Below are 123,644 nucleotides of genomic sequence, written 5' to 3'. Positions count from 1 at the left end.
GCAACAACCCGACCACTGAGCAACACCCCAACCACCAAGCAACACTCCAACCACCGAGCAACACCCCGACCACTGAGCAACTCCCCAACCTCCAAGCAACACCCCAGCCACTGCATAACACCCTGACCACCAAGCAACTCCCTGACCTCTGAGCAACACCCCAACCTCCGAGCAACACCCCAACCACTGCCCCTTAAATACTTTATGGATGAGATAGGCCTCAGAATCTTTCCAGGTTTTCAGCCATTGTGGCATGGTGGGTGAGTGCTGGGCACGCTGCCGCCGCCCAAGACCACTGCCCTGTTGGATGCATGTGTATCCCAGAGGCCTTTGCTCCCCCAGCCCTGCAGCATCAAGTCACTGATGGGCTGGAGCGATGTGGCATCTGAGGAAGACCTTGATGGTCTGGGGCAGGGCAGGTACTCATGGCCCCAGGGCAGGATGACGAGCCCGTATGGTTGGCTGTGCCAGGTCTGGAACGCAGTCCACTTCTGATCATAATGGAGACCGCACCACATCCCAGGAGCTGGCCTGGACCAGTGAGTTACACGGGGCTGTGATGGTGACTGACAGCCCTGCACCTCCCTGCACCTCATCCTTGCCATCTCCCTCCCCTGGGGTGAGGCTGCTTTGCTTTCTTCTCTTGGCTGGGAAGGGGCCTAGTTTTGTGGGTTCCTCTTTGCCTTCCCCATGGGAATCATAACGAGTGCTCTTATCCTGCAGACCAAGGGTCCAATGTAGGGGTCCCAGTGGCCCTCTCCCCACATGTCAATCCCAGCCCTTATTTAGAGCCTGGGGTAAGGACCACTGGGAACTGCAGCTTGGGCAGAGCTCTCCCAATGACTGCCCTGATGTGGGGGCATGATGACATTCTGGGTCTCTGGGTATCTGTGTCACCCTGACCCCACTGTCCTCAAATGTCCAGCAGTCCTGTATCCCAGTGCAGCTCCTATAGGTCTATGTCGAGAAGGGCTGGCCATAATATTACATGTCCCTCCTGGCAACCTCTTCGGTCAATGGTTCCAGGTCTAAAGACTGGCTCAGGTCCAAACCCCAGCAAAGACTGTGACTTTTTACTGGGGCTACCGCCCTCAGTCACTCATCCTTAATTTACTCTGCTAGTACAAGTTGACAACTGCCCATCTATCCTGCCCCAGGGACACCGTGTTCATCATCTCCATAACTCTCCAGGGCAATGTCCCTCTGACCCTGCCATTAATTAGGATATTTGCAACCTCCTGGCGTTTAGTAGTTAAGCGTCACCCTCCGGCCTCTGTTATTTTAGGATCTTCTCATCTCTATTGCTATCTGTAGCAGCCCCTGGCCTGCAAGAGAGTCCCCATTGACCTCGTTGGAGGTGCTGGTGTCCTTCTGTCCAGCACCAGCCATGTGGCCTTGATCAGTTGTAAGTGGTCTACCCTGGAGCACAAGCCACAAGCCTTTGGTGGGTCTTTCTGGATGCACGGTTCATGGTATTTCCAGCCTGGCATGCTTTGGACTTTTCAAGAGCAACTCCAGGAGCTAGAAGACAACGTGGAAAGGCCTTTACAATTCTCCAGGAAAATGTCTCCCAATTTGGACTTCTATACCCAGCCAAACTAACCATTCAGTGCTCACACAGCAGGTGGAATAAAGACAACTTCAGGCACGTGCCTTTTCTCATGGAGCCACTTGAGGGACGTGCTGCCCCAAACAAAGGAGCCTAACTACAAAGAGAAGAGGGCACACAGGAAACAAGGGGTTCCCCTCAGAGGAGAAGCACTGGGAGCTCCAGAATGACCTTGCTGGGGAGATCCTGGGATGCCTCTCTTCCTCTGGCATCAACCCAGTTTGGAGCAGGGGAGAAGATTCTGGAGGAATTTCTTCCAGAAGACTAAAGTGATGATACCTGCCTCAGACGTTTGCATGTACACAGGAAATTCAGACACTTGGAAGAAAATTTGAGGTTCAGTTATTCATAAGCACCAAAAATTATACAATCCAGGGAGAAAACAAGAGGAAAAGTATTTGTAGACCCTACAGGGTCAGCTGTAAATAGTATTTTCATGTAAATTCTGAATATTGAGTTTATGAGGAGGGTGGGAAGGGACATACGTGGTCAGACAAGCCGAGAGGTGGGGTTGCATGGGGACCCCCTAAACCTGACAGGTCGGGGAGCGGCGATAGGAATGTGCTTTTTGGTGGCACAGAGTAAATACCAAAGGAGTCAGCTAGAAATGGGAGTGCTTGCTTCTGGGAAAGGGGAAGGGAACTATTTTTCATAGGAAGCCCCATAGCATTATTTGGTTGTTTTGCAAAGACACTTGTAATACCAATTTATCTACTTTTTGCCCTGCCCCCAGGGTGAGGGAAAGCCCATCACATCCCTCTATTGTGGGAAAGGACTCACTACAGCCTCTTCAACAGCAGGAGGACAGGGAGCAGGGAGGGCTCTCCTTTTGTTTGAGTTGGGATCTTGCTCTGTTGCCCAGGCTGGAGTGTAGTGGTGTGATGTCAGCTCTCTGTAGCCTTGACCTCCCAGGCTCAAGCAATCCTCCCACCTTGGCCTCCCGAGTATCTGGGACCACAGGCACATGCCACCACATCTGGCTAATTTTTAAAATTTTTTGTAGAGATAGGGTCTTGCCATGTTGCCCAGGACAGTTTCAAACTCCTGGCATCAAACTATCCTTCCACCTCAGCCTCTGAAAGTATAGGAATACAGGTATGAGCCAGCATGCCCAGCCGAGGGCTCTCTTCTGAGCAACATGGAGCCACACACAGCTCCTGCCAGAGCTCTCTCTTGAGTGGCTGCTGCCCCCCCCGCCCCGTAGACATGGAGGAAGGCTGCTTTGGGGCTGGCACAGCTGCTGAAGTGCATGGGGACCCTCGGCCTGCACCTGGAACCCTGACCCCAGGACCCGGTGGGAGTGGGGCCTGCCGAGGGCTGGGCAGTGTTTGAGCTCTGTGATCAGGAAGGCTCTTGTTAGTAACACTGTGAACCCTCATGAAGCCAACACCCTAGACAGGCCCCAGGAGCCGCTCCCTCGCGTCAGAGAGCAGGTGAGCCTAGGGAGGAGCTGGTGTGGCCCCATGGCAGCACTGCTGCCTCGTTTTGTCCACTTGGGGGCCATAACCCAACGTGAAGGGACGCGGGTAGGGGATGGTCCAGACGCTCAGTAGGAATTTGCCTCCTCTTGCAGGTCCCAGGTTCTGTGCACAGCTCTGGGCCAGTGAACATCCCCCTGCTTCTCTCACATTGATAGACAAAGTCAGGCTGTCCCCAAAAGCCCACCCAGGACAGCACAAATCTGAGCCCATCCGTGGTGGGAATAAGCCCACGAGGGCCTCATCTGGGATCCTTGGACACCTCCTGGCCGTGTTGAGGCAGGCCAAGGGTCCAAGAAGCTCCCACAGGGGCCGCCCCTTCCCGGCCCCCTGCCCAAAGATAGGGGCCACCTGCAGCATGGCCTTGCCTGGGACAGTGTTGAGCAATCTCTGGGGATGAAGGGATTGCTGCCCCCCAGCTGCCTGCAGAGGAGCAGGACACCCTGAGCGCTGGAGAGACCAGGCCACCTCCCAGCCTTTGCTCCCAACTCCAATCTGAACACCAAAATGAGTTTCTTGGCAACAGATTTGTTTTCCTAGCGTGCTTTTCTGGGTTGGAGGTACACATTTTCTTGGGGGCGGGTGATGGGTGTCAGGGACCCCACCCTCTCCACCAGCAGCCCAGCCCTGCGGGTAACCCCGCCAGGACGGGGAGAGGGTGCCACCTGCTGGCATCCCCATGGCTATATAGGTCCCCTGGGAGAACCCTGGATTTTCAGGGGTCACACAGGCTGCCTGTCCCCAAGCAGACCCCTGGACCCCAAGGCACCCGTTTTGGGAGTGGGTGGGGAGTGGGGGCAACGCGTCCTGTGCTGCAAACTGATTAGCGCCCTTAGTTGAAAAACTGGCCTAACGGCCTACGGGGAAGCTCGGGTTCCAAGGACCCAGGTACCCAACACCCTGAGTAGGGGCCACGGGGCCCAGCAGGAGAGAGAGGCCGGCAGCCGGGATCCCCACTGCCCTCTCGTTACACTTCCACCCCCGACTGACCGCCCCAGCCTGGCTAATTTTTAGCTGTTTTTGGTAGTAGATAGGTTCTATTCCAGCAGCCGAGTGGCCTTCAGGGTTGAGTTTGGTGTCGCTGGACTTGGCTGTGCCTCTGTCAGTCCCCCAGCCAGGCCCGAACTGCCCCACGGGCCGCCCTTCCACAGAACTGCTTCGAGGTTCGGAAGCAGCTCCGGGCTGGAAGCCTGCAGCTGCTGGGCCCTGCTGGTTGGGTGGGGGGGTCCCAGGGGAAGACGTAGAAATGAGGGGTGCAGCAAGCCGGGAGGGCTTGCTGGGGGCTCTGATGGCCCCGCCCTCCCCTGCTGTCCTTGGGGAGCACAGCAGGGGCGTGGGTGGGGTGCCCCAAGTGTGTGCCTGCCCCCTGCCAGTCAGGGTGGGGTCCTTGGTGGTGCCTGGAGACCTTTCCCCTGCTCAGCCCCCCACAGCCCCTCAGGGCCTAACAGGGTGGAGCGCCCCAGGTGTTGCCCCACCCCATCCTGCCCACAGCAGGGCTGGGGGCCCGGGGGGTGGGGCTGGAGTTGGGTGGCCGGGGGGTGGGGCTGGGGTTGGGTGGCCGGGGCAGCGGGCCGGGGGGGTGGGGTAGCATCCAGGTGAGGCCCCTGGTGAGTGCCGGGGCTGCAGCAGGGCTCTGGAGCTGCCGGGGAGGAGCCCGCACAGACACCTGGAGTTTCTCTGGCAACCGCGTCCCTCCCCTCCCTGGAGGCACCAGCTCCCAGGGCTCCTGTGCGCTGTGGGCAGTGGCCTTCGAGTGCAGGTGCTTCCCGTGACGGACGGGGCGGCTGGGCCTTCCAGCGGGTGAGTAGGGGGCTTAGTACCTGAGCCCCACCCGGTCCTTCCCAACCACCAGAGGAGGGACCTGGGGCTGCAGAGCCGGTGGGGTTGATGGGAGGGGCTGAAAGGGCACAGGCCAGTGGGGAGGGGCTTAGACTTGCCTTTTCCAGGAACTTAGCCGGGAGAGACCAGCCCACACTCTTCCATCCAGCTCCCCTGGGTAGGGGAGGGGATCTTCCCACCTGGGGGCTCCCTCTGACGGCTTGGGGCCCCCTTACGGGCAAAGCCAGGCTATCCCTGGGACAGGAATTTTCCTTTCCCCACCCACTGGGCTGCCCTGCCTCTGGGCTTAGGTCCCAGGTAGGGCCCTGGGATGAAGTCGTCACGTAACGAGCTATCTCAGTTTCCCCATCTGTGAAATGGGGATAAACACTGCCCAGCCCCAGACGGCTGATGCCTGGTCCTGCATTTGGTCCTAATGGGCAGTGTGTGGTAGAGGTGGAGGCAGCTGGCTGACGGAGGCTCACTGCTGTATCCCCACAAAGGGCGCCCAGCTGACCGTTCTGCACCCCGAGGCGGGGATGTCTGTGGCTCCTCTCCTGGTGGCATCTCATGCCGGCCGCTGCCGGGACTCAGGCTCCACAGCTGCATGGTTGCCTGGGGAACATGCTAGGCACAGGACTGGGTGCCCCGGGCCACGCTGGCTTGGGAGACGTTGCTATCCACAGCGATCCTGGGGGGTGACGGGTGGCCTGCTGCGGGGACTGCCGCCCTCACGCTTTGCTGGTGTGGCTGTGGCCTCTCCTCGGCTGGGGTGGACGGTGTCTCGCAGCAGCTCTGAGCTGCCTGTGTGTACCGTAGGCCAGGGCTTTTATTAGGGGGCTGCATCACCACACGTGGCGGCTGGCCGAGGGTATTGCAGGGACTGGGGCCTGGAGGTTGGAGGGGTGCCGGCAACTGTGACCCCGGGTCCTACCTGTCACTCCTCTAAGGACAGGGCCACTGCCCCTGTGATTTCTCTCCACCTCCTCTCACCCCTTTCAGAGTTTCCGTCTGGCGTCCCCCCTGGCACTCTCCCCTAGGGTCTTCACAAATAGCTGGCTGTTGTGCCACCTCCTTCCCACCCTTGCATCTGCCACCCCCATGTGGTCCAGTCCCCCCGTGCCCAGCCGAGTCCCAGGGGAGTGGCTGGTGTCTGAACCGTCTGCAGCGTCATGGGGCAGGTCTGCAGCATCATGCAGCCAAGGCTGGAGGGGTAGGTGCCTGTACTCAGTCACCCTAGCGGCCTGGGCTGGCCTTGCCTGCCCTGCAACAGGCGTGCGTGTGTGTGTGTGTGTTGTGTATTGTCTGTGTGTGTTGTGTGTGAATGTGTGTACGGTGTGTGTTGCCTGGGTATTCACTTTGTGTGATGTGTGCATGTGGTATGTATGTGATGTGTGGTCTGTGTGTGTGTTGTGTGCCTGTGTGTGTTGTGTATTTTGTGTGTGTGCATGGTGTGCGTGTGATGTGTGTGTGTGTGCGCACTGTGTGTCTGTGTGTGTATCTGTGTGTGTTGTGTTTGTGCATCTCTGTGTGTATGTGTTTTTGTGTGTTGTGTGCGTTGTATGTCTGTGTGGTGTTTGTGTGTGGCGTGTGTGCACTGTGTGTGTGTATCTGTGTGTTGTATTTGTGTGTCTGTGTATGTTTGTGTGTGGTGTGCGTGCACTGCATGTATATGTATCTGTGTGTTGTGTGCATTGTGTGTCTGTGTGTTGTGTTTGTGTGTGGCATGTGTGCACTGTGTGTGTATCTGTGTGTTGTATTTGTGTGTCTGTGTATGTGTTTGTGTATCGTGTGCATGCAATGCATGTATATGTATCTGTGTGTTGTGTGTCTATGTGTATGTTGTGTTTGTGTGGGTGTGTGTGCTGTGTGTTGAATATCACAGGTTGCATGTGCTTTTGGGTGTATGGGTCCCCAGGTGCCCAGGCGTCCTCATCCCCTGCGGGTCATTTCCCCGCACCTGGGTCAGCCCTGCACCTCTGGTCAGCCTTACAGAGCTGGCACTGCTGGAAGGGCTTCTCTTGGGACGCTGGAAACCTGCCCCTTTCCTGGGCGCCTGGTGGCCTCAGGGCATGGCTGAGGGTGGCTGGAGCCTCCAGCGAGGGTGCAGGGCCAGCCTGGTGTGTCTGCTGCCAGGGGTCACTGCTTGGCACCCAGGGCCAGGGCTGAGGACGTGGAGGCTGGGTGCCATGCTGGGTGCCATGCCCATGTCCAGGCCTGTGCTCGGCTGCTGTGGCTGCAGAGGGCTCTGCGGTCTCCGGCCCTGGGCCCCTCCGCGGTCTCCGGCCCTGACCCCCTCCACGGTCTCCGGCCCTGCGCCCCGTGAGGCAGGGGCGTGGCGGGCACCTCTCCTTCACGGCCCACTGGCTCCGTCCCCCAGGCCTGCTTGGGCCTGCCTAGGGTTTGCTTTTCTAGGGCGAGGCGGTGCCAAGTAAACAGTGTCGCTAATTAGAGCAGAGCTGCCACCAGCTTCAGGAGGAAGCCCCCCACCCTGCCACCCACCCAGCCCCACCAGCCAAGACCGCAGCAGAAGTGCGGCATATGCCACAGGCTAGAGTGCCAACAGGCTTCCACGGCGGCAGCCGGCTACGCTTGCCGTGGGAGGTGCCACCTGCAGGCTACACCTGCACGGAGCTGGGCAGAGGTGTGTGGTGTGTGGTATGTGTGTTGTGTGTGTTGTGTGGTGTGCGTGTTGTCTCTGTGTGTTGTGTGCATTGCCTGCATCTGTGATGTATGTTATGTGTTTTTCCATGTATTGTGTGTCCTGTGTGTGGTGTGTGTCTGTGCATGTAATGTGTGTATAATGGATGTTGTCAGTGTATGAGATGTGTTGTCTGTGTTGTGTGTTCTCTGTGTGTGTTGTGTGTGTAATGTGTGTTGTGTGTCTGTGTGGTGTGTGTATAATATGGATGTGTGTGTGTTGTTTGTGTGTCTGTGTGCATGATGTGTTGTCTGCGTGCGATGTGTGTTGCATGTCTGTGAGTTTGTATGTCTGCGTGGGGTGTGCGTGTCTGTGTGATGTGTGTTGTGTGTGTGATATGATGTGTTTGTGAGTGTTGTGTGTGGTGCATGTGTTGTCTGTGTGTCGTGTGTAATGTGTGTCTGTTGTGTGTCTGTGTGTGGTATGTGGGTTGTCTGTGTATTATGTGTGATGTGTATTGTCTGTGTATTGTGTTTGTGTGAAGTGTGTGTGTTGTGTGATGTGTGTGGTTTCTGTGTGTTGTATTGTCTGTGTATTATGTGTGTGATGTGTATTGTCTGTGTGTTGTGTTTGTGTATTGTCTGTGTGTTGTGTGTCTGTGTGTGTTGTGTGATATGTGTGGTGTGTGTTTCTGTGTATTGTGTGTGATGTGTGTTGTCTGTGTGATGTGTGTGTGCTGTGTGTGTGTTATGTGATGTATGTGGTGTGTGTTTCTGTGTGTTGTGCGTGGTGTGTGTGTTGTCTGTGTATAGTGCATGTGTGAATGTGTATTGTCTGTGTGTTGTGTGTCTGTGTTGTGTGATATGTGTGGTGTGTGTTTCTGTGTATTGTGTGAGATATGTGTTGTTTGTGTTGTGTGCATAAAGTGTGTGTTGTGAGTCTGTGTATGTGTGTGGTGTTTCTGTGTGTTGTGTGTGGTTTGTGTTGTCTGTGTATCGTGTGTGTGATGTGGATTATCTGTGTTGTGTGTCTGTGTGTTGTGTGATGTGTCGTGTGTTTCTGTGTGTTGTGTGATGTGTGTGTTGTGTGTGGTGTATGTGTGGTGTGTGTGAGATGTGTGTTGTGTGTTGTGTATGGCATGTGGTGTGTGTGTTGTGTGTCTCTGTGTGTGATGTGTGTTTGTGTGTGGTGCATGTGTTTGTGTGGTGTGGTGTGTGTCTGGTGTGTGTTGTATGTCTGTATTGTGTGTGTTGTATGGTGTGTGTTGTGTGTGGTGCCTGCAGTGTGTGTGTGCTTTGTGTGTGGTGTGCATGTTATGTGTGTGCTTTATTATGTGTGTGGTGTGTGTGTCCATGTGTGTTGTGTGTGGTGCATGTAGTATGTGTGGTGTGTGTACTTTTATGTGTTGTGTGTGTGTGTTTGTGCTGTGTGTTGTGGTGTGTGTGCTGTGTGTTGTGTATCATGGGGAGGCATGTGCTTTTGGGTGTGTGGAACCCACGGTGCCCAGGCATCCTCATCCCCTGCGGGTCATTTCCCCGCACCTGGGTCACCTCCGGGAGCTGGTGCTGCTGGGAGGGCTTCTCCTGGGCCCTGGAAACCCGCCCTTTTCCTTTCCTGGGCGCCGAGCTGCCCTTCGAGGACAGAGGTGCCGTCTTGGTCCCTCCCTGGCTTCCTTTCTTCCCCCACCCCAGCCCCAGGGTGAGGACTGTGTACTCCACGTGTCTTCTGACCCCCAGGAGTCCTAGCAGCTGGGGCTGACCCTCCGCTCACTTTACAGAGGGGAAGACTCGTGCCCAGAGGGTTGAACGACTGGCTGGCCGTCGCCAGCCTCGGAGACAGCCGCGTGTCTGGGAATCCGTGCTCTTGGCCTCTGGGCCCCAAGGTCGCTGGGAAGGGGAGCTGCATGGCTGTTTGTGGGGTTTTCATCCCAGCCCCTCCTGGCTGAGGTGCCATCCCCATGCAGTGGCTCTGCATGATGCCAGGACCCCAGGTGGCTGCTGCTATTCCCTGGCCTTGGGGACATGGAAGGTGTGGGACGGCTTGGCACGCCCGGCCTTCTGACCCTGCTGGGACCCTGGACACATGACTTAGGCTGAGCCTCGTCCCCCGGTTAAGTGGAGGTAGCACCTGCATTTCTCCCGTGGGATTGCCCTGAGACGGTGTAAAATAAGTCATCAAGCACTTGCCACGGCGCCCAGTGCACTGGGGGCGCTGGAATGCTCTTCCACATCTGCACGCCAGTGTGTGCCACGGGCAAGGCTACTTCCTGCCCCCAGGGACCATCCCCCCCACCGAGGGAGGGAGGCCTGGGAGGGGCAGCAGAGGGGAACTGCGTGTGCCTCACTGAGCCGGACTGGAGCATGGTGGGCCGAGGTGGAGGGAGCGGTGTGGCTGCGGAGGGGCCTGAAGCCAAGGTGCAGGGTCTGAGTGGGTATGAACCCAGCTAGGCCTGGAGCCGGATGGGGACATGGCTGGCTGAGCCTGGCTGCAGGGCTCCCGTGCTGCTGGGGACAGGGCAGGCCTGGCTTGCCCAGGGGATACCCCTTTACTCGGGCTGCAGCCTCTGCCCAGTGGCCGTCTCGGAGCCTTGCTGTTCCTGTCCACCCCATGCAGAGCAGCCCCAAGCCTCGTATCCCAGCAGGCTGAGTCTCCTGGGGGCAGGCAGGGGCACCAGCTGGTGCAGGCTGTGAGCGGTCCCCCTGGCACGGACATCGGCAGAGGGTCCTGGACAGATGGAACCGCCTTCGGGAGCTGACATGCGTCTCCTGATTCAGAGCTGTGTCTGGAAGCCTCGGCCGGTGACCAGGCCAGCGGGACCGATGCTCAGCTGTCCCCCGGGGCAGATGGGGAGGAGAAGGAAGGAAGCTGGCGGTGGGGGCGACTCACAGGACCTCGTGATGCTCTGCTCGCTGGATTTGCTTTTCCGTTCCCAGGCATTTGCTGTCATGATTTTGTTCCTGGCCACAATAACGCATTTCCACGGCTGTCCTGCTGCGTTTATGATTCGGCTTCTTCCAGAGCCTCCAGGCAGCTGCTGAGTGGCTGGGTGGTTTTCCTGCTCATGGGAAAAAGGGAGCCACCAGGCCTGGCCTCTTCTGCTCATAAGGACCCTGCCCCTGTCCCTTTATGGGAGCAGGGCTGAAAGCCCAAGACCACTGCTGATTTGGGAGCCTGAAGGCCTGGCAGGGAGGTGGCAACCTGTCAGCAGGGGGACCAGGTCTGTGCGCCACTCAGATGGCCCTGAGGTGCAGAGGTGGCAGAGGGATCCCTGCACAGACCCAGGCTCTGTAGGAATGCAAGGAGGCTGGAAGTGGAGCTGCCTTCTGGGTGCCTGAGAGCTGTCCAGGCTCCGAGGGCGGTGGGGACCCTGCGGTCACACCACTGGTTCCCTGAAGCTTCCTGTAGCATCCCAGACATGCTCCCCAGGGCGTAGCAGCCCGAGAGTCATCCTTGTCCCTGCCTCATCACAGGAATGGGCTCATGCCCTGGCGCTAGGAGGGTGCAGACAGGCCAGATGGGGGTGGAGGTGGCCGCACCTCGCATTACACACAAGGCCTGCCTGTCCTTGGATGGCTCCTCTCTCCTTCCCCTCCGAGGCTGCTGGTGGCTCAGCCTCTGTGCCCTGGATGCCCATGGCTGTGCCTGCCAGTGACCAGGGCCCCGTTTGGCTCGGAACCTCCCCTGAGCCCTGTGCCTACGGGGGGCTGGGCTTGGGTGGCATCTCCAGGCGTTCACCTGGCGGTTCCAGAGGACAGGTTCTATGGAGTGAGCCGAGGGCCCTCTATCCTTCATGCCTGCCTAGACTTAGGGAGTCTTTTGCTGCAGACCCCCCTTCTCTGGGGTCACTTGGAAAGGGGCACCTTAAGGGCCATTCCTGAAACAAATCCGTGCTCATTATCACCTCAGCTCCATGCCACTGCCACACCCTGCAGAGGTGGGCTCACTAGGTGCTCACAGTCCCAAGAGGCAGTGGGGTGGGGTCCCCAGGCTCCAAGGTGGCACTGCCAGTGGGAGTGGGGAAGGAGCTGGGAGGGAACTGGGATCTGAGTCCGAGTTCCCCCTCAGGGACTACAGAACCACGTCCTCCTCACCACACTGACCCACCAGGGTCCTACTGGGGTGTGCCGAGGAGGCCAGCGGGGGCTCCTGGCCTGGGGCAGCACCTGGCATCTCTGCCACTATCACTGTCAGCAAAGGGTGCCTTCTGCCCTGCACCAGGGTGAGCCCAGAAGCCAGCGTCCCTTCCCCTGCCCAGCCCCGTGAAACTGAGAGGTGGCGGCTGATGTGTTTCTGTTGGGATGTCTGGGCTGGGCCCCACAACTGCTGGGACCTCTGTGCCTCAGACTGAATTGAGCCTGACCCTGACCTGGGGTTAGGCCCCGCCCCCACCAACCAGAAACTTGCCCAACCCTGACCCCACAAGCCCAGCCCGGCCCTATTCCCTCCCTGCATGCCATTCTGGACCTGGGAGGGCTGGGTGGGGCACCGCTGAGAGCCCCAGCAGGAACTGAAGGCCTGAGGCTCTGTCGCTGAGTGACAAGGTTATTATGCTGTCACCAGGCCAGCCGGAACTCTCCCCCACCCCATCAAGAGACAGCTCATTAGGAAGGCCCCAGCTGTGGCCAGCCCAGGGCCGGGCTGCCCACCGTGCCAGCCCAGTTTCAATGACCCACCTGAGGGTTTCCATCGTGGGCCAGGGGACCGGCACAGGCGGGCATCCGGAGCCAGGCAGCGGCCAGCCCATCCTGGGCAGGGTCGTAGGCGGGGCTGCAGGCCTCGAAGCCGTCATGTGAAGGGAGCAGCGACCCCAGGCAGGTCGGGCCAGGCTGGCCTTGCACCTGCTCACCCCTTGGCCCTGCGGCCATGCCAACCCTGGTCATGGGCACGCTGCCCACCCGCCTGGGAGACACGCCTCAGCTCGGCCACAAGAACAGCTGGAGGCAGGGCCTCTTCTCCCATGGGGCCCCAGGGAGAGCAGTCGACTGGGAGGCTGGTGCCAAGCCCAGGTAGCATCTGCGTGGACTCGGGCGGGGGGCTGCACTGCTGGCAGGTTCCATGCCTGCCCCGGGAGGCAGCGGCTCTGTGCGAGATACGAGGGTGTGGGGTCAGAGTGCTGTGGTTGCCTCTGACTGTGCCTTTGGGCAGGCAGCCCGGCCTCTCTGAGACTCAGTTTCTCCATCTGTAAATGAGGCCAATCATATTGCCTACCTCAGAGGGGTGTGGTCAGGGCTTGAGAGAGAATGCTGGGGCTGTCCTTGAGGTGGGGTACGTTCCAGGCCCTCCTCTCCACCTCCAGTCTGCACAGCAGGCATGCCTGGGGAGGTGGGGCCAGTCTGAGCAGCTCTGCTCGGCACTTCCCCACCTGCACGTCTGACCCGCGTGTCCGCTATTCCCTCCCAGGCTCCACGCACCTGCAGCCAAGGATGACGTGGCATCCCTGAGGTGGCCCTCCCAGCAGCCGGACCCACCCTGGGCAGCTCCCCACATGGTCGGGTCTGAAGACCTCGAGGAGCCAGGCCCCTGGGGGAAGGCCCGCAGCCTGCCCATGTGGTCCACAGGCCCGGAGGTCAGGGATGGGGACAGCTCGGTATCATCGGGCCGCCTCTCGGGCTCTTCGGGGGGCCATGAAGTGTGTGTGTCCTGGAAGGAGAGGCCGCCCCAGGTGTTGAGGCCCCAGTGGCGGCCCAGAAAGAGTGACCCACGGCTGGAGCAGCTGAGAGACAAGATCCGGGCCCAGGCGTGGCAGCAGGGGAGCTGTACGTCCCTGGGCACCTCAGCCCCCTCCAGCACCTCCAGACGCCACAAAGCCTCCACGTTGGCGCTTAGGAGGAAGACCCAAGAGGCAAAAAATCCCCCTCCAGCCCCTGCATGCTCAGGTCAGTGGCCGCTTTGCCAGAGAGGGGCAGGAGGGCTGTGAGGCTGTTGGGAGGGTGGACAGCGGGCAGGATCGGGCTGTGCTGGGCACGTGGTGGGGGCCAGCCGGGTGTATGCAGTGTGCCCCCAGGGTGGGGATTAGGAGTCATGAAGGGGTGCTTCTGAGCCGGGTCTATGATGTGGATCCCTCCCTGGAAACGGCAGGGGAGTGGTGGAGATGCCAGCGCCCAGGATGGGGGCCACACAGGGCCTGCGGGACTGGGAGAGGGGCCTGGTCTCTGGACCTAGAGGCTGTGCCTTTGTCCCTGTAGCCTGGGGGATGCTGCATGGTCAGGTTTGTGGGGACTTAGGTCAGGAGCGTCCTAAAATGTCAGCCTGGGATTTGGAAAGTCTGGCAGCTTCCCTCCTGCAGGGACAGGGTGGGAGTGTGGTGGGGGTCTTGGCTTTGGAGGGGTCAAGGGTGGGAGTGGTAACTAAAGAAGTTTGGAGACCGGGCGCGGTGGCTCAAGCCTGTAATCCCAGCACTTTGGGAGGCCGAGGCGGGTGGATCACGAGGTCAGGAGATTGAGACCATCCTGGCTAACATGGTGAAACCCTGTCTCTACTAAAAAATACAAAAACAAAAACAAAAACAAAAACAAAAAAACTAGCCGGGCGAGATGGAGGGTGCCTGTAGTCCCAGCTACTCAGGAGGCTGAGGCAGGAGAATGGTGTGAACCCGGGAGGCGGAGCTTGCAGTGAGCTGAGATCCGGCCACTGCACTCCAGCCTGGGCCACAGAGTGAGACTCCGTCTCAAAAAAAAAAAAAAAAAAAAGAAGTTTGGAAACAGCTTCCCTGTTGGACTAATGTTGAGAGCCAGTCCTGTGGATTCTCTGTGTCCAGATATTTAACTCTTTTCCTAAGAAAACAGGGAAGATGTTTTCCTCCTTTATTTTATTTTATATTTATTTTTTATGTTTTTATTTTTTCGAGATGGAGTCTCGCTCTGTCACCCAGGTTGGAGTGCAGTGGCGTGAGTGTTTCATGGGGACAGAGCTTCAGGAGGCAGAGGTTGTCATGAGCTGAGATTGCACCACTGCCCTCCAGCTTGGGTGACCGTGAGACCTTGTCTCAAATAAATAAATAAAGGCTCTTGAGCTGCTGCCAAAATGGAATCTTTTCTTGGAAATTCTTCATGGATCTCTCTCCTCACGCTGCCTTCTTGTTTTCACCCTGTTCCAGGTTTCGGCATCTTGAGCGCGGCTGAGCGCAGAGTTGAAGCCAAGGCCTCCCGTGGCCAGGGGTGCGCGCTGTCCAGGGTCTCCCAGCACCAGGTTCCTGGTGAGTGGCTCTGTGGCTGGCTGCCCTGGTGCTCCGGGTTACATGCTCAGGCCATGATATGGGCAGCACGTGCTGGACCACACTCACAAAGACACAGGGTCAGGGAGGACCCCAACTGGAAAGAGGCCAAGGGGGGATTTGGAGCCAGACTGCCATTCTCTGGAGCCTGTGTTCTAACCCTCTGCCTCTCCGGTGGGGCAGGAATCCAGGCAGGCCCTGCAGGGTAGGGGAGTTGAACAGGGGCATTATTTTTTTTTTCTTCCCCGGAGAGATCTCCTGCACAAAATAGGCAAGGAGTTTCCTGTGTGGCCTCATGCCAGCCACAGGGAGTGGGCCTGGGGCCCTCCAGGTCCCTGCCAGCTCCTGGGCTCGCTTTTCCGTCTTGCAGATGCGAGGCATCCAGCCCACAGAGGAAGAGACGTTGAACCATTGGCGGGCTCCCAGGCCCGTGAGGAGGGAGCCGGGGCCAAGGGCCAAGGGCCCCACCAGATTTTTTTTTTTTTTTTTTTGAGACGGAGTCTTGCTCTGTCGCCCAGGCTGGAGTGCAGTGGCCCGGATCCCAGCTCACGGCAAGCTCCGCCTCCCGGGTTTACGGCATTCTCCTGCCTCAGCCTCCCGAGTAGCTGGGACCACAGGCACCGCCACCTCACCTGGCCAGTTTTTTTTTTTTTTGTATGTTTTTTAGTAGAGACGGGGTTTCACCGTGTTAGCCAGGATGGTCTCGATCTCCTGACCTTGTGATCCACCCGTCTCGGCCTCCCAAAGTGCTGGGATTACAGGCTTGAGCCACCGCGCCCGGCCCCCACCAGGTTTTTACTCACTCATTTGTTTGACAAATGGGAGGGGTAGGATGGAGGGGGCAGGAGCTGCTGCTGGGGGCTGGAGGATGTGGCCTTCATCCCGGGCAATGGGAGCCGTTGAGTCCTAGGCCGGGAGTGGCCGTGAGCTGGGCTTGGGCAGGCTGGCTCTGCTGCCGGGGCAAAATGGATGCAGGAGGCTCTCCCCAGTCCGGAGAGAGGCAGACGCCGGCAAGATTCCTGAGACCCAGAATGGAGGATGGGGGGCTTGGGAGCAGAGGCGTTTCAGGCTCAGCACGGGGAATCATGTGCGTTTTCGCGGGGACAGTTGTCACCCATCCCAGCAGTGCAGTGCTGGCCGGGTGTGCCCAGGTTGATGGTTTCTTCATGAGGTCTGGTGGGGCAGCAGCCACAGGCACGCATTTGGGTGTGTCCCTCCCATGTGGTGTGTGAGCCAATGCAGATGTGGGCGGGGTCCCGGACTGGCCGTCAGAGAGCAGGGGACAGAGCCCCCTCCCTCACCCCGCAGTTGCAGGGGCACTCCGGCCCGTCCGGAGCCAGTTCCGCCTGAGCCCTGTGGTCAGCGCCAGTGTGTTCCTCCCTCCTCTGCCTTCCAGGGGACCCCAGTGGCATCGGCTTGTCCAGGTGGCCACTCTCCCTGCCCCTGCCCTGGGTCAAGTTCAGGGTCCAGCAATGGGTCACTCAGGGACCTCAGCCACTCCATCCTATCAGTCACCGGCTCCTGGCAGCCTCATTTTCATGCTCCCAGTTTGAGAACTCTCCAGAAGCAGGCATGGAGGAGGGCCCTTTTTTTTTTTTTTTGAGTCGGAGTCTCGCTCTGTCACCCAAACTGGAGTGCAGTGGCACGATCTCGGCTCACTGCAAGCTCCACCTCCCAGGTTCATGCCACTCTCCTGCCTCAGCCTCCCCAAGTAGCTGGGACTACAGGCACCTGCCACCACACCTGGCTAATTTTTTGTATTTTTAATAGAGACGGGGTTTCACCGAATGAGCCAGAATGGTCTCGATCTCCTGACCTTGTGATCCATCCGCCTTGGCCTCCCAAAGTGCTGGGATTACAGGCATGAGCCACTGCGCCTGGCCGGAGGGCCTTTTGTTTAAGTGCCCAGTTCAGTGGCGCTAAGCACATTCGTAGTGCTGTGCAGACATTGCCAGCCTCCATCTCTAGAACTTTCCATCTTCCCAAACCAAAGCTCTGTCCCCACTTACTCTCCATCCCCGTCCCCCAGCCCCTGGCACCTACCTTCCTACTTCCTGTCTCTATGGACCTAGTGACTCTGGGGACCGTATAGAATGGGATCACAGTCTGTGTCCCTTGCAGAGGACCTGGCTCTTGAGGCTCCTCCCGCCAGCAGAGTTGGGGTCTGGAAAACCAAGGGACAGGCCCAGCCTGGACCCAGCGGCGTTTGGAGGTTCAGACGCCTGTGGGCCAGGGTCCTCTTCTATGGGTCCCCACCCGTGGGACACCCGTCAGACACGGCAGGCTCTCGCATGGTGGCTTCCCAGATGCGCCCCCACCCCAGCTGTGTGGAGACTAAAGCTTGGAGGCAGGGAAAGATGACCAGCGAGCTTCCGGAGCCAGGCCCTCTCGGTGGCCGCTGCACTCGCTGCAGGACTTAGAGCAAACTCCACCCTCTGGGGTTCTGCATCTCCTCCCCATGAGCAGAGGGGTCCACCCCGCCATGCCAAGGCCTCTCCAGGTCTTGCCCTTGCTCTTCCTGGCCCTGGTCCCAGAGGTGTTCAGTCCGCTGCTGCCACTCTGTGCATTCACTTGGGTCCTGGCCGGTCCAGTCATTCATACACTCAGCAAACAGTCCTGAGTGCCCATGGCCCGGGCCCCCAGCTGGGTGCTGGATTCAGAGATGAGAAACTGGTTCCTGTCCTCAGGACCTCTGGGCCTGGAGGGGAGGCCGCCAGACACTCGGGAGGGAATTTGAATAGGTATGCCCGGTTCTCTAGGGAGGAGTCCCCAGCGGCAGTCCCCAGGCAGAGCACTGTAGGGGACGTGACAGTCAGACTGTGCCACGTCCCCAGCGTTAGCCGCCCACGCTGGCTCTCACCAACAGGGACCAGGACCGGCAATGTTTATGACTCTAGGAACTGTGTTTGTACAGGACCCCAGGGCAGCCATGTGGCAGGGCCTGTGTGTCATTTTACTGCTCACCCTCCCTCCCTTCCTTCCTTTCTCTTCCTCACTGAAGTTCTAAGGGAAAAACCCAAAAGGGCCAAGAGCAGTTCTTGCAAAAGAGAGAAGACTCCGAAGTCACCCTCCCCTAGAAGACCACCCAGAGACAAAGACAAAGACGAAGGTAAGGTTTGCTATTTTGGGGCCCTGGCACACTAGGTGTATATGATCCTGGCGCACACTAGGTAGGCAGATGGCTTTCATTTCTGGAGCTGGGGCTGGCCGGCCGGACTGCCACGTGCACAGGGTCCTGCAGGGCACCTGGGATCGGCAGGCCCGGCTGGAGCGTCAGGGCTGGTGTCCCAGGCAACTGGTGACCTTGGCCACCACTGGAGCAGCAGGTGGTTCCTGTCTGGGCAGGGACGTGTCCCTTGAGACAAAGTAGAAGTCCACAAAACACCGGGCACTATTGTCCTCTCAACACTGGGAGACTGGGCGAGTCTAAGGAAACAGAGCCGTTCAAGCACACTGTAGCACGCATTGGCAGCTCATGGTACCCACAGCTCATACCACCTGCAGCTCATGGCACCCACACCCCATGGCACCCGCAGCTCACAGCACCCACAGCCCACAGCACCTGCAACTTATGGCGCCCACAGCCTACACCACCCGCAGCTCACGCCACCTGCAGCCCACAGCTCTCCAGAGCAGTAACAGATACTGGCATGGGTGCACGTGCGGTGGGCAGCTCAGGGCATGCTTGGCCGAGGGAGCTGTGCCTGCTTTGTCAAGTGGGCACATATAATGAACAAGCCCAGAACATCTCCTCCACCTGCACACTTGGGGGTGGGAAAGGGTCTTCTGCAAACCCCATTCCCTCCAGTAGCTTGGGGACTCCGCACAGGCACATGGGGGTGTGGGTCAGCCATGCGCTTGCGTTACGATTAATGTCATGCGTGTTTCCCGGAGAGTCCAGTCAAGTAATCCTGTGGTCACAGAGGAATTTCTGATCCAGGCATTTCCCCTGCTGAGGACAGGGCAGAGGTATCAGAGACCCAGCGGCCCAGCCTGGGCATGGGTTTCAGAGATGGCAGGGTGAACCTGAGAGCGGCCCCTGCCCTTGAGTGGGTGGGCGGCAGGTAGAGTCCCTCCGGGGCTTCCCTCTGGGGCATCTTCGTGGTCAGGGGAGTGGTGTGGCCAGCGCCCACACTATGTGGGCCTCCTGCAGCCTCCTGGTTCCCCGCCAAGGTCAGCAGTCTTGCTCCCATTTTGTAGATGAGGCAACCGAGGTTCACAGAGCGTCCACAGCCTGCCCGGGGCTACACAGGCAGAGGCAGAACCTCCCACCCGTCCAGCCCGAGGCCAATGCTCTTAACCTGGGAGCCCAGCCGTGTGCACCTGGGGCCACGCCTGGGCAGCTTGTCAAGGCCACCCTCCAGGCGTGGATCCTGGGGCCCCCGAACCACGGGGTTTTGGAGATACCAGCAACAGCCCCCAGGTGGAGTGAACACCACCCACTGGGCTGAGATTGGCTCTGTGGGAGCCTCACTCTAAGTTTTAGCAGTGCCAGCTTGCCGGCCTCTCCCGTGATGCTCCATGCCTCAGTTTCTCCACACTGTGTGCAATCACAGCCCTGGGGCCACGGGGAGGGGCACTGCGTGGCGTGCGCTCTGTCCGTGCCCGGGTGCCTGAGCGTCTGTCCCATGTCATCAGTCACCGGCCCCTCTGCTCTTAGGCAAAGCGGCAGCTTCCAGGCGAGCGTAAACGCCTCTGTGCCCACACCCAGAGAGGACGCGCGGGTTAGGTGGGAGCTCGGCGGGGCCGCAGGGCTGCCAATGTGCATTCAGCGGGGCCAGAGGCCGAGCAGGAGGGGAAGGCCATCGAGGGACCCTAGCACCAAGAAGGTTCCGGAAGGCTGTGGAAACATGCGTACAATATAACAATTTTCTGCATGATCACCCCCTCGTTCCCCCAGATCTTTGGTTTGTTTTATTTTAATGGCTCAGTTGAAAAATGACCTGCTTTCTGCCTGACACCGGGTCAGAGGGCATGCCACCGGCCGCATTCATCATCGTAAGCACCATGTCACCCTGACAGTGTTGACCATTAGTTTCTGTCAGTGACGAAGTCACAGCTGGGCTAAGGAGAGATGAGTTTCAGTTCAGAGGTCAGAGCCACAGGACTTGGGAATTGGATGAATTAGAAATTTGCTGTAGTTAACAAAAAATTAAATCACAATAGTTATAAAATATTCATCCATCCGGGCCAAAGGAAAATGAAGCCCGATATTTAATTTCAGATTATATCACCTCACTTTGCATTTTTTATCATAGATTCGGTCGGCCCCGGAACTTTGACAGGGCACTTGGGGACTTCATCCATTTCCGCAGATTAAAAATCCTCTCGTAAAAAAATTAATTGCCATTAAACTGCTTAGCGGAAGAAAAAATGTGCCCATCAGGACCCATTTATCGAGCGGGACCCTCTGGCGGGCTGATAGGGAAGTGAGTGGCCAGCGATGGAGGGGCCGGGCGAGCAGGCAGGCAGCCCCTCCCCAGGCAGGCCCCAGCCCAGCACTCCAGTGAGGGAAAGCAGCTGTAGGGACTAGGATGGCGAAACCCCACTGGGGCTCCCCTCCATGCTGGGTCCCCCCCGAAACCCAGCTGTGGCCAATTGGGTCACGCTGACCTCAGCTCCGGCCTTTGACACCACCCTGAGCCAGCGGAATCCTGACCCGCTTCCGGGCCTAACTCCTGCAATGATCGTGACTACCCTTTCATTCTTGTGGCCCTATGGGAGGTGCTGTGAGATACACACCCCATTTTACAGATAGGGAAACTGAGGCATGGATAAGTGAATCACCTGCCTGAGGCCCATGGCTGATGAGTGGCAGAGCCAGACTTAAACCCAGGTCTGGGACTCCTGAGACCACACCCTAAACCTTCCTCTATCTTGGGGTCCTGTCCTAGACAGGGTATGGCCTTAAGGGGTCCTGTCCTAAAGTGGGCGTGGGGCATGGCTTGGGGTCCTGTCCTGCCGAGGGTGTGGCTGTGGGAAACCTGTCCTTGGGGATGTGGCTTTGGGAGGGCATGGCCTGGTGGGCGTGACTGCGTAGCCCATTCCCCTTCCTGGAGAGGTAGCTTCAGGCCTGTGGCTGATGGCCAGGGGTCAGGGCAGTGTGAGGAAGGTGCCATGTCTGGGGGTGCTAGGGAAGTCCCTGATTCAGTCCAGGAGCCTGCCCCTGGGTGCTTAGCTTTCTGGATGGTCCCTGCCCAAGGCACCCTCATTTGGCAGAAAGTCCCCGTTCGTGGGGGCCAGGGCGAGCCCTGGCTGAGACTCCACGGTGGTCTTAACCCCAGGCCGTGGGGTGGAACCGCCCTGGGCTGGGCCTAAGGAAGGGGTGTAGGAGCCAGGGACTCATAGTACGTGTGGTGTTGGCCCTGCAGAGCCAGGTGGAGTAAGCAGTGTGTGTGAGAGTGAATGTGTGAGCGAGAGCACGGGAAGACGTGTATATGAGCATGTGAGACTGTGTGTGGTTGTGTGTGAGCGTGAGTCAGAGAGCATATGTGACTGAGTGTGAAAGTGTGAGAGCATGTGTGGTGTGTGAGAGCATGTGTGTGTGATGTGTGTGAGAGCATGTGTGGTGTGTGAGAGCATGCGTGTCTGTGTGATGTGTGTGAGAGCATGAGTGTGTGGTAGTGTGTGTGAGTGTGAGAGCATGTGTGTGTGAATGTGTGTGAGAGCATGAGTCTGTGGTAGTGTGTGTGAGTGTGAGAGCATGTGTGTCTGTGTGAAAGTGTGTGAGAGCATGAGTGTGTGGCAGTGTGTGAGTGTGAGAACATGTGTGTGTGAATGTGTGTGAGAGCATGAGTGTGTGATAGTGTGTGTGTGAGAGCATGAGTGTGTGGTAGTGTGTGTGACTGTGAGAACATGAGTGTGTGATAGTGTGTCTGACTGTGAGAGCATGAGTGTGTGATAGTGTGTGTGACTGTGAGAGCATGAGTGTGTGATAGTGTGTCTGACTGTGAGAGCATGCGTGTGTGGTAGTGTGTGTGACTGTGAGAGCATGCGTGTCTGTGTGAAAGTGTGTGAGAGGATGAGACCATGTGTGAGCACGTGTCAGTGTGCAAGTGTGTGCCTGTGTGAATGTGTGACCATGTGAATGAGCGTGTGTGACAGCACGTGTGCGGGCTGTGACTGTGAGTGTGCGCGTGCCTGTCAGCACCGGAGTGCGTGTGTGAGCCTGTGAGCCCGTGAGGGAGTTGTGAGCATGTGTGTGAGTGCGTGTGGGGGGCACATGTGTGGGAGCGTCTGAGCATGAGTGTGTGTGAGTGTGCGAGCGTGTGAGCCCAGGGCTGGCCCTGCTTCCGGCCTTTGCCAGGGCCCTCGCGGCTGGGCCCATGGGGCTGGCAGCGCTGATGTTGGCATCAGTGGCCGTGAGCTGGGCTGTGAAGTACCACCCTGACGAATGCCGCTCACCGTGTGACACCGTTTGTGAGCAAAGGCTCGTTTGTACTTGGAACGTGGGGCCGTTTGTTGCCGCGATGCTTGGGACTCCCAGTCTGGGAGCCTTCGCCGCTGCCAACCCATGTGACCACTGACTCTGCTGGCTTAAACACAGGTTAATCTCCTGTGGCTCAGTGCACGTGGCCGGCGGTGGCAGGACCTCCCGTGTCCGTGTGGAGCCTGATGTGTAGCGGGGAGCCGAGGGTGGGGCCGCCGGCTCGCGATTGTCACTCCTGCTGCTGCTCAGTGTTTCTTTGGCACGGGCTGTGTGTCCGGCGTGTGCTGAGAGCTTCACTGGCAGAGCTGTGGGGCAGGTCCCTTTGTCCACGCTTTCCTGAAGACTCTGAGGGTCAGGGAAGCCCCCTGCCCGTGGCCGCCCTGAGACTCAGCCTTGCCCCATGCAGGCTGAGGGTCCCGCTGTGCCCAACAGGGGCCTGGATGTGAGGGATGTGCCCCCCATGCCCTCTGGGAGTGTTGAAGTGGCCTCCTGGGGCTGTGCAGAGCCACCAACCTCCCCGTCCGGGCCAGTGCCCAGAGGGACATGGGGCGCCCGGCTGTGTGTGTATTTTCTCTGTTTAAGATTCGGAGCTGGTTGGTGTTTATGCCTGGAGAAAGGGACAAGCTCTGGTGAGGTCGCTGCTTGGGCCCCCTCCCGTCCTCTGCAGGCTCCATAGCAAGGATCCCTCGAGAGACCCAGCTCTCACCGTGGACTTAGGTACCTGTGCCTCTGCCGTGAGCTCTGTCCTGCTCCGCGGTGGCATCTGGGGGCGGGCACGGAGGAGGAGACGCCCAGGCTCCTGGCTGCCTGGAAGGAGGAGGTGTGGGCGCCTCTCACAGAAGCCTGCAAACACCCTCCAAACCTGCCACCCATTCAACTGGGGACTTTGGGCAATAAGTGTTTTCAAAGCCTAACAAAAGGGTTTCTGTCCCTGGGAGGCTCCATCGGCAGTTCCTAGGCAGGCACGCTGCCGAGGTGCTCTCCTGGCAGGAAGGCAGGATGGGAGCTGGCAGGGGCTCCCCAGACACTGGCACCCTCCACATGTGCTTGGCTACCGTGTGCAGAGCAGTGGCTCATCACACAGGCGTGGTGCCCACCCTCAGAGGGCTTCTGCCCAGCAGGGGCCCAAGGGCCTCCTAGCCGCCCCCACGCTCTTTGCCTCCAGCCTGGGTGGAGGAGCTGGCTTTGCTCTCCCCTCCGCTCCTCTCCTCACCCCTGATGCCCCTGTCTTTGCAGCAGACAGCGAGAAAGTCACAGCTGCCGAGTGCTCGCCGGTTTGTGCCCAGTGTCCCGGTGCCACCTCCGCCCACAGTGACCAGCAGGTGTCCGGGAACACACCCAGCCTGGCTTCCTTCGACCAGCCGGCGACCATCCAGACGGCCATGGCCATCCTACGAGACCTGCGCCAGCAAATCCAGGCTGGTCTAGAACTGGCCCAGACCCGCAAGGGAGGGCAAGAGCTGAGGCCATCAAAGCGGAGGCTGCAGGACGTGGCAAGGAAGGGCCCCTGCAGGGACCCCAGTGCCCAGATATCCTTCTCTAAGAGTCCCTGGGTCATGACAGAGGGGAAGCATTCCTTTTCAGAGAGGGCTAGGAGTTTCCACAGCTGGGAGCCCTGGAGCTCCTCCATCGGACGGGAGTCCTGTCCGCAGAGGGCCTGGGAGACCCAAGGACAGGACCGCTCCTTCCAGAGGCCGGAGAGTCCCCATGAGAGGTTGGGCCACTTCTCCCGGCGGCCCTGGAGTGCGTTGGCTGGGCAGGCCTGCAGTTCGCAGAGGGCCTCGGGGGCCCAAAGACAGGGTCCCTCCTCCCAGAGGCCTGGGAGCCCCCCTGAAAAGCGGAACCCCTTCCGAACCCAGCAGCCCTGGAGTGCCGCAGCCACACAGCCCTGTCCACAGAGGGCCTGGACTGCCTGTGAAGACTGGGAGGCCCTTGGCCCCAGACTGTGGAATCCTCTGGAAAGGCCCAGTCCTCCAGCACAGCGGCCCTGGAGCAGCTACAGCGTGCAGAGGGCCGGCCCCCAGGGCAAGGGCAGAGGCATCGGCTCCCCTGCCTCGGGTGCCAAGCATGCCCTGCCAAGGCCCACTGGGAGCTTCCCTCAGAACCCACCTGGGAAGGAGAAGGACGTGCTACGGCCCTGCCCCAGGCCCCGGGGTCTCCTGGGACCCTCACACAGCTCCGAGTCCTTGCGGGAGTTCATGCGCCAGAAGGCGAAGGCCCGGCGGCGGCAGGCCCTGGAGGAGAAGGCCTCCGCCCTGCGCACACAGGAGCTGAGGAGCCAGAGGCTGCAGGAGGTCTACCGGCAGCAGAGGGAGGCCATCCTTGGCAGGGCGGTCCCCGTGGTCTCCCGGACCACCCCCGGCATCGTGACCTTTGTCCCCAGTTCTGCGCAGTCCGCAGTACGTGCCGGGGGTGGGTTGGGGGGACTCAGCCATGGACCCAAGGCTTAGGCGCTCAGGTGCTGCCTCCAGCCCCCTGGTGCCCTCCAGGGAGTGACCGGGTGAGGGCTGCAGCTGGGGGCTGGGGACTGCGCGGTGTCGCTGCCACTGCCCACAGAAAGCCAGAGGTTCTGTGGATGCCTCCCTGGGGGAGGCCCTGGTGAGGTGCAGGGTCAGACTTGGGCGCCTTTGCCCCTGGGTACAATGGGGCTCCGGAGAGACTCCCTTGGCTCTCACAGCCCCTGAAGTGGGACCCCCGATTCCTGCACGGCTCTGGGAAAGCAGCCTGAGACCCCCGGGGGAGGTCAGGGCCTCGCTCTGAGGCTGAGAGAACTGGGCGTGTGGGCTTCCCAGGCCGGGGGCCTCTGATGGCATTGCCCTCTGCTTTAGGGCCTGGAAGCCTCCGGGAGCCTGGAGTCCCCGGTGCTGGAGTGGAGCAAAGTGACCTCTGGCGTGGTGCTGGGGGGCCAGGAAGCCCCAGGCAGGTGGGTGTGAAAGTGCAGGGGCTGCACGTGCTGGGTGGGGCTGTGGGTGGGCTGGGGCCGAGGACAGTTCTGGGTGCGTTCTGGGGACCTCGTGATATCGCCTCATGACTGAGAGGCTCCTCAGGTGGGGCAGGCTCTGTCCCGCCCGCCCACAGTGCCGCCTGGCTGCATCGAGCAGGCGGTCACCACTGTGCTTGTTCTCATGGAGGCAAGAGTCGCATCAAACTTAAATCCACCACGTTAAAGGGCACATTCTGTGGCATCAAGCACCTTCACCGTGTGCTGTGCAACCAGCACTTCCACTGAGTTCCAGAACTTTCCAACTCCCCGTGAGTCCCACCCTCAGGAGGCAGCCCCTCCCCCAGCCCTGGGGGGAGCTATGGGTCTGCTTTCTGCCTCGAAGGATTTGCCTAGTCTTTTTTTTTTTTTTTTTTTTTTTTGAGATGGAGTCTCGCTCTGTCGCCCAGGCTGGAGTGCAGTGGCCGGATCTCGGCTCACTGCAACCTCCACCTCCCAGGTTCAAGCGATTCTCCTGCCTCAGCCTCCCAAGTAGCTGGGACTACAGGCGCCCACCACCACGCCTGGCTAATTTTTTGTATTTTCAGTAGAGATGGGGTTTCACCACATTGACCAGGCTGGTCTAGAACTCGCAACCTCAGGTGATCCACCTGCCTCGGCCTCCCAAAGTGCTGGGATTACAGGCGTGAGCCACCGCGCCTGGCCTGGATTTGCTTATTCTTGACATTTTATCTAAATGGCATCACGGGGTACGGGTCTGGCCTCTCACACCAAGGATAACGTTTTCCAGGCTCATCAGTGTTGCAGCTTGAATCAGAACTTCACTGAGTCTGTGGCTGAATAATGCCGGCTGTGGGCAGGTGACCTTCACAGCCTTGTGGCTGACGGATGCCTGGGCCCCACCTGCGGCGGCCGTGAGTGGGCTGCACGGGCTGCTTCGGCCCTTGCGCTGTTTCTCTTGGGTACACGCCTGGGAGTGAACTGCATGGGCACGTGCACCTCTGTGTGCAGCTTTCTCGGGCACTTGCACCCCGTTCCCCACAGCAGCCGCCCTGGTTCCCATCCCCCTGCCGGCGCGAGGGTCCCCATCTCTCCTCTTCCTCGCAGCGCTTACTTTTCGGTTATTTTCTGTGTTTCTGTTTTGCTTTGACTACCGTGTATTTTAATTTCTGGAGGGCCCTCCCCCGAGGGCATCGTGAGTCACATACGTGGGGTCTGAAGACCTCCCCCAGCTTTGCTTGGGGGAGTTGAGCCTGGGTCTCACTAGTTTCCAGCCTGGCTCTTGCCCAGGGAGGGCTGTGGAAGGTCCCAGCTTCAGGCCAGTGGCACACACTCTCTGGCCTGGCTTCACGCTAGGCACCTGTGAGGAACTCTCAGCCAGGCCTCCTGCATGCCCTTGGTTCCGGCGGGCAGGGGATGCTGGCTCCGAGGCCGGGGAAGGGGCTCCCACCCACCAGGAGCGTCCCACCCTGGACTCCCTCAGGCCCCTGGCATGTCTTTGGCAGCCGGTGTTGGGGGCTTCCAGTTGGCCCCGGAGCTCAGCTCCCACCCCTCTCTGCAGGACCCGACCCCTCCCTCTGGCTCCTTTTGGCTCCATTTTGTCCTGAAGGTGCTTATTTGGGGATTACTTCCCTGGAGTCTGGGTCACAGGGCAGCCCAGGGGCTGTGTCTGTCAATGTCCAGAGAGACAAGGACACAGGTCCTGAGTGAGCCACTGAGTAAGCATCCCATGCTGGCCCTGCCGTGCCACCCCCTCCCTAAGGGCAGCCCCTCCCCCACTGGCCACCGTCGGGCTCCGTTTGCTCAACGGGATGCTGCCGAGCTTGGTCCTCGTCGTCTTGGGCAGCTGCAGGGCCTCATCTCACTTCATCGCGTCCTTGTCTGTTTTTTTCCCCACCTAAAAAATTGTAGCCGGGCGTGGTGGCTCACGCCTATGATCCCAGCACTTTAGGAGGCTGAGGTGGGAGGATTGCTTGAGGCCAGGAGTTTGAGACCAGCCTGGACAACATAGTGAGACCCCATCTCTATTTTCTCCAGAACTCTTCGTCTTCCCAAACTGACACTCTGTCACCATAAAACACTAACTTTCCATCTCCTCCCCAGCCCTCGGCAACCACCATTCTACTTCCTGTCTCTACGGATCTGCCTGTCCCAGGGCCCTCATGTGAGCGGGAACGCGCTGTTTGTCCTTTTTGTTACTGAAACAGCAGGGGTTTGGTCTCAGTCCTGCCACTGGCCACACAGAAGGCCAATCGCGGAGACAATGAGTATTGCCAGGGAAGAGTCTTTAATTGGGTGCCGCTGCCGAAGAGATGGGGGCTCCGTCTCAAATCCAACTCCCTGCCTGACTGACTAAAGCTGAGGTCCTGCATATCAGGGAAGGAGTGCAGCTCTGTGCAGGAAACGGGAACTAGGGAAGGGTAAAGAAGCAAGCGTGATGCACAAGGAGTCTGGCATCTCATTGTCTGGATGCGGTGACCTGGTGCGTTTCAACTCCTTGATTCTGTCTGGGAGGGCTGGTGGTCGGTTTCCTGAGAAAGGAACTCAGGTAAGACAAATGAAACTTTCTCATGTGTTAAGACTGGCCGGGCTCATTTCTATGTTCATTCAGAAGAAACCATGAAGGTGAGTTCCAGGGAACCATCGGGCCAGTTTCGTTTTGTGCCTGACTTATTCTACCAAAGGTGATGTTGTAGCCTGCGTCGGAACGTCCCTCCTTTTCAAGGCTGAATACTATTCCACCGTGTCGGTGGGCCTCATTTTGCTTCTCTGTTCGTCCCTCGATGGACACTGAGTGGCTTCCACCTTTTGGCTGTTGTGAATAAGGCTGCTGTGAACAGGGGTGACGTCTTTGAGACTCTGACTTCAGCTCTTCTGGGTGCATGCCCAGAGGCAGACTTGCCAGACCCGTGGTCGTTCTATGTTCGACCCAACTGCCTCTCGCTGCGGCAGCACCGTTTTACACCCCACAGGCAGTGCCCGGCATCCAATTCCTCTGTCCCCTCGCTCACGCCTGGCCCTGTTCCTTGCGGCAGCTGTGTGGTCTGTTGTGTGGATACCGTCACCACTTCCCTGGTCCCTGCGGACAGACACTTGGTCGGTCACAGACGCTGCTGTGATGCTCACCCCCACAAAACATGCCTGCTTTCCATGCCCTGCTGGGGCGACCGAGCCCGAGCTGATCTGCCCATGTCTCTCTCCCTGCAGCTTCTGCCTGTGTTTGAACAGAGCCTGGAACCGTGCTGAGACCCTAGAGACCCCAGGGATGGGGGGCCCCCAAGATGAACGGGATGCCCCCGTGCTGCTGTCAGCCTCACCCTCTCGGGGATCCCTGGAGCCCCAGGACCTGACCACCCACTACCTACCCCGCGGGCTGTGCATCTACCTGGACCCAAAGGAGGCCGAGCACCTGGGCACTTCTAGCCCCCTGCACCTCCAACATAAGCAGGCGCGGCTGCAGGCACTAGAGACCACGGCCAAAGTCCTCAAGCAACGGGTCGACAGCCTCACTGCCAAGCTGCAGGATGCCGAGGCACCGGACACTGTCGGGGACCTAGCTGCCAACCTGCTGCGCTTACGTCCTCACACCCTGCCTGCCGCCCCCACGCTCACCGCCCCAGCCTGCCCTGGAGCCTTGGGGCCCAACGGGGGCAGAGGGGCACCTGGGGAATGGGCGAGCGTGCAGCCCCAGCCCCTTCTCCCTGCCACCTACTTCCTGGACGACGAGACACTGCCGTGGGGCCCCAGCTGGGAGCAACAGCAGAGTGTGAGCCCGAGGTCCCCCCATGAGAGCAAGCCCCGAGGTAGGCCGGCACCTGGGCCACGGTGACCGCCGGGTGGCCAGGGGGTCCTGTGGGCTGGGAGGAATGGGGACCCTATTTTCTCTCTGAGCCTTGGCTTCCTTCCTGGAAAGGGGGCTAGGAGGACAACAGCCAGGGGTTGTCCAGGGGGTCTGAGCAGCATGGTGTACGTGGGCTCTCCCGCGTGGCGTGTGGAGTGTGTGAGCTCTCCTGTGTGGCCTGTGGCACCCGCAACAACTGTTGCTCTGGTCTTGTCCTCTGGCCAGAGGAAGATCGAGGTTTCTCCCGTGGCTCCTTCCCTGCTGACTCCCTGCCCTTGCTCTAGCAGAGGGGCCTGAGGGCCAGGGAAGCTCCCACACCCTCACCCCTGCAGGTGTGGCTCAGGCTCTCCTGCTGTGATGGCTTGGGTCCCCCGTCCTGTGCTCCCGCTGACCAGGGAGTGAAGCCAGGTGTCCTCTTCTCCAAGGTTTCCCAGAGGAGGGACACGTGGATATGAAACTGGACAAAAGGCTGCAGAGAGGTGTGGCCCCCTTCCAGGCCCTCAGCCCCTCTGCGGGGAGGTAAGCCCACCTGCCCCGCGACCCCAGGTCCCTCTCCGTCCCAACTCCCTCCTCCCCGGGGAGCATCTGTCCTACCCCAGCGCCTGCAGCCCCAGTGAGCCCCACGTGGAAGTGGAGCCCAGTAGGTTCGGTCCATGGGGCATGTGCAGGTGGAAACTGAGTTAGACACTCATGACAGAGGTTGCAGTGCACGCGGCGGCAGCTCCCTCCCGAGCACCTCGGCCTCAGTAGCAGCTGTGGCCTCGAGTCCCTCCTGGGGATTTGTGAACACGTTTGGATCTCCTCTCCTGAAAAACTCCCCTCCACACCTGCCCCCCACCAAAAATCTTCCTCCAAGCCCGCCACCTGCCCAGCAGCCTCTCGCTCTTGCTAGGGTGGGCCGGGATCCCTGTCCCGGGCCTCCTGGCCAGCAGTGCCCTCCTGGTCGCCGTGGCTCCCTGCATGCCACATGCTGCCAGGCCTTCTTGGGCCACTCACGGCCACTCTCACCCCTCTGTCCTTGACCGAAGCACCCGGGTGAGGGACCCCAGCCTGACCTGAGCCGCTTCCCAGGCAGCCCCGGAACCCAGGCTCAAAAACTCAGCACCATGGGCGGGGCAGGCAGGAGGCCAGGTCAGCGGTCATCTCTTGGGAAGGCCTCTGTGCCTCCTTAACATGTGGCCAGGTTCACCAGGGACACCTAGACGTTGGCTCCCCGGACACCAGGGCCTGGGTCATGCCACCCACTCCACCAAGCTGTCTTCTGGGTGGCTGAGGGCGTGAGGGCAGACGCCACGTGTAGCACTAGGGTGCCAGTGGGCACCACAGCAGAGGAGCTGTTGCTCAGAGTCCACATGTGGGGGAAGGGGGTGCCCCCTCCCCAAGCCCAACCTTCCCTCCTTTCCCCGCCCCTCCCCTCCCCGCTGCTGGGACATTTCCTGGCCCGAAGTCTCCCCTGCCCATTCTTCCTAGGAAACCCCACTAGCTTCCTCTCCTGGAGCCTCACTCCTTGACCTCAGGGGATGGTGGGCTTGGTGCCTGTGCCAGGGCCTTTGGGTTGTGCCCCATCTCACTCCCCACCCCAACTGCTGCCCAGGCCCAGTCCAGCCCGTGGAACTGAGTCATTGTGACCAGAAGAGGGCAGCATCGGGCCAGACCTCGCCTCTGTCCCTGCGTTGCCCCGGACAACTTCCGCCCAGTCCTTGAGAAGCAGTGGGGGACGGGGGTGGTGAGAATTTTTGGAAAGGTTAATTTCAGCGCCCCCGGCTCCCCAGGGACCAGCTAGATCTGCCCCCAGGGCCAGACCCAGGCTGAGGTCTCCGCATTCCTGGCCTAGCCTGGGTCCAGCCAGACGGGCGGAGGCGCGGCCCAGGCTCCCTGTGGCGATGGCACCCAGACGTTCCCACCAGGGATGGGCACTGGGCTGTGCCCTCCATCTCCACAGCCCTGCTGAGGCGGCAGAGACACAGCAGGAGGCAGAATCATATTCATGAACCGTGGCCCGGAGGGACCCGGGTTTGTGGAGAGCAGGGATTAGGGAGAGGCTCAGAGGCTCGCTGGGCCCTCCCAAGGCTTCCGCCCCTGCTCCAGCAGCCAGGAAAGGGGCCCAGCCTGTGTCTTCTGAAACAGCTGTTGCCACTCACCACTCGACGGGCGGGAGCTTCAGGGCCAGCGCACGCAGCCTCTGCTGGATCCACCTGCGGCCGCCTCCTGCGTTTCCCACACCGAGCCTCTCGGGAGCCCCAGATCCCGGCTGCCTCTCAGACTGATTTCTTTGTTTGTTTTTTGTTTTTGTTTTTTGAGATGAGGTCTTGCTCTGTTGCCCAGGCTGGAGTGCAATGGCTTGATCTCAGCTCACTGCAACCTCTGCCTCCCAGGTTCAAGCGATTCTCCTGTCTCAGCCTCCCCAGCAACTGGGATTACAGGCACCCGCCACTATGCCCAACTAATTTTTGTATTTTTAGTAGAGACGGGGTTTCACCATATTGGCCAGACTGGTCTTGAACTCCTGACCTCGTGATCCGCCCACCTCAGACTCCCAAAGTGCTGGGATTACAGGTGTGAGCCACTGCTCCGGGCCTCAGACTGATTTCTCAGTTGGGGTGTGAGACAAACACCTGTGGGCCCTGCGGGCTGCTGAGGGAGGGCGTGTCTACCCCCTGCCCGACAACCCCTGGGCCACAGGTATGGGCAGCATCTTCAGCCACTCCAGTGGATTCTGGGTCACTGTGGACCAGGAAGCACAGATGGGGGCCCTGATGAGAAATGCGAAGTGAGGCAAGCTGTGCTCATGGATGCAGGCTCAGCACACACCCCGGATGCAGGCTCAGCACACGCCCCAGATGCAGGCTCAGCACACGCCCCGATGCAGGCTCAGCACATGCCCCGATTGCAGGCTCAGCACACGCCCCGATGCAGGCTCAACACACGCCCCACCCACAAACCCATCTCTCTGTGCACCCCAAAGACCCCTCATCCCAGTAGCGCTGCCTGCCCGTGCCTGGCAGCTCTCCCTCACCACTCAGCCACCTCCAGGGGAAAGGCCGGCAGCCACACCTGGCTCCTGGCTCTGTCAGCCTTGCGTGCTGGCCAGCCTGAGTGGGGGCAGGTGTGTGGGTCCAGCCATGCCTGCCTCCATGGTCACAGCCTGGGTGCTCCCCAGATAGGTTGCCCTGAAGTCTCCAGTGCCAGCCTTGAGCAGAGGGGTGAAGGTCACAGCTGATGTGTGACCCCATTCTGCTCTGGGCCTGGTGGGCAGTGCCCTTAGTAGATGGCAGAGGTGGTCCCGATGACCACGCTGGCTGGGGAGACTCTGACCTTGGCCCTGGGGACCGATGGTGGCCATGGAAGCTGACTGTGCACACCCCTGCTCTCCCTGGGGTCCGAGTACAGTGCCCAGAGCAGCCAGGTTTGGCGCCGGTGCTTACCAGATGTGGGCTGGTAGCCTCGCCTCGGCCCACACCACCATGCTGAGACACATGCTCAGGCCCCACCCGCTCACCCCTGCCTCCCGCTCACCCCTGCCTCCCACTCACCCTTGCCTCCTGGTTCCTAGGCGTCAGGCTCTTCCCCTGCCAGGCTTTTGGCCCTCGGGTCCCATCCTGGGCACACTGTTGGGAGTCTGAGAGCTGCTCCAGGCCACGGGAGCCCAGCTTCCTGCTCAAATCAGGGCTGTCCCCCAGATCTCCCTGCCTCCTGTCTCCTCCACGGGCCTGGCCCTGCCATGCGTGTGCCTGTGTCTTCCAGCTCACACGCGGGCCCAGCCATGCTGCACCCTATCTGGGGCTCCCTGCGACTGGAGGAGATGCCGTCGACTGGAGGGGCAGACTCTGTGGCGCCCTGGACCCCCCAGAGCTGTGGTAAGGGCGACCCTGCAGACAGGCCCTGGGCTGACTGGTCGGGTGGCCAGGGGCATCCGCCGAGAACCCCTTCCATTGCCTAGCACTCGAGCTTGGCCCTGTGGGGTAGAGAAATACTTTTCCACGTGGAGAGCATCCACGCCTCGTTATTAAAGGTTTTGGAGGCTTTCGGGACCCTCTGCGTGCTCTGTGCTCGCCACGCCTGCAGTGATGGGGGCTGGGTGGATGAGACCCACGTGCTTATTTCATGACAGCCATGCCCCATGCCGCTGTGCTCACCCCACCTCCCAGGGCGCTTCCTTACAGTCCCATCAGCCTGGATTCGACTTTTTCTTCTGCTACTGAGTCTTTTCATCCTCGGTTTCCAACAAGCAGTGCCCACTGCCTGGTGCCCAAGGGACCCAGCAGTTGCTGAAGCCCTGGGCTTGAGGCCCTTGTGCTGGCGTGGGCTGCGCTGTGGGACCCTCCTGGCAGGTGGGCTTGGCAGGGCAGCTGGAGGGGCTGATGCAGCCATGGGAAGTGAGTATGGACTCAGAAGGTGGGGGACCCCATTTGCTGCTTCATTGTTGTCTGTTGATTTCTTCAGAAGAACAGGTTTTGAGCATTGGAGTAAAACATGTTCATGTCTAGCGGGGGGAGAGATGGTGAGAGGGTGCACTCCGAGTGAATGGGGGCCCCCATTCAACCGCTACCCCTGGAACACCACCCCCAGAGCAGCCCCAGATAGAACCTGCACCCTCCTCGGCTGGCAGCGGGAGTTCTGAGGAAGGTTCCTGCCCCAGGGCCAGTGCCGGGGGCAGGGAGGAGCGTTTCAGTCCTGGGATGTGGACGCCACGGGCTGGGTTCAAAGCCTTGAGCTGGAGCCCTCCTGGAGGCTGCTTCCCGGTTGGTGGGGGGCTCATAGGGTCCTCCCCAACTGACAGCATCCTCCCAGGGCCCCAGAGCCACACCTGGCAGCTTCAGGGAAGCTGTTCTCTGTGGACCAGCAGAGAGGGTCCTGTGTGTTTGTGCACATGCATGTGTGTGTGCATGCTTGTGTGTGTGCATGCATGTGTGTGTGTGTGGAGGAGAGGGCCTGTCGGGCTCATGCCTGGAGCCCTCTGAGGGAGGAAGGGTCTGCGTCTTTCCCACTCCGGCCCCTCCCCTGGGAGACTCTCCCAGTCTCCAGGACGTGGGAGCCTCTGCACCCCTGGTATGCACCTGCCCCTTCCTTCCACACACACCCTCTGAGCATCACCGCCTGCCTGGCACTGAGGGAGCCGGCCCTGGCCCTTACAGTGCCTGTGTTTCAGGAAAAGTGGACAGTAAGAAGACAAGCAAGGGAGGATACACAGAGGATGGGATCTGAGGCATGAGGCCAAGGGGAGAATTCAACAGGAAGGGGCAGACAGCTCATGTGCTGGGGGAGTTCAGAGCCAGGAAGGCCCCCGCAGGCCTCTGGCCTTAGTTGTTTATGCTGTTGTAACAGAATCCCAGAGACCGGATGATTTATAATGACCAGAAATGTATTGGCTCACAGTTCTGGAGGCTGGGAAGTCCAAGAACAAGATGCCGGTGTCTGGAGAGGGCCTTCTTGCTGCATGAACACAGAGAGGAAGGCAGGGGGGCGAGAGGGGGTGGGATTCCCCCTTTTATAACAAACCTCCGCCCACAATGATGGCATTCATCCATTCACAAGGGCAGAACCCTCATGGCTGAATCATCTCGTGGCCGAATCGCCACCTCATGGCTGAATTGCCTTGTAGTTCAACATGAGGAGGGACAAATGCTCACACCATAGCACCACCTTTCCTCTTCCCAGGAAGTGCAGCCCAGGGAGGTGCAGCGAGCTTCCCAGGGTGCCCAGGGATGGGCTGGGATGGGGCTCTGTTCTCCCACTGCTGGATTTGCTGACTTCTCACTTCCTGAAGGCTGGATGGGCAGGGGCTAGCCGATGTGAGTCATGGACAGTTCCAATGGCCGCAGGACAGCCGCCTCTTGGCCAGGATCTCCCAAGGGGGTTGAGGTCAGAGTCAGGCTCTGCCTTCTCCTTGGAAAGGGCAGCCTGAAGGGGCAGTTTTTACCCCTATACCTCATTCACCATCCTATGGGCAGAAGGTGCAGTAGCCCCAGGGGGACAGGCAACAGGAGTCTATTGGGTCTAGCTTTTATGACTGGAGGCAGCACTGTCCGGGAGAATCTTCTAGACATAAACACCTACACCAGAGCTGTCCAGTGGAACCTTCTAGACAAACACCCAGACCAGAGCTGTGCAGTGGAATCTTCTAGACTTAAACACCTAGACCAGAGCTGTCCGATGGTACCTTCTAGACTGAAACACGTAGACTAGCTCTGTCCAATGGAACCTTCTAGACTTAAACAGACCTGAGTTGTCCAATGGAACCTTCTAGATTTAAACACCTAGACCAGAACTATCCAATAGAAGCTTCTAGATTTAAACACGTAGACTAGCTCCGTCCAGTGGAACTTTCTAGACTTAAACACGTACACCACACTGTCCACTTGAAACCTTCTGCAATGAGGGAAATGTTCCAGATTCTGAGTTGTCCAATATGGTAGCCACCAGTCACATGTGGCTGTCAAGCCACGAAAATGTGGCATTTTATGTTTTATTTTTTGTGAATTTAAGTTCATGTAAATGGCGGGTGTGGCTGCCAGCCGCCATGTTGGACAGCAGGGCCCTGGCTTTCAAACTCCACAGCCCCCACCGAGGGCGTGGGTCCTGTCAGCCTCTTTCTGGTTTGAGGCTGTGACTCCCCAGGACCCAAGCTACATGACCGAGGATGTAGCTAGTTAACATCATCACCACCAGCAGTGACGGCAGCTGCCATGTGCCAAGATCTGTCAAACTGTCCCATTGCATCCTCACAGCTACCAGGGACTTTGGGGTGACACGTGGAGCTAGACTTTTTGGGGCTCCTCACCCATTGCTAGAGGAGTCAGGGCACTCATTGGGGTGACTCCGGCAGTGCCCAGCTCGGGGACGGCTCGCTTTCTCCTAGGTCACAGCTCAGAGCTCAGGAACAAACAGCTCATGTCCCGCCATGTCCCCTGAACTGTCGGGTGCTGATGTGGCCGGTGATGACCAGGACTCCCCCTCCTCAGGCCACAGCTGGAAGATCTTGGGGGCTGCAGGACTGTGGGGCTCGCAGTAGCCGGAGGGGCATTTGGTGGGTCTGGAGCCCCTTCGCTGGCTTCAGCCTCTCTCAGGGCCACGAAACAAAAGCAAAGGATGGTTTCTCCCCTTGGCGAAAAAGGAATTTCAGCTTAGAACAGATGCCTGAACCAAAACCAAGAAGTGTCAGAGTGTCTTCACTTTCCATCATCACCAGTTAGATGGGGCCACAGGGATGACCGCGAATGCTCAGTGCACGCCAGGTAGCCGGCGCCCCTGCTGCTCGCCCTGTCTCAGTGCTTTGGGGCGTCCTCTGTTGCTGTGGAAACGCCCAGGGACCGGCTGAGCTGTGTGGTTCACGGCTGAGCTGCTCTGTTCCGGGAAGGCGAGCAGTCCACTGGAGGAGCCGCCGGTCTTGAGGCAGTCGGAGTGGGGATCCTGGTCTTGGCTCCGTCCGTACACTAGGCGACAGTGACCAGGGCACTCATTGCGAGCCGTCACAAGGCCCCACCATCTGCAGACCCCATTGCCTGCAGCGCCTCCTGGTGGCAGCCTCCGTGGGGCCAGGAGCTCCAACAGTGTGCAGAGTCAGAGCTGGGACTCGGGGCCACCACGGAGAAAGAGAAGACCCCTCCGCTGCTACTGGGGACTTCACTACCCAAGGAGGAGGCTGAGGTTTTCATGCCCATGCTCTGGACCAATCCCATAAATTCCAAGGAAAGCCCAGGACTTGTGCCGGGTGCTTACATCAGCACCCACCCCCCCCCCCCCCGTGAGCACCCACCCACCCCCTCAGCACCTACCCCCCTTGTGAGCACCCACCCACCCTGTCTATACCCACTTACCCCCTCAGCACCCACCTACTCTGTCAGCACCCACCTACCCCGTTCACACCCACCCTGTCATCACCCTCCCACCCTGTCCACACTGTCAGCAGCAGCTTCTACCTGCTGAGCGCACAGCCAGCCTGTACCAAACCATCTCCTTGGACCCTCACACAAGGGAAGGAGGAACCTCTGTGTCCCCACTGGGGTCTGACTGACAAGTGATTTGTTCAAGGTCACATGGCAAATGCTTGACGGACCCAGTCTGTCTGGGGGCGAAGCCCATATGCTGGGCCTGGGCCTCCGCCCTCCCCACAGACTCCTGCCATCCATCCTGGAGTTGGTCCTGGCCGGGGTCAGGCAGAGCCAACCTTAGCAGGGACGAGGAGATGCAGCGGGTCTCCGTGTCCTTCCGTGGGGCTGCAGCCCTCCCAGCCCTTCCTCGACGTGCAGGGCAGGGGCTGCTCTTGATGGGGTTGATGCCAGCTGGGCTCAGGAGTCAGGCCGCCTGCACTCCTGGCCTCCATGCCTCAGTTTCCCTGCAGGTGCAGAGGCTGTGTTAACCCGCTGTGCCATGGTGCGCCGAGGCAGCAGCGAGGGGAGGCCTGGAGAATGGCCTGGGCCACTCAACTGCCCCCCTCCGTTGTTCCACAGGTCAGCAGGAGGACCGGTGTGCGAGACACCTTCCCAACACCCAGCGGAAGACCTCCAGCTTTCTGGATTCTCTGAAGGTTTGCCCCAGGCCAATGACAGCTGGGTCCCCTTTCTGCTGGGTGGTGAGCTGGGGGCAGCCTCTGTCTCCCAGAGGCCAAGTGGAAGCAGCTCTAATGCACAGACTATAGAATTTAGAAACAGGGTAGCCGGGTGAGAGGGAGGGGACCATGCAGGTGGCAGGAACAGACAGAGGGCACCTGGCCTTCCCGGGCTGATGGGGAAGCCCCTGGCAGGGAGAGAAAGTTGGTGGGCTGGAGGGAGGGGCCCTGCCCAGACATAGGATTCCTCGGGGTCACCCCCGAGGAAGGGGCCCACCCTCCCTAGCTGGGGGCAGCAGGAACCGTGAGCTTGGGCTCTCCCTGCAGCTGGACCAGCAGAAGCGGGCACTGGCCCTCCTGCGGCGGCGGGCAGAGCTGGAGGCCTGGGAGACGCAGCAGACTCTGGATGGGCTGCTCTTCAGGAGGCAGCTGGAGGTAGCGGCCGCTTGCCACGGGGGGAGCCCCTGTCTCTGCAGGAGGTTGGGTGGGAAGGTCAGTCACACTGGGAAGGACTACGGAGACTTCCACGGGAACAGTGGGCACCCCTCGCTGAGAGGAAGCGAGCCAGAGGCTGGAGCTCCCTTTAAAGCAAAGTCTCTGTGCAGAAACAGGAGGTTTCGGCCACTTGTGTCCTGGGGACGCCGGCACTGGGGGTGCCTCAGCGGGAACCAGAGCTGGGTCACAGATGGCCACTGGAGCCTCCCACCTGTCCGTGTCCCAGGCTTGGTAGGCCCCTGAGCCCTGGGCTCTCCATGGGGCGCCTACGACCCAACGCGCGTGTGGTGCTTACACCTCAGGCAGGTCTCTGGCCAGAAGGGAAGGGGCTTAGTGTCTCCTGAGCCGCCTCTGCACGGCCGTCCTGCGCCAATAGCGTCCCCTCCGATGGGCAGCTCTCGCTGTCCGGGGTGGTTCAGCACCTGCCCCATGAGGGGACAATGTCACCCAGGCCTAGAAACGGTGACCCTGGCAGGGCATTGACCGGGCGGCTGACAGCTATGACCTGGCTGGAAGAGATAAACCTTCTGGGAGGTGGACCTGTCTTCTGTGTTCGGTTCAGGGGCCGATGGTGGGAAGTACATCCACGGTACATGTTGGGGCGCATCTCCAGGAGAGTGATGGAAGTGTGTGCATGCACGCGTGTGTGTGTGTGTGTGTGCACGTGTGGGAGGACACATACAGGCGGCCTCAGACCCACAGCAGCACTGACACCCTGCCCCGCATCCCTGCCTGTTCTCTCCCTGCTCCCGGCATCACAAGCTTTGCTCCCCTCCTGTGCCTGCCCTCCCAGCACCCCCAGCCGGGACCGGAGCTGGGGTTTCCTTCCCACCCATCTCCGTGCAGCGGGCCCCCCAGCTCCCACACCCTCCAGCCCTGGCTGGACACCGGCCACCCCTGCTTCCCTGCTGTGGCCTCTCCGGGAGGCAGGAGGGGACCGTCAGCCCCGCTGGCAAGATGGACAGAGAGGCCCCTGAGGTTGGAGACTTGCCCAGCTTCAGGCTCCTCCTTGGGACCGGGCTTGGCCTGACCGTCCCGACCCAATGCCCACAGTTGTGGAGCCGCCTCCTGCGTTCTCCGCAACACGCCTCCCACTCCTCACAGCAGCTGATGGAAAGACACTCGACCCAGGCCGGGCCAGGGGAGGCGTTGAAGCTGGAGCAGCCTCCGATTTGCAAGGACCAAGAGCCGACCACAGCCTCTCAGAGCACAGGGACGGCCACACCCAGGTGAGGCTGGGGGCTGGGGCTGGCCACCCCCTCCCAACGTGGAAATGCAGACTGGGGAGTCTCTGGGCACAGGTAGTGGGGCGGGCACTGCGGGCGCTGGTGCCAAGTCTCCTGGGCGTGTCCTCATCTGTAGGTCACACCCGCCTCTGGACACAGATGCTGCCACGTCCTCCCAGGGTCCCGAGGACAGACCAGAGAGTGTGGTGGCCAAGCCAGCCTCTGCAGGTGACAGTGTCTTCAAAACCCCACCCAGGCCTGGAGGCAGGCAGAGCCCTCAGCCAGTGTGAACCCAAGAGGGGGGAACCGAGGCAGGTACACAGCAGGGAGGCCCAGAGGGCCACAGTGGCTGCCCAAGGCCATGCAGAGTGGAGCTGGAATCTGCCGTCAGGTCTGTCTGACTCCAGCACTCACGTGACTGACCCTTGGGCAGCCCTAGCCTCTGGCATCCCTTGAGCCCGGGGAACTGGGTTAGACAGCTGGTGGACACTGTCTCCACCCACCCAGCCCGGGGGAGCTGTGTCGGGATCTCAGCAGGAAAGCTTCCCTAGAGCTGGGGGACCAGCCTGACAGGAAGGGAGGTCCACAGCCCAGGGAGGGTGAGTATGGCAGCTCGGTCGTCCGGGGCTTCCGCCAGGTGACTTGAGCACAGGCTGCTGTTGGCCTTGCTCTGGGACAGAGGGTCTCAGCTCCTCTGAGCTGGCGTGACCCCCAGGCTGGCCTCCAGGTGGCTGCCATCTCCTGGAAGCCTGGGTACAATCTGTCTCGGTGTCTTCGGGAACAGGAACCCTTCCTTGGTTCCAGGCCTGCTGATACGCCCACCTCCATTCCTTTGAGTGACTTTCCCTGGTGGGAAAGATCTCTGCACAGCCTCCCCAGTGCGGGCTGCGCAGAAAGCTGGTCCAGACTCCCCTCCCGTGTGATGTGTGTCAGCAAATAAGGAAGGGTCTGCGTGCAGGTTGTAGGGATGGCGCGGCGAGACCACCACAAGGTGATTTTAGCCCTCAGTGTGATCATGGCAGATGCGGTGACTTCCCAGCTGGCCACAGTCGTCTCATCTCCAGGCTTGGCACCTGCTGCGTATTCCCAGTTTAACTTCATTGTGTTCACAAAACACATTCATGTGAACCTCATAATGTCCAGACTCGGGTTTTAGCTGGAATATGGTCTACATCAGTGGGTGCTCCTTGAAAACAATGTCTGTTCTGTTGTTGCTGGGGGCAGCGTTCTGCAGTATCACTTAGATCAAGTTGGTGGGTCATGCTCTTCAAATCTACTGCATCTTGGTGGATTTTCTGCCTAACATTCCTATCGATGAATAAGAGATGGGTGTTGAAATATCACATTGCAATTTGCCGAGTTCTCCTTGCAGTTATAACGGGTTTCACTTCATGTATTCTGAAGCTCTGACATCAGGCCCATAAACACTCAGGATTATTATGCGCTTTTGATGAACTGACCTCTGTCATTATGCAATAATCCTCTTACCCGCAGCAGTATCCTTCACTTCAAAGGCTACTTTGTCTGATATTAATACAGCCACTCCAGCTCTCCTTCAACTGGTGTTTCGCGGTATCTCCATTGTCATCCTTTTACTTTCCATTGATTTGCATCTTTGTGTTTCAAGTGTATTTCTTACAGGCAGCACAGAGTTGGATCTTGCTTTAAAAAAATCAGTCTGGCAATCTCTGCCTTTTAATTGGGGTGCTTACACTATTCACATTGAACGTGATGACGGATGCGGTTAGGTTTTCACCTGGTTATTCTTCTTTTGTTCTATCTGTCCCTTTATTTTCTTCTTCCACTTACTATCTGCCTCCCTTTGGATTAAGCAATGTTTTTTATGATTCCATTTTATCTCCATTGTTGGCTCAGGAGCTGTAACTCTATAATTTTAGTGGCTGCTTTAGGATTTATGATAGTATACACAGTCGACCACTTCACTTATAGTACAAGGCCAGTTTTTCTTTCCTGGTCATTAGGTTGTTGTTGTCATGAATTTTATTTTAAATGTTTTGTTTGTTTTTTGAGATGGGGGTCTCACTGTGTCACCCATGCTGGAGTGCAGTGGTGAGATCTCGGCTCACTGCAACCTCTGCCTTCTGGGCTCAAGCAATCCTCCTTCATCAGCCTCCCAAGTCGCTGGGACCTCAGGCATGCACCATCACCCCACGCTAATTTTTTTTTTTTTTTGAGATGGAGTTTTGTTCTTGTTGCCCAGGCTGGAGTGCAATGGTGCAATCTCAGCTCACTGCAATCTCCACCTCGCAGGTTCAAGCAATTCTCCTGCCTCAGCCTCCTGAGTAGCTGGGATTACAGGTACACTCCACCATGCCTGGCTAATTTTTGTATTTTTAGTAGAGACAGGATTTCACTATGTTGGCTAGGCTGGTCTCGAACTCCTGACCTCAGGTGATCCACCTGCCTCGATCTCCCAAAGTGCTGGAATTACAGGCGTGAGCCACCGTGCCCGGCCATTTTTGTATTTTTTATAGAGATGGGGTTTTGCCATGTTACCTAGGCTTATTTTAAATGTTTTATAAACTCTGCAATACATTGTTATAATTTTGTTTAAACAGCCAATTATCTTGTTAAAAGTTTTAAATGATGTATGTGTTTATATTTCCATCTGCACATAGTCATCATTTTGCCATTTCTGGTGCTCTCCATTGCTTCGGGTAGATGTAGATTTCTAACCGGCATCCTTTTCCTTCTGCTGGAAGGACTTCCCTTAGTATTTCTGGTGGTGCGTGTCTGCTAGTGTCTTTAGCTTTTGGATGTCTGAGGACACCTTCATCTCATCTCCGTTTCTGACGTACTCTTTCCTGGACATAGAATTCTAGATGTGGTTTTTCCCTTTCAGTACTTCGAAGACATTGCTCCATTGTCTTCTTGCTTGCATTGTTTGTGACAAGAAATCAATTGCCATTCTTCTTGGTTCATCGGTACATCACCGTGTCTTTGTTTCTCTGGTTGCTTTTAAGACTTTCTCAGCTGGGCACGGTGGCTCACGCCTGTAATCCCAGCACTTTGGGAGGCTGAGGCAGGTGGATTGTGAGGTCAGGAGATCAAGATCATCCTGGCTAACACAGTGAAACCCTGCCTCTACTAAAAATACAAAAAAAATTAGCCAGGCATGGTGGTGGGTGCCTGTAGTCCCAGCTACTTGGGAGGCTGAGGCAGGAGAATGGCATGAACCCAGGAGGCGGAGCTTGCAGTGAGCTGAGATCACGCCACTGCACTCCAGCCTGGGTGACAGAGTGAGACTCTGTCTCAAAAAAAAAAAAAAAAAAAAAGACTTTCTCTTTGTTACTGGTTTTGAGCTATTTTATTATGATGTCTTTTGTTGTAGTTTTTCATTTTTTCATTTTTTGAAAAAATGGACTCCATTTTTTTTTGAAATTTTTTGAAAATATGGACTTCAAGTCCATATTTCTTGTCCTTGGAGTTTGTTGAGATTCTTGGACCTGTGGATTTTTCATTTTCTTCATATTTGGAAATTGTTTAGCCACTATTTATTCAAATATCTTTTTGCTCCTCTTTCTCTCACATCTCCTTCAGGGATTCCAATTACCCATCTATTAGGCCACTTGAAGTTGTGAGCTTACTGAAGCTCTTTGTATTATTTTATTCTTTTCTCCTCCCTTTTTCCTTTTGGATCATTTCTATTGCTACATCTTCCAATTCGTTCATCTCTCCTTCTGCAGTGTCTAGTCTGCCCTTCATCCCATCTGGTGTATTTTTCATCTCAAGTGTTTTAATTTTCTTTCCTTTTCTTTTCTTTTCTTTTTCTTTTTCTTTTTTCTTTTTTTTTTTTTTTTTTTTTTTTTTGAGACAGAGTCTCACTCTGTCGCTCTGTCGCCTAGGCTGGAGTGCAGTGGTGTGATCTCAGTTCACTGCAAGCTCCGCCTCCCGGGTTCACGCCATTCTCCTGCCTCAGTCTCCCGAGTAGCTGGAACTACAGGCACCCGCCACCACGCCTGGCTAATTTTTTTGTATTTTTAGTAGAGATGGGATTTCACTGTGTTAGCCAGGATGGTCTTGATCTCCTGACCTCGTGATCCGCCCGCCTTGACCTCCCATAGTGCTGGGATTACAGGCGTGAGCCACTGCACTTGGCCAAGTGTTTTAATTTTCATCAGAATGTGTATTCCATTTGGATCTTTTGGTTTTACATCCTCTGTGGCTCTATGAAACATCTTAAACATATGGGATACAGTTACGAAACTGTTAATGTCCTTCTCTGCCAATCCTCACACCCATATTGAGCCTGGGTTAGGGTTAATAAATTATCCTGCTCACTGTGGGTTGTGTTTTCTGGTTTCTTTGCATATCTTCTGGACATTGTGAAATTTACCTTGCTGAGTGCTAGATATTTCTGTATTCTTGTAAACATGCCTTTTTTTTTTTTTTCCTTTTGAGACAGAGTCTCACTCTGTCACCAGGCTGGAGTGCAGTGGAGCAATCTCAGTTCACTGCAACCTCCACTCCCAGGTTCAAAAAATTCCCCTGCCTCAGCCTCCCAAGTAGCTGGGAATACAGGCTCACGCCACCACGCCCAGTTAATTTTTTGTATTTTAGTAGAGACGGGGTTTCACCATGTTGGCCAGGATGGTCTCCATCTCCTGACCTCGTGATCCGCCCACCTTAGCCTCCCAAAGTGCTGGAATTACAGGTGTGAGCCACCACACAGGCCCCTATAAACATTCTTAAGCTTTCTTCTGGACTGCAGTCATTTGCAAGTAATTTGATCCTTTCAGACTTTGCGTTAATAGTGTGTTAGGTTGATCTGGATCAATGCTCAACCTGGTGCTAATCATTTCCGACAGTCAGGGCAAGAAAGTTCTGTGTACACAGCCTGCCCAGTGACCTGGGAGTGCTGAGGTCCTCCAGCCTGGCTACTGGAAACAGGTGTCATTCCCAGGCTTCCAGTCCCCTGGAATGCTTCTGTCCCAGCATCTAGTAGCTTCTTGACATACATTCATCCAACAGTTCTCTACTGAATACTCCAGGAGGACGCTTCATACATCTCAGAGGTCCTTGCTCTGTGCAACTCTCTCCTCTCTGACACTCTGCCCCCACAAACTCCAGTTGCCTTGGTCCCCCTAGACTCTGCTGTCTCCTCTACCCAGGCATTCCTCCAGCTCAGCCAGCTTCCCCTCCCTCACCGTAGCCTGGCAACTCTCTCAGGCAGTGAACGGTGAGCGTTGCAAGTCTCACCTCCTTTGTTTTCTGTCTCTCAGGGATCACTGTGCTGTGTTGCCTCATGTCCAGTGCCTGGAAAACTGTTCTTTCATATGTGTGTGTGAAAAAAAATATATATATGTATATACACACACACATGTCTATATAAACACACATATGTGTGTGTATATTTATGTGATTTTTTTAGTTGTTGCAGATGGGATGGTAAAGGCAAAATCCAGTCCTTTCTGCTCTCTCTTTGTGGGGAGGGAAAGTCCTTAAGGATCTTTTAAGTATAGGCTCCTTTTTCCATCACTCAGAAACAGAAGCACGGCCAGCAGAGGTGGGCAGCAGGTGAGTACTTCAGCTGGGGATCAGGGCTCTGCTGTTACCTGCCAGCTCCTTGGTGCTGGACCTAGAACAGCCCTTCTCCCCCTGTGGGCCTCAGTCTCCCCTCCTGTAGAAGCGGAGCAGCTGGGCTGTCTCCCTGAGCTCCCTCTACCTTTGGTCTGGTCTTTCCCACCATCAGTGGGGTCACACACCAGAACTTCACATTAGGAGGCTGCTGGTCCCTTCCTGCGTGGTCTTGTGGATTCTTCGTAAAGCCTTGTGTGTCCGGGATGGGGCGGGGGCACTAAACTGCCCTAGACCTCCTACTTTTATGAGGCCCTCCGGTAGAAATGGCCCCTGACACGGGGCACTTAGACCCCCTACATGACCCAACCATGGTGCTTCCTTCCTCAGAGGTGGGGGGCCCTGACGGAGCCCTCTCCCAGCTGCCCCTGGCCAAGCTCTTCCCTCCAGACAACCCCGCCCACCAGGTACGTGGAGAGGTCCCCTGGGGGAGGGGCACAACTTCAGGGCCAAGCACTGCCCTGGTGGTAGGCCTCGGACCCAACTGTCCCTCCACTAAGAAGGGCCAAGGCAGGTTCTGGGTTGGGAGGTTCTTCCGGCCATCGCGTCACGCAGTCTTCCAGCTGACAGCTACTCAAGCCGGTTCCTCCCGCCCTGGGTGACAAAGCGGGGCAGGCATTTCAACAGGGTGCTTTGGGCACGGTTAGCCCCCGCCCAGGTTGTATATTTTAGGGCAGGTGGCCTGAGCTTCCTGGATCAGGGCTGGTGGTGAGGCCGAGATGATGAAGATCCGGCCTGCCCCGCCAGCTCACAGTCGGGGAAGCAGGGGCGGCATGGGAGATGAGCGGGGCGGGCAGTCCTAGAGGGCTTCTCGGAGGCGGTGGCCGGTGCCTGGGGCGGTCTAGAAGCTAGGCGGTGAGGCGGCCCGCCCTAGAGGAGCCCCGCGAGGCCCGGAAGCGCCGAACCCAGAGCTTTAGGAGCCTTGGGCTGCTTCAAGCCGCAGATGCTGGAGCGGAGCCTGCGGGAGGAGGAGCTGCGAGCACAGCAACAGGCCGCGCTGCTGCACCTGCGAGAGATGGCGCTCCAGGAGAAAACGCTCGCGGAGCTGGCCTGGCTGGAGCATCGGCGAGGGTGAGCGCATGCGCCCAGCGCCGGCCCCGCCCCGCCGCGGCCCCGCCCCGCCGCGGCCCCGCCCCGCCCTGTCCGGGTCCCTGCCGTGGCCCGACAGCGTTTTGAGAAACAAGGTACTGGTCCAAATAGTAATAAGTGTTTGCTGAAACTTAGCTAAGGCAGTAAAGTACTCAATACACAAATAAAAAAAATACCCCCATCGTCCCAAAGATGACCTCTGAAGTCATCTTTGCGCATACTTTGTTTTTTTGTTTTGTTTTGTTTTTTTGAGACCGAGTTTCGCTCTTGTTGCCCAGGTTGGGGTGTAGTGGCACATAGAGCGATCTAGGCTCACTGCAACCTCCGCCTCCTTCAAGCGATTCTCCTGCCTCAGCCTTCCAAGTAGCTAGGATTACAGGCATGCGCCACCACGCCCGGCTAATTTTGTATTTTTAGTGGAGACGGGGTTTCTCTATGTTTATCAGGCTGGTCTCGAACTCCCGACCTTAGGTGATCCACCCGCCTCCGCCTCTCAAAGAGCCGGGATTACAGGCGTGAGCCACCGCGCCCAGTGCGGATACTCTGTTCTGGGGAGAAACACACATGGCTATTGCGACGTTGCAAATGGGCGGCATGTGCTGTTTTGTAATTTGCGTTTTCAATTTAAATGTCAGGGAAACCTTTCTGTGTGTCTACGTAACCGCTGTAACACACAGGGCGCACGGCACACAGACAGGGCTGTAACTCCCTTCGCCTGTCCCGGATCTCCGGGCTTCTAGGCTGTCTCCAACTTTTTGCCATTATTAATGAAGATAGAGAGGTCATTTCCTTAAGGTGAAACCTTAGAAGTGGACTGACTGTGTCAGTGAGATTGCATTTGGAAGCCGCTTGATAATGCCACACTGGTCTCCAGAAAGGTGGTTCCAGTTAACATCCTTACCCAGTGTCTGAGCCGGCCAGGCTGAGGGTGTTTATCCCATGATGGGAGTGGGGGTGGATGTGAGTGACCCCCACCTCCCTCCCCAAAGGACCCACTGGCCTGGGCTGGGTCTTCAGGGTGACAGCGGCTGCTGTCTGCCAGCCTTTGTCTCTTTAGACCAAAAGCCCAGAAGTGGCTGTGAGGGGTGGAAGAGTGACAGCCAGGGCTGGGGCCATCTGGCCACCCCAAGGCTGCCGAGCCTGTCCATGCATGGCTGCCTCCTCCCCGGTGCCCGAACCTTGGGAGGGCATTCCAGGTTGATGTGGCCGACGAGGACTGGCTGTGTCTGTGACTTTCTATATCCACTTGCACGGGCTGTCAAGATTGGTGGTGATGTTGCCACCTCCCCCCAGGTGCCTGGACAGCAAGAGGGACAGAGCTGTGCTGGCCGTGCTGGTGGAGAAGCAGCAGCAAGCCCTCAGCAGATTCGAGAAGGAGCAGGTGGGGCCAGCGCAGGCCTGGTGGGTTGAGGTGGGCGGCACACAGAGGTGGTCCTGTCATCATCTTGCCTGGAATCTGAACACTCCCCAGCACCACAGCTAAAGAATTCCCAAGCCCTTGCCACCCTCCAGGGCCGTACAGGACCCTGCAGTACACAAGGAGTGCCCATGGCCCAAGGGGGCATCATGGCCAGGGTGGAGCATGGCCCTGTACACAAGGAGTGTCTAGGGCCTTCCGGGGGCATCACGGCCAGAGTGGAGGGTGGCCCTGTGGCCCTGGCTCCAGGCCAGGCTCAGCCTTTTGCTGGATGTCACCTCGGGCAAGTGGCTCTGTCTCTTGGCGCCTCGGTTTCCTCCTTGGAACCGGAGAAGAATAGTTAGTATCTGTAAGCAGGGGTTTGGGAGAGTTTAGTGTAGCCAGCACTTACCCGGGCGGATGTGTGCCATGTACGACCTCAGAGGACTTTCCCAACCGCTCCGAGCCCAGTTCCCTCATCTGGACAATGAGGAGAAGCCTGATGTGCGCATGTGTGGGGGCTGTGAGGGTGGTGCAGGTGAATCCCCGGCCGCGCCTGCCACGGAGGGGTCTCCATCTGTGGCTGCTCTTGCTTTCCTGCCGTGGTTGTCACCAGGGCCTGGAGGACCCCCAGGGAGAGTCGGTGCTTGGCGCACACGTGGAGAGGGGAACAGCTACCAGAGTCAGGGCTTTGCCTGTGGCAGACAGTGAGACTGAGGAGCAAGCCTGAGAGCCAGAACGAGGACCCTTGCCGGCCCCCGCCCAGGTCACAGGCTCAAGGGCCCCTCACAGCTCGAGGCCACTGTGCCCGCATCCTCACATCAGTGTCCCCATGCTGTGGGGCAGGGGCTGGTGCTAACACCCTTGGTACAGATAAAGGAACCTGACTGGGTGAGGCGTTTCACGCCTCTAATTCCAGCACTTTGGGAGGCCAAGGTGGGAGGATCGCTTGAGCCCAGGAGTGTGAGACAGGCCTAGGCAACATAGTAAGACCCCCGTCTCTACAAAAACTAAATCTGCCACTACAGATGGCCAATGCTTGGAGTCCTAGCTGTTTGGTGGACTGAGGTGGGAGGATTGCTTGAGCTCGGGAGGTCGAGGCTGCGGTGAGCTGAGATTGCACCACTGCACTCCAGCCTGGGCAACAGAGTGAGACCTTGTTTCAAAAAAAAAAAAAAAAAAGAAAGAAAAAAAGAAGCTGAGCTGGGGTGGGGGACTTACTTCACCCAGGACCCTCTGCTGGGAAATGGGGTCAGTGCAGGACCTTATGTTGAATGGAAAGCCTGAGATCCCCACCCCTGCCCTGGATGCCCTGTACATACTGGGACTTGGGGTGTCAGGCGTGGGGCATTCCAGGCAGGGGAGCTGGGGGCGGAGACCCAGGCTGCAGACCCATGCACGAGTCCTCTTGGATATGGAGAAACAGGAAAAGGCAGGCACCACAGAGAACAATGTGAGCCGGGGAAACAAAAGGGGCCTAGAAGGGGTCTGCTTGTCAACGAGGGGGCCTGATAGAACAGGGCCTGCCCAGGGAGCCCATGCAGGAAGAGCTGGAGCTGGCCAGGGCCAGGACGCCCAGCCATAGGCAGGCTGCATGTCATAGACAGAGATGCCCTGGTGGACGTGGGGTCTGGGACCCCCCAGCGGGGCCATGGACCAGACACCTGCTTGGTAGAGCCTCAGTTTCCCGTCTCACTGATGAAGCTGCCATCTCCCAGGGCGAGTGTGCAATGGCCCGTGCCTGGGCTCCATACAAGGTGGTTCCGAGGGTGCGTCCACCGGGGACACTGTGGGGAACAGAGAGAACAGTCGTAAAGGAGGGATGGGGTGGGGGCAGTGCCTGGAGCCTGGAGAGAGGGAGGGCGAGGCCCAGTCAACCTGTGCCAGCCCCGCTCGGGCCCCGGGGAATGAATGCCTGTCTCCCTCCTGCCTCCTGCCGCCTGCGGCTGCCTCTTCCACCAAGCCCAGGGAAGCCCAAGGCCATGGGGTTATCCTAGGCCGGGCAGGAGGGGCAGGCAAAGGCCAACTGGAGGGAAAGGGAGGCCCCCCAGTGCGAGGGGCAGGGCGTCCCCCAGACACCCCTTTCGTTGGCCTTTTCCTCTGCTGGCTCCGGGCTTATGCTGACGTCTGCTTCTTTCGCCTGCTCAGAGGGAAATCCAATACCTGCGACACACACAGCTGCTCAGGCACCGAGACAGGAAGCTGCTTCTGCAACATCAGAGGGACGTCATCTCCATGCCGGGGCCCAAAGGCGCCCTCCCCATCCCGGGGCCCGCGGACGCCCTCCCCATCCCGGGGCCCGCGGACACCCTCCCCATCCCGGGGCCCGCGGAAGTCCTCCCCATGACGGGGCCCGCGGACGTCGTCCCAGTGCACAAGCTGCAGGCCCGGGCCAAGCTGCTGCAGGTGGGCGCTCTCGCCTGGGCTGGGGCTCAGTCCCAGAAATGCTGTACCCTGGGATCGTGCAAGTCCCTTGTAAAAATGCCTGTGGCCCCAGGAAGACTTGCTGGGGGGTGGGGGTGGGGGGGGACAGATGGAGGGAGGGAGGGGCCCCTGCTGGGGGGCTGAAGAGGCTTCCTGGATGGGGTGGTCCTGGCCAGGCCCTAGAGCAGAGCCAGACTTCAGGTGGGGGCAGCAGTGGATGGGGTTGGGGAATAAGCAGGACTGGGGATCTCACAGGACCCAGGCAGGAAAGAGAGTATGGCTGGAAGTTCCTTGGGGAGGCCAGCCCCTCGGGGACCCCAAGCAGAAGCTGCGTCCTTGGAGGGAGGCTCCGGCTCCCCATGTCCACCAGCAGAGTGAGGAAGCTGTGTGGACGAGGGGTTGGAGACTATCCCCAGGCAAGCTGTGTGCCTTCCCCACCTGCGCGTCTCCTCTGTAAGGCAGGGAGGGCAGCGGACTCACCCAGAAGGTGGGGATGAGGATTGAATGATCTGAGCTCTCTGAAGCACCTGCTCCAGGCTGGACTGCAGGAGAGGAGACAGGAGCAACCTGATTCCAGAGCTGGGCATGGGGGTCTCTGGCTGGCCTTGGGCAAAGACTCATCATTCTGGGTCTCCCATCCATACCTCTCAGCGGGGGTGCCGGACCCCTGCTCAAATGAGAGGTCCTGTTTTAGCCTGGCACCCAGCGGGGAGCAAACAGCCCCAGCACTGCACCAGCCCTGCCACAGCCACGGCCACATGATGCCCGGCACCGGCTTTTCTGAGGAGGAAATGGGCAGAGACAGCCACGCCAGGCTCTCCTGCACCGTTTCTCACAGGGCTCCAGCCCCAGAGTCAAGGTCACCTGGGAGGGCAGCTCAGAGACAAGCCAGCAGCCAGAGGCCTCCCTGTGTCCCCTGACCCTGCACAGGCCCAGCAGCCCCACCAGCCGTCGCCCCCAGAGCAGCCCTGCAAGCTCGAAGGCCATACGGTGAGTTGGTTGGTCTTGGGGGTTGGGAGTCGGGGTCTGGATGCTGATGTTCTCCTGAGAAGCCTTTCCTGCACTGGGCGGCCGACTCACTCAGCCCCATCCCCACCTGTGCCTGGGAGGACAGAAGGGGGTGGGCATTGAGGGCACTGAGGGAGGCCTGCTGGCCCAGTGGGTCTGGGCAGAAGCCGGAGCTGCCGGGGCCCCATGGGAGGACCCCCAGGAGCTGGCTGCACCTTCCTGGCTCTGTGGCTGGCTAGAGTGTGGCCACGGGGAGGGTCTCCTCTTAGCCTGTTTCCTCATCTGGGAAATAGGGACGGGGTGCTCTCCCCCCCCTACAGCTGCTACAGGACGCGGTGGGGCACAGCCGGTGGACAGGCCTGGCTCAGGGGCCAGGGGTGGCACGTGTAGCCCTGGGAACCCCCTCCCAAGGTGGCTGGGGGCTGTTCTGCCCACCGGTGGCAGCTCAACCTTCTCTGAGGCCTGGCCATATGGCCGTTGGCTTTGGTTTGCAGCAAAAGCGCCTCATTAGAGGGCACCAGGGCTCTGCCTGGACTGTCCCCTTGGAGCACGGGAGGAGGTGTGATGACCAGGGTCACCTGGCCGAGAGCCTGGCCGTGGGAGGAGCAGCTGCTTTTCCCATCAGGAGCCTCCCGGCTTCCTGATGCTGGGAGTAGCTCTTCTTTCGGGGCTCAAAATGGCCCTGGAGGGCCGAGGAGGCCTCCTCTCCTTTGAGCTCAGGCCCCCAGGGCCGGCAGCCCTCAAGACTCTATCACAGAACCCCTTGAAGCAGCAAGCGGCGGGGCAGCACAGACCCAGGGGAGCAGCCTTTGGAGGCCCCTGCCTGCCTGGGGGAGCGTCCTGCAGCTCTTTCCCAGCCCAGAGGGGCCTCTGCAGCGAGGGGAGCTGCTGACCACTCAGCCTCGGCCATTGGCTCCGTGGCTCCTCCTCAAGCTTTCAAATAAACCTGGGCACAGGCTGATCTGTCATTCACATTGCTGCCAGTTGCCAGTCCCAGGAATCTCTGAAGAGGCTTGGACCGCCACTTGGTCCCCCAGGGTTTGCTTATAGGGCTGGAGAGGAGGGGCTGGTAGACGTACGGTTGCAGACCTGGACCCCAGCGTGGGGGTCAGCCCACCCTCCTGGCGGAGGGGTACACCCTATGTTCGGCTTGTCACACCAGCGATGTGTAGCCCTGTCCACAGCTAGAAAATAGAGAAAAGTGAGGTATTCACAGAGGAAACTTGGGCTCCCTGGGACCCCACCCCCGAGAAGCTCACCTGGGGTGTTTTGCTGGGGCTCCTGCTCCACAGGAGCAGACGCGCTTCCCTCCTTCATTGGTCCATTTGAGAGAAGCTCAGTTGTGAGCTGGGTGCCTTGGGGTTGGGGTGTGTCTATCTGCACCCCAGGGGAGCGAGGAAGAAGCCGGATGGAGCAGATGGAGCTGCCGCGGGGCCCTGGCCTGAGAGGCTGCGTGCCGAGGAGGGTGTAGGGGAGGGGAATGAATCCTTTAGAACATGGGGGTTCCTATTCCCATTTTTATTCAGCCATGTTCTGTTTCTGGGGCAGCTCTGAGAGTACAGTACCTTGCTCTGCTTAGGGGGCAGTGCCAAGCCCTGGGGGCACTGCCCTGTCTCCCTCTAGAGCCTGCGTGGAGCACACACTGGTGTCAAGGTGCCTTCCCAGTCCTGCTCCAGCGAGAGTGTGGGCTCCAGCCCCTCAGCCATCTACCTTGGGATACGGCGATTCCAGGCCCTTAGGGCCACCCTCCTCTGAACCAGCACCTCCTGCTCACCCCTGGCCATCTGTCAATCCAGGGGGAAATGCTCAGGGGCACCCTTGGGCGGGAGCAACCAGCTGTGCCCAGATGTGGCAGGTGCCTGGGGGAGAAAGGGAGTCGGACGACGTGTCGCCGGGTAGGCACCTGAGACAGCAGGAGTTTTCTTGCCACCCCAGCAGTGTGGCCCAGGCAGAGTCAGACGGGGGGTGCCTGGAGGTCAGCGCAGGCCTGGGGTGGCACCGTGCTTCTCGGGGGCCCAGCACGTGCACCTGGGAGGCACAGTCCATCTCCAGGCAGAAGTCTGAAGGGGCCACACCCTGAGGAGAACACAGGTCTCTCCCACCCACCTTACCTGGGTGAGGGGGTCACAATCCCGTCTTCTGCTTGGCCACTGACCGCAGCCACCCCTGGATGTGACATGAGGTGGTTCCCAGAGAGAGGGTGCTGGTGGAGGTTGTGGCCAGGGCTGGACACCTGGGAAGGGGCAGCCGGGCGGGCGGTCACCTCTACTCTGCATGGCCGTGCAGCCCTCCCGCGGAGCAGCAGGATGTGATGCCGCCCCAGACAACCTCCGACGCAGATGGTCACCAGCAGCCTCTGAGGCCAGCGTGGGGTGAGGACACACATGACCCCCGAGGCCTGCTGGTGGAGAGTGGCAGCCGCGTCAGCCAAGGTAATGAGCAGCAGCGGTGACTGCCCAGGGACAGACGGACTCATTCAGTGGGCCCTGGGCAGCGTGGGGTGGCGTCAGGCTCAGGGTCAGGCAGGCCTGCTGTGCTCCACCTGTGACCGGGCCACCGCGGCCTCCCCGTGTCTGCGTCTCAGTGCAGCAGGGCACACAGTGGGCTTGCCAGCAGGCAGGCCACCCTGTACACAGGCAGCCAGCATTCCCAAGATACATAGCAAGGGATGCGCTGGCCGGGAAGCCACCCAGACAGGTTCTGTCTGCGAAGGGCTCCTCATGGGCGGCTGCTCAGAGCCCCTGATCTTGGTTGGGGTCACGTGCAGGCCTCAGACTGTTGCCAGGCAGGTCCCAGAAACGCAGGCCCACAGAGAGCCCCTGGCCAGGGCAGAAGGAGGATTCGGCAGGGCCTGCTGTGCGCTTGCCTCAGAGGCTGCCTTTCCCAGCTCGGGCTGAGCAGACCCTCGGACCTCCAGGCAGGGGACATGGCAGGGCAGAGAGCCGGATGTGGCCCCAGGCTGTCCCTGTCTCCCTCGAAGTTAGCTTGTTTGCCGTCTATCCTGCCAAGAACAGGGTAGTATGCGGCGACACCCTCCCCACTCCCCATGCACATCAGTCCCCACCATGTTTCCCCCACCCCCGACCCCCCGCAGCTCCATTCTGCCCCTGCCTCGTTCCTTCCCTTCCTGGCCTCAGTCTGTGGTTGCCACTGGTGACTCCTGGGACTGTGTCTTTCAGAACCTGGGGAGCAGCCTCGGGCCCCTCAGCCAGGCCTGCAGCCCGCGAGCCCCCCTGACGGACAGCGGCTGGGCCCAGCCTTTCCCGTACGCGCTCCCTGGAAGCCATTTCCCCAGCCCCGCCTGTTTCAGGGCCCTCCTCCCAACATTCTGCTAATCTGAGACTTGGTCTTGGTTGGGACCTCTTGGTTCCTGTGGCCGGTCCTTGGTTCCTGCAGTGGGTCCCTGTCTGTCCCTGCCCGTCCCTGTCTGTCCCTGTCCACCCCCATCTGTCCCCATCCACCCCAGTCTGTCCCCATCTGTCCCCATCCACCCCAGTCTGTCCCTGGCCCTTGGTGCCCTCCCTGCAGGGCCCTGTGGCATGTCCACTCCCCTGTCTCAATCCCCAGGCCGAGGAGGTGGAGGGGCACCTCCCCACAGTTCAGCGCAGGTCGTGGGAGGCAAAGGAGCCGCTCCCAGGTAAGCACCCTGGAAACAGCGTGTGGGCCATCACGGCGCCGGACGTGTCCCCCACATCCGGCAGAGACTGTCCAAGGCTGGAGCTCAGCCACTGGACAAGGACGGAAAGCAAAGAAGATGGGCCCTGGTGGTCCCCCACCCTGGCCTCGGACCCCTTCACCGCAAGAAGAGTGGCCGGCTCCATCTCCTACCGGAGGTGACGCAGCGGCTCTTCTGGAGAAATTAAAAGTCATAACTGGCTGGGGTTGTTTTAGTCGCAACTTCGTTCATCTGGGGCAGGTTTTTAAACGTTTGGAAGCCAGCACTGCCTGAGCGTGGGGACGACAGAGGTTTTTGCACCAATTACATTTTTCTCTTTCCAAACCTTACACTTGGCCGGGGGCCTTCCCGAGAACCAAGTCCCCAGTTTGTAGGTGGGGCGGGAGCGGACGCGCTCACCGTGTCAGGGAGCCCTGGTGGTGGATCTAGTAGCTGCCGGCTGAAGAGTGAGTGGGGGGTTGCATGCCCTGCGATGCCACCTCGGAGCTCCCTGACCAGCTCTGGGTGTCGAGTTCAGAAGGCCCCCACCCAGTGTCCATCTTCGGAAGCAGGAAGACTATGCTACCAAGGGTCTGCCGGACTGGGGGGCCCTGCAGTTGGGGCCAGGGAAAGCAAACCTCAGGACAGACGGGTTGAGATAGGAAGAGGTTAGAAGCACTTGTGGAGCTGCCTGCCCAGGAGAGCGTGGCTGTGGGGCTCCCTGGAGAGGCCAGTGGCACTGAGAGGCGAGTGAATACAGAGCGCTTTCCCCCTGTGTCCCGCATCGCCCCTGGGCCTGCATCGTTCAGGCTTCAGCGGCCACCGTGAAGCTTGCTCAGCCTGAAGCTTCCCTCGCCACATGGCCACATGTATCAGCTGTCACCGTTCTGGGGGCCAGCCAGGTGCCCGCACCCACCATGGGTGCTCATTGCCTCTGGAAGTGGTTTCACTCATTACGCCCACACTGCAGAGGAGGAGCCTGAGGCCTGACTTATGTTCTCAGGTGGTCTGGGGCTCGCCCTGGGGCTGCCTGATTGCAGTGCTGGCCGCTCTCTGATCAAAAGACTGCACTCGCAAGACCTCCCTGGGTGACGCCCCACTGTGGTCATTGGGGCAGCCCAGGGCCATGGACAGGAGGGCAGGTGTTCCCATTGATGGAGCTTCCCCCTCCTTGGGCGTTCGCCAAACAGCTCCGGTTCCCTTAGCCAGGTGGCCTTGGCCCTCACAGTCCCCTGACCCCACAGAACGAAAGTCTAGGGAGATGAAGATGCAATGCAGGGAGGGCCTGGTGCTCCTGGGGAGGGCTCTGCGATGGCCCCACCCACCCCTTTGTCCCCCTTTGCGATCCCCCAGCAGTGCACTGGTGACCTTGCTGTGTCCGAGGCCTGCCCCCCCACCAGCCCTCTGTGCCACTCCTGCCTCACACCAGTGTCTGTCTGGATGGCACCGAGGGGGAAGAGCAAGCTCTGGCAAAGGGTTTCCCCCAAGGGAGTGAAAGAAGCCTCTAAATAATAATAATATAATAATAATAATAATTATTATTTTTGAGACAAAGTCTCACTCTGTCCCAGGCTAGAGTGCAATAGCGTGATCTTGGTTCACTGCGACTTCCGCCTCCCGGGTTCAAGCAATTCTTTTGCCTCAGCCTCCTGAGTAGCTGGGATTATAGGCACCCACCACCATGCCCACTTAATTTTTGTGTTTTTAGTAGAGATGGGGTTTCACCATATTGGCCAGGCTGGTCTCGAACTCCTGACCTTGTGATCCACCCGCCTCGTCCTCCCAAAGTGCTGGGTTTATAGGCGTGAGCCACTGCGCCCAGCCGACTTCTGAATTCTAAACATATTTTCTCTAAACTCTTGGCTGGGACTTCGATCACTAACTGTCCAATAACAGGATCATTTTAGGAGCAAACTACCGTGTACGTTTCCGCCCTCATACCAACCAAGCCCTGCAGAAAGGCGTGCGTCACTTTGAATTTTAAGATTTGTTTTATGTGACTTCGGAATTCCTGGGAGCTGCTCCTTCTGCTTCCTGTACCTGTCCCTGCCAGTGCTGACAGTCCCTTTGCCCTTCAGGAGACCCTCAGACCAAGCCCGGCCCTTCCCTAGCGGGGAAGCCCCGGGCTCCGACAGACAGCCACATGAGGAGCTTCGGGGAACGCAGCCAACCCTCCTGGGGCAGAGAAGGTCCTTGTGGCCCACAAGAAGCCAGCGTGAGTCGGGTGTGGCCGTGCACTTCCTGTGGGCTGAGTGGGGCCTGGCCTTGCTGTGTGGCCCTTCGGGGTCTCCTGGTCCATCCCATGAGTGCCCCGGGGCCCTTCCCGGCAGATGCCTTCAGTTCTGAAGTTTGCCAGTTCTCTGGGTCTCACCCTAACACTCAACACCTGTGCAGGAACACAGACTTTTTTTCCATGGCGGCAGGGCCCAATGGGAGGAGGGGAATCTGATGAGTGGGGGTCTCCACGGCCATCTTTTGGGTGGTCTTTGTTCCTTAACCATGGTCGCTGGAAACACAGGGGCTCCATCCAGCTACAGGAGGTGGACAGAGACAGAGGCCACATCCTGACAGTGTCATTTCTCCAATGTGTCTCCAGCAGGTGACTGAGGGCAGCATGAGCGAAGAGGGCTCGGAATTGGGGCTGAATTTTGCCGAGAGTCCCGTGGAGGAGTCCCAGGAAACCGAGAGCTGGCGATCAGGGGAGCAGAGGTGTGGGGCTGGGCTCCCCGGAGCAGGCAAGACCTGGGGCAGGGGTGGAGCCTGAGGCGCGGAGATGGGTTCAGCCAGCACTGCCTGTCCCCCTGCTGTGGAGACCCTCACTCTCTCCTGGCACACCTGTGCTGCTGGGGTACAGCTGTGTACCCACCCTGAGCCCTCCGGGGTCTGACCCACTTTTGGAAATAAAGATGTCACCCATGAATCAGCCCAAGGTCAGCAGAGGGGCCTCGAACCCCCTGGGAGTGGCAGCCCCACCCCTCTCGGCCACCTGATCCAGTGGGACTGAGACTGGATGCCTCCTAAGACAAGCCACTGGGGAGCCCTTGCCCTCAGGGTCACCTCAGGTGGTGGCAGAGGACTAGCTGGGATGTTTTTCGAGTGTGGGCTGTGGACTGAGCCCAGTGGGGTCCCTGACAGTGGGCCCTGGGGAAGAGGCCAGGAGGACCAGGATCCCCACAGGGTTCTCCACGAATGTGCTTGCAGGATGGAGGCCTGCCTGCAGGAGGTCCCCCGCGTCTCCTCCACCTGGCTGGAAGCTGCCCGGGCTGCTGCCTCCCCAGGTGATGCCCCAGCCCCCAGCCCCTCCCTCAGCCATCGAGTCCCCACTAAGGGTCCCCCAAGGCTGTTTCTACATCAGAGACAGCTTCTCCCCACAACACACAGCCCCTGCCTTCCCCACTGCCCAGCTGGGGGGCTCTGCCCACGCACCTCCCCATCACAGGGTTGCCGGGGGAGGTGAATGACGGTCAGGGATCCTCTGGATCCACCCACATCCCGAATGAAAATAAAACAAGGCAAAGCCAACCAGTCAGTCCTTGAACCACGGCTGCGGTGCTATGAGGCTGGGTCCCCGAGGCTCGGCAAGGTCCCTGGACATGACTCACTGGGTGTGGGTGGGGGTGGGGGTGGGCGTGGTGAACCGCTGGGATGGAATCACAGGGGTCCAACACGCTGGCACCTCGACGCTTTTCCTGCCTCTGTTCAGGGTGTTTCTCTGTTCTGACCTCCTGGCTTTGGGGGCCGTGGGATATGCATGGGGTCCAGGGTACAGAGGGTGACAAGTGTTGATGGTCCCCTCTCTCAGCAGCTCCTGTGGCTCCTGAGGAGGTGGCGCTCCCGATCCTGCACCAGGGCAGTCCCCTTCTCCCCACCACCCCCTCCTGCGGTCCAGGCTCTGAGTCTGCTTCTCGAACCTGCTGGGGGCCTTCAGAAGAAGCCATGGTGTCATCCCACACCTCCCCAGCAGGCTCTGTGACCAGCCTGTCCTGTCCGTCTCTCTGGGAGTTCCAGAAAGCAGCGGCTACCCTGGTCCAACTTTCTGAGAGCTCCAGCTCTCTTCCCGGCTTGGAAGCTGAAGACTTCCCAGACAATGGTTTCGCCTGGCCTGGAGAGCTCTCTGCCCGACACTCCTCAGAGGAAGCTGGCCTGCCTTTGTCCTGGGGGCCAAACCAGGGTGAGCCTCGGCCAGGCAGTGTTCCTGGGGGTGGAGGACGGGTCACCTGTCAGAGGCCCCAGGGCAGTAGGGCCAGCCCCCTGCGTGGCTCCTCCTTGGACACGGCGGTGGCAGAATGTTCAGCACCAGAGCAGAGCCCGAAGGCAGGCTGGCTGCTGCCTTTCCCAGACGTCCCTTCTCCAAGGTCAGGGTCAGAGCTGTCAGAGGCCTCCAGCAAAGTCTGGGACGAGGACAGTGAGGAGGACCTGCCGGAACCCTGCACCGGGGCCGAGCCAGCCTCGGGGAGCTCCCTGTCTGCAGGTGGCTCATCGGGCCTTGAAAGTGGTGTGGAGACCCAGGTGGCTCTTCCGTCCCCATGGCCTGGGGAGGGGCAGGAACCTTCTGGGACCAGCAAGAGCCTGATGGGGCTGACAGACACAGGAGAAGCACGCCGGGCACCCCCGGAGGCCGCCGGTGTGGTGGTCCCACCCCAAATCTCTTCTGCCAGCGACTCGGACTCGCTGCCGGCCTTTCCTTTGGGGACCTCTGGGGGTGAAGGAGCAGATTTTGGCAAAGGAGGAGAGACTTCCGGCTACCAGGAGGGAACTCGGGATGCTGACTGGAGTCTGTTCACCAAGAGCAAACTCCCGCACCTCATGCCAGAGCCCGAGACCCCGGTGACCCTGCAGGCTCCTCCCAGGGACCTGGGCAGGCTGGCACTCCCAGTAGCTGAGAGCCGGGTGCCTGGGCCCGGTAGGAATGGAGCCCCCACTGTCCTGGAGGAAGCCTGTCCCCCACTTGCCGGTGACGTCTTGACTGAGATCCTGTCTCCCGTGGACGAGTTGCTGTCCTACAGCAGTGCCGACCTCCCGTCCTCCATCCACAGGGAGGACCCCCTACCCCCCACCTCCCCCCACTCCCCACACACAGAGCGATGGCAAAGACACCAACCCATGCTCAGATGCCTTCCCTTCCCCGCCCTCGGGGCCCCTCGGGGAGGACACCGCCATCACCACCCAGGATTTGTCCTCCTTGTCTGAGGACAGTCTGCCGAAGGGACTGTTTCCTGGGCCCCAGGGGTCCGCGGGAACCCAGGAGTCGGGGCTCTGCCCAGGGGTGGTTGGACCAGGTGGAAGCCTTGAGGACCAGTTGGGTAGATGCAGTTCTATAGCAGGGGATGAGGCCAGAGGCAGCCAGTGGCCTGAACCTGTCAGCTGGCCAGGGTGCCCATCGTGTGAGGGGTCAGGCAGTGTCCCTGGAGGGCTCCCAGGGCCATCAGTGCAGCCCCCAGCTCCATCCAGAGTGGCCTCTGTGGCCAGGGAAGGTCTGTCAGGGCTGTTGGCAGCTGGTGACGCGGACATGATGATTGGCAGTTCATCGGAGGACTGGGCTCCTGCTTTGGGCACAGGGTTCTGGGCTGATGTGGCCTTTGAGGAGGTCTTGGGCAGTCGGGGAGAGGAAGGAGCACAGAGCTCTGGGTGTGCAGAGAGCTAGGGAGGGTCGGGGCAGCTCTTGGTGGGTCTGGATGAGCTCCTAGACACTGCTTCATCTGCAGCGGGGCCCTTGGGCAACCGAGCCTGCTTGGCCAAGACCCCCACCAGGGGCCGAGACCCCAAAGAAATGCTGGGTAAGAGCAGGAAGGCAGCCACACCCCCACAGGCAGCCACACCTTCACATCCCTGGGAAGCAGCCCCGGCAGCCTCTCCCCCAGGCCAAGTACCCTTGGCCACCAGTGGAAGGTGTGGGTCCCTGGAGCATGCCAGCGAGGACACTGAGGGAGGCCTGAGCCGCCAGGTAGAGGACCCACCTGGGCCTGAGGGCTCACCAGGCAGAGAGCCGCTCCTGGAGACAGACTCAGGCCATTGTGCGCATCTCCCAGATGTGGAGAGAGACCAGGCAGTGGACCTCATCTCCACGCGGCTCACTAGGAGGGTCCTGCATGACTCCTTAGCAGCTCTCTCCACACTGGCCCCCAGGTGCAGTCCCTAGGGAGTGTTTTCTGGAACTACAGAGGTGCACAGGCGTCCACGATGTCATTGTGAGCTGTGTGTGGCTCACACATGTACACGTGGGAGTAAGAACCTAGAGGCCTGGACCTTCCCAGGGCGGACCGGCCGGGCGGCCGGCTGTGCAGGACGGTCACCTGGACTTTCCCAGGGTGGACTGGCTGGGTGGCCGGCTGTGTGAGGGATGGTGGCCTGGACTTTCCCAGGGTGGACCGGGTGGGCGGCCGGCTCTGCGGGAAGGTCACCTGAAGCCGGGCCCAGACTGCACACGCAGTCCTTCGCATCAAAGCCATGAAGAGGCGTCCAAGAAAAGGCGTTGCAGCCCAAAGGCAAGAACAGTCAGAGTCGTCAAGAACAGGAGTGAGGACAGGGGTGGAGCAGCGCCTATGCCAAGACAGGGGTCATGGGGATCAGCGAAGGCCAAGAGAGGAAGAGAAACGTTTGGGGTAAAGAAGAGCTGGGGTGGGCCCGGCTGGTGCTGACTCACACCCCTGAGCCCTGCTTAGAAGACAGTCAGGGGCATTTGCCTGCTTTGACTTTGGAGGTGCCTCTCCCGCCACCCCCTACCCCGCCCACACGGCCAGCAGATGACGTGCAGCTGGGGGGACTGGGCATGGGCGTCTCTCACCTGAGCTGCACAGACCAGAGGAAGCCGCAGCTCAATGGCCCAAGGTCATTTCCCCTGCAGCCCACACAGCCGGGCGCTTGTCCTCTGGGGGTCGGTGGCCCAAGGTCTCTTTTGGAGCATGTTTGGGACTTGCTGTGCCTGGAAGGCCAGGGCATCCAATTTCTCCTGGTGTCATGGACTTTTCTTTGCTTCCAGAGGATTCGCTGGGACCCCTGTAATTTCTCTGGAACCCTTTTGAATTTGAGGGTCTCTCCTTGAATGGGGAGTTGATGGGCAGCGTGTTGGCCTTAGGGACCTCTGTGTCCCAGCACTGATCCCTCCAGGATGTGGCTTCTCCTGTCCCGGGCCTCAGGCCTCCTCCACTTTGAGAGAGGACCACACTCCAGACTATGCATGCAGTCCGGTGGGAGACATCACAAAGCTGGCCTGGCAAAGCCCTGAGGCGCCAGGTCACAGGACACACGGAGCTGCCAGGGCCCTCTACCCCATAGCTCTGGTGAGAGACCCCAGGCCCCTGAGAACCCCTTTGGGCCCCCTTCTGTGAGGTAAGAGCCCCTCTCCAGACACCCCTTGCTGGGCAGCAGCTGGGCCCAGCCTGCCTTCTCCAGCCCCGGGGCAGCTGCTCAGCCCCAGGTGCCGTTAGGATGGCCGGCCTGTGTCAGGGCCCCTACTCACCATGTGCGTGGGAAGCCCAGCTCAGGCTGGGCATCCAATTTTGCACCAGCTCCTGGCCAGCCCACCTGAGAACGCAGAGATTTGGATCCAGTGGGGAATGTGTTCCTGCTCCGTGCTCTCAGTTTCAGAACAAACTTTGAGCTGAGCTACAGCTTTCTCACGGATCCCCTTCTAGTCTTCCGAACAAATTAGTCTGTGATTTTTTATTTTTTTCCATTTATTGCTGACCCTTTTGGATTTATGAGGCTGTGTGAGAGGAATTATGTATTTCACACACACGCATCTGGCATGGCAATAAATCTCCCCCACTGAAGTCCCGCAGATTTGCGGCGAATCCGATGGCTTCCCGGCTCACCGCCACACGGTTGGTGCTGACGTGCGGTGTGATGCAGTGGCGGCTGCACTCACAGCTGGAACCACAGTGACTTTCCCTGGGAGCCCAGCAGGTGCCAGTGGCAGGGTGCCCTCGAATGGGGCTGGTCGTGAGAAACGAAGGCAAACCCGGGCCAGGGCTTCCAAGGACAGCAGCGCTGGAGGGGGCCGGAGCTATCAGGTTACTCTGACTGCAGGAGAAAAAGCCACTCCACCAGAGGTGTAAATACATTTAATCTCCCAACACGACACATACAGAGCAGAGGGCTTTGGCATTCAGATATATCGACCAGGCGAGATGGTAATCCAAGGTTCCTCCCCTTCAAGGTCTCCTGCTGTTCTTGTCTGGGCTCTGATCTGTCGTCACCGCTTGGGCCAATAAATCTTGATACCAGCCTCCAGAGAAGTCATTATCTTTCATAGAAAATGATTATTTCTCAGTTAAACCCTACGTTTAATTTTCCCGTGATCTGTCTCTTTCAGCTTCCCTGCTTAACGGTTCCCTCCTGCATAAAATGCCCATGAACGTGTCCGCGGCACTCCCAGTCCCAAATCATCAGACAAACTTTACGAGTCCTTTTGATTCCCTGCCCTGCGTGGCCATCACAGCCACCCTCATAAAACACACATGAAGGCCAGGGGAGCCCTTTATGAAAGGTAGCGGATGCACACACTCCTGGGAAGCATAGCCTCCTGGCACCCAGGGGACTGGGAGAACTCACTCACTGCCCAGGCGGAGCAGGGTCCCTGTGGGTCATTTTCTCTGTCCCCAGGGTCGAGCCTGGCCCGTTCATGCCCAGCAAAGCCAGGCTCTGAAGCTGTCCTTTTCCCGGCTCCCGAGGCAGCTTTGGGGTCCTGGAAGAGTGTTGGCAGATCCCACAGCCATCCCATGGTGCCTTGTCCCATCCACCCACTGCATGGCAGCATCAAAGCTGGGAGCGGAGAATGGGATCACACACACCCCCTGGCACTGCCCCGGGGCTCCCTGCCACCCTTCCCCTGGCCGCCACTCACCATGTCCATCAGTCTGTAGCCGATGCAGCACCGGCCGCACTGGTACTGGGAGCCAGCTCGGGCTCTGAGGCTGCCTGGGCTCTGCTCCACCTCTCCCTAGGGGTCTGGCAGGGAGCCCCTGCCATCAGACGTGCCTCCGTGTCCACAGTCCCAGGAGGATGGCCACCCACCTCCTCATGGTGTCCTAGTGAGGACATGGAGCACTGTTCCTGGCACGTAGCCAGTACTCAGGGGCTGGCACAGGTGTGCACAATTCCTCCTCAGAAGTTTTCCCACATGGGTGGTGGTCGTAAGCAGCTGAGCCCTCCATGCCAAGCTCCTGCTAAAGGGGGAGATGTGGATGGCAGGACCAGTCCTGGAGCCAGGCCATTGAAATCCATCGGGCCTCATCTCCGCTCTCCCCATGTGGAAAGGGAGGCGGCTCAGAGCTGGGGTTCTGCCTTTGTCTGCTACACAAGCGTTGGAGTGGGCCCTCCTGGGTTCCGGGAGGCACGTGGGCCTGAGACTCTCCTCTCTGTCACATACATGCCATGTGCCCTTCACCTGACACAGTAGTCAGCCCTCTGAGCCTCAGTTTCCCCCTCTGTAAAACAGGAATATCAGGCCGGGCGCGGTGGCTCACGCCTGTAATCCCAGCACTTTGGGAGGCCGAGGTGGGTGGATCATGAGGTCAGGAGATCCAGACCATCCTGGCTAACACGGTGAAACCCCGTCTCTACTAAAATACAAAAAAAAACTAGCCAGGCATGGTGGCAGGCTCCTGTAGTCCCAGCTACTCGGGAGGCTGAGGCAGGAGAATGGCGTGAACCTGGGAGGCGGAGCTTGCAGTGAGCCAAGATTGCACCCCTGCACTCCAGCCTGAGCGACAGAGTGAGACTCTGCCTCAAAAAAAAAAAAAAAAAAAAAAAGAGATGGGGCTTTTGGAAGGTGATTAAGTCACCAGGGTCCCCATTGAAGCACTTGGGGAACAAACAAAAAAACGGGAATACCAATACCTGTTCCATGATGGGCAGGCTTGTGCAAACCTGCCTCAAAGATAGAAGAGGCTGAGAGGCAGAAGAAAGGGGCTGACAGGTCCAGTTTCTCAGAAAGAAACATTTACAAATGGAAGCCACATGTGTGTCTCTGGAGGCCCAGACAGACGGGATCCCGCCAGCACCCCCAGAACCAGGGCTTATCTGCCACAGGGGAGGTTGGTTTAGAAGGGATGTGCACAAACCTGAAGCAGATAGCATCAAGGCTTTGTGCCCTGAGGGTAGGGTTGACGGCAAGTACCTGCTCTACACAGGGAATAATAGATCAGCTGGAAATCTTGGAGGCCTTCCTGGAATCAGGCTCATCAGGATCCAACACAGCAGGTTAGGTCCAAGATGCTGCCTCAGCCTGCACAGCACCTTATCTCACCAGGTCTGAGATGTGATCTCCCCACATTTTGATCCCTTTGAAGCCAGAGCTGTCTCTGTCAGGGCACCTGAAAATTACCACCAGCCACGTGTTTCCTTGCTCACCGGCACGCATGCTAACCGCGCCTGCAGTCACCTGGCCTTTGCCACAGCGACATGCGGACGCCTCTCCTGCAGGAGGAGGGACAGATTTCACGCGGGCTTTGGGCAGGACCTGGCTCAGCACAGACAGCTCTTGCCTAGACTCCGAGATTCAATCCCAACCCCTTCTCCTCCCCCACCCTGTCTTGGATTGGAGAAACTCTGGTTGTTTTGGGGTGTGGTCTCTAAGTGCTGGGCTGAGCTTGGTCCCATGGGTGGCTCCATTTCACCGAGCAGGTTTGGGGTGAAGTGTTGCCCCGATGTTCTGAATGTGCCCCTCCAGTTGGGCTCATGGCATCCTCTGTCTCAGCCGGATCAGGCTCCTTTTCTCCACTCCCTGTTCCCCTGCCACCTCGCCGCTGCTCCTTCTGGAGGCCTGAGGCTTGGCGTGTGGCCCTCCCCTCTGTCCCACAGCCTCCCCGCGGGACCTCAAGCTCTGAGCTCCAGACTCGACTCCCACTTCCAAACCCTGACCTGACACCTCCCTTAGAGTTTGAAAAGGCTGCTCAGATGTAACTGGTCCAAAGTTAACTCCTGGCGTCCTCCCCAGCATAGCTCTCCCATCTCACCACTGCAGGATTTAGTCTCAGCCCTAAGCAACCCCATTCCTCCAATTGCTTTGGCCCAAACTCTGCCAATGTGACACCCTCTGCCTCTACCCAGGGTCGGCCGACCCCTTCACTAGCGTTGCCTCTCACCCCTCCCCTGAGTCCCTCCAGCTCGGGGAAGGAGGCAGCGGCCCCTCCCAGGTCCCCTGCTTCCCCTTGTGCCCCTCCTACTCTGCAACTACAAGGGCAGAGCTGCATCTTTGCACCGATCGTCCCATGGCGGACCCCAATTCAGCATCAAAGCCCAAGTCTGCGGCCCGGCTTGTGAGGCCCCCTGGGTCTCGCTCAGGCTCTCAGCTTTTCTTCCCTCCTACACTTCCCCCATCTTGCTCCGCTCCCACCAGGCCCGGCTCCGGCTCCAGCTCCTCGCTGTTCTTCCAGTGCGCTCAGCACCCTTCTGCCCCAGGGCCTTTGCATGTGTGGCTCCTCTGCCTGGGCCATGTGCCTCCTCCCTCACCTCCTTCTCCACTCGGGTCACCTTCTCAAAGACTTCCCCACCCTCCTGTGTACGGCAGCCCTGCTGGCACTCGCCTCCCTATGCGGCTTCACTGCTTTTCATAGCACGCGTTGGCTGCTTTACGCGTTGGTTTGTTTTGGGTCTGCCTGAATGGCAGGCCAGGGGCACTGGGGGCTTGGTTTTGTGCTCACTTTGTCTCCAAGGCTTGGCACAGAGCAGAATCCAGGAAACGTGGGTGATGGAAGGAAATGTGAACAGAGAGACGCAGGACGTGAGGGAAAGGGAGCAGGCGCCTTGGCCAGGGGCCCTCTGGGGAGAATCCTCTCACCTGGGGTTAACTGTTGTTAGCAGCAAAACCGTTTAAACAAAATCTTACACAGAACCCCACAATACAGTTATCTATTTATTTTGAGACAAGGTCTCACTCTGTCATCCAGGCTGGAGTGCAGTGGCGGAGTCACGGCTCACTGCAGCCTGGAGCTCCCAGGCTCAAGCCATCCTCCCACCTTAGCCCCTCAAGTAGCTGAGACTACAGGTGTGCACCACCATGCCCAGCTTTTTTTTTTTTTTTTTTTTTTTTTTTTTTTTTTTTTTGAGACGGAGTCTTGCTCTGTAGCCCGGGTTGGACTGCAGTGGCTGGATCTCAGCTCACTGCAAGCTCCGCCTCCCGGGTTTACGCCATTCTCCTGCCTCAGCCTCCGGAGTAGCTGGGACTACAGGCGCCCGCCACCTCGCCCGGCTAGTTTTTTGTATTTTTAGTAGAGACGGGGTTTCACCGTGTTAGCCAGGATGGTCTCGATCTCCTGACCTCGTGATCCGCCCGTCTCGGCCTCCCAAAGTGCTGGGATTACAGGCTTGAGCCACCGCGCCCGGCCTTTTTTTTTTTTAAAGAGATGGGCTTTTGCTATGTTGCCCAGGCTCACCCACTCCCTTTTTTTGTTTTGGTCACACAGTTCAGAGAAAATACTGACATGTGTAAAAATTAGAAATAGGAACTAAAAAAACCCAGGTATCCTGTTCAATGAAGCAAAAAGTCATATGATTTCATTTCCAAACCTTGAAGCTGCGTTCGACTGGAACACCCTAAAAGGTAGCACGCAACACATCCGACTTTGAGTGGATGCTTTGCTGCATATTCTAAGTGTTCAAACCTCATATTAAAAAGTAGAGGCTGGCTTGCAGACCCTCTGAAGCCCCAGGTGGGGCTGCCAAGTAAAAGAACTCCGGAATAGTTTTTTACGTCGAATAATGTCTTGTTAAATTTGCATTTCAGGCATGGCACAGACCTAGGCTGAAAAACCGACTGTTTGTCTGAAATTCACATTGAACCTGGCGTCGTGCACTTCCATTTGCTAAATGTGGCCACCTGGCCCAGCTCAGGGACGCGGTTTGGGGATCCCGCGGCGGAGCGGGGCGGGGCGGGGCCTGCCACGCATGGGCGGGGAGATGGCGCCATCAGACTCTTGCGGGCGGGGCTGCCACACATGGGCGGGGACGGGGCCATACGCGCGGGGGCGGAGAGAGGGCGGGGTCAGACGTGCGGGGGCGGGGCGGGACAGAACTGGGCGCGCGGGGGCGGGGCCGGGCGCGCCGGCGCACGTGACGGTGGTTGCTAGGGTGAAAGTTCAACGCCCCGGCGGCACTTCCAACATGGCGGCGGCCGGCGCGGCGGTGGCGCGCAGCCCGGGGGTCGGAGAGGGACCTGCGCCGGGAGGTCGGCGCTCGCCCCCGCCGCGGGCCGCACGGCTGCCGCGGCTGCTAGTGTTGTTGGCGGCGGCGGCGGCAGGGCCGGGCGCGGGCGGTGCGGCGCGGCTGTACCGCGCGGGCGAGGACGCAGTGTGGGTGCTGGACAGCGGCAGTGTGCGCGGGGCCACCGCCAACAGCTCGGCAGCGTGGCTCGTGCAGTTCTACTCGTCGTGGTGTGGCCACTGCATCGGCTACGCGCCCACCTGGCGGGCCCTGGCCGGGGATGTGCGAGGTGAGGCGCGCCCCCGCGCGGGGACCCCCGACCCCCGGCCCCCGGGACCGCGGCCTTCCAGGACCCCCTGCGACCGCCCCAGAAGGCGGGTCCCGGGGCCCCTCTCCCGTTTTTCTTTCCTTACCGCAGAGCCAGCCCCTGCCCCATAGAGGCACCCCACTCGGACCAACCCTGGCCTTTCCAGGGGCAGGGAACTAAGCCAGCTGCTCCCCATGTTTTCCCCAGGTTAGATCCTGGCGAGTTGGGCTGTCACAAGTCAAAATGAAACCATTTTCCCGCAGCCCTCACCGCACACTTGGGGATAGGGAAGCCCTCCCGTATCCCAGCTCTCAAAATACCTCTGTTTTGAGCCCCAATAACTTCGTTGACCTGGCAGGCCTCCTACCCTAGCTATTTCCTGGCGTCCACACACCCCATCCCCAGTTATTCCACATCAGTGCCTAGAATTCCTGTTCTCTGAGGATCCCTCATTTCTATTCCACACTCGTAGCCACCTCATTCCCTTTAAACCTTCATCATTAACTTCCTGGTTCGGATAGCTGGCTATATAGTGGGTGCTCAGAGTGAACCCACAACTTAGCGATGCAGATACTCTGGAGACTTCTCTATAGACCCCACTTCTCTGGAGACCCACAATAACCTACAAAGCATTTTTTTTTTTTTTTTTTTTTTAACTCTACAAAGCATTTCTTTGGTGGGTTCCTTGATCACAGATGCACAGCCTTTGAGAAATCTTTCACCAAACTGCCGGTAGTGTTCCGCACTTCACTGTTTAGTGCTTTCATCTGGTCGCACGTTGTTAATCAGTCACGAAGTTACTCGCCTGCTCTACAGGTCAGAGTTGGCGTGGGAGGGGCATTCACTACACCCTTCCCTTAAAATGCAATTTAAATCACTGAAGTAGGAGGTCCTCCCGACCCAGTGAGGTTTGGCAAGGCTTCCTGTGTTGTGCTAACCTCTAATTACATGTTTCAGTGGGCAAGAGCTGTAACAAATTGCTACTCTTTCTTCCTGCACCTTTGTTTTTATGTCTTATACCCAATCCTGCTGTATTTTTCTCATCGCCAAACAGATTTGTAAAGAAATCTTTTTTTTTCAAGTCTAAATAGGACTTTTGTATGTCATTGTAAATGGTTATCTTTAAAATGCATTCTTCTCTTATCTCACGGTGATGGGGCCTTTTGATTCTAATGGATTCCTCCTCTTTGGTCTCATGTTTTCTTATGTCCCTGTTGACCTGACTCAGAACTGAGGTCAGAGACTGGAACAGAAAGACAGAAAAACTGTTCACTGGGGTTTTTAGACACTGCTTTTAGGAAAACAATTCAATCATGTAGAGAACCCTTCAGTTCTTGTGTGTTATTCAGTGGCAGAAACAGATATGTTTATTAAAATGCAGGTGGCCCTGGCAGGACTTTGTCACCTGTTTTGCTCTTTTGTGGGTTTTGGGTTTGATTTTTTTTTTTTTTTCAGTTGAGTCACTGAAGTCTAAAGATGGTAACCAGATTCAAATATTGCAGATTCTGTGGCTGAAGCAGCACTTAGGCAGCCTTGAGAACTGTCCCCGGAGCTCAGAAGGAAGGCCACTCCTGAGAGCCACACAGTAACATCCATACCCAGTGGTGGGATGAACTCAACTCAATAAGTTGAGACCCTTTAGAGGGTCTGACTGCCTTCCCAGTCATAGCAGGAAGAACAGGCTTGGGCCTGAGACTGAGACTGGAGGAGGATATGGCTGAAAGTGAAAGACAACGGTGGCCTGAGCAGGCAGCAGGGAGAGGGCTTCAGGGAGCCCAGGCAGAGGGTCCTGTTGGCTAAAAAGCCAAACTATAAAATACTGAAAGAGGTTTGTTCTGAGCCAATGAGTGCAGTGGCCATGGCCCGGGGAAGAGTGTCAAGAGGTCCTAAAAAAGTGTGCTCCAGGCAGTCACGCTAATTTGATTTTATACATTTTAGAGAGACAGAAGTTATAGGCAGAGAAACATAAATCAGTACATGTAAGGTATAGGAAAGGGTAGGTTTGCAGATCATAGGTGGATTCTGATTGGCAATTGGTTGAAAGAGTTAAGCTTTGTCTAAAGACTTGAAGTCAGCAGAGAGAAATGCTTGAGTTAAGCTAAAGGGGCTATGGAGGCCAAGGTTAAGTAGATGAAGCCTCACAGGCAGCAGCCTTGGGAAGAATAGAGGGTAAATGTCTCTTTTCAGACCTTAACGCTGTCAGACTCATTAAATGTCTCCTAGATCCAGGAAAGACCTAGAAAGGGAGGGAGATTCTCCGCAGATGCAAATTTCCCTCACAAAAGACAGCTTTGCAGGACCATTTCAAATATGTCAAGGAAATAAACGTATTTGAGGGTGAAATATTTTGATTTCCTTCAGGGTTTGCTATCTGTCATGAGGTGCTGTACCCGAGTCAGGCTGGAGTTTGGTGTCATTGCTGGTGAGGCTGTGCTGTCTGTCTCTGTTTCATTCACACTGGTCAGCTCTGCCTACACTCCAAAGGGAGGTGGTACAACCAGGTATGTCTGACCTCCCTTGCCTTCAGGGCCTGGAATTTGTTTCCTCAGGTTGCCCTGGGGTCTCCTTGGCCAAGAGGGGCTTCAGTTCAGTCAGTCAGGGGACTCGGGATTTTATTTTTGGTTTACAGTCCTGAGAGCCAAGCTGTGCCCATGAGGCTTGTGGGAGGTGGAGGCCGGGTAGAAAGGGGTGAAAAGCCCTCGGCACCGAGGAGTCCCCAGAGCTATTCTAAGGCTGCAGCTCTCAAAGTGGGCCACTTGGGGACTTGTTAGAAATGCCTGCTTCTCAGCCCCAGCCCAGACCTGCCAGGTCAGAACTGTCTGCTTGGCACCTGGCTCCCTGTCATCCCTGCATGGAGCTGCCCCACAGGGATAGGGTGCCCACTGCCCGTGGCAGTGCAGGGGTCTGGCTGCGTGCAGTCATCATTCCTGTTGTCAACATTCTCACGTTTTCTTATGTCCCTGTTGACCTGACTCAGATCAGTCACCTGTGGCCCTGATCAGTCACCTGTGACAGGTCATCCTGCTGATCCCCTGGGGCACACAGGCCATGGCTTGGGCCCCACTTCGACCTAGAGTGTCCAGCCACCTCCTCCCACCGATCCCCCTGGCTGGCAGCCACTACGCCCTGCGTTCTCCACGCCTGTAGTTGCTGGAGAGGATGGTTAGGTGTGGGCTCTGCTCCCCAGGAGCCTCCAGCTGGAAAGAGCAGGACAGGCCAGGGCAGCTCTTAGAGGCCTGTTCCCCACAGCTTAGGGCACGTTTGTTGTCCTCAAAAATTTGGATTGAACTTTAGCTCTTGACTGGCATTTTCAAGGTTGGGAAAATAAATGTTTTTCCTTATAAGAAGGTGACTTAACAAACAAAAGGTGTACTGTTTGGTGTGACCAAATGTCATTCTAGTGTTTGTGGAGATTTGGCTTAAGCCTGTCACTTCTAAGTACTTTGCAGAACAAAACCTTGCTGAGTTCCTGAAGATCTGCGTGGCAGTGATGGTTGCTGGGTTTGTGATGGAAGATGAGACACCAGGGCCTGGGGCTACACTTTGGCCTGTCTGACCGGTGAGATCTCTGAAATGCCTCTGCAGTCTTGAGTGGACAAGAGGATGCACCCTAAAGACAGGGCTTGTGTCTCCGTGAGCCCTCTGTGGCCCTGGTGCCTGTTCCCTCCCATCTCCTTTACTTGGTCAGCCTGAGAAAAGCAGGGCAGGCTGCCACCCACAACAGGCCGAGGCCTCCCACACCTGTCCTCAGGAGGGCGCTCATGTTGCAGGTGGTAGCATGTGAGGTTGCGTGGGATAGTCACGGTCGTGCAGCTGAGTGACAGGCCAGGATGGGTGTCCAGGGGTGGGTGACCTGGAGCCCTGGCAGTTCATTCCTGTGTCTTTGTACAGGACGGGTGGGGGTTGTGCACATCCCACGTCTCCTGAAGGAAGGGAAGGGCACTCTGTGATTGCTGCCAGCTCCTCTGTCCCACTTGGTCTGGTTTCTTATCTACTCAACTAGGCTGCAGGCTTCTTGGAGATGAATTAGAACTTGGTGTTCCCCACAGGCTCATTGTCTGTTTACTGGAAAAAGAAACAATAAGGGCCAGAGGGAGGGGGACATACAGGTGTCAGCGGGCATCTGGGGGGCTGACATACAGGTGTCAGCAGGCATCTGGCGGGGCTGACAGCCCTGAGAGCCTTCGGATGCTCACTGGACTCATGGGGATGGAGAGGGTGGAAGGAGGAAAGGTGGGAGGAGGAAGGTGGGTGGGGCAGTGGAGTCCTCCTGTCTCCTTATGGGCCCAGAAATGGCCTAATGCAGCCCCACTGTGGCGACCGCCTGGGTATTTCACAGAAAGGATGGTGCATCGGAGCAACCGGCTTCCCTGCTGGCCTCCCCCGTGGCTGTGGTTGGTGCCCTGAGAGTCCACCAAGAGTTCCAGGCCACTTACTTGTTGTTGAAGTAAGACCGGTTGGTTCGCTAAGAGGGCCTTACAGCCACATCCAGGGAGCCGTCTCCACTGTGTAGTGCGGTCATCGTGCCTTGGGTGACCCGGGTCGCGAGCACTGCTTGGGCTTCCCGATGGAGGACCGGCTGAGGGACTCGTTCCCTCCCGAGAGAGAAGCAGCGTTGGAATTGCTGTCACCCCGGAGCACCCTTCGAGGCTGAGGACCGTGTAGTTGTGGTTTAACGGAATTGAGCTAAATGCTGGGGATCAAGAGTCCACGGGACCTAGCCCTGCCCTCAGTCCGCAAAGGAGGCGACCGTAGCGTGCGCCCAGGTTGTCTCAGACCAGCCCTTGGCAACTTCTAGGTGATTCGTGTTAGGCTCTCCTGGTTGCTAGGTGGTTTCATTTCTACCCAGGCCTGTTGTTCCAAACTTGTGCCTTGAACTTGGAGCTTAGCTAAGAAGACCTTTGCTCAGCCGAGAGGGGGCTCCACGCAGAGGGTCTTCTCCAGGGGCTGGCGTGTGGAGTTTGAGACCCCAGCGTGGCCCTGACTCAAGGAGGAGAGGCCGCAGTGGAGCTCTGTCCCTTAAACACAGCTCTCTAGTTGCATTTAAACTTGGGAGATGATTTCGTCTTTACTGTAATCATTTTCTAGAACTAATCGATACTTCACTATACATTAGACTTCTATAGACTTTTTCATTCAAACATGACAGGCAGCCGTCAAAGAGTTAATCTTGTTGGATTCAGTATCAGAGTTATTTGACAAGCACATTTGAAATAAATGTTAGTCTGCTATATATAGAAGCTTAATTATTTCCCAAGTATTTTTAAGACTGGAGTACTAAAATAGCCAGGCGCTTGAGCGGAAGTGAGAATAGGCCTGCAGTCTCCTTTCTGCCTCCCTTTGGAAGCCCCTGGCTGTGCTGGGTTGGACACCCCCGCCCCTGCCCACACCCTGTGCCTCTCAGCCGGCTCTAACCCCAGAGGCCCAGTGAAAGCAGGCCATTTGCATTCTGCTTTAGAGGTTCAGAGCTGGACAGGTGGGCAGGGCAAGAGAAGGGGAGGGTACCCGTTGAATGAGGCCAGTGCCCTGAAGCTAAGCTTTTTACGTGTTTTGTGTTTGATTTGATAAGATGGACTGCCATATCTTTTGTGTTGCCATGAATACTGTCCATCTGCCGGGTCCTTGCCGGGGCTCCTGGCGCCTGTTCAGCTGCTGAGGGCGGCCTGTGTAACTGAAATTCTCCCTCATCTGCTCAGCCTTCCCCGAGCACACGGGCTGGCGTTCTTTCAAGGACAGACAAAGGCTTCGTGGGGTACCCGCAGGCCCCTTCACCAGGACCGACCCTGCGTAGGGTGGTGTTGTCGGGAGCGTAGCTCTGCCGAGGCAGGTCGAGGTGCTGCCCCTGTGGACTAGTGGAGCTGGACTTTCCTGGCCCTGCAGCGTGTGCAGGGGCTGTGCATGAATTCAAGCTCTGGGATGAATTTGCACTGCGTGCTCTCCTAGCCCCAGGCTTCAGAGAGCTTGGAGGAACAACAGGGAACAAAGCAGGGAGGTCCCTGCCTTAGGAAGCCTGTGCTTTAGAGGGAGCAGCTGACAGTCAATAGGAAGACAAATAAAACAAGGAAGTGGCCGGGGCAGTGGCTCACGCCTGTAATCCCAGCACTTTGGAAGGTGGGAAGATCACTTGAACCTGGGAGTTCAAGACCAGCCTGGGCAACATAGCAAGATTCCCCACTCCTGTAGTCCCAGCCACTTGGGAGGCTGAGGTGGGAAGATCATTTGAGCCCAGGAGGTTGAGGCTACAGTGAGCCGTGATCACGCTCCTGCACTCCAGCCTGGGTGACAGAGCGAGACCTGTCTCAAAATAAGTAAGTTACCTATAGATTGTAAGTCCTAGAAAAATGAATAGACCGGTTAGAAAGAAACTGGAGTGGCCCTGGGTGATAGAGCAAGGCATCAGACGGCAGCGACTTGGGAGAGGAGCCGCGAGGTGAAGGTCCTGCCAGGGGCATAGCCAGCACAGAGGCCCCGAGACAGCCAAGACTGCAGTGTCCAGGGGGCCTTTTGTTTTAGAGACCGGTCTCTCTTTGTGGTCCGGGTTGGCTTAGAACTCCTGGGCTCAAGAGACCCTTCTGCCTCAGTGTCCTAAGTAGCTGGGACAATGGGCAGGTACCACCGTGCCCGGCTAAAAGGACTTTGATAGGGCCTTGGTCGCTCAAGGGGGCAACCACGAGGTCCCTGAGGGCCTGGCAGCAGGCAGATGCGGGCTCAGTGAGCAGTGCTTGTCTTCTTCCTGAGCAACAGAACGCCAAAGAACGATTTGAAGCAGGGAAACCCGGTTTCTAGGTAAAAATCTCCGGTTGCTGTCTGGAGAACTGAAGGCCAGAAACCAGCGGAGGACAGTGCGACGTGTGAGAGGCCGGGCCGCGCGTGGCAGCTGGGCCTGAGGGGCGGAGGGAGGGTTGGCACAGCCAGGTGGGAGGAGGCCGCCCGCCGGGCTTGCTCAGGGCCTGGATTGCGAGGCGGGAAGGAGGCCCGGGGAGCATTGTCTTTGGAAGGCCAGCTCAGGATTCCCTGAAGTCTGAGGGATCCTCAGGGAACAGAGGGGAAGACTGTGCCTTCCTGGTAGAACTGTGGTTTCAGGTCATGTAGACAGTGTTTGGGTGAAAGTTACCAAAGGCCACGTCTCGTCTCCTGGGAGCATGAGAGGGTGCGGGGAGGTGGGCACGCGCCCGAGATGTGGAGCAGCACGTTTCACTCCTGTCCAGGGCATGGCTCTTGTTCCTGGCCCCTGACTGGTCGGGTTCCCTGTCTGGCTAGTTTTCTGTATCCTGCTGCTAAGGAAGTATTAGGTAAAACCTGGAAATAGGACAAAAGCTGAGCCTCGTGTCCTCTCAGCATCATGTTGGGGTGCTGCACGGGCTTGCCCGAGGGCTGTGGCCTGGGGGACATCTGTGTGTTTACGCCGCTGTTCACTGCTGACTAAGGGCCCAGGCTCTGGGGTTATGCATGAGCTCGCAGACCTTTCCTGGTAGAGGGGTGAACAGCGTCTGTCCAGTAGACAAGGAAAGCCCAAAGGTTGTGGTTTTCTTGCCCAGCAGGACAGTTTCTTTGCACACTGTCCCTGGGGGCAGGTAGCACGATTCTCTGCTCCCCACCTGGCCTCACCGTTTCCTTCAGCAGCCCCACTGAAGGACGTCGTTGACGCGTGTTCACTCTGTTTGTGTGAGAATCGCGTGTTTAGCTTTTGGAAAATTCTTCTTGGGCACTGGCACAGGACGGGCTCCAGGTGACAGCGGCACAGGACGGGCTCCAGGTGACGGCGGCCCAGGATGGGCTCCAGGTGACGCTGGCCCAGGACTGGCTCCAGGTGTGCATTCGTCACGCTGGGAATTCACCTGGTATTTTATTTATCAGAGGTGTCACAGTGGAGTGCACCCGTGTGAGTCTTGGGGCGCACGCTGGGTTTTGGAGCACCCGTGTGGCCGGCGGGCCTGTGATTCAGGTGATGCCGCAGCACTGGCTCTTCCTGCCGTCGTGAGGAAAGCCTCAGATTGGCCAAAACTCGGGGGAAAGCAAGGTGGGTTTTTTCTGTCTCCTTTATTTAAGCTGGCAGCTGCTGCCCGTCTCAGAGGGCAGGTTCCACCCGTGGATGTCCATCCAGTCCGGCTGAAGGAGAAACATCGCCATTGCCACCTAGCATCTGCCCCATCTCCCCACACCGCGCGTCTCCTGGGAGCTGGCGCACCCCTCCCTCTGTCCTTGGGCAGCAGCCAGTCCTGTCTCTGCGTGCCCCATGGAGGAGAGCTGTCTACCTGGCTCTCTGTGGAGCAGGGAGTGGGAGGAGCTGGAGGCTCAGGAGCGTTGGGACGATGCCTGGGACAGCTGAGTGGAGTGGTGGGTGGCAGGTGGCTTGCAGAGTCTAGACTGGGAGAGGTCCGGGTTGACTTGGTGGGGTGCAGCGCCCCCACCCGGCCCTGACCCTGATTTCCTTCGGAACCAGAGGGAGACTGGATGCTCCCTCAGCTGAGGTGGCTGTGAAGTTCCACACTTGGTATTTATGATGGAAACTGCTCTCTGCAGCCCAGTTCCTCCCAAAGCTGAGGCCAGAGAGCATCACTGGTGAAAATGTTCATAGAGGACGTGCCTGCAGGCACTGAGCCGGTGAGACCCAGTCCTTTCTGTGTACCCGGAGTCTGTGGCCTTGGATGTGGAGAAGAGACGGCTCAGCCCTGGCCACCACTGGGCCATGCTGCCTCTGTAGCCGCCAGAGCTCCGTGGGTCGCCTGGGTGTGACCCAGCCCGAGGGTGAGGGGAGCAGGTGGTCTTCAGGGCTCTGGCTAACGCCGACGCTCTATGTTTGTTGGCCGCCCGTCTTCCTTCACTCGGACATCGTGGTGTTTGAGTTCTCCACACACATCAGTGGCCGCCCGTGGCTGTTGAGACAAAGAACAAAGTCCACACCAAGATCTGCAGCCTCTTGTGAACCGGCCCGAGCCCTGCTCAGGGCTTCCTCTCATCTTCTGGGTGACGGTGTCCCTGACTCGAGGGGTTCCTGCAGCCACCTCCCCTCCTGCTCTGCCAGCCTGAGTTGTCTTCCCTCCTTCTCTCCTTCCTTGGTCGTCACTCCCTGTAAGGGCCCGGCAGTGTCCCTGGTCCCTGCAGGTGTGGCTGTCGTGGAGGCGTGGCCTTCGAGTGGGCTTGTTGGTCCTGGCCCTGCTCCGGGCGGTTGCTGTGCCAGCACGTGTGCCTCTGACCCGGCCGAGCCTCACACTGCCCTTGGGAGATGGATCTTCTTGGCATCTCCATTTTACAGATGGAGCAGCAAGAGGAGATTGTAACTTGCCCCAGTTCTCAAAACCCAGCAGGCAGCAGAGCCGGATGTGAAGCTGGACCTCCTGGCTGGGTCTCCACCTGGAAGGAGGGTCTGCTGGGCATGGGCCTTGGGTGGGGGACCCAGTTGAACAGTGGTCAGGGTAGACTCCCAGATGAAGTGGCATTCAGGTGGAGACCTGGAGGGCAAATAGGAACGAGCCCGGTAAAGGGAGCAGGGGTCACACAGCCCAGATGTGTGGGGACAGGACAGAGCAAGAGACGCAGACTCACCTGTGGTCGCTGGGGTGGGACGCGATGAGGCTGGGGCGGGCACAGTGGAGCTGAGGGACCTCGTGGAGACCAGCCTTGCTCCCAGGTGGCAGGTGGCCACTGGGGCTTCCTCCAGGGCCCTGCTTCTGTCTCCGCCTGCTGGTGCGAGGTCCATAGGAGAGGTCTTAGTGACAGCGTGGCCTCACGCCCAGGACGGCTCCCGGGTGCCAGCGTGCTAGCCCTGAAGGGGCTGTGTGAACTCTGTCACCTTTTTCTCCACTAAGTGTCTCTTTGTCAGGCCAAAAAGAATTTGCCACTGTTGCTCTGGGATGGTGCGTTGTCAACTCTGAGCTGGAAAAGGTGTGGGACGTCTACCGGTTATGTCTGGGCTGCCCTCCAGGGGGTCAGTTAGAAGGACAGCACTCCTGTTACGTGTACAGTTGACCCTCAGACAACTTGGGGGCCAGGGGTGCCAGCTCCTGTACAGTGAAAAATGTGTGTATAACCTGTGACTCTCCAAAAACTGAGCTCATAGCCCACCGTTGACTGGAAGCCTTACCGGTAACAAATGGTCGATTGACACAAACTCTGTGTTACATATTTCCGTACGGTGTTCTTACAGTAAAGCAAGCTAGAGAAGATCGTCGTACAAGAGAGAAGTAGGCCTTCTGCTCAGGAAGTGTCCTAAGCGGACCCTTATAAAGGCCTTCGTCCTGCAGGGGCTGTCCCAGGTGGACCCTCACAAAGGCCTTCGTCCTGCCCGGGCTGCCCCAGGTGGACTCTCCTAAAGGCCTTCGTCCTGCCCGGGCTGCCCCAGGTGGACCCTCCTAAAGGCCTTCGTCCTGCCCGGGATGCCCCAGGTGGACCCTCCTAAAGCTCTTCGTCCTGCCCGGGCTGCCCCAGGTGGACTCTCCTAAAGGCCTTCGTCCTGCCCGGGCTGCCCCAGGTGGACCCTCCTAAAGGCCTTCGTCCTGCCCGGGATGCCCCAGGTCGACCCTCCTAAAGGCCTTCGTCCTGCCCGGGCTGCCCCAGGTGGACCCTCCTAAAGGCCTTCATCCTGCCCGGGCTGCCCCAGGTGGACCCTCCTAAAGGCCTTTGTCCTTCCTGGGCTGCCCCAGGTGGCAGCGTTAGAGGAGGTGGAGGCAGTAGAAGGGAGGCAGACGTGTTCCATGTCACTTCATGGAGGTACGTCATTCTTTTTGTCTGGCTTTTTTGCTTTTTATTTCTCTAAAGTGTTTCTGTGTGGTCCCAGTCCTCCTTCCACTGTTTGCTTTACTTTTAGTGCTTGTTTTAGAAAAGGGTCCATGTCATGGAAGAAACCAGAAACCGTCTTGAGTGATGAGAGCCCTTCTGCCAGGTGATGGGCTGCGTTTGTGTTTGGCACCGGTGCGATGGGCTGCGTTTGTGTTTGGCACCGGTGCGATGGGCTGCGTTTGTGTTTGGCACTGGTGTGATGGGCTGCGTTTGTGTTTGGCACCGGTGTGATGGGCTGCATTTGTGTTTGGCCCTGGTTTGGAGGCACTTGGATCCACGGCGTCGTCTTCTGTTCATTCCTCTGGTGTGGTGTCTGTTAGCTCTTGAGTTTCTCCACGATTCGTCTCATGGAACCCTTCTCCCCTACCCTTTTGGCCACATCCACAGTCTCTCATGGTCTCCTTGATTGGCTCTGTCATAAATCCTGTGCTGTCAGGCACAGCCTATGGACACAGTTTTCTCCAGCTCGACGGCCTTCACGGCTCTTCCTGTAGCAATGAGGGCATCTTTGGTGGTGCCGTCCTTCCCGCTGTCGTGATGTTCCCTCTGTGAGGTTCTCTGCCACCGCGTTGGCCGTCCCGAGAGGACGGTGTGATGAGCCCTAAAGGGCCTTAGGACCCCAGATCTAGAGTAAGGCTCACTGTGTCTGGGGGCAGGTAGACTGATGAAGCCTTCGGTGTTGAACTCATGAGTTCTTGGTGGCTGGGGGCATTGAGCAAGATCAAATCACTGCAGGAGGCAGCCCCTTACTGGAAGGACTTCCTGGCTTCAGGGACAAAGCGTCCGTGGAACCACTCTGGAAAAGTGTTTCTCGTTGCCCAGGCCTTCTCGTGCTACCAGAAGACTGGCAGCTGGTATTTGCCTTTCTTGTTCAAGGCTCAAGGGTTAGGGACTCTAATTATAGGTAAGGGCAGTCCTGCCGATACACCCGGCAGCACGTGCAAAACTGCAGAATTGGCCTCTCCCGGCCGGTGCTCGCATCTCTTCCTTCCTAATTCGTGTCCTTCGTGGCGTTTTTTTTTTTCCGAATAGGGCACTTTCGCTTGCATAAAAATACCTGTTCAGGCAGATGTCCTTTCTCCTCCATGATTTTCTTTTTTTCTTTTTTCTTTTTTTCTTTTCTTTTTTTTTTTTTTTGGAGACAGGGTCTCACTCTACCCAGGCTGGAGTGCAGTGGTGCAATCTCTGCTCACTGCAGCCTTGACCTCCCGAGCCCAAGTCGTTCTCCCACCTCAACCTGCTAAGTAGTTGGGACCACCATGCCTGGCTGATTTTAAAATATTTCGCAGAGACAGGGTCTCCCTATGTTGCCCAGACTGGTCTTAAACTCCTGGGCTCAAGTGATCCACCAGCCTCAGCCTCCCAAAGTGCTTGGATTACAGCCGCGAGCCTCCAGGCCCAGCTTATCCTGTATCCTGACGGCGGTTTGCCTTTCTCTCCACTGTGAATGGTGCTGTGTGTGGCCTGTAAGGTTTGTGGGTGTGCGTTTTGATGCATTGTAACTTTTTATAATAGATTTGTATATATTTTGTGGTAGTAAATGATGAAATACCATCTACATATGGTCTCTGCATTCATGACATGCCTTTTCTTAATTTTTTGGATGTTTCTAGGCCGTGTGGCTCATCCGCAAGTTTTTTCAAATTGTCGCATATCTCCAAAAAATTTCCCAATACATTTGTTGAAAAACACGTGCGTACTTAAGTGGGCACACGCCGTTTGAAGCCACGTTGGTCAAGGTGACCCCTTCGCATGTGTCACAAAGAGGAGGGGACGGGAGGTGAGGGAGGCCGCCCGCCCTGTGCAGAAGGCCCTCACTGCACGGCCTCAGTGGTTTCTGCAGACTGCCACGCGAAGTGCGAAGAAGACAGCAGGTCCTCAGATAACCACGTTTCTGTCAACATCATTTCCTTACAACGTGGATGAGGGAAAAAACTGCTTCTGTTACGTGTCCTTCCGCTTCAAGCCACCGTTTCCAGGAGCCTGTCAGTGACACGAAGTGAGGACTTCTGTAGTTTCCTCTGCCTCCCTTTTTATGTGTCTGAGGGTCAGCGGGTGGGACGGTTCTAGAGCGGAGATTCCTCCTCGCTGGGAGAGCCTGGCAGACGGACCGTGGAGGGGGCGGACGGGGCAGAGCGCCGGCCCTGAGGCTCGCTGTCCCTCTCTTGGCCTCTGGGGTCTTGGAGCTCGGTGTCCTCATCTGCCAAGTAGGGGCGGTGATATTCACACCATAGCCTTTGATGGAAGCTCAAGAGGGATAAGGTGGGTCCGAGTGCTTCTAAAGCATTAAGTGCTGAAGAAACTGCACAGAGGCCATGGTAGCGGGCTGGGTAAGGAGTGATCAGTGTGGGGCTGTGAGGGGCAGTGCCCTTCCACTGTGTCATTTCACACAACCCCCTGAGCACTGGCCAGGGACCTCCCGTGTGTGGGGATGGGCTGCCAGGCTGATTGGACACAGATCCCTGCCTTCCAAGGGCAGAGCCCTCTGGTCTAGCGGAGAGACAGTGTGAAATATGTTGGGAAGATGAAGATAATTTGCTTCTACAAAGCATTGGTTTTCTGCATGTTGAAGGAGGCAGCTTGTCCTTTGGGAGCCTTTGGAAGGGAATTGGTGGAATGATCTCTTTACTCTGCAGGCGTTTGTCTCAGGGCGTAGCAGGTGCACGTTTGGGCTGCAGCATCTGACCTGTGTGATGGGGAGTCTTCATTCGCCCCAGTAGGGTGGGGGCGTATTCTGGTCACACACTAGTCGGAGTTGGGCACGCCTGTTAGGAGGTTTGCCCTCCACGCTCAAGGTGCATGCCGTGTGGACCTGACGGACTTTGGAGCCTTCCTCGGCCTCTGCAAGCGTCAGCATCCCCCTCTGTAGGATCCTGTGTTTGTCACCAGGCCACTCCCATGGTAGATAATTTGTTCAGAAAGCTTCATCAACTTTAAAGGGCTGTGTAAATTTACTTCCCGTGGAAACAAGGCTCGTAGAAGGCTTTTCCTGCCAATGAAACTAGGCCTGGGCAGGGAGTCAGGGAAGGCCTTGCTGAGTAGGTGTTACCTGTGTTCAAATCGTGAAATCGATGGGAAAACAGCCAGGAACAGATCAGTGGAAGGAGTTCCACCAGGGAAGAGACGGGGCAAAGGCCCAGGGGTGGTGGGATGGAGGTCAGACCTGTGCATGGCTGGAGGGGACAGGAGAGGACAAGTGAACGGAGCAGTGCTGGGTCCGGCGGATCCTGCGGAGACTGGGACTCTCTCCCAGGCGCCTTCCAGCTGGGTTCAGAATGTTAGAATTACGTACTTAAATCTTGAGTTGAATGTTTACTTGCTTATCATGGAAGAGTAACAGGTAGAAACAACCAGCAGACATTTGGTCTTGGGAATTTGAAGCCTCGATGGAGAGGCAGAGCCTGTGAAGGGCCAGTGACAGGGTGGGTTTGTGGCCCAACGTGATGAGGATGCTGTCACGGAGGCTGACTGCTGAGGCTCGTGTGTTTTTGGGCAGCACCCTGTGGTGGATGAGCCGGATGGGAGTGGGGGCACAAGAATCAGGGAGCAGTTGTGAGGCCTGGATCTGATCGTGCCTCTGTTCCTCATGGGCTCAGCCCTTCGGCGCCTGGGATTCTGCATTCCAGGTGTTACAGAGTTGTTTACTGCAGGGCTGACAGCCATTCCCACCAGCCACATTGAACTCTTCACATTCTCTATAGCACTGCCTGAGATTCAGGAGGGTTATTAAATTTTAGGTGTTTTTGAGACGGAGTCTCGCTCTGACTCCTGGCTGGAGTGCAGTGGCGCAATCTCGGCTCACTGCAAGCTCTGCCTCCCGGGTTCCCACCGTTCTCCTGCATCAGCCTCCCGAGTAGCTGGGACCACAGGCGCCCGCCACCACGCCTGGCTAATTTTTGTATTTTTAATAGAGACGGGGTTTCACTGTGTTAGCCAGGATAGTCTCGATCTCCTGACCTCGTGATCCACCTGCCTCGGCCTCCCAAAGTGCTGGGATTACAGGTGTGAGCCACCGCGCCTGGCCGGGAGGGTTATTTAAAAAGAGCAGCATTGGCCGGGTGCAGTGACTCAGGCCTGTAATCCCAGCACTTTGGGAGGCCGAGGCAGGTGGATCACAAGGTCAGGAGATCGAGATCATCCTAGCTAACGCGGTGAAACCCCGTCTCTACTAAAAATACAAAAAACTAACCGGGCGTGGTGGCGGGCGCCTGTAGTCCCAGCTACTCCGGAGGCTGAGGCAGGAGAATGGCGTAAACCCGGGAGGCGGAGCTTGCAGTGAGCTGAGATCCGGCCACTGCAGTCCAACCCGGGCTACAGAGCAAGACTCCGTCTCAAAAAAAAAAAAAAAAAAGGTAGCACCACCTGGCCTGGGCCCAGACTGTCCAAGCAGCCTTCGCCCGAGGTGCTGGGAGAGTTCCATGGCTGCTGTGCAGGGCACTGTGTTGCCACCTTGTGCCAAGATCCATGGGAAGATAGAAACTAGGAAAATTGCAGGGAAGGTGGCCAGAGGAGGAAAGGATGTGGTGCGGCCAGCGAGTGCCTGGGGCAGCGAGGACGTGCTGTGTGTGTGTGTTTGTAAGTAACGTGCACTGAGGACAAATCTGAGAAACCACAGATGGGACCAGATCTCACCGTGAAAACCAAATCCTGGCGAACATCTTGGAACGTTTTCTTCTTCCCGTCTTATGTTTTTGCTGTTTCTAGGCCAGCTTGATCGTGTCACACGGCCGTGATTCTGTTGTGTGTGCAGTTTGGGCTCTCAGAGCAACTTTTTGTTTTCTTACATGTTATTTCTGGGCACAAAGGTGCTTTATTTATTTATTATTTATTTTTTTATTATTAGACTTTAAGTTCTAGGGTGCATGTGCACAACGTGCAGGTTTGTTACATATGTATACATGTGCCATGTTGGTGTGCTGCACCCATCAACTCGTCATTTACATTAGGTATATCTCCTAATGCTGTCCCTTCCCCCCCCACAATAGGCCCCGGTGTGTGATGTTCCCCTTCCTGTGTCCAAGTGTTCTCATTGTTCAGTTCTCACCTACGAGTGAGAACATGCAGTGTTTGGTTTTCCGTTCTTGCGATAGTTTGCTGAGAATGATGGTTTCCAGCTGCATCCATGTCCCTACAAAGGACACAAACTCCTCCTTTTTTATGGCTGCATAGTATCTGGGCACAAAGGTGCTTTTTTTTTTTAAAAAAGTGTGGAATAAAAATGTGTCGTAGAAATTCCCAGTAAACAGAATGAAACCATGTGGAATTGTGAGCCAGATAAAAGGCCACAGACATGAGACACTTTGCCAGGACGCACAGGCTGAGGAGCCGAGGCTGTGGAGGGGTCCACCAGTGGGCAGCCCACGGCGGGGCTGCTGGGAGCACCTTCTGTTTCCGCGTCCCCTGCCGTCTGCTGCTCTGACTGGATGAGGGCACGAACCCTCTGCCGCAGTTCCATGTGGTCTGAGGCTTGAGGAAGGTGTGGCCGGGGATGCAGGGAGCTGGCGTGGCTTTTCCCTCATCCACTGAAAGTGGCCTCGAAACATGGATTGGTTTCACTTAGCCAGCGTAAGCAGGAACAGTATTTGGTCATTGTTTCTGAAAGAGGTTTCTTTGTTGTTGTTGTTGTTGTTGTTTTTAAATTACAGAGAGAAAAGACCAGTATCTTAAACAAAGCTGTGGTATATTATGTAGAAAAATAGCAATCTGGGCCAGGCGCGGTGGCTCAAGCCTGTAATCCCAGCACTTTGGGAGGCCGAGACGGGCAGATCACGAGGTCAGGAGATCGAGACCATCCTGGCTAACCCGGTGAAACCCTGTCTCTACTAAAAAATACAAAAAACTAGCCGGGCAAGGTGGTGGGCGCCTGTAGTCCCAGCTACTCAGGAGGCTGAGGCAGGAGAATGGCATAAACCTGGGAGGCGGAGCTTGCAGTGAGCCGAGATCCAACCACTGCACTCCAGCCTGGGCGACAGAGCGAGACTCCGTCTCAAAAAAAGAGGAAAAATAGCAATCTGAACCGCTAACACACACAAGCCTTCGTATTTGTGGTGTCTGTGATACGTTCCGTCTCTTCCAGGCCTGCTTTTAACAGAACTTCTGAAGTTTGAGATCATAGCTTGTTCTCAGAGAAGACTTCTTACTCTTTTGACATGATTTATAGTCGAATCATTGATTTAGACAAGTGGTCAGAATCAGAATACAAGTCTACAAAGAGCCTTATCAGTGTCTCAGTGACAGGCAGACATACATTCCCATTCAGAAATCACTGGGCTTCTGGTCGCAAGGCTGTGCCACGGCGGCATCCCACGTGACTCGCTCCATTCCTCCAGGCAGGTCCGTTTGCTGGGTGCCTGGGTCTTGCCTCTGCACCTGCCTCTCCCACGGTGCGGAGTGCCCTGCCACACTGCTGACTCTGCCAAGGCCTCCAGGCTCCATGATAGCCAGCGCCCATCCCTTGACCCCATTGGTGCCCCTTTAGGCTGTCCTCTCAAAGTCTCAGGGCCTGGAAGGACCCCTACAGGGTGAGAAGCTGGGAAATGTTTGTGAATTGTTGGCAGTGCAATTTTTACATCCCAGAGAAAGAACACACATCTTTTAAAAAGAAAACCTCACTGGTGAGCTTCAGAAACCATGACTTTGATACTGGTGACTGAAGCACGAGCCGGGCACTCTGCTTCCTTGTGTGAGTCGTTCCTCTGGGTTGCGGTGAGGGCAGGTCTCTCTTTACAGTATTGTCCCAGCTCGTCATGAACAAACGGTGAGAGATGACACGTCACCATTTCGCTGCAGCCCTAGTGCATTAATGCATTTAGGTCGTGATCACTAAGGAGAGAGGTGTCGCTTGCGTCTGGGTGGAAGCATGCCCCACTGCCTGCAAAGTAATCTCACCAAACAAATAAGACAGACGTCTAGATCTGAGTACCCTGTTACAGAAAAGCCAGGAGTCCAGGGTACTGTCGGTCAAACCCAGAGAAGGAAAGTGCCAGGACCCACGAGAGCAACCAACAAGCCTGGCTGGGGTCTGGATTCAAACAGACTTTAAACAAATGAACAAATAGGGAGTTTTTGCTGTTGTTGTTTTTTAAGACAGAGCCTCCCTGTGTCGCTGGCTCACTGTAGCCTCTGCCTTCTGGGTTCAAATGGTCCTCCCACCTCAGCCTCTCGAGTAGCTGGGACCATAGGTGTGTGCCACCAATCCCCAGCTAATTTTTTTTTTTTTTTTTTTAAAGAGACAAGGTTTTACCATGTTACCCAGGCGGGTCTCAAACTCCTGAGCTTAAACCTTACCTCCTTGGCCTCCCAAAGTGCTGGGATTCCAGGCGTGAGCTGCCATGCCCAGTGGAGAGCCTTCATCTTTGAGAGGTAAAGCCTGGTAGATTTCGTGTGGAAATGACATGCTGTCTGAGATTTGCTTTGGGACCGTTCTGGAAGTGGGTGGAGGCTTTGGCAAAACAGGATTCACCTTGAGCTGATAATTATTGATCTAAGAGGTAGGATGTGTGGGATTTGTTACATTTTTATCTGTATTTTCATGTTAGAAATTTTCCATAGTAAAAACTTTAGAGTTAGGAAGAAAAAATATGGCTCCTTTTAGCCTCCCCAAAATGGCACAGGTGTTCCAGGGTTTGTGGGCAGTGTCTGGGATGGTGTTGGAAACCACTTCACATGTGTCCATGCGCATGTCCTTGCCCTGAAAGACCCTGCTCAGGTGCTGCCAGTACCTGCTCGCTGGAGTGAGAACATGGGAAAGTTTTTGCAAAACAGCCTGGACCATGTCTGATTCATCTGCACGTACTTGCTTGCTGTCCTGATGAAGTGCCGGCCGCTGACAGCCGCTTCTGTAACCAGCGCTTTCATCCATCAGGGTGTCATTTAATTAGGGGACCACAGCCTCGTCCCTGCTCCATGATGTGCGAGTTCAGCACAAATCCGCTTGTTCTATGACCATCTGTGGTACGAGAGGCATCATGCTGTTGGTGGAAGTTCTCTTTCCTAGCTCCATGTAGACGCTCTGTGTGGTGAGGGCCTAACTGATGACATAGAGGGGGTAGGTGTCTGCAGCCTGGAGTGGGGACTGCTGGGTCCTGGGCTTCCCGAGAGTTCAGTGTTCACCACACTGAAGGTCATGCTCCTGCTTTTCAGACTGGGCCAGCGCCATCCGCGTGGCAGCTCTGGACTGCATGGAAGAGAAGAACCAGGCCGTGTGCCATGACTATGACATCCACTTCTACCCCACCTTCCGGGTGAGTATCACGGGGTTTCTTGTATGTTGAAATTCACCACATCGTAGTGCCTGTGTTTTGGCCTCTCTGGCTCTCTCCTTGAAACTTTGTAGGAATTGTAGGAACTGATGTTTGCTGGGGGCAGCTCTTGTTCCACCCTGTTGTGCTGCAGAAGTGTCTGTGGGACTGTCCATGCTCACACAGCCCCGGTCACATGGAGGGGATGTGTGAAAAGAGCCCCTGCAGCCTGCACGGCCAGAGGGCGCAAGGACACCAGGAGCGCAAGGGCTGGCACCCCAACCTGAAGCCACGCATGTGGTCCGTGTACTACGGGGCTCCCCTCGGTGGAACACACACACACGTGCACACTCACACGCACACACACCCACAGGGCCTCTGCCTTCCTGAGCCAGGGTCCGCCCCGCAGAAGGCAAGGCTGTGCCCATTGCTCCCACTAGGGGGCAGAGGTACCTGTGACCTGTTGCAGGCCAGTGCATAGCATGTGTGTACACGCCGGTGCCACTGCCGCCTCCTCGCCTTGACATGGACATCTCCGGAAATGTAGGCACCTTGGGCCCACTTCCCAGGAAGCTCTGTGCCCCCGTCCGTGTCAGCCCTGGTGCCTTGCTGTGTGGTGTGGTGTCACGTCATGGTGGCTTCCCTTGTGTTTTGGGGGCTGTTGTTTTCACTGTGCTGGCAGCACCTGTGGTCCTGCCCCAACAGGTGCCACGCTGGGCAGCACCGGCGCCAGCCCCGCCCCAGGGCCCCTCGGGGCCTGTGTCGCACGCTTGCTTGCCTGCCCCTGCGTGTGATTACGTCAGGATGGCTTCCTGTTTTTGTTTTAGCTTCAGACACAGGTCACACCGTGCTATGTGTAAACTTTCAGGCCTTCTTTCCGTTACTTAATGGGATGTTGCTCAGATCCACTATGATGCTCATTGGATGGGATTGTCCAGTGATGTCACTCTGAGAACCAGAACCCCCCGTTGCCAGGCGTGTGGGCTCTTCCAGGCTTTGGTGGCTTTGAACAGCACTGCTGTGTTCGTTCCCGGGCACGGAAAGAGCTGAGGCTGGGAGAGAAGCCATTGGGCCGCGAACCAGGTCTGTGCACAGCAGACCTGCAGGGCCAGCAGCGTCAGGCAGTTTCGTGCTCGCCCAGGGAGCGGTGCAGTCAGAAGCACCGGCAGCTTCGTTTGCATTTCCCTGGCGGCTGCGGTGCCAGCGCATCTGGCTTCATGGGCCGTGGGTGTCACGGGTGAAGTGTCTGCCTGTCGTCTGCACATTTCCCTCTTGGCTGGCTGGTGCTTTTCTTAACGACCCGATCTCCACCATCCTGTAACCTTGTCTCGTCACTGGTTTTTTTTTTTTTTTTTTTTTTTTTTTTTGAGACGGAGTCTTGCTCTGTCGCCCAGGCTGGACTGCAGTGGCCGGATCTCAGCTCACTGCAAGCTCCGCCTCCCGGGTTTATGCCATTCTCCTGCCTCAGCCTCCCGAGTAGCTGGGACCACAGGCGCCCGCCACCTCACCCGGCTAGTTTTTTGTATTTTTAGTAGAGATGGGGTTTCACGGTATTAGCCAGGATGGTCTCGATCTCCTGACCTCGTGATCCACCCGTCTCGGCCTCCCAAAGTGCTGGGATTACAGGCTTGAGCCACCGCGCCCGGCCCTCGTCACTGTTTTTGATGTGCCCTTTGATGAAGAAAGTTTTTAATTTTAACCTAAGAACCCTTGTCATCCACTCAGAGATACTGCGTGGTGTCTCCTCCTCCTGCAGATCTCTGTGTGGTTACAGCTAACGTCACAGCTCACCATTAGGACACACGCTCATTACCAAGTCCCGGAGAGCCGTGTCTTTAGTGATTCCAGCCCAGTTGAACTGTCTTTTGCTTCTAGCCCTGTTGGGTCAGAAGATGTCAATGATGGGACTGCTGATGGGAGCTAACCTTAGCCCCCTCGTAAATCTGACAGGAAACACTAATATGCACATGGAGAAGCGTGTGGTTTGTCATCGATTTATGAAAACTTTCCGAAGGAAATTGAGTAAAGCTCCTTCTCTAAGGTGACGGTCGTTTTGTTGCTTAAACACGTATGCAGATGCCCACGCGAAGCTGCCTCTTACTTGTTCTGTGTTTTTCCTCTTAGTATTTTAAAGCATTTACAAAGGAGTTTACAACTGGAGAAAATTTTAAAGGTAAGGACATAAGCATTGATTTTAGTCCCTGCGATTCCCCTCCTAAACCTGCTAAAGACACGCGGTCCCAGAGCCTGGGGAGCTCCCAGCCCGGGCCAGCACCTTTGCCTCTGCTGACCTTCCTGCCTGCTTTCCCTCAAGAGTTCAGACGTTAATAGCTTCAAAGAGAAATTTTAATTTTGTGATTTGCCTTGCTTGGCAAATATGGTAGTAAAAACTTTTTCAGAGTAAATTTGTTATTATAAAAATATCTGGAGATGTACAGATCACATGTACCCACCCGATGAATTTTTGCAAACGACCTCACCCAGGCGAGCATCACCCAGTGTGATCAGACCCCGTAGGCCGCACCTGGGGGGGCTCTGCCTGTAAGTGGCCTGGTGGAATTGCCTGGCCTGCTCCTTGCCACGCCCTGGGGGGGCTCTGCCTGTGAGTGGCCCAGTGGAGCTGCCTGGCCTGCTCCTTGCCACGCCGTGTCTTGCCATCTGCCTCTGTTGCCTGTCCGTGTGGCCCACCCATGCGTGTCTCATTGCCGTGTGGTCTCCAGTTGTGTGAATCCCGTGCTGTCTGTACCACACCTGTGGGTGGCATTGGGCACACCTGCTGGGATTGCACACGTTGCTGCCACCTGCACCCTGCTGTCTTTGGGCCCTGGGCTGGGACGGGGCTGCTGTCCCTGGGTGTGCACCTGCCCCTCGAGGATAGCTGCACACACCTCTGACCCTGGTGTGCTTCCGGCAGGACCCGACCGAGAGCTGCGAACAGTCAGACAGACCATGATTGACTTCCTGCAGAACCACACGGAAGGAAGCCGGCCGCCTGCCTGCCCGCCCCTGGACCCCATTCAGTGAGTAGCTCCAGGAAGAAGGTGGCTGTTAGACTCACGTTGAACTGTGCGAGAAATGTAATAGGTTTCTATTAAGTGATGTGGCCACTGGAATGTGGTGGGCAACTCGCTGCTGTTGACAGCACTAAAAGCCTCTTTTTTTCTCTTGAAAGGCCCAGTGATGTTCTTTCCCTCCTTGACAACCGTGGCAGCCATTACGTGGCTATTGTCTTTGAAAGCAACAGCTCCTACCTCGGCCGGGAGGTACGGCCTCTGCGTGGGCTCCAGGTGTCACACGTGGTGTGATTGGGGTTGGCGGTGCATCTGTGATGGGATTCGTGGGTGCCGGTCACTGCATCCGCATCTCATGTCGTGTCTGTGGCTTTAGATCTTGTTCATTATTGGAAGCGTAGTTAATGTTACTCAGCAAAGTCACTGGTGTCTGGAGAAGACTGTTAGGAGGAACGAGCTTGGCGGTGGGAGGGGTTCAGAAGGTGGCCTAACCCCAGGTTTGAAACTAAGGGCTTTGCAGAAAAGCTCATTTTTATGACAGGCTCAGCTCACCTTGAGGTCATTCTGTATTTCACGTGCGTTATTGCTGAGATTTTTTCATTGCTATATTCTGAACGCTCAACATTTTTGCCAAATCCAAGATTCCGTAAAACGTCATTTCTGTCATTGTCATACTTTGATTTCACACGTACAGTTCTGAAGCCTCGCTTTTGGCCAAGTCTAAATAAGGTCCAGGGACCAGGTGCAGGGGCAGTCCAGGGAGAGTCATTATCGCCAAGTCTTTCTGGAGACGAAAGGCCTCACCGCACACACGTTCGCCCAGCGCTCACCCTGAGCTTCTCCTCCTCCTCCTTGCAACTTGATAGGCAACTGGTTTTCTGTCCACTGGGGGGCCTTGTGTTGAGTGGAGGAAACAGCTTTGCCCCTGCGAGGGCTTTTGGAGACACACTTGGGAAGGAAGCCGCAGACACCTGTGCTGTGACCATCTCGCTTCATGCCCTGGCTGCCCTCCTGGCACCCCAGCCCCGCCCCCTCCAGGTTTGGTGGTGACACCAGGATGCCTTCCCGTGGTTGGCCAGGATTCTCCGTGGAGGGCTGAGGAACCGCTAGCGGTGTATGGCCCTCCCAGACCCCTCGCCTTTGTCCCAAGGCCCCTCGTGCCCTGCTGTCTCAGGCGGGGCCTCCACACGCGCACCAGAGGCAGGTGTTCCCCCGAGCAGAGGTGGGTGTGGGCCCGTCTTGCACGCTTCCCTACCTCCCTGGCATGCTGCTGCGTTCGGGGCAGCCAGGCTCCTGCAGGAGGAGTGCTCTTCAGCACAGAGTCACGGCACGGCCCAGACACCAGTGCGGCCCAAGAGTAGTGATCAGCTCTTTGCAGACACACCCAGCTCAGGAGAGGCACGGCCACTTGGGGCGCCCAGTTCATCCCTTTAGCCAGGGCCCTTGGTTTGAGGAGCAGCTGGTTTTGTTGCTCTCTAAGAGAAGGAAAGACGTACACCCGACGTGGTGGTGGCGCACACGGGGTTTCTTCCGAAATGCTGAGATGCCAGTCCTGTGCTCTCTCTGCCACCAAGACCCTGTTGCTGCCCCTTCAGCCTGAGCAGAACCAGACAGGAGCAGGGTGGCTGGGGAGGAGTGGCAGCTCGAGGCCTGCTGCCCCGGCCACGAAGCTTCCACGCGCGGGACAGGAGTGTGAGGCCATGGGGCGTGGCTGCTGTGTACAAGGACTCACTTGACCAGTGTCAGTGCTGTTAGAGGCGCCCTGGTTTTAGAAAGTCAAGTGCAGATTCATGGATAAGGGTGTTCTTTGATTGGTCTGTAAAATTGGCAAATAACACTGGTTTCTGCGCATGGCGTGTGTGCCGTCAGTTGCCTTAAAGTGCGATAGGAATTCAGATGTGCGTGAGGATGTGAGTGAGGGTCTTGCCTGCAGGGGGCACACTTCGTGCCCTTCTGGGAAAGGTTCCCTGCAAGGCGGTGTATCTGCACGTCGTGTTTTCTGAGAAGCTGCCAGCCCCTGTGGAAGTGTCACTGTGTTCTCACCCCCCAGGTGATCTTAGACCTGATCCCATATGAAGGCATCGTGGTGGTCCGGGCGCTGGATGGGGACAAAGCATTTCTGGAGAAGCTCGGTGTTTCCTCAGTTCCTGCGTGTTACCTGATCTACCCAAACGGGTCGCACGGATTGATTAACGTGTGAGTGCCATGTGGGATCTGGGAACCTGGTGCTGTGCGGAGTTACTGAACAGAGGCTCAAGTCTGGTGTGAGATCCTGGGAGCCCTGGCCCCTCCGCCCCACTTCCCTGGGCAGATTTGGGCCCTGGCCCTCAGCCCCTGGGTATTGCTGATCTGTGCTGCGTTTTCGTGGATTTCTGTTTTCTCACTGCTGTGTCCCTGCGCCTAGGAGGGGCCTGGCGTGGTGACTCACCAAGAGCCGCAGAGGAAACCGTGGCTAAACCCGCACGTGCACAAGGGCTGCTGGGCCAGTGCTTCGGGAGCAGCAGATGCTCCTCAAACACGGCTCTGGGTAGACTCTGGGCTGCAGTTCGGTCTGTATCTGGGGCTGGCAGGCAAGCCCCTGTGCCTGCCTCTGTAGAATGAGAAGTAGGGGTGGGCGCCAGGCCCTGCCCCTCATGTTCTGCTCTCTTCTCTAAGAACCGCAGAACCTTGGCAAGCCATTTGCCTCTGCGTGGAGTGCCCGTGTGCCCCTCAGATAAGCCCTTCGCCTTTGCGCGGAGTGTGTGCCCCTCAGATAAGCCCTTCACCTCTGCACGGAGTGCCCGTGTGCCCCTCAGATAAGCCCTTCGCCTCTGCGCGGAGTGTGTGCCCCTCAGATAAGCCCTTCGCCTCTGCATGGAGTGCCCGTGTGCCCCTCAGATAAGCCCTTCACCTCTGCGCGGAGTGCCCGTGTGCCCCTCAGATAAGCCCTTCGCCTTTGCGCGGAGTGTGTGCCCCTCAGATAAGCCCTTCACCTCTGCGCGGAGTGCCCGTGTGCCCCTCAGATAAGCCTTTCGCCTCTGCGTGGAGTGTGTGCCCCTCAGATAAGCCCTTCACCTCTGCGTGGAGTGCCCATGTGCCCTTCAGATAAGCCCAACAAAAAAGTAAACAACTTGAATAAGATTCGAAAAAGAACAGTGAGAAAAATGAGGCTGGGCACAGGTGCATCATTTGAGTCTAGGAGTTCAAGACCAGCCCAGGCAACATAGTGAGACCCCGCCTATACTAAAAATAAAATACTAGCCGGGCCTGGTGGTGTGTGCCTGTAGTCCCAGCTACTCGGGAGGCTGAGGTGGGAGGATTGCTTGAGCCTCAGAGGTCAAGGCTGCAGTGAGCTGAGATCATGCCACTGCACTCCAGCCTGGGCAACAGAGCCAGACCCTGTCTCAAAAAAAAAGAAAAAAAATGAGAAAGTTAAGTAACGTCCTGAGGCTGGAGGGGACCCGGCTTCCTCACCTTGGGGAGAAGGACAGCATGAGGCCAACCTGCCCCACACTGGGTGGCCCCTTTCCCTGGCCTGAAGCCGCAGCGCCTCCGGCATGTGCGGGTTTAGCCATGATTGACTCTGTGGCTCTTGGTGACTCACCACACCAGGCTCCTGGGTGCAGGGACACAGCAGTGAAGATAGGACATGTTTCCTGTCTCTTGGGGCTTCCAGTTTAGCCTCTTCAAAGATCGACTGGGGCATAGAGGGTGCCCTGCAGAATCCCCGAAGACCACGGCTTCTTAGGTATTTTTCTTTTTCTTTTTCTTTTTTTTTTTTTTTTTTTTTTTTTTTTGAGACGGAGTCTCGCTCTGTGGCCCAGGCTGGAGTGCAGTGGCCCGATCTCAGCTCACTGCAAGCTCCGCCTCCTGGGTTCATGCCATTCTCCTGCCTCAGCCTCCCGAGTAGCTGGGACTACAGGCGCCTGCCACCTCGCCCGGCTAGTTTTTTGTATTTTTTAGTAGAGACGGGATTTCACCGTGTTAGCCAGGATGGTCTCGAACTCCTGACCTCGTGATCCGCCCGTCTCGGCCTCCCAAAGTGCTGAGATTACAGGCTTGAGCCACCGCGCCCGGCCTTCTTAGGTATTTTTCTATCCTTTTGAAAAGGAGACCAGGCGTGGTGGCTTACCCCTGTCATCCCAGCACTTTGGGAAGCTGAGGTGAGAGGATTACTCGAGCCCAGGAGTCTGAGACCAGCCCAGGTTGATAATGAGACTCCAGACTATGAAAAATAAAACATTAGCTGGGTATGGCGGAGTGTGCCTGTGGCCACAGCTGCTCAGGGTGCTGAGGTGGGAGGATCATTTGAGCCCAGGAGGCTGAGGCTGCAGTGAGCTGAGATTGCACCACTGCACTCCAGCCTGGGCAACAGAGCAAGATCCTGTCTCAAAAATAGGTAAGTGAAGATAAAAAAGATAAAGCTGGAATTCAGGGTAACCACAGAGGCTATTGAGCTTGTTAGGAGATGCTCTGAGTGCTTGGGGACCCCGCTGTGCCAACAAGGTGGCCCATTCCAGGCCTGGGGCACAGCACTGCCCTTGGCAGAGTGGCCTGAACCACTGCCAGATGTTTAGCGTTAAAAGTATCATATAGACAACTTCTTGGTGTCAAATAATGTTAGTAGTTTTATAGATATTTTAATATTTTTGCAAATATCACTGCTACATTCTGTCTTTGGAAACAAGCTCCACGTCACACTGAAGTGCTCGATGATGGCATTGAGGGTGTCCTCAGAAGGCGGCTCCACCTCGTCCACACAGAGAGGGCACGCAGGGGGCTCAGCTCCACCCTGTCCACACAGCGTGGGCACACAGGGCTCAGCTCCACCCTGTCCACACAGCGCGGGCACACGGGGCTCAGCTCCACCCTGTCCACACAGGGCGGGCACGCAGGGGGCTCAGCTCCACCCTGTCCACACAGGGCGGGCACGCAGGGGGCTCAGCTCCACCCTGTCCACACAGCGCGGGCACACGGGGCTCAGCTCCACCCTGTCCACACAGGGAGGGCACGCAGGAAGCTCAGGGGTCTGACTTGAGGGAGGGGCTGACGTCCACCCCAGGCCCCGACTTCCAGATGCCCCACTCAGGGCTGGCAGATTGTGGGCGCGTCGGCGAAGGCTCTTAGGCATGTCGGAAATCTCAGTCAGAATAAAGCTGATCTTGGCAGATGCTCAACCCAGCTTTACAAAACGCCTTAAGTTCCCCACAAACATAAATGAGTCATAGTACTTACGACAAGTGGAACTGGCTATACATCTGTGGATTTGGTGTGTCTCCTCTTATCCCCAGGTGGAAGCTCAGCCGGGGCCCAGGCGGGGTGTCGGCTGTCCCCACCGACCCCCAGTCCCCAGTACCTGCCCGAAGGATGGGTGGGGTGGCCCAGAGCTTTCCTGAATGCCGGGGGCTCCTGCTGCAGGATTTTATAAAGGAGGCTCTTCTCGCCTTTGCCCTCCCCTTTCTCACAGCGTGAAGCCTCTGCGGGCCTTCTTTTCCTCTTACCTGAAGTCATTGCCGGATGTGAGGAAAAAATCGCTTTCCTTGCCGGAAAAGCCAAACAAAGAAGAAAATGCAGAAGTCGTGGTTTGGAGAGAATTTGACAAGCAAGTATTCATTTTGAACTGAAGCCCCCGGGGAACCGCGTGGGTAGACCGAAGGCTGCGTGCTTGCTGGGCGGATTCACTCCGAAACCCACCCCAGCCGCTGAGGGCCGCTCAGGGCCCTCCCGGGGGCCCCGGGAGTCCGTGGGGAGGAGCCAGGCCAGGGAGAGGTGCCGTGGAGGGAAAGGTTGGGCATTCCCTGACTCTGCCGTGTCCCGTCGTAGGTCCAAGCTGTACACGGCGGACCTGGAATCAGGGCTGCACTACCTCCTGCGGGTGGAGCTGGCAGCCCACAAGTCCCTGGCTGGAGCAGAGCTGAAGACGCTCAAGGACTTTGTGACTGTCTTGGCTAAGGTTTGGGACGGTTCTGGTCTGGGCTGCGTGTGGGAATTTGGCCCTGCACAGAGTGGGCCCTGGGGGCTGTCAGACCCTGCGGGGGCTCCGCCGTCTCCACTGAGGTGCTCTCCACCTTGCTTTGTCTGCTCAGGCCTGTGCCCCAACTCATTCCGCCTGTTTCCCGAGTGCCTCCTGCGTCCCATGCTGTTCCCAGCACTGGGGCTGGGGCAGTGGATGTGGAGAGGGGCGGGGCCTTGAGCCAAGCACCTGTTGGAAAAGTCCAGCTCTGGCTTCCTGCAGAGGAGACAGAGGAGGGAATGGAGGCACACACCTCAGCTGGCTCTCAGAGGAGCGGTGCACAGGGGCTGGCGGGGAGAGGGAAAAGCAGGGGCCGTGCAGATCCAGGTGGGGTGTGCACCTGCTCTGCCAGCCACGTTCAGGGAGGGGTCCTGGGGGCTTCACACTCAGCACCATCACAAGCACAGATGTGGTGTCTGAAACCACTGAGGGGGGTTGCCAGGTGCGGGCAGAGATGCAGCCCAACAGAGCTCAGGCCTGGCTGTGCCCAGGGCCAGGCTGAAGAGGACCAGCCAAGGAGGTGGCCAGGTGTAACTCCATGAGCTCCCTTACTTGTTACTGTCTAAATGACGGGGAGGCTTAGGCTTAAACTATTTCTCTTGCCAAAAATAAGATGCTAGTGATAGAATAATTTATAGTCAGCACTTTGGATAGAGTTTACTTACAATGTGATTTGTGAAAAGTACCAGAAGCCTTGAAGGACCAGAGGCACCGCAGATGAATGCACGAACATCGCCTTGGCAGGTTTTTACCCCACGGTGCCATCCAGAGTTCAGAAATCTCTAGCTGGCCTTGTTTCCTTTAAGAAAGTGTCCTGCTAATCTGTCCATCATATTAGCGGAGGGCAGTGTGGCTCTTAGTGGTGATGGCCGCCGGCCAGCTAATTCACTGGAGTCACACAGCTGTTGCGAGGCAGACCTGCTCTCCTCTCCCCGCTTCTGTCCTCCCCCTCATGTTGCGAGGCAGACCTGCTCTCCTCACCCCGCTTCTCTGTCTTCCCCCTCAGTCTAGTTAGGCCTGGAGCTTTTACACTTGTGCTGTAGGTAACCCCTTAGGCCAGGGTATTAATCAGTTATTCTTGATGTTTTTCTGAACTTTATTTGGATGTCCAGAATAAATTTGATACTGGTAAATTAATCATGGTACTTTTTAACCTGCGTGGGAGAGTAATATATTGGACTGAGCTGAAGATGCCAGCGTTTCTGGTCTGGCATCGCCACCCGTGAGATTTCAACTCAGGTTTTCGGAGCTCTTTCGGCAGCCTGCGTTTTGCACGGTTTGTGGCGCAGCAGCTGATCAGAGTTCCTCCTAAAAAGACAGAGCCCTGGGATCTTCTCAGCCAGATGCCTCCCTAAGCTGTGTTGATGTCAGCTAGCCTCACGGCCCACACGAGGCCACAGGCTCTTAGCCCCGGCTGCCGGCGCCTGTGCACTGCCGCACGCCCTTCACACAGTCGGCGATGACGGAGGGGAAGCCCAGCGGGCAGGCAGGTGGGGTCAGCGCAGCTGCTCGTGAGGAAGGCAGAATAAATCAGCAAGCCCCCACCAGTTCCATGATGAGTCACACACCGTGACCTTGCCTGTCACCTGGAGGGAGCGAGGCTATGGGCACAGGTGGGTGAGCTGCAGGCATGGGCTGGAGAAAGGCATGGCCGTGGGCGCAGGCTGTCCTGGGGAGAGGCGCTGGCTGGACGCCTACCCCACGGCCCCTCAGGTTTCCTGCCTCCCATCAGAGAAACCCGAGTTCTGAGAGGCCCCGTCCTAGGTTCAGCCCCTCCGCAGATGGAGTTGCTTGTCCCCGGAGGTGCTGCGCCGGCAGTGGGGGCGGGCCCGGGTTGGGTCTGTAGCTCTCCAGTGGCTCCTTCCTCGTGCAGCTGTTCCCTGGACGACCGCCAGTCAGGAAGCTGTTGGAGACGCTGCAGGAGTGGCTGGCCAGCCTTCCCCTGGACAGGATCCCCTACAACGCCGTGCTTGACCTGGTCAACAACAAGATGCGGGTGAGCCCCAGAACCCTTGCCAGCCACTCTGCGCCCTCCTTCCCTCGCCTTAGCTGGTGCGCCTCCCTGCTCAGGGCCTGGGCTCCACTGTGATGAAGGGGAGGGGCGACTTACTGTCTCCCTGACAGCGTCATGGCTACGGCCTCCTGTCTGCCTTGGCAGCGTCGTGCTGGGGCTTCAGTGTGAGGACAGCTCACCAAAAGTGCACTGTGACCACCTGTCCTTTGGACAAAATGGGGTTTTCTCAAGCAGTGTAGTACTTGGGCTTTTTAAATTTAGTAAGCCAATCTAACGAAAAATGATGTGTTCAGTAAGTGTGGGCAGTCCTGCTGGAGCTTTCCCCAAGACCAGCTGCCAGCAGGTGCCAGTCTTCACTCAGGGGACCAGCACCCCGAGCGGTCCTGGCACTCCCTCTTGCCGTTCCCTCCTTAGTCCAGATCAGCAGCTTCTCTGTGGCCCCCAGAGCATTTAGTCGCGGGCAGTAACCCACCATGCTGCTTGTCCGACGCCCCCGTGGCCGGCGTGGTCAGTGGCACACAGCAGGTCTTCTGGGAATCCTATAAGGTCCAGGTGCATTTACTGTGCTGTGACTTTGTCAGCTTTGTCATTCACTGGCTGCAGCTGAGAAGCAGACGGGGCTGGGCTGCTTGCCTGAGTCTGTCTTCCACCTTGACTCCACTCTGAGCTCGAGGTCGTGGGCGCACCCTCTCACGTGACTGTGACGTAGGACATCTCCCTCGAGTGCGCGTCCTGGGCTCAGGAGTCCTTAGGGAGGGAAAGGTTGATGAGACACAAAACCAAACTGAACGGAATCTGCCTGGGCTCACAGCCCTCCCGGGCCAGCAGTCACCCGCTCCGAGGGCCACCCCATTGCTTCTCCAAAGTGAACACACCTTGTTTCTTCTGGCTGAGAATTACTTAAGGGTTGAGCTTTTTGATGTTGTTAGTTGCCTTTTCTCTTAATACTGTCCTTGCAGCTAATTCTAATTTAAAAGAAAAGGTGAATCCTTTTTATGCTTAACATTACTGGTTTATCAAGATACAGAAGAACTCTCTCTTCAGAGTGGCTTGAGAGCTCCTTTAGTGAAGGAGACCATTTCCTCTTGTTTATTTTATTGAATTTAAATTTGCATATGGTAGGAGGCACAGATCTTGTGTGTGCAGTTGATACAGCTTCAGTAAACCACCCCCCCATTAACCACCACCCCCAGTCAAGAAGGTATCTGTCGACTGTTTTTAATTTCAACTATTATCTTTTATTCTTTGGGGTTTTTTTTTTTTTTCAGATTTCTGGAATATTCCTTACTCATCACATAAAGTGGGTTGGATGTCAAGGAAGCCGATCTGAGTTGAGGGGTTACCCGTGTTCTCTCTGGAAACTGTTCCACACTTTGACTGTTGAAGCCTCAACCCATCCAGATGCCCTGGTTGGCACAGGTGAGCTGTCCCTGTACAGGCCGGAGGGGCCGATGGGCTGCCTAACACGTTAACCCAGCCGGTGTGTGCGAAGGCCCGTACTGCTGTATGTGAGGCAGCGCGTCGCCAGGGCACCGAGGCAGGGCAACCGCACTTCCGACTCCGCCCACAGACAGCTTACCCAGGGCTGTGGCTGCGGGGGCACGAGTTCCCCTTGTCAGAACTCACAAGGATGTGCGTGGCTAACGTGCCGGAAATAAACCATGGAGAAGAAAGGGAATGCTGGCTGGGAATTTTCCTGCAGTGTAAACTCCCTGTTTTTTTGCTTTAAAAAGACAGAATAAGTGAAATCTATTTGGAGAGGTGTTTTCATTATCAGCTGTTGCATAACAAATCACCCTGAAATTTAGCAGCCAGAACTTCCCATGGTGATGAGCTCACAGTTTCTGAGGGTCGGGCATGGCCCCATCTGGGTCCTCTTCTTCAGGATTGGTCAGGCTGCAATCGGAGTGTCAGCGGGGCCTCGGGGGTCACCCGAGACCCACCTAGGGAGAGTAGATTCCCAGCACACTCATGGGGCAGAAAGCAGGACACACCTCCTTGCACATGCCTTGCCTAAGGCCCTGAGCTCCATGCTGGCTGTTGACTGCAGGTGCTTAGGGCCTCTCCGTGGGGCGGCTCACATCATAGCAGCAAGCCTCCTCAGCGAGCCAGTGAGAGGGTGCCCATCCGAGGATGACATTCCGTCACCTCTGTCAGATTCTGCTCAGCAGTCAGCCACCAGGCCCAGGCCACTCGCAAGGGGTAGACATTACAGGAGGGGTGAGTATAGGTGGCATGATCTCTGGGGACCGTCGCAGAGGCTGCCCACCGCAAGGGGTTAAAACCTATAAAACTTTGAAGTTGGATTTAATAATTTTCAATTACTAGGAAATAGATAAAATGAAATTTTCTGTCCTTTACAGAACACTAAAGTTTGTATTAGATTTTTTATTCCCTCTGAATTTTGATGTGTGTGTGCTTCTCAGTTGAAGCAGTGATTCAGGTTCATTAATGTTTACTTTAAAGCCGAAGTGCAGTCTTGACTCACAGTTCAATACTCTTTCCAGTAAAATTCTCAAATTCTTTTACAGTTATTTTTTGCCACATAACAAACTAACCTAAAATGCTGGGGCTTAAAGCAGCCACCACTGTGTTTGCTTATCATGCCGTGGGTCAGCAATTTAGACTGGGCTTGGCTGGGCGGTTCTTCTGTGAGTTGCTGCTTGGGCTCACTTGCGTGTCTGCCTTCATCTGGTGGCAGCTGGTCAGTCCAGGGGACCTTGGAATGCCTCGTGCTCCTGAATGTGGTTTCCCCACCAAGTAGCACCAGGTTCAGGCAGGACCCCCTGAGAGGCTTCAGTGTGGAGTCACATAGTATCACTTCTGCCATATCCTGTTGATCTAGCCTAAATTCCTGGTGAGAGAAATAGTTTCCACCTGTTAGTGGGAGAAGCAGCAAAGTCACATTGTGGGAGAGTGTCCTGGGATGGGGGCACTGTAGTGGCCATCTGAAAATCTACAGTTTTGGCCCTCCTCAAGGTGACACTGGATTACTGCTTCTCGAGGGTCTGGTTAGGGGAGAGGGTGAATTTTAACCTCAAATCCTTTTCATAATGATACAGAAAAAGAGTATGTTTTTGGGGAGAAACGTTGGGAGCTGTCCAAACAGAAATTGAAATCAGAGCACCCACACTGCCTGATCTAATGCCCAGCCAGACCATGTAAACCTGATTCTGGGCCATGCACAAGGTTCACACCTGTAATCCCAGCACTGGAGGTTGCAGTGAGCCGAGATCATGCCACTGCACTCCAGCCTGGGCAAAAGCAAGACTGTCTCAAAAAAAAATAAAATAAAATAACTGTTTCTGAAACATGAGGCTGAGTTAGGAAACCTCACGTTTACACACGGAAAGTTCTGGTGAGGAGATGAGCTGACATGCCATCCCCCTTTCCATCTGCTCTGATCACACGGGCACATGCAGGCCTGAGCCGACACGCCGTCCCACTTTCCGTCTGCTCTCATCACACGGGCACATGTGGGCATGAGGAACGGCTCCTTGAAGGCAGTGTGGGTACAGTGTTGGCTGAGGGAAGAAGTTGAATGACCAGGGTATTTGATTTTAAACTGTGCTAGCACCGGGCCTAGTGTAGTGGAATTGTAAGAGCAGCGTGATGGCAAAGCCTACCGCTGACAAGACCCTCAGCGCTCCTTCCTCCCATCGGCATATTGGAAGCAGCCTCCAGGAGTAGCCTCCTGCCAAGAGAATTGGGTCAGTGGCGACCACAGGATTAAGTCTTGGAAGGTTTTTCTTCTCTTTACTGTACGTTTAAGCCCCATCTAGTAAAATGCCTGCGAAGGCCTCTAATCCCCCCACAGGTAGAGGTTTATGGTTCTTGTCCACTTTAAAGATTAGGGTGGCCCCACGCTTGCGGTGATGTGGGGAAGAGGGAGGGGGATTACGTGGAGATGCAAGGCAGATGTCCGTGGAGCCCTCCCGGCAGGAGAGCAGGGCAGACGGGCCAGGTCACAGGGCCGGCGCCTGAGACACCGCCCAGCTGCCTGTGGACACACACAAGGCTGAGGAGGAGGTGCTCTGCTCTACTCTCACCTCTGGGTGAAATAAACAAGAAGTGTCGGGATTAAGGATCGACCAGGACGCTGAGATCAGAGCCTGCACGCAGCTGTGCTTTGCAGGGAGCCACAACAAGCGTCAGGCCTTCGCTTGTGCAGGAAGCTCCCCCAGGGCCTGCTGTCGATGAAGACGGATTCATTCGCAAAAGCATGTCTTTTTTTAATGCTGACATGTAATCTGTTTTAATCTCATGGGTCTCCTGTCTGTGCGTTCAAGCTCCCGTGTTGGTCGTCTGAGCGGGGACTGCGGAGCCCTGCCCCGTGCTGCCCCCTTGGTTTTCTTAGGGGTTCCCTTGGGTGCGGTGCTGGCCACTTCCTGCCGCCTGTGGGCAGGGCTTTGCTTTCCTGAGACGCGCGTTCATTCACAGCATCTGCAGGCACCCCGGCCTGCCCACGGCTGTTTTTACGTCCGGTGGCACAGACTCTGGATTGTGGGTACACCCGTCCCTGTGCCTGCCCACCCGCTCCACATCCTCACGCCCGTGGCTGACAGCAGCCTAGAGTCACTTCCTAAGGCCATGTCCCCACTTGGGCTGGTGTCCTGCGGGGCTTTCAAACACGACAGCTGCAGATTTAGAATGAGCAGTGTCATTGCCCTGGCACCAGCCTCTGGGAGTTACTTGTAGGGCAAGAGAGACTGCACCCAGCTGGCAAATCCCGGGGAAGACCCATTGCTTGGCACTGCGGGCGTTCTGGCACAGACAGCCGGAAGCCTGGTGGGAGGTGCGAGGAGCTCCTGGAAAGGCTCCTTGGGGCCCTGGCGGCCAAGTCGGTGGCTCATCCTGGCACGTCCACCCTCTGGGCTGTCCATGGTCATCGTGTCTCCAGACACTGCGGCACCCGTGGACATGTTACGTCTGGCAGGTGCTGGCTCCTGGTCTGTGCCCACAGCCTGAGGCCCCGGGGAGGCATGAGGTGGCTTCCCGACATGTCAGGAGCAGTTTCCCCCAAGGCTCTCTGGACAGGCCACGCACCTGCCATTGTCAGCACCTGCCATTGTCAGCGGTGTTTCTTCCCCTGCAGGCTTTGAAGACGACCCCCAGGCTGTGCTGCAGACAATGAGGAGGTACATTCACACCTTCTTTGGGTGTAAGGAATGTGGCGAGCACTTTGAGGAAATGGCTAAAGAATCCATGGACTCGGTGAAAACCCCAGACCAAGCCATCCTCTGGCTTTGGAAGAAACATAATGTGGTGAACAGCCGCCTGGCAGGTGAGAAGCCCCTGGGCGTGGGGGGCTCAGCACGGGGGGAGGGAGGCCCTGGTCCTGGGACAGCACGGATGGCACGGCTGCGGTGGGGCTGGTGCCTGAGCTTTGCGGCCTCGTGCCACCCACTGTGCTGATGGGATCAGGACTTGGGTGGCTGGGAGCTGCCAGAGCCGCAGCCTTTCCCAGGCTGCTTCTGTCCCCGGCTTTCTAGATGGTTCTCTCACTCGGGGGGGCTCTTGGACCCTCGTGGGAATGGGCGTGGCTCTTCCCCCATCAGTACCCACTGGTGCCCGTTAGACTCTGAGGATGTTTCGTGGCTCTTTCTTCCCCCATTAGTACCCACTGGTAACCCGTTAGACTCTGAGGATGTTTTTGACTCTGGAAAGCTTGGAACATAATTAATTTTTGACGAGGAATTTTAGTAGCATGAAAATTTGTTGTCCAAACATAAACCAAATCTCTCAAAGTGGTTTTGTTTAAAAAAAATAATTAAATAGAGCACATGTGTTTTCTCAGAGTCAAGTACTTCAAACTGTTCCTAAATCAGTGGCAGATTAAAATTAGGCTTAAAAATAATTCCACTGAGAAATAAATCTTAATAGAGATTAATAGAAAATGCCACTAAACTATTGGTTTCTATTTAATCCACTGTATTAGAAAAACATATTACAGCTGAAGCACTAAAGAAATTGGTTTTTCTTTGGCCTGAGCCTGACTGCCGGGGCCGGGGTCATGTGGCGAAGGCACCGCGTGTCTGTGGGATTTGTTCCCTGGGTCAGCGCAGCTCCTCCGCCTCTCCATCCTGGCAGCCTCTGCATCGCCGCCGCCCACAGCGCTCCGTGTGCTTTCCCTGAGCCATCGGCTCTGAGGCAGTAGGACCAGGACCCTCACCAGGCCTGCCTGGACCTGGAGCCCCTGCTGTTCCCTGTGGCCCCAGCCTGCGTGTGCCTCCACCACTCCAGTCATGAGGCTGCAGCAGAAAGGGGCCTCACAGCCAGTGTGACTGTCCCTTCCGAGAGTCCCGCCCCACCCAGTCCCACCTCCAGCCTGTGCTTCGAGACTCGAGCTCCTGGGAGGCCCCTCGGAGATCTGCCCCGGGTCTTCTGCCCAGGACTCGCGCCTTACTTCACAGTCCTGTGAGGCCCTGGCAGCTTCTGACCAAGCGCCGCTGGTCTGTGCTTGTCCCCTCTGGCTTCGTGTGCAACACCTGGCACTGGTTAGCAGGACAGGCAGTCAGTGACTGGCCCGAGCAGGGCATCTCTTGATTTCAGGCACGTGTGAAGTCCCCCAAACAAACGTGGTTGCGTTTACGTTCACTTCTGGAAGCTCTCTGAGGGTGGCCGGGCGTCAGCAAGTCGCCTCGCAGGGGCTCCGAGAGTTGGGAGGCGCCATCTGCCACGGCTTCTGCATGACGGATGCCTGTTGGGCCCGGGAGTGAGCAGGTGTCACTTTGGAAACGAGTTTTGGAGATTTGAAGGGATTTGTAGTCTGGAAAGGGCCCGTGTATCTGAAGTGCAGTGGAAATTCACTGCTGCCCCTCTGCCCTTTCCTGAAGGTGCACCTGAGGCCCGCTGTCCATAGAGCCCAGGTGGCCGGGGCACTGGGTAGTGGTCCTCAGGTGCACCCTCAGGAAAGGGCAGAGGGGCAGCAGTGAGGGGAGGGGCAACAGGCAGCACTGTGTGGACAAAGGCCTCGAGGTGAGAGCTGCATGCTCCGTTTTGGAAGCAGAGTGCTGGGTGGTTTGGGACAGGTGCGGTCCGGGAGGTGGCGGAGGCTGAGCGTGTAGCGTCCCCTTACTTGCAGGCATGGGAACCGGCAGAGGGGAACACGTGCGCAGGGGCCTGCAGAAGCAAGATGTTACCTGGGCCACACTGCAAGGGAAGGGTGGTGGGAAGGGCAGGGAGGGAGGCCTGGCAGGACCCTGGGCCGGGGCAGCGGAGGCCCGAGGTGGTGGGAGTGGGAGTCCGGTTGCCTCACGCTGCACGTGGCTCCACAAAGCCCCCTTTCCTCGGGCTCTCCCGCTTCCTTTCTTTCCTAGGCCATCTGAGTGAGGATCCCAGGTTTCCAAAGCTTCAGTGGCCCACTCCGGACCTCTGCCCAGCCTGCCACGAGGAAATTAAGGGCCTGGCCAGCTGGGATGAAGGCCACGTGCTCACGTTCTTGAAGCAGCACTACAACCGCAACAACCTCTTAGACGCGTATTCTGCAGACCAGGGGGATTCCGGTGAAGGAGGAGCCCTGGCCAGGGGTGAGGAAGAGGAGAAAAGACTCGCTCCCCCAGAGATGTCCCGTGGAGACCGAGACGCCCAGAGCGTCCGTCCACCCAGTGCGCTGGGCCCCAGGCCTGCCCTTCCAGACAGCTTGCACCACAGCTTGGACGTGAAACTCCAGGATCCGGATGGGCCCGGGGCCCACAAGGAGGTGGGGGGCGCTGCACCCTTCCTCGGGGTTGACTTCTCCAGCCTGGACATGAGTCTCTGTGTCGTGCTGTACGTGGCCTCGTCCCTATTCCTCATGGTGATGTACTTCTTCTTCCGGGTGAGGTCCAGGCGGTGGAAGGTCAAGCACCACCACCCGGCCGTGTGAGTGCCCGGGCGCTGCCAGCCATGGCGGAAGCTCCCTCGGAGGCAGCCCTGCCCTGTGCCACCTGCAGCTTTAACATTTATGATCAGGGATTTTATAAACACGTGGGCCTGCTTTCACGTCGGATGGCACCTTTTGGCTTCCAAGGCCTGGTTTTACAAACGCTCTTCTAACAAGGGAAGAACACGGGGTAATTTTGTGGGAATGTTTGCATTCCTGGCATACTCAAGTCTGTTCATGCTCCTTTTGCAGGTCCTACAGCAAAAAGACTTCGGTATTTTTACTCTTCTAGATCTAAAAAAGAGGGTGGGGAGTCCAGGCCAAATAGCGTTCCCCACACACTTTCATCTCGTTTCCTCGACTCTGCCTCATCCTGCAAGGCCTTCTTTTTGTATTTGGAGAAGAACCTCGCCCGCGGCTCCCGGCTCCCGGCTCCCCCCGCAGCACCCCCTGCACCCTCTACTCCCTTGCCCCCCCAGCTTCCCCTGCGCCCCCTGCCCCCTGCCCCCTGCCCCCTGCCGCCAAGTGTTTTCCTTTGGCCAGGCGGGGACAGAGCAGAGTTCCAGGGACTATCCTGTGCTTGTGGCTGCTTCCCTAGGGCAGGCTCCTGAGGGCTCTTGGTGTTTCACACCAGATGTGAGGAATTCAACAGGGGCGGAGCCACGGAATTCTGTGGCTGTGCCGCATTTCAGAAAATAACCCCCCGAGGCCTCGGGCAGTGGACTTGGGGGTTGGAAGGATGGCGGCTCATTTAACCCTCAGAGGCAGCGCCTTTGTCTATCTGGTGACAAGAGAGAGGCAGGTAAATGGAGGCCATTTGGCCACTGGTCCCTGGAGGGCAGCTCTGGGATCAGTGGGCAGTGCTCAGAGCGGAGGCCCTTCTGTTGGGGGGTGGGGAGGAGAGCGGTCTGCCCTTGGGAGTACAGGCCCCAGGGAGACTTCTAAAGCCCCTTGTGTTGTCTGCTCGTCACCCAGCACCAGAGGCGTCTGCCACACACTCAAGCATCTCACTCTGGGCCCCTGGAGGGGCGGAGGTGGCAGGGGCCTGCACCAGGCTGCTTTGCCTGAAGCTGTTTTGGGAAGGGCCTCCACACAGGCACTGATCTCCCAGGCTTTGGTCATGATTTCTTTTACCATTTCATAATTTTAAACATTGTTTTTAAACCCAAAACATTTAGTGGTCAGTTGCCTCTGAAGATTTAAACAAACAAATACACTATTTCTGGGAACATTTATATTGAGATTCTTTGTGGCTGTTGGTGTGTCTCACAGGCAAAATTTGATTTGGCTAAAATAGACTCTCATGTATCTGTGTGCCCGTGTGTGCGTGTGTGTGTGAGAGAGAGACTTTGACAGTTGTAAGTATTTTTTCCGCTTTGCCTACTTTATGTTGTGTACTCTTGTGTTTACTAACGAGTTGATCACATGGATGTATTCGTAAGACCCCTGTAATATTGATGTGATTGTTGCCACTAAAGAAAAAAAGTCAACAGCTGATTCCTTAAACAACTGTCACAGAATGGCTGGGCTGAGAACGCTGCCCAGGGCCCTGCAGCTGGTGGGAGAGGTGTGTGGTGGGAGAGGTGTGTGGTGCCTCGGCCTCCTGCTTCACGTCTCTCACTCGAGAGTTGCTTATGGTTTCACACTTTTTAACCCCTCTGTGCTTTAGCAGCCGTGACCTTGCCTTCGTTGCTTCATCCAGTGCAGGCCTGGGTTATTGAAGAAACCAAAGTGTTTCTCTTTCACTTTGAAAACCAGGCAGGTTTACACATGGGTTTCAGTGTATTTGCCTTTGAACCCTTTAAACTAAACTTTTGCCTCTTGGCTAGTGTTGAATATATTCAGCTGGGGTGGCCTGGGGTGGCCTGGGATGGTGTCGTGGTTTACCGTCTCGTCTCCAGCTTCAGCCTTTCCAGAAACCCTTGTGGAGGGCAGTGTTGGCTGCAGGTTTCCTCATCATATTGCAGTTCGAGGTCACCACTATTTGGGGGACGAGCTTGTGTCCTGCTGAGGGGCAGGATTTTCAGCAGAGCGTCAGTGGTGGGACTGGGCCATTGTGGAGGTGGCCTCGGGTTGCAATGCCATGCCCAAACACCTCGTGTGGCCTGCTCAGAGCTGGATGCCGCCTTTAGGCAATGTTTAGAGTCTATTTTCTAAAGTTTTAAGTATTTTAAGAGGTATTGAGACTAATGAATATAATAGTTCAGTAATTTAAATGCTTATTTATTTTCAATGGAAGGATTTTTATTAAAAAGAAGCAAATCGACATGGAAATGTCAGTGAAATTTCTTACCTGCAAGGAAAGTGAACATTTTGTATTTAAACTATGTTGTGCACATTTTAATAAAGAAATCTGACATTTGAAAACATGGTGATTCTTTTGAAATGTGAACCAGCTCTACCAATGGGAGTTGTGGTAGAGGCGGTGGGTGCAGAATGGACCCCTCTTTCTGTTCACGTACTGGACATCTGAAATCCTAGAATTTCTTCTGTCGAAAGAGACAGCCCAAGGGTGAGATGGAAAGTGACAGATGGAAATCAGTGATAGATCGTCTCCCTGGAGCTGATCTGCGGGAGACTGTCACAGGACAAGACCCTTGATTTTACACAGATTAAAGGGCAGCTGAGATGCATGTAAACTACACACTTCAAAGTGCACGCGCGGCAGCCCTGCCTGAGGGCACCTCAGACGAACCTAGCCTGTGTCAGCGGCCACCCCTCTGCTTCCTGGGTTTGAGTGTCCCGCTAAGGCTGAGTCTGTGGTGCCCTGTGGGGTGCCCTTGACCACTGCCCCACCCGCACTTTTGTTGTGCCAGTGGGGACGGGGCAGTGGTCTCCAACAGTCTGGTCTGTGGCTTTGGAGGAGCCCTGTTGGCACTCCCTGGCCAGGCTGTGCAGAGGCCGGCAGGAACTCAGTCCCTCGGCAGGCACGGAACAGACGCCAGCCTGGGTGTGTGCTGGGCAATTCCTTCAGGCCCTGCCTGTGCCCAAGGTCTTCAGTCCTGAGCAGTGCTTTCGTTGGGGGAGCTGCAGGTGCCCCTCCTCCTGGCAGCCTGAGGGGTGCGGGCTGAGCTCCTCCCAGAATTTGGAGGTTGAGTTCAAGGAGGTTAAGAGTGGAAAGTTCCTCGACCAGCAAAACACCTGCAGGAGAGTGCCCTAGTGAGCCCTGGGCTGGAGGTGATCAGACAAGGGACTGCCCTGGGGCACGGCCTGCACACTGCTTTCCAGAGGCTGCACGCCAGAAGGGGAGGGTCAGCAGCCTCCTGCCCCGCGGCTGGACGACCCGCTTGCTGCGAATCTCGGCGAATCCCAGCGCCTCAGCGGGGCCTGGAGCTTAGGGAGAAGCGGGCATGGCCACCCTGGGTCTCAGGGGGGCGAGGGCGGGGGCTGCCCCGAGAGCGGCCCAACCCAGCCAGGGAGGGAGGCGCGCCCCCCTGCCCGCCCGAGCACCGGGGAGGGGGACAGAGGCGGGGGTGGGGACCAGGGCGGCGAGAGGGGCCCCGGGAGGTGGGCGGGCGGGCGCGCGGGCGGGGCGGGCAGCGGGCACCTCCTTCAGCACCGCGGACAGCGCCCGGCTCAGTGGCTCCCGGGCTCCCTGCTCCGCACGACGCGGCGGGACTTGGGAGCCCCGAGCCCTCCAGGGGACGCCGACCTAGGAGGAGCGCGGCTCGCGCCACTCGGCCTGGTGGCCGCGATGCTGCTGGAAACGGGGCTCGAGCGCGACCGAGAGAGGCCTGGGGCCGCCGCCGTCTGCACCTTGGGCGGGACTCAGGGTAAGCCCCAGCAGGATACCGAGGACACACACCCGCAGAGGCGCGAGGAAGTGGGTGCGTGCAGGGCCAGCGGCCAGGCAAAGAAAGTCCCGCCGCTCTGCAGGCGGGACACAGAGATGGGAACAGTCCAGAGAGTGAGTTTCCAGATCCCAGGGTGGCAGGGAGGGCCTGACGCTGGCCTGCAAGAGTGAGGGACAGCGGTTGAAGTGGAGGCCCCCAGAGAAAAAGGCATCGCAGGCACATCTGGGCGGCGATAGGGCTGAGCAAGGGGTGCCAAGTTCTCCCGGTGACCAGTGCCCCTCAGCTCTTGCACACAGCCCTGCCCAGGCTTCTGGACCCCACAGCAGGGGACCTAGGGCTGGGTCTCCCGCCTGAACCACCCTCTCCAAGGGCCATTCCATCACCACAGACGCTGGGAAATAATGGAGGCATTGTTGGAGGGCTGGCCAGATGCCAGCAGAGTGGGCTGCCTCCTTGACCTGCCGCCGCCCCTTCCCTGGTCCAGCCACACACGGCCCCTGCTCCCTTCGGCAGCAGCTGACGCTCAGCCACCTGCACCCAGCACAGCTCGCACACACTCGGCTTTGCGCCCGCATGTCCTTGCCCTGGCCCTTCTCGGGTAACAAGTGCCATGCAAAGTGAAGGGGCAGAAAGAGGGCTGCATGGGCCACTGCTCAGAACGGACACACTGGACCTGCTGGGAGCTGGGAAGGAGGGACTGTGGTTTCCTTTGCCCATCCTTGTGAGCCTGGGCCCTTAAAGCTCACAGTCCAGAAGCCATGGACAGAGTGGACAGAGTATTACTGTGAAACCCACAGGGAGAGGGACCTGGAGGATGGCATCAGCCCCTGGTCCCCCAACCCTTCCTGGGTGTTTCTGTGCGCTGCCAGGGCCCCCTGCCTTCGCCATGTCCTGTGCTGCCGAGGGCCACCCACTGCTGTGTTCTTCCCCGGGTGGCTGCCCAGGGCTGGTGCTGGCCCAGGGCCCTCTGGGCAGCGGTGGGTGCATCCCTCTGCCTGCAAGGACAGCGTGGGTTCTGGAGAGCTCACCTGTGTGGACTGGGGCAAGGGGCTGGAATACCAGGTAAGGGACCCTGTTCCGATGGAGCCAGAGGCTAGGGGCTGGAAATGGAGGGTGTGCCCTAGGGCTTCCCCAGCTCAGCCCCCTACCACCCGAAGTCTTGGCTGCGTGTCCAGGACACAGCCTGTTCTCACTCAAGGATTGCCCTTCCTCCCTGAGCCCAGTCCGGGGCCGCAGTTCCAGGGGTGGAGCCCAGAAGCCCGTTAACATCTGGGATCGGTCGGGCACCTTGCGGTTCCCGTACGCAGCCTTCGGCGCCACACTCACCCCTTCTGCGTTTCGGGTTGAGCTCCTGCCGACCATCTGCGGCTCCCGAGGCCAAACCTCAGCGGCGGGAGGACCCGGCTGCCTTCTCGACCCCTCTCCCGGGAACCTTAGCCCTCCTGGCGTGTGCTCCAGCCCAGGCCTCTGCCCTCGGCCCGCTCCTGCGCAGGAAGCTGCGGGGCCGGGACGAACGCTGGCGGGCAGCTCTGACCTGAGCCCTCCCCTACCGGTGCCCGCCCTCGGGCCGGGCACGCGGGGCGGCCTCTGGGCACCGCAGGTCCCGGCGCAAAGGCGCGCAGAGTCCGCAGTCACCCCGGGCTGGTCTCCGCGACCCCCGGCCCCGCCCCGCACCGCGGCCCCGCCCCCCGGCCGCTCCGCCCTCCGCTCGGCCAGAGGCTCCGGGCCCCAGGGCGGCCCGCGGGCTCAGCACCCAGCAGCACCGGGAGTCGCTTGGACGCCGGTTCGGGACCACTGCGGGGTGGCGTCGCCGGGCCCGAGAAAGTTCGGGACCGGAGAGTGGCGACGCCGGGCGGCGGGACCCATGGAGGCGCGCGGGGAGCTGGGCCCGGCCCGGGAGTCGGCGGGCGGCGACCTGCTGCTAGCGCTACTGGCGCGGAGGGCGGACCTGCGCCGAGGTGGGTGCCCGGGCAGATCGGCTGCACCTGGGAGACCCGGAGATCCTCGGGCGTTTCCGGGCCTGGCCGCGGAGGCTGGCAGGAGCTAGAGGACCTGGGCGGGAGTGGGTGCGAGGACCCCGGAACGTCCGCGCCTGGGCGCCTCGGCCTGAATTTGTTTCGGGGCCCCTGGCCTGGGTTGTCAGGGAGTGAGTGAGGTTGTGGCACCGCACTGCTCAGGCCAGGGAGCTCTCGGGGGTCCAGGGTGGGCTTAGGAGACTTCTGCAGCCCTGAGCCGACCCCCTGGGCTGGACGAGGCGCAGGGAGCAGTGGCAGGGCAGTGACCAAAGGACCGGAGGGTGCCCAAGAGGGCCGCCCCACCCGGACTGTTTCCACCTTCCAGCGGAACAGAGTCAGATGCAGGGGCCAAGGTCGAGCTGAACTCCGACCGTCGGTCTCCCCGAAGTCAGGTTTCAGCGTCTGCGCCCACAGACACCTGCTCGGTTTATCCCCGGTCAGGGCCCGTCTGTAGGAAAAAGCCTCGGTCCTCCGAGGCCCCCAGTTTCCTGCTGGAAATACTCTAGCTCCCAGCACTTTGGTTCTTAGAGAACCTGGGCAGTTCTCTTCGACTCCCAGCCCAGCTGGAGCCGCAGGATGGGGAAGGAGGCCCCTGAGCCAGTGGGGAGTGGGAGGGATCGACCGGCGGGAAGAGGGGGTTCCATCCAGGTTGTGGGGGCTCGCGGTTCCCTACTTATTTATTTATTTATTTATTTATTTTCGACGGTTCCTGGGAGGGGTTGACCGCGGGGGCTGGGAGGCGGAGAGAGCGAGGGAGGGAGGAGGGCTGCGCACCCTGCGCTCCGGAGAGCTGGCCGGAGCGGGCAGGCTGGCGTCCAGGCTCCTCCGACCCCACCATCCCTGGCAGCGGGAGACCCCGCCGGGGCTGGAGTCGCCATGCAGCGTAAGACTGGGGTCGCGGGCGCGGCGCGGGGTGGGCTGGGGCGGCTTTTGCCGGACGCGGGCTCCGGCGGTGCGTTGCGGCCGAGGCGCTGTCCGGTCCGCGGTGCTGAATCCGCGCTGTGTGGGCCTATGCCGGGTCCTAGCCGCCCTGCGATCACTGCCCACGATGGGGACCCCGGGCGCGCGGCGGGTCCTCCATGCTCCGCACCCGGAGCTGCGGTTTTGCCGGATGCGGGGCGCATTCATCGCCGGTTTCCCGCCACTGCGAGGGGAGGCGGAGCCCAGTTTTTTCCGCCAGAGGCCGAGGGAGCACCTTCCTGGTGTCTCTCACCCACTGGGAGACGGGCTGGAGCCGGCGGGGTCCACAGCCAGAGAGGCGGGTGCAATAGGGCAGTAGGTCCCGGTCCCTTCAGCGGGCACTCCCGTCTTCCAGAGACTTTTTCTAAGTGAAGAGGGAGTCCTCAGCCCTTGACACCTGGAAAAGCCACTCACAGACTCCAGGCTCCCACAGGGCACCCTTGGACCTCCCCAGGGTGGTTCCTCCAGGGGGCCTGCAGTCCCGAAGTGGAGTGTGGGGGGCAGAAGCAGCGGGAAGCCGGACGTTTGAGTAACTCTAATGGTGCTGGGGGCACCCATGCCCGACACAAAGGCAGTGGATCAGCTTGTCCAGTCCACTCATAAGTACTTCTGCGGCCGCCCAGTGATGGGAAAGGCATTGATATTTACCCCAGAGGCCTGCAGACAGGGCCACCAGGCGGGGCAGCTACATTTTCGAGGAGTCCCTAGAAAGAGTGGTCATGATGCTTAATATGAAGGAGAACCCAGTGGCGTGCCCCAGCTCTGGGTGATGGTGAAGACCCGTTTCCCTATGTTTCCTGCCTTGCTTCAGATAGCAGGCCTGGGGTGGGGTTTTCATTTGAGCTCCACATGCACCCTTCTTGGCACTGGCAACATTTTGTACTTGAGTATTCAGCCTCATGAAATGGCCTGGGCTGCTTTCCTGCTCACACACACACATTTTTAGACTGATGCCACTTTCCCCTTAGTTCCTGCCATAGGATGAGATGCCTATGCACTCCCGGAACTTGCGGGGCCACTTAAGCTGGCTGGGAAAGAGGGCCTGCAGGGAAAGTAGAACCCCACAGCAGCCCTCAGTCCTGCGGGCTGGAGGGGAGGCTGACTGGCGTTGGGATGGGAAAGTGGCTTCACTGCCTCCTGGTCTAGGAGGTGACCCAGAGCTTCCTTGTGCCCACAGAGATTCCGCTATGCGCCGGCTGTGACCAGCACATCCTGGACCGATTCATCCTCAAGGCTCTGGACCGCCACTGGCACAGCAAGTGCCTCAAATGCAGCGACTGCCACACGCCACTGGCTGAGCGCTGCTTCAGCCGAGGGGAGAGTGTCTACTGCAAGGATGACTTTTTCAAGTGAGTTCCGAAGCCTTGCCTCACTGTGGGAGCGGAGGGCACGCCCGTCCCAGGGAAAGGCGGCCTGGAGTCCCCCCACCCCAGGGCCTCGGTGTAGGAGCAGAGGGCACGCCTGCCCCAGGGACTCTTCGCCTCACAATCACCGAGGCCAGGCCCTTGAAGCCCGAGTCTCTCACAATCCCGGCCCCCTCCTGTCACCCAGGAAGGGCACCCTGCGGCCTGGCCAAACTAAGGATGGGTCCTCTCCATGGGTGCTCCCTGGGTGGCTGGGCCTGGCTGGGACATCAGCAAGTATTATTTGGAAAAAAACAATTTGTTTCCTAAATCACAGAAGCAGGCATTAGAGAAGATACGCCCAAGTTTGTAGAATTCTATCGGACTTACTCCCTCTGAAATTGGTGGTGTTTTTATCCCTAATGCTCGGGACCCAGGGGCTCCGGCCCAGTGGCCTTCATGGCTCCAGCCGTGGGGTGTGAGGGACCAGCCCCAGATGGGTCCTCTCCCTCCGGATTCACCTTCCCAGATCCAGCATGGGTCCTGCAGGCAGTGGCGGCTGGGCTCCCCGAGGTCTTCCTGAGGTTGAGGTTCCCTTCTCAGTGGGAGTGGACAGCTCTGCCCCGCAAGCCAGGCTGGCAACCAACCTGCAGGGCCACACAGAGCCTTCCTCCGGGGCCACCTCCCCAAGCACCCGCTTCCTGCTCTCTGACCCGCTCGGGGCGAAATGAGCCTTGCCCTGCCGCGCTGAGCCGGGCCCTATGCGTCCCGCAGGCGCTTCGGGACCAAGTGCGCCGCGTGCCAGCTGGGCATCCCGCCCACGCAGGTGGTGCGCCGCGCCCAGGACTTCGTGTACCACCTGCACTGCTTTGCCTGCGTCGTGTGCAAGCGGCAGCTGGCCACGGGTGACGAGTTCTACCTCATGGAGGACAGCCGGCTGGTGTGTAAGGCGGACTACGAAACTGCCAAGCAGCGAGGTCAGCCGAGGGGACGACGCTCCCACCTTTTCTGGTCTGAAAAAATGGGGCTGAGGCCAGGTCCAGGGGGGGCTTCCGGGGAAGTGCTCACCCCAAGCGCTCACTAAGGGGACCTGGGCTAGGGCGGTGCGGGCAGAAGGAAGCCGAGGCCGGGAGCGGCGGAGTCACGGACAGACCCGCGCCCCGAACCGCTTCGTTCGGTCCGAAGTGTGAGGCTTTTCACCCCTGGTCGGAATTATTGCCCCAAACTCTTGGCCACGAAGACTGGGCCATACCCATACCCTTAGAATAAAGGGGAGCCCGCGGGGGAAAGCAGGGTACTTGGAGTAGGGGGGCCAAGGCTGAAGGCGGGGGCGCCGTGGAGGGTGGTGTGATTTTAGGGAAGACGCCGCCCCCACCCCCCGCAGCAGAACCCACCCTCCACCGGCGCCCCCTCCACCCCGGCCTGGGTGCCGCCCGTTTTCGCCAATCGCTCCCAGCGCCCGCGCGTTCTGAGAAGCCCGTGGGGGCGGGCTGGGAGTGGGCACCTGGGGCCCCGATGTCCCCGCGCCGGCCGGGGTGGGGAGCGCTGGGGGTCCAGCTGGGGCTGGAGGGGCCGCCGCGACTCACCGCTCGCCCGCCGCGCCTCACCGCTCGCCCGCCGCGCAGAGGCCGAGGCCACGGCCAAGCGGCCGCGCACGACCATCACCGCCAAGCAGCTGGAGACGCTGAAGAGCGCCTACAACACCTCGCCCAAGCCGGCGCGCCACGTGCGCGAGCAGCTCTCGTCCGAGACGGGCCTGGACATGCGCGTGGTGCAGGTCAGCGCTTGCCCCCGCTCCCCTCCCGCCCGCGGCCTTGGGGACCCCAGCAGAGCTGGGCGGCCGCTCACCCCGCCCCGCCCCCAGGTTTGGTTCCAGAACCGCCGGGCCAAGGAGAAGAGGCTGAAGAAGGACGCCGGCCGGCAGCGCTGGGGACAGTATTTCCGCAACATGAAGCGCTCTCGCGGCGGCTCCAAGTCGGATAAGGACAGCGTTCAGGAGGGGCAGGACAGCGACGCCGAGGTCTCCTTCCCCGGTAGGCGGGGGGATCACGGAACTCGGGAGGGACGAGCGCGCGTCAGAGGGGTCGCAGGGGGCCTGCGGATCTGAATTTCCCATGGGGTTAGGTGGCTCCTTAAGTTGTACTTTCAGAAACATTTCACTTAAGAACCTGATTCCCATCACCCTCCCAGCCCTGGCTGGCCACTCCGGACCACTGCTTTTCCCCTGGTTGGGACCCAATCCCTGTGGTCCGACCTGTCCCCAAGCTGGGCCCCTACTGGGCTTTCTCAGGCGAGGTGGTGGGCGTGTCCAGACCGTCTCTCTGGCCCCTAGCCCTTGCAGTGATTTTTAGGAGAATGGGCAGCGCATTTTGGGAGAGACTGAGTCAAAGTCCCAGCTGCTTGGAGTTGGGGAGGACCGCGAAGGGGCTACTTGGGGTCAGGGAGAGAAGGTTCCATACCCTTCTGTGGGGCCCGGATTATTTATCTCATTCTCCAGCACCGGGGATGCTGTGTCCCCATCCGTTGATGCCCATCCTCCTAGTGTGGGCAAGACATTCTCTTCTGGGCTGCCTTGTGACCTGGGCTACTCACTCATCCTCTCTGGAACTAAATTTCCTTGTCTGCAAAATGTGTGTGGTGGTATCTGTGCCCCCTCCCTAGGCTGCTGTGGGGCTGGTCCTGAAAGCCTGGGCCCTGGCTGGGCTGTTTCCTGACTGATCCCACCAGGCCTGAGACACCTGGGCTGACTCAGGGGTGAGGGCAGTGGAGGGGCAGAGGCAGCCACGCCTTCCAAGAGCAGAAGGGATCTGTGCTGACCTGTCATGTGGCGTGGGGCAGCCACTCCTGCTTCGGCCCAGGGGTGCTTCTGCTTGCAGGATGGGACTCTGAGGGGCTGCAGGTGGAGGGCGGTCGCTGACTGAGCCTCTGCTTCTGTTGCAGATGAGCCTTCTTTGGCGGAAATGGGCCCAGCCAACGGCCTCTACGGGAGCTTGGGGGAACCCACACCCGCCTTGGGCCGGCCGTCGGGAGCCCTGGGCAACTTCGCACTGGAGCATGGAGGCCTGGCAGGCCCAGAGCAGTACCGAGAACTGCATCCGGGCAGCCCCTACGGTGTCCCCCCATCCCCCGCCGCCCCGCAGAACCTCCCTGGCCCCCAGCCTCTCCTCTCCAGCCTGGTGTACCCAGACACCAGCTTGGGCCTTGTGCCCTCGGGAGCCCCCGGCGGGCCCCCACCCATGAGGGTGCTGGCAGGGAACGGACCCAGTTCCGACCTATCCACGGGGAGCAGCGGGGGTTACCCTGACTTCCCTGCCAGCCCCGCCTCCTGGCTGGACGAGGTGGACCACGCTCAGTTCTGACCCAGGCCCAGCTCCACCCAGCACCGGACATGAGGGAGCTGCCCCTGGGTGGGCGGCTCGGGGATGCTGGGGGTTTCCGAGGAAGTGGGGCCAGGGCATCAAGGGAGGGCTGGTGCCTTCGGAGCCTCCCACTGCTGACCACACAGCTCCCTCCCTGGGGGCTGAGGGACCCACCTGGCCCCTCCTCTGACACAGGGGCTGGCCCGCCAGGTGGCCGCCCAGCAAGCCGGCCTTTTTTGTAAGCAAACTTCTCCCCTTTATTGATCAATTAACCGAGCACTTGCTGCTGTTTCTAGACATAAAATGTCACCTTGCTGAGGCCCAGCCCAGCCCGGCATAGCCCGAGGGCCGAAAAAACGCTTTCATCTCTAAAACTGAGAAGTCATCATAATCGTGCTTTCACTTCCCAGGCTCCGTATGTCTCGGAGCCGTCACCCCGAGGCTCCCTCTTTAGGTCAGAGATTGGCCTTGCCTGTCCAGGCAGGAGGCTGCGGGATGGGGACACACCTGTCGTCCCTCCTCTCCCCAGACTGTGGGGGGCCTCCCTGCCTCCAGCCCCGCCTTCCCCGGGAGCAGCTTTCCCCAGTCCCCAGGTCTCTAGATCTTTCTGTTCTTGAGTACCCTGTGGAGGAGGCAAAAATGCCTGGGGTCCCTTCTCTCCAAGCTCAATTCTCTAAGCCCCTCAGGGTCTCCTCCTCAGTCCACCCCAGGCCCTTGGTGTCCAGGCTGCACCCACAGATGTCCGTTGCCAAACAGCCTGCCCTCCCTGCTGGAGCCGGCTCTGCCTGCCCCAGACTGGGAAGTCTCCCCACTGGAGAAGGGTGGGGCTCCTCTGAGCCTGCCCTGCCTCCTCCATCAGATCCTTTGGGAAGGAGTTTCTGGGAGACACCTGCAGCTGTGTGTGCCCCAGACACAAAGGCTGGCCTGTGTGTAAGTCAAAGTCACTCCCACAAACCTGAATCTCGAGCTACCTACTGGTTCTGTGAATGTTCTGTGTCTTTTATTTATTCTCGGGTGATCAGCTCTTTCCAAGACTTCAATAAATTTGTCAGTTACAGTCAATGGAAGGCCCGCGTTTTTATGAGGCTGCAGGGGTTGGGGGAGGGTGTTGAGTGTGGGGAACATTCTGTGGATGTTGAGAGGCAGCCCTGGAGGGGCCCTGGGTCCTCCCTAGTTCCTTGCTTGGGCTGGCACCCAGTATGAATTTGGGCTGTCTTTATCCCTGGATCTTGGCCATGCTCAGGAGCACTGGAAGGAGGTGGGGGAACAGCCTGTCCATTCCTGATGGAAGCGGGGAGGTTGGGGTCTCCACACCCTGTCCCTGGGAGAGGTAGGGGTTGGGATGTCCAGAGAGCATGATGGGGGTGGAGGGTGGGCCGTGTGTGCCACTCACAGCTTGTAGCTGGCACCAGCCCCAGGACAGGGATGCTGGCGTAGGCTGGTAGGGTGACCAGGCTCATGGTCACGGAAGTCTCTCCAGCTTGGATTCCAGTCCTGGCTCTTCTAACTTGCTGTGTGACCCCGGGCTGGGAGCTCGACCCCTCTGAGCCCTGCTTTCCCCCCATCCCCCCGCCCCCCGCCGCCATAAAGAGAAGACAGTGGTGACAGTCCCCTCAGAGGGCAGAAAGAAGTTGTATGCGCCCCACCCCCACCCCCAGGTGAGTGCTCCTATAGGGGCAGTAGTAGAAGCAGGCAGGACTGGCCCTTCCACCTCGGCCTTCCCTCCTGCAGGATGGGAGGGCTGGGCCTCCTCCCTGAGGGTCTCTTCCTCTGAGGGTCTCCCTGGGGCACAGTGGGGGCTGAGGGAGGAGCCCCTTTGGAGCCTGGTCTGCCTGTTTCTCAGTGGATGGGGGGAAGGTGGAAGAGTCTGGTCTGCCTGTTTCTCAGTGGAGGGGAGGGAATGTGGAAGAGTCTGGTCTGCCTGTTTCTCAGTGGATGGGGGGGAATGTGGAAGAGTCTGGTCTGCCTGTTTCTCAGTGGATGGGGGGGAAGGTGGAAGAGTCTGGTCTGCCTGTTTCTCAGTGGTTGGGGGGGAAGGTGGAAGAGTCTGGTCTGCCTGTTTCTCAGTGGATGGGGGGGAAGGTGGAAGAGTCTGGTCTGCCTGTTTCTCAGTGGATGGGGGGGAAGGTGGAAGAGTCTGGTCTGCCTGTTTCTCAGTGGATGGGGGGGAAGGTGGAAGAGTCTGGTCTGCCTGTTTCTCAGTGGAGGGGAGGGAAGGTGGAAGAGTCTGGTCTGCCTGTTTCTCAGTGGATGGGGGGGAAGGTGGAAGAGTCTGGTCTGCCTGTTTCTCAGTGGATGAGGGGGAAGGTGGAAGAGTCTGGTCTGCCTGTTTCTCAGTGGATGGGAGGGAAGGTGGAAGAGTCTGGTCTGCCTGTTTCTCAGTGGAGGGGAGGGAAGGTGGAGGAGCGGGGGAATGCCTTTCATGGGGATCTTTGCACTGGCCTCAGTCCCCCAAGTAAGGGTGGGGAGGCCCTCCAGCATGTGGCCAAGGGAAGCTGCTCTGAGCTGCAGAACCAGGATCTTCCCCCTTTTTTGACCCCCAAGTCTCTCCAGAACCAGCCATCTTTTGGGGGAATCTGGTTGGGACCAGTTGTCTTTTTTTTTTTTTTTTTTTTTTTTTTGAGATGGAGTTTTGCTCTTGTTGCCCAGGTTGGAGTGCAATGGTACGATCTCAGCTCACCACAACCTCTGCCTCCCAGATTCAAGCGATTCTCCTGCCTCAGCCTCCCAAGTAGCTGGGATTACAGGCCTGCACCACCACACCCGGTTTTGTATTTTTAGTAGAGACAAGGGTTTCACCATGTTGGCCAGGCTAGCCTCGAACTCCTGACCTCAGGTGATCCACCCGCCTTGGCCTCCAAAAGTGCTGGGATTACAGGCGTGAGCAACCGCACCCAGCCAAGGGAACAGTTGTCTTTTGAGGGACGTCCTTTTCATCGTTTTGGGATGTGTGTCAGGCACCTCCTCTTCTGAGTCCCACAGCAGCCTCTCCCCTCAGTCTCACAGAAGAGAAAGCTAAGGCCCGGGAAAGGGGAGGGGAGGGAGGAGAGGGGAGGGAAGAGGGAGAAGGGGAGGGGAGGGAAGAGTGGGGAGGGAGGAGAGGGGAGGGAAGAGGGAGAAGGGGAGGGGAGGGAAGAGTGGGGAGGGAGGAGAGGGGAGGGAAGAGGGAGAAGGGGAGGGGAGGGAAGAGTGGGGAGGGAGGAGAGGGGAGGGAAGAGGGAGAAGGGGAGGGGAGGGAAGAGTGGGGAGGGAGGAGAGGGGAGGGAAGAGGGAGAAGGGGAGGGGAGGGAAGAGTGGGGAGGGAGGAGAGGGGAGGGAAGAGGGAGAAGGGGAGGGGAGGGAAGAGTGGGGAGGGAGGAGAGGGGAGGGAAGAGGGAGAAGGGGAGGGGAGGGAAGAGTGGGGAGGGAGGAGAGAGGAGGGAAGAAGGGGAAGGGGAGGGAGGAGGGGGAAGAGGGGAGTGAAGCTGGGGAGAAAAGAGCGGGAGACTGTCCTCAGCTATGCAGGCTTGGGCAACCCCGGGGTCTGGGAGTGATGGGGCTGGGGTAAAGGAGCTCTGAGAAACATCACAGGGAGAGGGTCTGATGTCCAGGCTGCCCTGACCCTGACCTCTGCTGACTTCTAGGCGCCCACAGACCCCAAGTCTGCAGGGCTGAACCCGGCAGGGGCTCTGGCGGGCTCCTGGATCTGTTCATTCCGTAAACATTTCTGGAATTGGCTGTGTTCCGCCCAGCGGCCCCTGCGTGTGGGGAGACTGAGGCCCAGAGGGGGAAAGGGCCTGTCCTGGCCTGGGTCCCCCCACCCCCACCCCCCACCCCCCGCTGTGGGGAAGGAGGTGTGCTGCTCAGGCAGTCAACGGGGTTTCTGTCGGGTCCTCTCAAGCCCCACCCGCCCCAGCGCCGCCCTCCCTCCCTCCCTGTGGCGCTTGACTTTCGGCCCCCCGTCTGGGCAGCGCCTTTGTGTCTAGGGAGGTACCGGGCACCCCTGGGAAGCGGAAAGACGCGCAGGTCACCAGGGCGGCCCTGGGAGGGGAGAAGGGCCCCGACGGCCACTGGGAACGGAGGCAAAACTGTAGCCGAGCGTGGAAGCAGATGGGGTCGGACGCGCGGATGGCGCGTGGGGACGGCGACCAGTTCGAGCAAAGGCGCGCCCACGGGAAAGTGCGAGGTTCGGGGCCGGCCTCGGCGGCGGTGCCCCCAGGGCAGAGACTCCAGCCAGCGGCCCCACGGCCAGGGACGGGCGCTGGAGGGACGACCCCGAACTCTCTCCGGGGGCAACGGGCAACCCGCGGGGGGAAAGCGGCTCCAGGCCCAGGTCGGAGGCGGGATTTAGGGAGGGGGCACGGCCGCCGGGGTGCGGCGCAGGCTGGGAGGGGCAGCCTCGAGGAGGGGGTGCAAATCCCCCAGTCGCGCCCCCACCCCGTCCCGGCCTCCGTCCCCTCCCCCAGGCCGCTTGGGACCTTTTAGGCGCTGACAGGTTAATAAAGTGCCGAGTGTTCCCGCGGGGACCCCGCCCGCAGCAGCCCCCGCCCGAGCCCGCTCCAGCTGGCGGCGCGTCGATAATCCCGGAGCACGGGGCCGCCCTCGCTTCGAGTGGGGGCGGGGCTGCTCCCGACACCGCCCTGGGAGCCGCGGGGAGGGGGGCGCGGCGGGATCGGCGCGGGGAGCGGGGCCTGCGGAGGCGGCCTCCGCGATGGGAGACCCGCGGTGCCCTGGAGAGCTTGTCTGCGTGACCTCGCTGTCCTCAGGTTCCCGATCGGAACAGCGCGCGCCGTACGCGGTGCCACCCCGCGCGGGCCTGCGGGGAGCCCTGTGACCTCCCTGCTCCCCAGGGACAGAAACGCAGGCTCCGACCTCCTCCGGCTCCCGCTCAGTACCCACGAGGGCGAACCCAGAATCAGACTTAGGGCCGCGGCCCCCACCTGGACCCCCGCCAGGCCCGGGGGCGCCCAGCTAGAGCTGCAGATCTCAGGCGGAGAGAGACCTTGGGCTGCGGGGCAGTCTGCGGGCTGCGGGGCAGTCTGCGGGCTCCGGGCCGTAGCGAGGTGAAGGGAAGGAGAGGGCAGACCCCTCATCCTCCCTAGGTCCCGCCCCGAGGAGACCGACGCCCCTTCCTTCCAGGGTGGAGAAGCCTTCTCGCGGATGGTGGAAGCTTTAGCCGCGCGCCTTCGGGTTGTCGGCCCGGAATTTGGGGTTCCTGGCGCCCGGTCTCCCCGCGGAGCGGGAGGTGCGGGGACAGATAGAAGGCTGATGTCCCGCCCGCGGCTGGGGTCTCCCGGTCTCGGACCCTGGTGGGGCGGCGGGTGAGGCAGGGCTGGGGGCGCATTGGGAGAGGGGTCGTCCGGGCTGGGGGAGACCCCGAGATGGGACCTGCCCGGTTCTGCTGGCGTCGCTGGCAGAGGAAACTCGGAGGGCGAGGGCTCTGCGCAGCCGGGGGTGCAGGGAGCCGGGGCCGGGGTCGTGCGCCCCGGCACGCGTTTTTGTCTATTTTTTCTCCCTCGTTGGGGTCCCGACCCGAGACGCAGCAGGGGTCCCTGACCAGAGAGGACCGACCCTTGCCAGGACCCCATCCCCCTTGCAGCGGGGGGTGGGGGGTGGGGGTGGCACAGGGCTCTGGGTGGCCTCCCCTTGGCGGGACGGAGAAGAGGCTTGCTAACTTTGAATCCGGCAACTATATTACATCATCCAACTTAAATATCTGAATAATAAAATAATTTCAACCAACACATTAAAAGGGCTTATTTTCTCTTAAATATGAAATTCACACGAAAAGCTTCTTTTAGCCCAAAGGACCTTCCCAAATCAGGGGATGCCTTAGAAGTCACAGTAGCACCCCTCCCTTTCCCTAAGAGCAGGGACACCCCCTGCCCTCCCCTCCTCTCCCTCCTCACCATCTGCCGCCAGGTCCAGCCCCCCTCCCTACGGGGGAACAGGAGCGGGTGGGGGCCCAAATCCCTGGGCTTGCCTGGTGGAGTAGCAGCCCTGATAAATCAGAGGTTTTTCAGGGGAATCAGCCTGCAGCGCTAAATCCCAGAGGCTGCGATGATCAATTCTTTAAGCCCATAATTGTTTAAATTACTCTGAGCAACATAAAACATTAATTTTAAGAAATTTAATAGAAAAAAGCTCTTTAAATCCACAATGAGATAAATGACACCCAGTATGGCGACCTTTTTCCATACCTTGGTGACATTGAATAATCTGAAAGTTATTTACATTTTCATTCTTCGTGGAAAATGTTGACAAGCTTTTGGCCGTGGGCGAGGTGCGTGGTGGCGCCGGAGCGCCCCCTCCCCCCTAATTAATGGGGGAGCAGCGACTTCATAAGCAGAATTTTCATCAGTCTGCTTGTGCGACCTCGGGTGACGGCTCCCACCCTCCTGGAGCTGATGCAACTGCGGCTCATTTTTTACCATA

General features: G+C 58.1%; 3 protein-coding genes, 2 long non-coding RNA genes and 1 pseudogene across 9 annotated transcripts; 3 read left to right on the top strand and 3 right to left on the bottom strand.

Moving 5' to 3' along the window:
- Window positions 1–4,788: 4,788 nt before the first annotated feature.
- On the top strand, window positions 4,789–60,053 carry CCDC187 (coiled-coil domain containing 187). Its single transcript, XM_073022096.1, is given in 27 exon segments — window positions 4,789–4,887; window positions 12,947–13,422; window positions 14,643–14,741; window positions 17,761–17,868; window positions 22,771–22,905; window positions 23,425–24,587; window positions 25,017–25,111; window positions 28,337–28,932; window positions 29,396–29,489; window positions 32,715–32,827; window positions 37,421–37,497; window positions 37,846–37,953; window positions 39,118–39,242; window positions 39,376–39,467; window positions 45,168–45,244; window positions 45,781–45,908; window positions 47,220–47,307; window positions 49,471–49,728; window positions 50,585–50,736; window positions 53,041–53,186; window positions 53,934–54,019; window positions 54,322–54,391; window positions 56,488–56,624; window positions 57,006–57,118; window positions 57,611–57,687; window positions 58,212–59,458; window positions 59,460–60,053. Coding segments are annotated over 26 exon segments (6,369 nt in total). The 5' UTR covers window positions 4,789–4,887; window positions 12,947–13,031.
- Window positions 60,054–61,480: 1,427 nt separating this feature from the next.
- LOC103239925 (uncharacterized) lies at window positions 61,481–64,258 on the bottom strand (annotated as a pseudogene).
- Window positions 64,259–67,498: 3,240 nt separating this feature from the next.
- Window positions 67,499–108,126, top strand: QSOX2 (quiescin sulfhydryl oxidase 2). Its single transcript, XM_008005657.3, has 12 exons — window positions 67,499–67,841; window positions 86,781–86,881; window positions 89,003–89,051; window positions 89,793–89,898; window positions 90,051–90,141; window positions 91,940–92,085; window positions 95,336–95,470; window positions 95,692–95,821; window positions 97,755–97,877; window positions 99,164–99,314; window positions 102,991–103,179; window positions 105,215–108,126. Exons 1-12 carry the CDS (start codon window positions 67,514–67,516, stop codon window positions 105,760–105,762), a joined length of 2,097 nt encoding a protein of 698 aa, XP_008003848.2. The 5' UTR covers window positions 67,499–67,513; the 3' UTR covers window positions 105,763–108,126.
- On the bottom strand, window positions 107,967–111,188 carry LOC140713004 (uncharacterized). The gene is made up of 2 exons (XR_012094903.1): window positions 110,880–111,188; window positions 107,967–109,711 (listed from the first exon to the last, which is right to left on the bottom strand). It is a non-coding gene; the product is annotated as an uncharacterized lncRNA (long non-coding RNA).
- LHX3 (LIM homeobox 3) lies at window positions 108,240–118,292 on the top strand. 5 transcript variants are annotated; one of them, XM_008005655.3, is made up of 6 exons: window positions 108,240–109,532; window positions 113,706–113,877; window positions 114,646–114,848; window positions 115,497–115,648; window positions 115,736–115,904; window positions 116,812–118,292. In XM_008005655.3, the coding sequence occupies exons 1-6, from the start codon at window positions 109,454–109,456 to the stop codon at window positions 117,228–117,230; spliced, it is 1,194 nt and encodes a 397-aa protein (XP_008003846.2). In that variant the 5' UTR covers window positions 108,240–109,453; the 3' UTR covers window positions 117,231–118,292. The 5 variants fall into 5 exon arrangements, with proteins under 5 accessions (XP_008003846.2, XP_008003845.2, XP_037842943.1 ...); XM_008005654.3 differs by lacking the exon at window positions 108,240–109,532 and adding an exon at window positions 111,267–111,511; XM_037987015.2 differs by lacking the exon at window positions 108,240–109,532 and adding an exon at window positions 111,292–111,511 and having other exon boundaries at window positions 114,698–114,882.
- LOC119620171 (uncharacterized) lies at window positions 115,792–116,805 on the bottom strand. The gene is made up of 2 exons (XR_005236621.2): window positions 116,689–116,805; window positions 115,792–115,974 (listed from the first exon to the last, which is right to left on the bottom strand). It is a non-coding gene; the product is annotated as an uncharacterized lncRNA (long non-coding RNA).
- Window positions 118,293–123,644: the final 5,352 nt, after the last annotated feature.

The sequence above is a fragment of the Chlorocebus sabaeus genome, chromosome 12 (assembly GCF_047675955.1).
Source record: "Chlorocebus sabaeus isolate Y175 chromosome 12, mChlSab1.0.hap1, whole genome shotgun sequence".
NCBI classification, from domain to species: Eukaryota; Metazoa; Chordata; class Mammalia; order Primates; family Cercopithecidae; genus Chlorocebus; species Chlorocebus sabaeus.
This window is presented reverse-complemented; position numbering and strand designations above follow the sequence as displayed.

Bases quoted from the DNA above. Each gene is read 5' to 3' on its own strand.
- QSOX2 (XM_008005657.3), top strand. From the start codon at position 67,514: ATGGCGGCGGCCGGCGCGGCGGTGGCGCGCAGCCCGGGGGTCGGAGAG. The intron at 67,842-86,780 runs GTGAGGCGCGCC...CCTGCTTTTCAG, and splicing joins CCTGGCCGGGGATGTGCGAG to ACTGGGCCAGCGCCATCCGC. The intron at 97,878-99,163 runs GTGAGCCCCAGA...TTTTTTTTTCAG, and splicing joins TGGTCAACAACAAGATGCGG to ATTTCTGGAATATTCCTTAC.
- LHX3 (XM_008005654.3), top strand. From the start codon at position 111,418: ATGGAGGCGCGCGGGGAGCTGGGCCCGGCCCGGGAGTCGGCGGGCGGC. The intron at 113,878-114,645 runs GTGAGTTCCGAA...TGCGTCCCGCAG, and splicing joins TGCAAGGATGACTTTTTCAA to GCGCTTCGGGACCAAGTGCG. The intron at 114,849-115,496 runs GTCAGCCGAGGG...CCCGCCGCGCAG, and splicing joins CGAAACTGCCAAGCAGCGAG to AGGCCGAGGCCACGGCCAAG.